Here is a 144179-nt window from a genome sequence, read left to right as displayed (position 1 = left end):
AGGAGCGTACATGGGTGACGGGTGTAGAGGAGTGGAGAGAGGGGTGTAGAGGAGTGTACATGGGTGACAGGGGTGTACAGGAGTGGACAGAGAGGTGTAGAGGAGCAGACAGAGGGGTGCAGAGGAGCGTACATGGGTGACAGGGGTGTAGAGGAGAGGAGAGGGGGGTGTAGAGGAGCGTACATGGGTGACAGGGGTGTAGAGGAGTGTACAGAGGGGTGTAGAGGAGTGGAGAGAGGGGTGTAGAGGAGCAGACAGAGAGGTGCAGAGGAGCGTACATGGGTGACAGGGGTGTAGAGAAGCAGACATGGGTGACAGGGGTGTAGAGGAGTGGACAGAGGGGTGTAGAGGAGAGTACATGGGTGACAGGGGTGTAGAGGAGTGGACAGAGGGGTGTAGAGGAGTGGACAGAGAGGTGTAGAGGAGCAGACAGAGAGGTGTAGAGGAGCAGACAGAGGGGTGCAGAGGAGCGTACATGGGTGACAGGGGGGTAGAGGAGTGTACAGAGGGGTGTAGAGGAGCGTACATGGGTGACAGGGGTGTAGAGGAGTGTACAGAGGGGTGTAGAGGAGTGTACATGGGTGACAGGGGTGTAGAGGAGTGTACAGAGGGGTGGAGAGAGGGGTGTAGAGGAGCGTACATGGGTGACAGGGGTGTAGAGGAGTGGACAGAGAGGTGTAGAGGAGCATACATGGGTGACAAAGGGGTGTAGAGGAGTGTACATGGGTGACAGAGGGGTGTAGAGGAGTGTACAGAGGGGTGTAGAGGAGCGTACATGGGTGACAGGGGTGTAGAGGAGTGGAGAGAGGGGTGTAGAGGAGTGTACATGGGTGACAGGGGTGTAGAGGAGTGGACAGGGGTGTAGAGGAGTGTACATGGGTGACAGGGGTGTAGAGGAGTGGACAGAGGGGTGTAGAGGAGTGGACAGAGAGGTGTAGAGGAGAGTACATGGGTGACAGGGGTGTAGAGAAGCAGACATGGGTGACAGGGGTGTAGAGGAGTGTACATGGGTGACAGGGGTGTAGAGGAGTGGACAGGGGTGTAGAGGAGTGGACAGAGAGGTGTAGAGGAGCGGACAGAGAGGTGTAGAGGAGCAGACAGAGAAATGCAGAGGAGCAGACAGAGGGGTGCAGAGGAGCAGACAGAGGGGTGCAGAGGAGCATACATGGGTGACAGGGGTGTAGAGGAGTGTACAGAGGGGTGTAGAGGAGCACACATGGGTGACAGGGGTGTAGAGGAGTGTACATGGGAGACAGGGGTGTAGAGGAGTGTACAGAGGGGTGTAGAGGAGCGCACATGGGTGACAGGGGTGTAGAGGAGTGTACATGGGTGACAGGGGTGTAGAGGAGTGTACAGAAGGGTGTAGAGGAGTGGAGAGAGGGGTGTAGAGGAGTGGAGAGAGGGGTGTAGAGGAGCGTACATGGGTGACAGGGGTGTAGAGGAGTGGACAGAGAGGAGTAGAGGAGCAGACAGAGGGGGTGCAGAGGAGCGTACATGGGTGACAGGGGTGTAGAGAAGCAGACATGGGTGACAGGGGTGTAGAGGAGTGGACAGAGGGGTGTAGAGGAGAGTACATGGGTGACAGAGGTGTAGAGGAGTGGACAGGGGGGTGTAGAGGAGTGTACAGAAGGGTGTAGAGGAGAGTACATGGGTGACAGGGGTGTAGAGGAGTGGACAGGGGTGTAGAGGAGTGTACATGGGTGACAGGGGTGTAGAGGAGTGGACAGAGGGGTGGAGAGAGGGGTGTAGAGGAGCGTACATGGGTGACAGGGGTGTAGAGGAGTGGACAGAGAGGTGTAGAGGAGCGGACAGAGGGGTGCAGAGGAGCGTACATGGGTGACAGGGGTGTAGAGGAGTGTACAGAGGGGTGTAGAGAAGGAGACATGGGTGACAGGGGTGTAGAGGAGTGTACACAGGGGGGCAGAGGAGCGTACATGGGTGACAGGGGTGTAGAGGAGTGTACAGAGGGGTGTAGAGGCGCATACATGGGTGACAGGGGTGTAGAGGAGTGGACAGAGAGGTGCAGAGGAGCAGACAGAGGGGTGTAGAGGAGCGTACATGGGTGACAGGGGTGTAGAGGAGTGTACATGGGTGACAGAGGGGTATAGAGGAGTGTACAGAGGGGTGTAGAGGAGCGTACATGGGTGATGGGTGTAGAGGAGTGGAGAGAGGGGTGTAGAGGAGTGTACATGGGTGACAGGGGTGTAGAGGAGTGGACAGAGAGGTGTAGAGTAGCAGACAGAGGGGTGCAGAGGAGCATACATGGGTGACAGGGGTGTAGAGGAGTGGAGAGGGGGGTGTAGAGGAGCGTACATGGGTGACAGGGGTGTAGAGGAGTGTACAGAGGGGTGTAGAGGAGTGGAGAGAGGGGTGTAGAGGAGCAGACAGAGGGGTGCAGAGGAGCGTACATGGGTGACAGGGGTGTAGAGAAGCAGACATGGGTGACAGGGGTGTAGAGGAGTGGACAGAGGGGTGTAGAGGAGAGTACATGGGTGACAGGGGTGTAGAGGAGTGGACAGAGGGGTGTAGAGGAGTGGACAGAGAGGTGTAGAGGAGCAGACAGAGAGGTGTAGAGGAGCAGACAGAGGGGTGCAGAGGAGCGTACATGGGTGACAGGGGTGTAGAGGAGTGTACAGAGGGGTGTAGAGGAGCGTACATGGGTGACAGGGGTGTAGAGGAGTGTACAGAGGGGTGTAGAGGAGTGTACATGGGTGACAGGGGTGTAGAGGAGTGTACAGAGGGGTGGAGAGAGGGGTGTAGAGGAGCGTACATGGGTGACAGGGGTGTAGAGGAGTGGACAGAGAGGTGTAGAGGAGCATACATGGGTGACAAAGGGGTGTAGAGGAGTGTACATGGGTGACAGAGGGGTGTAGAGGAGTGTACATGTCACGATGCCGGCTGGCAGGAGGTGGATCCTCTGTGCCAGAGAGGGATTGGCGTGGACCGTGCTAGTGGACCGGTTCTAAGTCACTACTGGTTTTCATCAGAGCCCGCCGCAAAGCGGGATGGTCTTGCTGCGGCGGTAGTGACCAGGTCGTATCCACTAGCAACGGCTCAACCTCTCTGACTGCTGAAGATAGGCGCGGTACAAGGGAGTAGACAGAAGCAAGGTCGGACGTAGCAGAAGGTCGGGGCAGGCAGCAAGGATCGTAGTCAGGGGCAACGGCAGGAGGTCTGGAACACAGGCTAGGAACACACAAGGAAACGCTTTCACTGGCACAATGGCAACAAGATCCGGCGAGGGAGTGCAGGGGAAGTGAGGTATACATAGGGAGTGCACAGGTGAACACACTAATTAGAACCACTTGCGCCAATCAGCGGCGCAGTAGCCCTTTAAATCGCAGAGACCCGGCGCGCGCGCGCCCTAGGGAGCGGGGCCGCGCGCGCCGGGACAGGACCGACGGAGAGCGAGTCAGGTACGGGAGCCGGGGTGCGCATCGCGAGCGGGCGCCACCCGCATCGCGAATCGCATCCCGGCTGGAGGCGGTATCGCAGCGCACCGGGTCAGTGGATCTGACCGGAGCGCTGCAGTAGCGAGAGTGTAGCGAGCGCTCCGGGGAGGAGCGGGGATCCGGAGCGCTCGGCGTAACAGTACCCCCCCCCTTGGGTCTCCCTCTCTTCTTAGAGCCTGAGAACCTGAGGAGCAGACTTTTGTCTAGGATATTGTCCTCAGGTTCCCAGGATCTCTCTTCAGGACCACAACCCTCCCAATCGACCAAAAAAAAAGTTTTCCCTCTGACCTTCTTGGAGGCCAGTATCTCCTTTACGGAGAAGATGTCCGAGGAGCCGGAAACAGGAGTGGGAGAAACAAGTTTGGGAGAGAAACGGTTGATGATGAGTGGTTTAAGAAGAGAAACGTGAAAGGCATTAGGAATACGAAGAGAAGGAGGAAGAAGAAGTTTGTATGAGACAGGATTAATCTGGCACAAAATTTTGAAAGGACCAAGATAGCGTGGTCCCAATTTGTAGCTAGGGACACGGAAGTGGACATATTTAGCGGAGAGCCATACCTTGTCTCCAGGAGAAAAAATGGGGGGAGCTCTTCTTTTCTTATCAGCAAACTTCTTCATGCGTGATGAAGCCTGTAAGAGAGAATTTTGGGTCTCTTTCCATATGGTGGAAAGATCACGAGATATTTCATCCACAGCGGGCAAACCAGAGGGCAAGGGAGTAGGGAGGGGGGGAAGAGGGTGACGGCCGTACACCACGAAAAATGGGGATTTGGAGGAAGATTCAGAGACTCTGAAGTTATACGAGAATTCGGCCCATGGTAGAAGATCTGCCCAGTCATCCTGGCGGGAGGAAACAAAATGCCGTAAATAATCACCCAGGACCTGGTTAATTCTTTCTACTTGCCCATTGGATTGAGGATGATAGGCAGAAGAAAAGTTTAATTTAATCTTGAGTTGTTTACAGAGAGCCCTCCAGAATTTTGACACGAATTGGACGCCTCTGTCCGAGACGATCTGCGTGGGCAACCCGTGAAGACGAAAAATGTGTACAAAAAATTGTTTTGCCAACTGAGGCGCAGAAGGGAGACCAGGAAGAGGGATGAAATGTGCCATCTTGGAGAATCGATCAACGACCACCCAAACAACAGTGTTGCCACGGGATGGAGGTAAGTCTGTAATAAAGTCCATACCAATCAGAGACCAAGGCTGTTCGGGGACAGGCAGAGGATGAAGAAGACCAGCGGGCTTCTGGCGAGGAGTCTTATCCCAGGCACAGACAGTGCAGGCTCGCACAAAATCCACAACATCCGTCTCCAGAGTCGGCCACCAATAGAAACGAGAGATGAGTTGCACGGATTTCTTGATGCCCGCATGACCTGCGAGATGGGAGGAGTGACCCCATTTGAGGATTCCGAGGCGTTGGCGTGGAGAGACGAAGGTCTTCCCTGAAGGAGTTTGCCTGATGGAGGCTGGAGAAGTGGAGATCAGGCAGTCAGGAGGAATGATGTGTTGCGGAGAGAGCTCTACTTCCGAGGCATCCGAGGAACGAGAGAGAGCATCGGCCCTAATGTTCTTATCGGCAGGCCGAAAGTGAATTTCAAAATTAAATCGGGCAAAGAACAGAGACCACCTGGCCTGGCGAGGATTCAGCCGTTGGGCAGACTGGAGATAGGAGAGGTTCTTGTGATCGGTGTAAATAATAACTGGAAATCTTGATCCCTCCAGCAGATGCCTCCATTCCTCAAGTGCTAATTTAATGGCTAGTAGCTCTCGATCCCCGATGGAGTAGTTCCTCTCCGCCGGAGAGAAGGTCCTAGAAAAAAAACCACAAGTAACAGCATGCCCGGAAGAATTTTTTTGTAGAAGGACCGCTCCAGCTCCTACTGAGGAGGCATCAACCTCCAATAGGAAGGGTTTAGATGGGTCAGGTCTGGAGAGCACGGGAGCCGAAGAAAAGGCAGACTTGAGCTGTTTAAAGGCGTCTTCCGCTTGAGGAGGCCATGACTTAGGATTGGCATTCTTTTTGGTTAAAGCCACGATAGGAGCCACAATGGTAGAAAAATGTGGAATAAATTGTCTGTAATAATTGGCGAACCCCAAAAAACTTTGGATAGCACGGAGTCCGGAGGGGCGTGGCCAATCTAAGACGGCAGAGAGTTTGTCTGGATCCATTTGTAGTCCCTGGCCAGAGACCAAGTATCCTAGGAAAGGAAGAGATTGACATTCAAACAGACATTTCTCCATTTTGGCATAAAGTTGATTGTCACGAAGTCTCTGAAGAACCATGCGGACATGCTGGCGGTGTTCTTCTAGGTTGGCAGAAAAAATCAGGATATCGTCCAGATACACAACAACACAGGAATATAAGAGATCACGAAAAATTTCATTAACAAAGTCTTGGAAGACGGCAGGGGCGTTGCACAGGCCAAAGGGCATGACCAGATACTCAAAGTGTCCATCTCTAGTGTTAAATGCCATTTTCCATTCATTCCCCTCTCTGATGCGGATGAGATTATAAGCACCTCTTAAGTCCAGTTTGGTAAAGATGTGGGCACCTTGGAGGCGATCAAAGAGTTCAGAGATGAGAGGTAGGGGGTAGCGGTTCTTTACCGTGATTTTATTAAGACCGCGGTAGTCAATGCAAGGACGTAGGGAGCCATCTTTTTTGGACACAAAGAAAAATCCGGCTCCGGCAGGAGAGGAGGATTTGCGGATAAAGCCCTTTTTTAAATTTTCCTGGATGTACTCAGACATAGCAAGAGTCTCTGGGGCAGAGAGAGGATAAATTCTGCCCCGGGGTGGAGTAGTGCCCGGGAGGAGGTCAATAGGACAGTCATAAGGCCTGTGAGGAGGTAGAGTCTCAGCTTGTTTTTTGCAAAAAACATCCGCAAAGTCCATATAGGCCTTAGGGAGACCGGTTACAGGGGGAACCACAGGGTCACGGCAAGGAGAACTGGGAACCGGTTTAAGGCAGTCCTTGAAACAAGAGGAACCCCAACTCTTGATCTCCCCAGCGGACCAATCCAGGGTTGGGGAATGGTGTTGAAGCCAGGGTAGTCCGAGGAGAATTTCGGAAGTGCAATTGGGGAGGACCAAAAACTCAATTTTCTCGTGATGAGGTCCGATGCACATTAGGAGGGGCTCCGTGCGGAAACGTATGGTACAGTCCAATCTTTCATTGTTAACACAATTGATGTAGAGGGGTCTGGCGAGACTGGTCACCGGGATGTTGAACCTGTTGATGAGAGAGGCCAAAATAAAATTTCCTGCAGATCCGGAATCCAAGAAGGCCATAGTAGAGAAGGAGAAGGTAGAGGCAGATATCCGCACAGGCACAGTAAGACGTGGAGAAGCAGAGTTGACATCAAGGACTGTCTCACCTTTGTGCGGAGTCAGCGTACGTCTTTCCAGGCGGGGAGGACGGATAGGACAATCCTTCAGGAAGTGTTCGGTACCGGCACAGTACAGGCAGAGATTCTCCATGCGACGTCGTGTCCTCTCTTGAGGTGTCAGGCGAGACCGGTCGACCTGCATAGCCTCCACGGCGGGAGGCACAGGAACGGATTGCAGGGGACCAGAGGAGAGAGGAGCCGGGGAGAAAAAACGCCTCGTGCGAACAAAGTCCATATCCTGGCGGAGCTCCTGACGCCTTTCGGAAAAACGCATGTCAATGCGAGTGGCTAGATGAATGAGTTCATGTAGGTTAGCAGGGATTTCTCGTGCGGCCAGAACATCTTTAATGTTGCTGGATAGGCCTTTTTTAAAGGTCGCGCAGAGGGCCTCATTATTCCAGGATAGTTAAGAAGCAAGAGTACGGAATTGTACGGCGTACTCGCCAACGGAAGAATTACCCTGGACCAGGTTCAACAGGGCAGTCTCAGCAGAAGAGGCTCGGGCAGGTTCCTCAAAGACACTTCGAATTTCCGAGAAGAAGGAGTGTACAGAGGCAGTGACGGGGTCATTGCGGTCCCAGAGCGGTAAGGCCCATGACAGAGCTTTTCCAGACAGAAGGCTGACTACGAAAGCCACCTTAGACCTTTCAGTAGGAAACTGGTCCGACATCATCTCCAAGTGCAGGGAACATTGAGAAAGAAAGCCACGGCAAAATTTAGGGTCCCCATCAAATTTATCCGGCAAGGATAGTCGTAGGCCTGAAGCGGCCACTCGCTGCGGAGGAGGTGCAGGAGCTGGCGGAGGAGATGATTGCTGAAGCTGTGGTAGTAGCTGCTGTAGCATCACGGTCAGTTGAGACAGCTGGTGGCCTTGTTGCGCTATCTGTTGTGACTGCTGGGCGACCACCGTGGTGAGGTCGGCGACAACTGGCAGAGGGACTTCAGCGGGATCCATGGCCGGATCTACTGTCACGATGCCGGCTGGCAGGAGGTGGATCCTCTGTGCCAGAGAGGGATTGGCGTGGACCGTGCTAGTGGACCGGTTCTAAGTCACTACTGGTTTTCACCAGAGCCCGCCGCAAAGCGGGATGGTCTTGCTGCGGCGGTAGTGACCAGGTCGTATCCACTAGCAACGGCTCAACCTCTCTGACTGCTGAAGATAGGCGCGGTACAAGGGAGTAGACAGAAGCAAGGTCGGACATAGCAGAAGGTCGGGGCAGGCAGCAAGGATCGTAGTCAGGGGCAACGGCAGGAGGTCTGGAACACAGGCTAGGAACACACAAGGAAACGCTTTCACTGGCACAATGGCAACAAGATCCAGCGAGGGAGTGCAGGGGAAGTGAGGTATACATAGGGAGTGCACAGGTGAACACACTAATTAGAACCACTTGCGCCAATCAGCGGCGCAGTGTCCCTTTAAATCGCAGAGACCCGGCGCGCGCGCCCTAGGGAGCGGGGCCGCGCGCGCCGGGACAGGACCGACGGAGAGCGAGTCAGGTACGGGAGCCGGGGTGCGCATCGCGAGCGGGCGCCACCCGCATCGCGAATCGCATCCCGGCTGGAGGCGGTATCGCAGCGCACCGGGTCAGTGGATCTGACCGGAGCGCTGCAGTAGCGAGAGTGTAGCGAGCGCTCCGGGGAGGAGCGGGGACCCGGAGCGCTCGGCGTAACAGTACAGAGGTGTGTAGAGGAGCGTACATGGGTGACAGGGGTGTAGAGGAGTGGAGAGAGGGGTGTAGAGGAGTGTACATGGGTGACAGGGGTGTAGAGGAGTGGACAGGGGTGTAGAGGAGTGTACATGGGTGACAGGGGTGTAGAGAAGTGGACAGAGGGGTGTAGAGGAGTGGACAGAGAGGTGTAGAGGAGAGTACATGGGTGACAGGGGTGTAGAGAAGCAGACATGGGTGACAGGGGTGTAGAGGAGTGTACATGGGTGACAGGGGTGTAGAGGAGTGGACAGGGGTGTAGAGGAGTGGACAGAGAGGTGTAGAGGAGCGGACAGAGAGGTGTAGAGGAGCAGACAGAGAGGTGCAGAGGAGCAGACAGAGGGGTGCAGAGGAGCAGACAGAGGGGTGCAGAGGAGCGTACATGGGTGACAGGGGTGTAGAGGAGCGTACAGAGGGGTGTAGAGGAGCACACATGGGTGACAGGGGTGTAGAGGAGTGTACATGGGAGACAGGGGTGTAGAGGAGTGTACAGAGGGGTGTAGAGGAGCGCACATGGGTGACAGGGGTGTAGAGGAGTGTACAGAGGGGTGTAGAGGAGTGTACATGAGTGACAGGGGTGTAGAGGAGTGTACAGAAGGGTGTAGAGGAGTGGAGAGAGGGGTGTAGAGGAGTGGAGAGAGGGGTGTAGAGGAGCGTACATGGGTGACAGGGGTGTAGAGGAGTGGACAGAGAGGAGTAGAGGAGCAGACAGAGGGGGTGCAGAGGAGCGTACATGGGTGACAGGGGTGTAGAGAAGCAGACATGGGTGACAGGGGTGTAGAGGAGTGGACAGAGGGGTGTAGAGGAGAGTACATGGGTGACAGAGGTGTACAGGAGTGGACAGGGGGGTGTAGAGGAGTGTACAGAGGGGTGTAGAGGAGAGTACATGGGTGACAGGGGTGTAGAGGAGTGGACAGGGGTGTAGAGGAGTGTACATGGGTGACAGGGGTGTAGAGGAGTGGACAGAGGGGTGGAGAGAGGGGTGTAGAGGAGCGTACATGGGTGACAGGGGTGTAGAGGAGTGGACAGAGAGGTGTAGAGGAGCGGACAGAGGGGTGCAGAGGAGCGTACATGGGTGACAGGGGTGTAGAGGAGTGTACAGAGGGGTGTAGAGAAGTGGACAGAGAGGTGTAGAGGAGAGTACATGGGTGACAGGGGTGTAGAGAAGCAGACATGGGTGACAGGGGTGTAGAGGAGTGTACATGGGTGACAGGGGTGTAGAGGAGTGGACAGGGGTGTAGAGGAGTGGACAGAGAGGTGTAGAGGAGCGGACAGAGAGGTGTAGAGGAGCAGACAGAGAGGTGCAGAGGAGCAGACAGAGGGGTGCAGAGGAGCAGACAGAGGGGTGCAGAGGAGCGTACATGGGTGACAGGGGTGTAGAGGAGTGTACAGAGGGGTGTAGAGGAGCACACATGGGTGACAGGGGTGTAGAGGAGTGTACATGGGAGACAGGGGTGTAGAGGAGTGTACAGAGGGGTGTAGAGGAGCGCACATGGGTGACAGGGGTGTAGAGGAGTGTACAGAGGGGTGTAGAGGAGTGTACATGGGTGACAGGGGTGTAGAGGAGTGTACAGAAGGGTGTAGAGGAGTGGAGAGAGGGGTGTAGAGGAGTGGAGAGAGGGGTGTAGAGGAGCGTACATGGGTGACAGGGGTGTAGAGGAGTGGACAGAGAGGAGTAGAGGAGCAGACAGAGGGGGTGCAGAGGAGCGTACATGGGTGACAGGGGTGTAGAGAAGCAGACATGGGTGACAGGGGTGTAGAGGAGTGGACAGAGGGGTGTAGAGGAGAGTACATGGGTGACAGAGGTGTAGAGGAGTGGACAGGGGGGTGTAGAGGAGTGTACAGAGGGGTGTAGAGGAGAGTACATGGGTGACAGGGGTGTAGAGGAGTGGACAGGGGTGTAGAGGAGTGTACATGGGTGACAGGGGTGTAGAGGAGTGGACAGAGGGGTGGAGAGAGGGGTGTAGAGGAGCGTACATGGGTGACAGGGGTGTAGAGGAGTGGACAGAGAGGTGTAGAGGAGCGGACAGAGGGGTGCAGAGGAGCGTACATGGGTGACAGGGGTGTAGAGGAGTGTACAGAGGGGTGTAGAGAAGGAGACATGGGTGACAGGGGTGTAGAGGAGTGTACACAGGGGTGCAGAGGAGCGTACATGGGTGACAGGGGTGTAGAGGAGTGTACAGAGGGGTGTAGAGGCGCATACATGGGTGACAGGGGTGTAGAGGAGTGGACAGAGAGGTGCAGAGGAGCAGACAGAGGGGTGTAGAGGAGCGTACATGGGTGACAGGGGTGTAGAGGAGTGGACAGAGGGGTGTAGAGAAGGAGACATGGGTGACAGGGGTGTAGAGGAGTGTACATGGGTGACAGGGGTGTACATGGGTGACAGAGGGGTGTAGAGGAGCGTACATGGGTGACAGGGGTGTAGAGGAGTGTACAGAGGGGTGTAGAGAAGCAGACATGGGTGACAGGGGTGTAGAGGAGTGTACATGGGTGACAGAGGGGTGTAGAGGAGTGTACATGGGTGACGGGTGTACATAGGTGACAGAGGGGTGTAGAGGAGTGTACATGGGTGACAGGAGTGTAGAGAAGCAGACATGGGTGACAGGGGTGTAGAGGAGTGGACAGAGGGGTGTAGAGGAGTGTACATGGGTGACGGGTGTACATGGGTGACAGAGGGGTGTAGAGGAGCATACATGGGTGACAGGGGTCTAGAGAAGCAGACATGGGTGACAGGGGTGTAGAGGAGTGGACAGAGGGGTGTAGAGGAGAGTACATGGGTGACAGAGGTGTAGAGGAGTGGACAGGGGGGTGTAGAGGAGTGTACAGAGGGGTGTAGAGGAGAGTACATGGGTGACAGGGGTGTAGAGGAGTGGACAGGGGTGTAGAGGAGTGGACAGGGGTGACAGGGGTGTAGAGGAGTGGACAGAGGGGTGGAGAGAGGGGTGTAGAGGAGCGTACATGGGTGACAGGGGTGTAGAGGAGTGGACAGAGAGGTGTAGAGGAGCGGACAGAGGGGTGCAGAGGAGCGTACATGGGTGACAGGGGTGTAGAGGAGTGTACAGAGGGGTGTAGAGAAGGAGACATGGGTGACAGGGGTGTAGAGGAGTGTACACAGGGGTGCAGAGGAGCGTACATGGGTGACAGGGGTGTAGAGGAGTGTACAGAGGGGTGTAGAGGCGCATACATGGGTGACAGGGGTGTAGAGGAGTGGACAGAGAGGTGCAGAGGAGCAGACAGAGGGGTGTAGAGGAGCGTACATGGGTGACAGGGGTGTAGAGGAGTGGACAGAGGGGTGTAGAGAAGGAGACATGGGTGACAGGGGTGTAGAGGAGTGTACATGGGTGACAGGGGTGTACATGGGTGACAGAGGGGTGTAGAGGAGCGTACATGGGTGACAGGGGTGTAGAGGAGTGTACAGAGGGGTGTAGAGAAGCAGACATGGGTGACAGGGGTGTAGAGGAGTGTACATGGGTGACAGAGGGGTGTAGAGAAGTGTACATGGGTGACGGGTGTACATGGGTGACAGAGGGGTGTAGAGGAGTGTACATGGGTGACAGGGGTGTAGAGAAGCAGACATGGGTGACAGGGGTGTAGAGGAGTGGACAGAGGGGTGTAGAGGAGTGTACATGGGTGACAGGGGTGTAGAGGATCCCCCCATATTAGGCAGCACATAGTTAGAGCTCCCCTTTAGGCAGCACATAGTTAGAGCCTCCCTTTAGGCAGCACATAGAGCCCCCTTTAGGCATCACATAGTTAGATCCCCCTTTAGGCAGCACATAGATTCCCCCATATTAGGCAGCACATAGGTAGAGCCTCCCTTTAGGCAGCACATAGAGCCCCCTTTAGGCAGCACATAGTTAGATCCCCCTTTAGGCAGCACATAGTTAGATCCCCCTTTTAGGCAGCACATAGATTCCCCCATGTTAGGCAACACATAGTTAGAGCCCCCCTTTAGGCAGCACATAGAGCCCCCCTTTAGGCAGCACATAGATTCCCCCATATTAGGCAGCACATAGTTAGAGTCCCCCTTTAGGCAGCACATATTTAGATCCCCCCTTTAGGCAGCACATATATTCCCCCATATTAGGCAGCACATAGTTAGAGCCCCCCTTTAGGCAGCACATAGAGCCCCCCTTTAGGCAGCACATATTTAGATCCCCCTTTAGGCAGCACATAGATTCCCCCATATTAGGCAGCACATAGTTAGAGCCTCCCTTTAGGCAGCACATAGAGCCCCCTTTAGGCAGCACATATTTAGATCCCCCCTTTAGGCAGCACATAGATTCCCCCATATTAGGCAGCACATAGTTAGAGCCTCCCTTTAAGCAGCACATAGAGCCCCCTTTAGGCAGCACATATTTAGATCCCCCCCTTTAGGCAGCACATAGATTCCCCCATATTAGGCAGCACATAGTTAGAGCCCCCCTTTAGGCAGCACATAGAGCCCCCACTTTAGGCAGCACATAGATTCCCCCATATTAGGCAGCACATAGTTAGAGCCTCCCTTTAGGCAGCACATAGAGCCCCCTTTAGGCAGCACATATTTAGATCCCCCCTTTAGGCAGCACATAGATTCCCCCATATTAGGCAGCACATAGTTAGAGCCCCCCTTTAGGCAGCAATGGTTTTATTTCACAGCCAAAAAAGTTTTTTTGTTTTTTTTATTTGAACAACTGTCACACCAAATGTGATTTGCACTAGTGTGACAATGAGCAAAAAAGGTTGCCAGCGGAGTTCCCCTTTTAAGCAGAGGTCCCCAACCAGGGTGCCTCCAGCAGTTGCAAGACACACGGACTGAACTTATAGCCCTTTTAATACTGTAGTTAGTTGCTTGAAGGAACTTAAGTTTTACACTGGAGTACCCCTTTTAACCAGCGGTTCCCTCCCAACCAGGGTGCCTCCAGCTGTTGCAAGACACACAGACTGATATTTGAGCCCTAAAAAGGGCTTTTTTGGGTGCTCTCCTTAAAGCAGATGTTAGACTAGTGCTTTAGGAGTAAAGTGTACCCTGAATACACCACCTAGCAGCAACCTAGCTATTGCTTTCCCTATACAGCAGGAACAGCTTCTCTGTCCCTCCACTTTCTAAGCCTGCAGCATGCCGAATGAAGGTAAAATGGTGTCCGTGCAGGAGGTAGGAGGGTCTGGAAGGGAGGGACTGCTGCTGATTGGCTGTAATGTGTCTGCTGACTCTGACTCACAGGGTCAAAGTTTACCGCAATGTTAAAGTATAGGGGCGAATCGAACTTCACATATGTTCGCCCGGCGATGCGAATGCAAACATGCTAAGTTCGCAACATCTCTAATGCTCAGCTTGTCTTTAACATTAATTAAAAACTTACCTCCTGTGCTCCCTCGGTGCCTCCGGTGTTGCTGTTCTGGTCCCCAATGCGATCCTCTTCCTGGTGCCAGGGCTCAATTGGTCACAATGCCACTCAGCCAATCACTGGCCAAGGTGAGACACTGCTGAAGCCAGCTGTTCACTGAGCTGTACTGTAACGTATCAACCACCAGCATCAGGAAGGGGATCACACTGGGGACCGGAGCGGTGATACTGGAGGCATGAGGGGAGTGAGGGAGGAAAAGTTTTTGCTTTTTTTTGATAAGGAACCGGCTTGACATCTTGAAGGTGTACTCCACCCTTATACATCTTATCCCTTATCCAAAGGAGGTCCCACTGCTGGGGACCCCATGATTTCCCTTCTGCACCCAGCGTTCGTTTAGAGTGCCGGGTGCAGTGCTGGAGGCTCTTGACGTCACGTCCTCTCCCATAGACTTGCATTGAGGGGGCATGGTCGTGGCATCACGAGCGGCCACCAGTCATCCAGCAGGAAGCGAAGTTCGCTTCGTGCATCGGAAGTCTGGGGTGCTGCAGCCGAGATCGCGGGGTTCTCCATCGGCGGGCCCCCGTGCTCAGTCATCTTATCCCCTATCCTTTGGCTAGGGGCAGAGTACCCATTTAAGGAAAAATACACCCTTCTGCCAGAGTATCCCTTTATGAAGAACATATAGATATACTATTCTTGGTAACTTCCCCCTGAAATATTTACACAATGGTCAAATCAAATGGTCAATCAAATTTAAACAAAATGTATATGCAAACAGACAACATTACACAGATTACATGAAAGATTTTGAAATTCAAATGTATTCCATATAATAAAAATAAAAAAATGCAGACAAATAACATTAGGATTAGTATTCTGTCTGTGGCAATCCATACCTAAGAAGAATATAGAATATACTGTACTTTATAAAATAGTTTTCTGTCTCAGCTGCTCCTTACTGACGTCAAGTAGTCCAGGCCGCCCTCTGCTTATTTTTTATGACTCCTGAGAAGTAGCAGAATCGTCTCGGTCTTCAAACACTTGGGTAATTGGTTGTCTAAACCTCAAAGATTTTTTTTTTTGATAGCTTTATCTGGAAAGGTGAGGATAACTACAGCAGTACCAGATGTGTGCATGTAGTGCTGCAAATGATAGAAGAACGGGGGAAAGGATCGCAGTATTTTGTCAACACGGCAGATCGGTACTTGTCCCTTGAATGTTTTAGTTTTTTTTTGTTTGATTTTTTAGCATAACTTACTAAAGAACATAAAAAAAAAAAAAAGTAATTGCAGAAAAAAAACAAAAAAAAAAAACAAAAGCAACTGACAAAAAACAAGTGCTATGGATGTGTGCCCTAAAGGGGGTATTCAGGGGAAAAAACTATTTTATATATATCAACTGGCTCCGGAAAGTTAAACAGATTTATAAATTACTTCTATTAAAAAATCTTCATCCTTTCAGTACTTATGAGCTTCTGAAGTTGAGTTCTTCTTTTCTGTCTAAGTTCTCTCTGTTGACACCTGTCTCGGAAACCGCCCAGTTTAGAAGCAAATCCCCATAGCAAATCTCTTCTACTCTGTGCAGTTCCCGAGACAAGCAGAGATGTCAGCAGAGAGCACTGTTGCCAGACAGAAAACAACAACTCAACTTCAGCAGCTGATAATTATTGAAAGGATTAAGATTTTTTAATAGAAGTAATTTACAAATTTGTTTAACTTTCTCAGTGGCTCAGTTCTAATTATATATGTAGTATACAGTTTGGCCGCATACATGAGGCAACTTTCGCCAGGATAAATTGGATTTTCTGTCGGCGAATACAGTGGGCGCATTGTGGCTGTGGTTTGCAAGGCGCACAGCTTGCACATGAGTTATGACATGTGACTTTGGCAAATGTCGCAAAATTTTACGCAATGGTCACTCCAGCCAGGACCAGAAGCAGGTACCTACGCCAAACTAGTCTAAGGTAATATAGGAAATATGTTGTATTAGTCATAGAAATATCAAGAAAAACATTTTCCAGTGAAAAATTATTTATTAATTCTCAAAATAATAATAATAATAAAGGTGGTTCAAGACTATTTGTAAATAGTGTTGAGCAGCATAGCCCATATTCGAATTCGCGAATATTCGCGAATATATGGACGAATATTCGTCATGTATTCGCAAATATTCGCATATCCGTAATAATCTCGTTTTATTTCCGCATATGCGAAAAATTCGCGTATGCGAGAATAACATATACGAGAATTAGCATATACAAAATTAGCATAAGCAAAAATTTGCATATGCGAAAATTAGCATATGCTAATTTTTGCTTATGCGAAAAGTCGCGCACCAGTCTCACACAGTAGTATTAGAGCCTTCTTTACACCACACAAGCTGGAAGCAGAGAGGGATGATCACTGTGATGTGTACTGTGAAAAAAAACAACAACAAAAAAAAACCCGAATATTCGTAATTACGAATATATAGCGCTATATTCGTGAATATTCGCGAATTCGCGAATATGCGATATTCACGAATAAAATTCGTATTGCGAATATTCGCGAGCAACACTATTTGTAAACACATAAGTAATATCACTCAATGAGCGGCCAAGGAACAAGTCAGGTGAGTGGACAGTTCAGGTGGGAATCATAAGGATCTTATAGATCCAAAGTTGGTTGCTAGGTAAATCCTTAGTATAGGTATTGTATCCAGAATGGAGGCAGCTGGTCTGGTGGTAGCGTCCCTGGGATGAGAGCACGGTATGGCCAAGGTAACACAGTTGGCGACCAGCGAGAAAATCGCACCCTTTTACGAAGGTGGTTAATGTTGGGGATATAAGTCTGTCCACAGTCCGTGCCTTGATATTTCTCTGCAGACATTAGGAGCAACCTTGTGGAAAAATGGCAAGCAGCTGTACTGGGCACACACCAGCGCGCCAAATGGGGAAAAAAACAAAAGTTGCATGTGTTCATAAATAACCCCTTTGTGTCAAGTTGAATATGATGACACTGGGCAAGATCAATGGGGGTATGTATCAATAATGGTGTTGCATTGTGTAATTGTATGTATTTTTATTTTTTTGTGTCAAATACAGCATAGTTGCGCCAACATTTTTTATTGTCACACGCGAGTTTGTAATTTTGGCCCAAATGCAGCCGTACAAAAGGCGCAGACTCCTGCCCCAGAATTCCAGGCAGAACTATCTGACTGTGAGGCAGTTAAATCTGACCTTGGGACTTTGGCTGGTTTACAGAGGTAAAGCTCGCACAGACAGGGCCTTTTTTTTTGCTGTTTTTAATTGATGCATTAGAGGGGATATTCATCCAGACCTAGGCCTGGGAAGTGTTGCATTTTCCCCTAGCAAACAATCAGGTTGCTTCTTTTATTGTTCAGGGTCCATTTTCCACTTTTTGTTTGGACACTGTTTAAATGTTCCACATTTTATTGTTGTAGCTATTTTCTCTCATTTATTTTTGGTGTGGATTTGCACCTTGATAAAGGTATTTGCGCCAAATCGAAAAGTCGCAATTAAGGAATTACAAACCAATGCATGGTTGTCACTGAAATCATGACTTACACTGTCAAATCAGTGATAAGGTTCTAAACCATTTGGCGCAACTGATTGTCGCAAAAAGTAACATATAAAGAAAATTGTGACAAATCACAGTACAAAAAACTGTGTAAAATCCGTCATACATACCCCCCCCCCCCCCCCCCAATGTCTTTGTTATAATGCCGCTTGATATAATATTGGGTGTGATTTTTTTTTTTAAGGTGAGAGGCTCTTTTCATTTTTGGAAGAATAGAAGCATAAAATAATATAGAGATGTTTCTCCAATAACCCCTATTCATGTCAAGATGATGATCTTCCATTCCTATGTAAATGTTGTGTTGTATTTAGGGCAATGTTGAAGAATGTGCTCCAGTCCTAGATATTTTCTATTACAAAACGTCACTTTCTTTTGGGCAGCTATACAAATTTAAGATTTCAGTGTCTTAGTTACCAACATGGACACCATTTCACTTTAACCCCTTAAGGGCTCAGGGTTTTTCCGTTTTTGCACTTTTGTTTTTCCCTCCTTACCTTTAAAAAATCATAATTCTTTAAATTTTGCACCTAAAAATCCATATGATGGCTTATTTTTTTGCACCAACAATTCTACTTTGTATTGACATCAGTTATTTTACCCAAAAATCGACGGCGAAACAGGAAAAAAAATTTGTGCGACAAAATTGAAGAAAAAAATGCCATTTTGTAAATTTTGGGGGCTTCAGTTTCTACGCAGTAAATTTTTTGGTAAAAATTACATCTTCTATATATTCTGTAGGTCCATACGATTAAAATGATACCCTACTTATTTAGGTTTGACTTTGTCGTACTTCTGGAAAAAATCATAACTACATGCATGAAAATGTATACATTTAAAATTGTCATATTCTGACCCCTATAACTTTTTTATTTTTCTGCATACGGGGCGATATGAGGGCTCATGTTTTGCGCTGTGATCTGAATTTTTTAGTGGTACCATTTTTGTATTGATCAGACTTTTTGAACGCTATTTATTCATTTTTTCATAATATTAAAATATATTATGCTTTATATAATATATATTTTTTGTAATTGGGACATTTCCGCACGCGATGATACCACATATGTTTATTTTTATTTTAATTTACACAGTTTTTTTTTTTTATGGGAAAAGGGAGGTAATTCAAACTTTATTAGGGAACGGGTTAATTGATCTTTATTAACTTTTTTTAACTTTTTTTTTGCAGTGTTATAGCTCCCATAGGGGGCTACAACACTGCACACACTGATCTTTTACATTGATCAATGGTTTCTCATAGGAAACCACTAATTGATGATTCTACCACTTGACTGCTCATGCCTGGATCTCAGGCACTGAGCAGTCATTCGGCGATAGGCGATTGGACAGCGAGGAGGAAGGTAGGGGACCCTTCTGTTGTCCTACAGCTGTTTGGGATGCCGCGTTTTTTCAAACGGCAATCCCAAAAAAAAAAAACCTGAGTTAACCGGCATTAGTTTACTTTCACTTTAGGCGCAGCGTTCAACTTTGAATGCTGTGTCTAAAGGATTAATAGCGCGCAGCACCGCGATCAGTGTCGCGCACTATTAGCCGGCTGATGTTAGAGGCGAAGGGTGTACAGGTACGCCCTCCGTCCCCAACAGGTTAAAGCTGGGTAACACAGGCAAAGAAGAATATAATAATATAAATGCTATGGGCAACTGTTAAACTAGTTATTTACCCAGTTTTTTTTTTATTTTTTATTTTGGCAACTTCTTTAGTTTTTTTGTCTTCCACAACATGTTTGATGGGAAATGTACTAACTTAACAACATGAAGCATGGCCTTCTCAGTAAATTTAGCATTTAAAATTTTGGGATACGTCTTTGTGTAATGTCATGCTTTTTTGGATTATTGCTTTTGACCCACCATTTTTGTTCGATTTTAAACACATAAATTTTGATTATTGGCCTATGTTTGTTTACTTCCTCAGCTGAACATCCTCCCACGGACAAGTCTCTTGTTAATGTGGCCAGGGTTCAGACTGAGGAAACACAAGGTCAGGAGGAAATAATTGAAACTCCCACAGTGCCAGAAGATTTATCCACACACTCCTTGGTATCGTTCTCACCGGGTCCATCCTCTGATCAGCCTACTCTGACTCATGAGCTGGAATCACATTCTGTTGATAGTTTATCCTTGTCCTCAAGCTCTGTGAGCAGCTGTGTAATTGATCCTGACAGTCAGTCTGACCACTCTGATCTTAGATTTCCCTCACCCAGTGTGGAAAATTGCTCTAGATCCTAATCTCCCTAAGGCTAAGTTTCCACTTGTTTTTTTAATTTTTTTTTTATGGCAGTTTTTGGAGAACTGCCACTACAGTTTTTGAGCCAAAGCCAGAAGTGTTTTCAAAAGGAATAGGACATATAAAGGAAGGACTTACACTTCTCCTCCCTTATGGATCCACTTCTGACTTTGGCTCAAAAACTGCAGTGGCAGATATCCAAGAACTGCCAGAAAAAAAAAAAAAATAAGTGGAAACTTAGTCTTAGACTTTGCCATGTATCTCTCAGTGTGTAGATGATTTGTCTTAACCTCTTAATCTATCTTTGTCTCAAGATGGTTGTAGTAGACGTTGATATATGTTTATTTAATGGACCTGTTTTCCTTTTGGATTCTCTGCTGTGATGTTTTGCTGTGTGCATACCTTTTAAAAAAAATAAAAACCTTTTTGTAAGGTTCTTACACCTCAACCTAATTGTATTGCGCTTGGCCTATCAATGTTTATTTTTAAGGCTTTTTTTGGATTGATTAAGCATTTATTTAAATCTAACGTGTATTTAAATCTTAAGTGTATACATTATTTGCATCTCACACATGTCGGAACATTTTTCAAATTTTTTTTTTTTTTTTTTATGTTTTGAATTTAAAAACAGCATTCTGCATTGTAATGTATATAAGAAGCCACACACACAACACAATTATTTCCAAAGAAGTGTTAGTAACCCAATCAGGCTAGCCTTAAAACATTTTTGTCATTTAGAAAAGTATCCATGTTTTAAACATGTCAAAGTATATGTAATTATGTGTAATTATATATATGACATGAAGTGGATAGTGTTTTTATGTTTTTTAGGCTAGGACAACAACAATGGGGCAGACAAGTTTTCAAGCATTAACATGCTAAATAAAATGTATTTATGTGGTAATGTGTAAAAAACAGAATAGCAGATAGAAAGAGAAAGAGATTAGGAGGAGGATGAGCTCTCACCTTCACCTTTGAATAAAAAAAAAAAAAAGTTGGGTTAATTCTCTATGACTAACAATTTCAGCATTGCTCTCAACTACATACAACCCCTGAAAAGGAATGTGTTCACGGAGGTCATCCGCTAATTCTATGGGTATAGAATGTGCAGTCGCCACTAGTGATGAGCAGCATTGCCCATATTTGAATTTGCGATATTTCGCGAATATATAGATGAATATTCGTCCTATAGTCGCGAATTTCGCGTATTCATTATATTCGCATATGCGACGAAGAAAACAGTGAGGGGGTGGGCAACTTTACTATTGGTTGCTAGGGATGTTGTTGATAACCTCTGACAAGTGTATTTGCATCATTCTAATTGGCCCACAAGTGAAAAGAAGGAATATGCAAATATTCACATGTGCGAATATTCGCGCCCAACACTATTTGTGAAGGACGTAACACACAACAATAATTCACAAAAAAGCTCTGGTTTGTATAGTTGAGATCCCCCTGTAACATCTAAGCACCTGAAGCGACTCTTAAAGGGGTACTCCGGTGCTAAAACATCTTATCCCCTATCTAAAGGATAGGGGATAAGATGCCTGATCGCGGGGGTCCCACCACTTGAGACCCCATGATCTTTCACGCAGCACCCCGTTACCATCAGCCCCCGGAGCATGTTCGCTCCGAGTCTGATGACTGCTGATCATGGGGCCGGAGGATTGTATCATCACGGCTCCAACCCCGTGTGACGTCACGGGGAGAGTAATCTGGCCCTGTGATTGGCAGTCATCAGACCCGAACATGCTCCAGGGGCTGATGGTAATGGGGTGCTGCATGAAAGATCACGGGGGTCACCAGCAGTTGGACCCCCACGATCAGACATCTTATCCCCTTACCCCTTTAAGCACTCCAAAAAGCCATTCTACTATTGAACATGTCTTCGTGTGTGCCCGATTATATCTTGTCTCAGGTTCTGTGGTTGGGTTCAAATAAGGAGTCAGTAGCCAGGTTGTCAGAGGATAGCTGTTATCACATGTCAAAAGAGATTGCATAAGGTTAATAAAGGGTAAGGGAAATTGCAACATAATTTCTACAACACATTTACAACTAGAGATGAGCAAATTGAAGTTGACGAATCCGAATTTGTTACGAATTTCATGAAAAATTTGATTCGCAATGAATACGAATATTGCCGCCATTCTATATCGCGAATCGCTTCATTAAACTCCATTCCTGAGGCAGACACTGTTGTGGAACACGAGGAGGACGTCAGTGACGTGCACACATCTTTTGATAATGATGAAGCCGATCGCAATTGGGAGCCGGGTGCCGAAGCCGGAGCTTCATCATCATCAGGAGAAGAGATTTGCTCTTTGTCTATGAGGCAGCAAGGCGGTAGCACGGTTGGCAATCAGCGTGTTGGTGGCAGTAGTGAAAATTCAGGAGCCAAACGTGCCAGGGGGAGACCACCTGCTTTGCGGCAAGCTACCATTCAGGGAGGTAGTGGAGCAGGGGTTCCTGGAGACGGCGCCAATAGCAGTGAAATAGTGCGGACTGCGGGTGGGAAAATCAGGTACTCTGCAGTGTGGTTGTTCTTCATAAAGAATCCGGAGGACCTTAGCGTAGTCACATGCAAAATCTGTCGGCAGAAAGTGAAGCGTGGCCAGGGTCCCAATCTCGGCACCACGGCCCTGTGTCAACACATGATTCGCCACCATAAAGTGGCCTGGGATAACCGTGGCTCCGATGTAGTGGTCCAGCCTGCCGCATCACCCAGTGGCTATCCGCTCCCTCCGTCATCCAGCCAAGGCTCCACCACCTCAGCCGAAGGGAGCATTGTGTCAAACCCTCCTTCTTGCGCTCCTGCTTCTTCCGCTCATAGTCAGCCATTCCGCCAACAATCCATCGGCGAAGCCATGTCCAAGAGGTAACAGTATGCGCCCACTCATCCAACGGCGCAGAAGTTTAATGTGCTCCTGTCCAAGTTGCTGGTGTTGCAGTCCCTCCCTTTCCAACTGGTGGACTCTGCAGCTTTCAGGGAATTGATGGCTTGTGCCGAGCCGAGGTGGAGAGTCCCAAGCCGTCATTTCTTTGCAAAGAAGGCAATACCAGCCCTGCATAAGTTTGTACAATGGAAGGTGGGCCAGTCCTTGAGCCTATCGGTGTGTTCAAAAGTGCACGGCAGCGCCGACGTGTGGAGTTGTAACTACGGGCAGGGACAATACATGTCTTTTACGTCACACTGGGTAAATGTTGTTCCTGCACAGCCACAACAGCAACTTGGACAGGTCACACCGCTTCCTCCTCCACGCTCTCGCTCCCAGGCAGTTGGTCCTTTTACAGTGTGCGCCTCCTCCTCCTCCTCCCCCGTGTCCTCGGCCTCCACTGCACGTCCAAATCTCGGTGGCCCTTCATCGTACCACGTGTGTAGGGCACAGCGGTGTCAAGCCGTCCTTCACATGGTTTGCCTTGGCGAACGGAGTCACACAGGGGAGGAACTGCTAAAGTTCATTAGGGAAGAAATCCGAGTATGGCTTACTCCATGAAATCTGGAAATGGGAACCATGGTGACCGACAATGGGAAGAACATTGTGGCCGCGCTGCGACAAGGAAGTGTGAATCATTCGCCCTGCATGGCACACGTGTTGAATCTGGTTGTCAAGAAGTTCATCAAGTCTTCACCCCATTTGCAAGACGTCCTGACAATGGCAAGGAAATTGTGCATGCACTTCAGCCACTCGTACACTGCCAAGCACACTTTGCTTGAGCTGCAGCGTCAGAACAGTATCCCACAACATAGTCTCATTTGTGACGTTGCCACACGTTGGAATTCCACCCTCCATATGTTGGACAGACTATACGAACAAAGAAAAGCCATCACCGATTTTTTGATGATACATGCAGATAGGTGTTCTCCCCTGTGTAACTTCAATGTGAACGAGTGGCAGCTCATATGTGACACCTGCCGTTTGCTGAGGCCCTTTGAGGAAGCCACATTTTTTGTTAGTCGCTCGAATTACGCCATGAACGACGTAATTCCACTCCTACATTTATTCCAAAAAATGATTGAAAACATGGCTGGTCACGGCAATGGAGACGTTGCGCCTACATCAAAAGGCTACATGAGTCCTGTGGGGAATGAACTGGAGGAGAATGATGAGGGGCAGAGCGGAGCACAGTTTACGGTGGATGAGATGGCCGGTGTTTCTGGTCATTGGACAGGAGAGGAGGAGCAGGAGCAGCCAGAGGAGCTGGAGGGTTATTACAAGGGAGGTGAGACAGAGGACCCAGACACACCGTGGCAGTATGCAGTGGAGATGGAGGCAGGTAGTCCCAGCGAGTCACTGTCACAAATGGCACGATGCATGCTGAGTTGCTTGCGTAGTGACCCCCAAATTGTCAAAATTCGTCAGCGCGATAACTTCTGGATCTCCACCTTATTAGACCCTCGCTACCGGCCTAGAATGGGGGCCTTTTTTACACCCACTGAGAGGGAGGACAAACTGACCTACTTCAGGGAGCTTCTACGTAGTCGGTTGGCCGATGCCTATAGGCCACATGGTCCATCCACTCGCAGGTCTGACTCGGGGGCCCCTCTGCGCTCACCTTCCACTGCCACGGCTGCTGGGGAGGGGAGGGGTGGCAGGAGCAGTACCGGCTCAATCAGCAGCAGCCTGAGTCTACAGTCGCTGATGAGTAGCTTCCTTCAGCCGCATAGTGAAGCTACTCATCAGCAGCAGGTGGACATGGAGCAGGACCTGAACCAGCAGGTGGTGGCTTACCTCGACATGACCCTGCCAACAACCGTTGAAGATCCGCTGGACTTCTGGGCAGCCAAACTCGATATATGGCCGCAACTAGCGGAGTTTGCCCTGGAAAAGCTGTCCTGCCCGGCCAGTAGTGTGCCATCAGAGAGGGTGTTTAGTGCGGCCGGGGCCACAGTCCCCCCAAGGCGAACTCGTCTGTCCACTAAAAATGTGGAGAGACTGACGTTTGTCAAGATGAATCAGGGATGTATCAGCCAGGATTTCCAGCCACCAATGACAGATGGGTCTGAGTAGATTGACCATGCTCCTACAACAAAATGTTCTCTATTGTGGTTGGTTATGAAACCCTCTGGGGCAGACCTGGGCATTGTACGGCCCGCTTGCCACATACGGCCCTTTGATTTGCTCTGACCAGCCCGCGCTGATTGGGGGACAACTATGCTGCCTAATCTGGGGGACAACTATGCTTCTTATCTGGGGGACAACTATGCTCCTTATCTGGGGGACAACTATGCTCCTAATCTGGGGGACAATTTAGCTCCTAATCTGGTGGACATCTATGCTGCCTAATCTGGGGGACATCTATGCTGCCTAATCTGGATGACATCTATGCTGCCTAATCTGGGGGACAACTATACTCCTTATCTGGGGGACAACTATGCTCCTAATCTGGGGGACAACTAAACTCCTAATCTGGTGGACATCTATGCTGCCTAATCTGGGGGACAAGTATGCTGCCTAATCTGGGGAACATCTATGCTGCCTAATCTGGATGACATCTATGCTGCCTAATCTGGGGACAACTATGCTCCTTATCTGGGGGACAACTATGCTCCTAATCTGGGGGACAACTAAACTCCTAATCTGGTGGACATCTATGCTGCCTAATCTGGGGGACAAGTATGCTCCTAATCTGGGGGACATCTATGCTGCCTACTCTGGGGGACAAGTATGCTCCTAATCTGGGGAACATCTATGCTGCCTAATCTGGATGACATATATGCTGCCTAATCTGGGGGACAACTATGCTCCTTATCTGGGGGACAACTATGCTGCCTAATCTGGGGGACAAGTATTCTCCTAATCTGGTGGACATCTATGCTGCCTAATCTGGGGGACAAGTATGCTCCTAATCTGCGGGACATCTATGCTGCCTACTCTGGGGGACAAGTATGCTCCTAATCTGGGGGACATCTATGCTGCCTAATCTGGGTGACATCTATGCTCCTAATCTGGGGGACAACTATGCTCCTAATCTGGGGAACATCTATGATGCCTAATCTGGGGGGCATCTATGCTGCCTAATCTGGGGGGACATCTATGCTGCCTAATCTGGGGGACAACTAAACTCCTAATCTGGTGGACATCTATGCTGCCTAATCTGGGGGACAAGTATGCTCCTAATCTGGGGGACATCTATGCTGCCTACTCTGGGGGACAAGTATGCTCCTAATCTGGGGGACATCTATGCTGCCTAATCTGGGTGACATCTATGCTGCCTAATCTGGGGGACATCTATGCTGCCTAATCTGCATGACATCTATGCTGTCTAATCTGGGGGACAACTATGCTCCTTATCTGGGGGGACAACTATGTTCCTAATCTGGGGGACAACTAAGATCCTAATCTGGTGGACATCTATGATGCCTAATCTGGGGGACAAGTATGCTCCTAATCTGGGGGACATCTATGCTGCCTACTCTGGGGGACAAGTATGCTCCTAATCTGGGGGGCATCTATGCTGCCTAATCTGGGTGACAACTATGCTCCTAATCTGGGGGACATCTATGCTTCCTAATCTGGGGACATCTATGCTGCCTAATCTGGGGGACATCTATGCTGCCTAATCTGGATGACATATATGCTGCCTAATCTGGGGGACAATTTTGCTCCTTATCTGGGGGATAACTATGCTCCTAATCTGGGGGACAACTAAAATCCTAATCTGGTGGACATCTATGCTGCCTAATGTGGGGGACAAGTATGCTCCTAATCTGGGGGACATCTATGCTGCCTACTCTGGGGGACAAGTATGCTCCTAATCTGGGGGACATCTATGCTGCCTAATCTGGGTGACATCTATGCTGCCTAATCTGGGGGACAACTATGCTCCTAATCTGGGGGACATCTATGCTGCCTAATCTGGGGAACATCTATGCTGCCTAATCTGGGTGACATCTATGCTGCCTAATCTGGGTGACATCTATGCTGCCTAATTTGGGGGACATCTATGCTGCCTTCTGTGGGGGACATGTATGCTGCCTAATCTGGGTGACATCTATGCTGCCTAATCTGGGGGACAACTATGCTTCTTATATGGAGAAAACTGATGCTTCTGGCCTTGGGCCTATAATTTTTTGAAGTTTAGCAGTAGCTAAATACATGCTTAATGCAAATGTAAACATTGATCTTTAAATGTAAGGGGTTATGAAAACCTCTTGGGTACTGCAAATGCATGATCCAGACTCATTCTGTGTCTTTCAGGAACTACGGTACTTGCCTCCCTGGTGCCTCTGGCCTTGGGCCTTAAATGTTTGGATGTTTAGCAGTAGCTAGATACATGCTTAATGCAAATTTCAACAATGATCGTTAAATTCTCGGCGCTCTGCCAGGGCCTTCTCCTACCCCGCCTGGGCCGATCCGAGGACCTCACTAACCAACTCACTAACTAATCCAATCGCTTATAGCAACGGACTGTGTGTACAAAGGGCAGGGACTAAATCAAAGCCAGTTTATGACCCTTACTTACTGGTAATTCCTCATTTTAAGGTTAAATAATTGCAATCCTATATCCCTATCACGAACTGGTTTCAGCGTGTAACACGCACCTGTCCTTGAAAGATAGAGACACTCTAATCCGTTCAGTGGAGTGCGGCTGCGGCCTCGGAAATCTGAGGGCATAACACACCTGTTATTGCTCAATCTCGCAATTGATCGTGCAAAGGTAGGGGTTTTTTAAAGCTTCTTGGGTACTGCTGAGGCCTACTCCTGACTGCTCCTGGTGTAATGTATGGGGTAATTAAACACTCTTCGGTAGTGTTTTTTTTTTTATTTACTGATAATTTTATCGGTAATAAAATTGTATTTTCCAGAATGCTAATTGTTACACAACGGAACGCTTGTTGCGTGTGATTTTGTCACGATGCCGGCTGGCAGGTAGTGGACCCTCTGTGCCAGAGAGGGATTGGCGTGGACCGTGCTAGTGGACCGGTTCTAAGCCACTACTGGTTTTCACCAGAGCCCGCCGCAAAGCGGGATGGTCTTGCTGCGGCGGTAGTGACCAGGTCGTATCCACTAGCAACGGCTCACCTCTCTGGCTGCTGAAGATAGGCGCGGTACAAGGGAGTAGGCAGAAGCAAGGTCGGACGTAGCAGAAGGTCGGGGCAGGCAGCAAGGATCGTAGTCAGGGGCAACGGCAGAAGGTCTGGAAACACAGGCAAGGAACACACAAGGAACGCTTTCACTGGCACTAAGGCAACAAGATCCGGCAAGGGAGTGCAAGGGAAGTGAGGTAATATAGGGAAGTGCACAGGTGAAAACCCTAATTGGAACCACTGCGCCAATCAGCGGCGCAGTGGCCCTTTAAATCGCAGAGACCCGGCGCGCGCGCGCCCTAGGGAGCGGGGCCGCGCGCGCCGGGACAGAACAGACGGGGAGCGAGTCAGGTAGGGGAGCCGGGGTGCGCATCGCGAGCGGGCGCTACCCGCATCGCGAATCGCATCCCGGCTGGCAGCGGGATCGCAGCGCCCCGGGTCAGAGGACGTGACCGGAGCGCTGCAGCGGAGGGAGTGAAGCGAGCGCTCCGGGGAGGAGCGGGGACCCGGAGCGCTCGGCGTAACAGTACCCCCCCCCTTGGGTCTCCCCCTCTTCTTGGAGCCTGAGAACCTGAGGAGCAGACTTTTGTCAAGGATGTTGTCCTCAGGTTCCCAGGATCTCTCTTCAGGACCACAACCCTCCCAGTCTACTAAAAAAAAATTTTTCCCTCTGGCCTTTTTGGCAGCCAAAATTTCCTTGACCGAGAAGACGTCCGAGGAGCCGGAAACAGGAGTGGGAGGAACAGATTTGGGAGAAAAACGGTTGAGGATGAGTGGTTTGAGAAGAGAGACGTGAAAGGCATTAGGGATACGAAGAGAAGGAGGAAGAAGAAGTTTATAAGAGACAGGATTAATTTGACACAAAATTTTGAAAGGACCAAGATAGCGTGGTCCCAACTTGTAGCTAGGGACACGGAAGCGGACATATTTAGCGGAGAGCCATACCTTGTCTCCAGGGGAAAAAACGGGGGGAGCTCTTCTTTTCTTATCCGCGAACCTCTTCATGCGTGATGAAGCCTGTAAGAGAGAATTTTGGGTCTCTCTCCATATAATGGAAAGGTCACGAGAAATTTCATCCACAGCGGGCAGACCAGAGGGCAAGGGGGTAGGGAGGGGGGGAAGAGGGTGACGGCCGTACACCACGAAAAATGGGGATTTGGAGGAAGATTCAGAGACCCTGAAGTTATACGAGAATTCGGCCCATGGAAGGAGATCTGCCCAGTCATCCTGGCGGGAGGAAACAAAATGTCGCAAATAATCACCCAGGATCTGGTTAATTCTTTCTACTTGTCCATTGGACTGGGGATGATATGCAGAGGAAAAATTTAATTTAATCTTGAGTTGTTTACAGAGAGCCCTCCAGAATTTAGACACGAATTGGACCCCTCTATCCGAGACAATCTGCGTAGGCAACCCGTGAAGACGAAAAATGTGTACAAAAAATTGTTTAGCCAACTGAGGCGCAGAAGGAAGACCAGGAAGAGGGATGAAATGTGCCATTTTGGAGAATCGATCAACGACCACCCAAATAACGGTGTTGCCACGGGAAGGGGGTAAATCAGTAATAAAATCCATACCAATCAGAGACCAAGGCTGTTCGGGGACAGGCAGAGGATGAAGAAAACCAGCGGGCTTCTGGCGAGGAGTCTTATCCCGGGCACAGATAGTGCAGGCTCGCACAAAGTCCCCAACATCCGTCTCCAGAGTCGGCCACCAATAGAAGCGGGAGATGAGTTGCACAGATTTCTTGATGCCCGCATGACCTGCGAGATGGGAGGAGTGACCCCATTTGAGGATTCCGAGGCGTTGGCGTGGAGAAACAAAGGTCTTTCCTGGAGGAGTCTGCCTGATGGAGGCAGGAGAAGTGGAGATCAGGCAGTCAGGTGGAATGATGTGTTGCGGAGGGAGATCAACTTCTGAGGCATCCGAGGAACGAGAGAGAGCATCGGCCCTAATGTTCTTATCGGCAGGACGAAAGTGAATCTCAAAATTAAATCGGGCAAAGAACAGAGACCACCGGGCCTGGCGAGGATTCAGCCGTTGGGCAGACTGGAGGTAGGAGAGGTTCTTGTGGTCGGTGTAGATAATAACAGGAAATCTTGATCCCTCCAGCAGATGCCTCCATTCCTCAAGTGCTAATTTAATGGCTAGAAGCTCTCGATCCCCGATGGAGTAGTTCCTCTCCGCTGGAGAGAAGGTCCTAGAGAAAAAACCACAAGTGACAGCATGCCCGGAAGAATTTTTTTGTAGAAGAACAGCTCCAGCTCCCACTGAGGAGGCATCAACCTCCAATAGGAAGGGTTTGGAAGGGTCAGGTCTGGAGAGCACGGGAGCCGAAGAAAAGGCAGACTTGAGTCGTTTAAAGGAGTCTTCTGCTTGAGGAGGCCAGGACTTGGGATCAGCATTTTTTTTGGTTAAAGCCACGATAGGAGCCACAATGGTAGAAAAATGTGGAATAAATTGCCTGTAATAATTGGCGAACCCCAAAAAGCGTTGGATAGCACGGAGTCCGGAGGGGCGTGGCCAATCTAAGACGGCAGAGAGTTTGTCTGGATCCATCTGTAGTCCCTGGCCAGAGACCAAATATCCTAGAAAAGGAAGAGATTGGCATTCAAACAGACATTTCTCAATTTTGGCATAGAGTTGGTTGTCACGAAGTCTCTGAAGAACCATACGGACATGCTGGCGGTGTTCTTCTAGATTGGCAGAAAAAATTAGGATATCGTCCAGATATACAACAACACAGGAGTATAACAGATCACGAAAAATTTCATTGACAAAGTCTTGGAAGACGGCAGGGGCATTGCACAGTCCAAAGGGCATGACCAGATACTCAAAGTGTCCATCTCTGGTGTTAAATGCCGTTTTCCACTCGTCCCCCTCTCTGATGCGGATGAGGTTATAGGCGCCTCTTAAGTCCAATTTAGTGAAGATGTGGGCACCTTGGAGGCGATCAAAGAGTTCAGAGATGAGGGGTAAGGGGTAGCGGTTCTTAACCGTGATTTTATTAAGACCGCGGTAGTCAATGCAAGGACGTAGGGAGCCATCTTTTTTGGACACAAAGAAAAATCCGGCTCCGGCAGGAGAGGAGGATTTACGGATAAAGCCCTTTTTTAGATTCTCCTGGACGTATTCGGACATGGCAAGAGTCTCTGGGGCAGAGAGAGGATAAATTCTGCCCCGGGGTGGAGTAGTACCCGGGAGGAGGTCGATAGGGCAATCATAAGGCCTGTGAGGAGGTAGAGTCTCAGCTTGTTTTTTGCAGAAAACATCCGCGAAGTCCATATAGGCCTTAGGGAGACCGGTTACTGGAGGAACCACAGAGTTACGGCAAGGGTTACTGGGAACCGGTTTTAGACAGTTCTTGGAACAAGAGGACCCCCAACTCTTGATCTCCCCAGTGGACCAATCCAGGGTTGGGGAATGAAGTTGAAGCCAGGGAAGTCCAAGGAGAATCTCCGAGGTGCAATTGGGGAGGACCAAAAGTTCAATCCTCTCATGATGAGATCCGATGCTCATAAGAAGGGGCTCCGTGCGGAAACGTATGGTACAGTCCAATCTTTCATTATTTACACAATTGATGTAGAGGGGTCTGGCGAGACTGGTCACCGGGATGTTGAACCTGTTGACGAGAGAGGCCAAAATAAAATTTCCTGCAGATCCAGAGTCCAAGAAGGCCACTGTAGAGAAGGAGAAGGCAGAGGCAGACATCCGCACAGGCACAGTAAGACGTGGAGAAGCAGAGTAGACATCAAGGACTGTCTCACCTTTGTGCGGAGTCAGCGTACGTCTTTCCAGGCGGGGAGGACGGATAGGACAATCCCTCAGGAAGTGTTCGGTACTAGCACAGTACAGGCAGAGGTTCTCCATACGGCGTCGTGTCCTCTCTTGAGGTGTCAGGCGAGACCGGTCGACCTGCATAGCCTCCACGGCGGGAGGCACAGGAACAGATTGCAGGGGACCAGAGGAGAGAGGAGCCGAGGAGACGAAACGCCTCGTGCGAACAGAGTCCATATCTTGGCGGAGTTCCTGACGCCTTTCAGAAAAACGCATGTCAATGCGAGTGGCTAGGTGAATAAGTTCATGTAGATTAGCAGGAATTTCTCGTGCGGCCAGAACATCTTTAATGTTGCTGGATAGGCCTTTTTTGAAGGTCGCGCAGAGGGCCTCATTATTCCAGGACAATTCTGAAGCAAGTGTACGGAATTGTACGGCATACTCGCCAACGGAAGAATTACCCTGGACCAGGTTCAACAGGGCAGTCTCAGCAGAAGAGGCTCGGGCAGGTTCCTCAAAGACACTTCGGATTTCCGAGAAGAAGGAGTGTACAGAGGCAGTGACGGGGTCATTGCGGTCCCAGAGCGGTGTGGCCCATGACAGGGCTTTTCCGGACAGAAGACTGACTACGAAAGCCACCTTAGACCTTTCAGTGGGAAACAGGTCCGACATCATCTCCAGATGCAGGGAACATTGGGAAAGAAAGCCACGGCAAAACTTAGAGTCCCCATCAAATTTATCCGGCAAGGATAAGCGTATCCCAGGAGCGGCCACTCGCTGCGGAGGAGGTGCAGGAGCTGGCGGAGGAGATGACTGCTGAAGCTGTGGTAGCAACTGTTGTAGCATAACGGTCAGTTGAGACAGCTGTTGGCCTTGTTGCGCTATCTGTTGTGACTGCTGGGCGACCACCGTGGTGAGGTCAGCGACAACTGGCAGAGGAACTTCAGCGGGATCCATGGCCGGATCTACTGTCACGATGCCGGCTGGCAGGTAGTGGACCCTCTGTGCCAGAGAGGGATTGGCGTGGACCGTGCTAGTGGACCGGTTCTAAGCCACTACTGGTTTTCACCAGAGCCCGCCGCAAAGCGGGATGGTCTTGCTGCGGCGGTAGTGACCAGGTCGTATCCACTAGCAACGGCTCACCTCTCTGGCTGCTGAAGATAGGCGCGGTACAAGGGAGTAGGCAGAAGCAAGGTCGGACGTAGCAGAAGGTCGGGGCAGGCAGCAAGGATCGTAGTCAGGGGCAACGGCAGAAGGTCTGGAAACACAGGCAAGGAACACACAAGGAACGCTTTCACTGGCACTAAGGCAACAAGATCCGGCAAGGGAGTGCAAGGGAAGTGAGGTAATATAGGGAAGTGCACAGGTGAAAACCCTAATTGGAACCACTGCGCCAATCAGCGGCGCAGTGGCCCTTTAAATCGCAGAGACCCGGCGCGCGCGCGCCCTAGGGAGCGGGGCCGCGCGCGCCGGGACAGAACAGACGGGGAGCGAGTCAGGTAGGGGAGCCGGGGTGCGCATCGCGAGCGGGCGCTACCCGCATCGCGAATCGCATCCCGGCTGGCAGCGGGATCGCAGCGCCCCGGGTCAGAGGACGTGACCGGAGCGCTGCAGCGGAGGGAGTGAAGCGAGCGCTCCGGGGAGGAGCGGGGACCCGGAGCGCTCGGCGTAACAGATTTTTTTATGAAAATAAAAAAAATAAAAAACAAATACGGACAGGGATTAACTCTGCTTAATCATTTTGGGCGAAAAAAGTCCTTTAGTGATCTAATCTTTTGGAGACAGATGCGCTTATACACATATTGAATTAGTTTTTGTAAAAAAAATTCAAACATTGTGTGGTTTATTATTTTTGAGAAGAATGTCTTTGGGTGGTCCACCGTCCTGCATTATAGAGTCTTGTGAACTGTTGGATATGCCCTTGTTCTTACACAAAGGTATTTCTTTCAAACATTTCTAAAATGTTGTTGTTTTTTGGAGGGGATTGTGAAGCCCGGGTGTGTACTGGTGCATCAGCCAACTCCAGGCTGTGTCCTTGAGGCAATATATGGGTTCCTGATGCCGCAGAGGTGGGGCCTGGGTCTGGAAATTTCTTATTTTTGGATAGCGGGTGCTACCTATGAGAAATCTTTGTCAAAAATTTCATATATTGTGTTGTTTTTTTGGGGGGGATTGTGAAGCCCTGGTGTGTAGTGTACTAGTACATCAGCCAACTGTGCCATTCAGCCACTAAATGGTCTCCTCTTGCTGCCAACATGTCCACGCTGTGTCATTCAGCCACTATATGGTGTCCTCATGCTGCCAACACCTCCACGCTGTGCCATTCAGCCACTATATGGTGTCCTCATGCTGCCAACACCTCCATGCTGTGCCATTCAGCCACTATATGGTGTCCTCATGCTGCCAACACCTCCACGCTGTGCCATTCAGCCACTATATGGTGTCCTCATGCTGCCAACACCTCCACGCTGTGCCATTCAGCCACTATATGGTGTCCTCATGCTGCCAACACCTCCACGCTGTGCCATTCAGCCACTATATGGTGTCCTCATGCTGCCAACACCTCCACGCTGTGCCATTCATCCACTATATGGTGTCCTCATGCTGCCAACACCTCCATGCTATGTCCTTCAGTCACTATATGGTCTCCTGACACTGATGCCATCACCAGGCTCTGTCATTGTGCTGCTGTGCAGCAGTCATTCTAAGAGTGATGCCGGTAATCTGCATGTTATTCTGAATAACAGTATTATTTCACTACCCCAGCACACTCCATATGCGTTTTAGGACACAAAGTGTTCTATACCCCTATAGAGGCTGTATGTAGGCTAGAAATAACCTTTTTTAATATCGTTTTGCCACGAACAAATTCGGATCGAAACAAACTTTTCGGGAAAATTCGTCGAATCGGCCAAATCGAAATTTTGAAAAGTTCGCACATCTCTATTTACAACACATCCAGTATTCTAAAAGTATTTCATTCCTTTGTGCAATTATTAATGAAAAAAACCTGTCTCCACCAGTCACCCTCACCTGGTTCCACGTTGCTCTCTGATGTACACTTTTTTTGTCTTGATATACAATGTTAGCTTATGTGAACTTTGGTTAAAATGCTAGTAAGGTATTTTTAATGTCTTCAATCTATATTTAAAAAAAAATAATTAAAACATAATTAGCTTCTTAACGTCCTTGTGACATTGCTTACAGATTATTGTGCCCTGATGTGCTCTGTGCTTCACTAATCCAAACTAATCAATAACACTTAAAAAAAGAAAAGTAGCATACTTACCAAGTAGCATACCATCCCCATAGGCTCTGCTCTGAAACATCTCTCCTATGGTGCTTTGTCCTAAAATATAGGCATCATGGGTTCCTCCCGGATACTGTGCCACTACATCAGTTATTTGGAAGTCAGGTCCACAAACAATTTGGACATTAATTGAATGAAAAAGTTTTCTGTTTCTATACATGTGTTCATCAGCAGATGGTGGTGTGGTGTCCCACTCCAGGACCTTGTTCTGTCCCTGTATTAAAGGGGTTCTCCAGTGCTTACACATCTTTTCCCCTATCCAAAGCATAGGGGATAAGATGCCTAATTGCGGGAGTCCCGCCGCTGGGGACCCCCGGGATCATGCACGCGGCACCCCGTTTGTAATCAGTCCCCGGAGCATGTTCGCTCCGGGACTGATTACAGGCGACCACAGGGCCGGCGGCGTGTGACGTCACGCCTCCGCCCCCGTGTGATGTCACGCTCCGCCCTTCAATGCAAGACTACGGGAGGGGGCGTGATAGCTGTCACGCCCCCTCCCGTAGGCTTGCATTGAGGGGCGGAGCGTGATGTCACACGGGGGCAGAGGCATGACGTCACACGCCGCCAGCCCTGTGGCCCCTGTAATCAGTCCCGAAGCGAACGCGCTCCGTGGACTGATTACAAACGGGGTGCAGCGTGCATGATCACGGGTGTCCCCAGCGGCAGGACTCCCGCGATCAGGCATCTTATCCCCTATCCTTTGGATAGGGGAAAAGATGTGTAAGCACCGGAGAACCCCTTTAAGTCCCCTCAGTTAGAGTCCCTCCATTCCACAGGGCTCTCCTGCAGGGCTTGTCCCTTGTTCAACAAAACCTACAAAAATTAGCCCAAAATATATTCAAAATTTCATCTTTATTAATGTATACAAACAGGTAGAAAAACACCCATAAAATAACCCACCCTTAAAAAAACCCCAACAAAAAGCTGAGCAGGATATCACTGGGATATATACAAAGATCACAATATTACCAATAATACAGTCCTTCAGTATCAGTTTAGTCAGCACACAGTAGAACAATATCTCAAATCAAAACTTTACCTAATTGTGACATGCTGACGGCTTCCCAGTGGTTATCCTGCAACCTCGACACGTGTATCGAATGATTCCTTTCTCAAGAGGCGCTTGTCCCTTGTTCGCCTTGTATAAATGTGTTTCTGAATGTTGTACAATATGGATTTAAGGTTGTACAAATGTTTACGACCTTCCTGGGTCATGTGATGATGTCATGTGTTCTCTGGGTTCAGGACCTACAGGCTTTACAACCAATGGGATTAGTCCAGCCTCCTTAGTATCTAAGGGGCTGTAGTCACTAAATTCACTCTCTTGCTCTTCGCTCTTAGTTCCTGGCACTGAAGCAAGCACAATCAGCATATCTCAATTCATCTCAACTAGGCCAAAGCCTAAAGAACCAGCAGCCACTAAAACTGTGAGTTATAAAGCCTATCTACAAATTCTTTGTGACTACTATTCAACTCAAACCCTATTATTAGTAGCACAGTGGCCTGCTTAAGTCTCAAGACTATTAGTCCCAGCAAAGCCTGTGAGGAACCTGCATCCCGGTTACCTCAAGAGAAACTGTTTAATTGTAAAGACTGTTTGCATAAGAAGCTCAGTAAAAGTTCCAGTTATGTCATAAAACCTGCTGTGGACATTCCGTTTATTATCCTGCTGTTTGTGGACCAGTTGTCGGCAGGGCCTTCTATACAAAACAACCGCACCCTGGCATCATGACAAACCAAGGGTTAATACCACCAGACCCTGTAGCATCATTGCAACACCCCTATATCACTACCCTTCTGGCATACCACAGTGGAATGAAGGCAACATAGGTGCAGTCAATCAGCAGCTCACTCGGCCGTCTTGGGAATGTAATACAGTTGCCACATATTGCCACAATTGCAGAGATAACTTGCCTTAAAATTCATCTGAATGTTGGCTGACTTATGCCCAAACTTTTTTATGGCTACACAGTGTTGAAAGTTTCCTGTTGCCAGGTAGTGAAGAACCGACAAAAATGTTGTCATTCCAGGTATGGCTTGGGTGCGTTTAGTTTTACTCTCCAGTCTGTGACGCATTTGATGGTATATTTCCAATATGGCTGTTTTACTGAGTCAAAAAATAATGGACAGTTTCCTCATCGGTAAATGACTAACTCAAGTCTTGGTTTGAAGTTTCGTGGCCGTCGCTTTGGAGCTTGCTGTTGTGTTGTTGCCAACCTGTTTTGACTCCTTCTGTTTGTCCACATGAAAGCCAATGGAATAAGCAAATCCATAGTAGCCATTATGCTAGAATAAGAGTGAACATTTTATTAATATTAAATATTGGTTTGTAGTGTGTGTGTTTTAGCAAAATGTGTGTTTGATCTTAATTTTGCATTTGCCTCTAGCCACCATTTTTTTTTTTTATATTTTTTAAAATTTTAATATGAACTTAAAGGGGTACTCCGGTGAAAACCTTTTTTCTTTTAAATCAACTGGTGCCAGAAAGTTAAACATATTTGTAAATTACTTCTATTAAAAAATCTTAATCCTTCCAGTACTTATTAGCTGCTGAATGCTACAGAGGAAATTCCTTTCTTTTTGGAACACTGATGACATCACGAGCACAGTGCTCTCTGCTGACATCTCTGTCCATTTTAGCAACCATGCATAGCAGATGCATAGCAGATGTATGCTAAGGGTAGCATGTTGGCTCAGTGGTTAGCACTGCTGCCTTGCAGTGCTGGGGACTTAGGCTCAAATCCCACTAAGGACAACGATAAATAAAGTGTTATTATTATTATAATAACGTCAGCAGAGAGAACTGTGCTCGTGATGTCATCAGAGAGCATTCCAAAAAGAAAATAATTTCCTCTGTAATATTCAGCAGCTAATAAGTACAGGAAGGATTAAGATTTTTTAATAGAAGTAATTTACAAATATGATTTCGAGTAGAATACAGACATAGCGCACATCTACAATCTTGTATAATGATCTGATTGCTTCTCAGCACAATATCAAAAACTAACAGGTTGTTAGTATACATTTTTGATCAAAAAGTACAAGCCCACTCGCCACGTCAAGGCCACCTATTCAGAGTGGGTCCCTAACGTCCCTAGCATAAAATGGCGTAGCACCGGGCAGCGACCACCACCGCCGCGACACAGATGCCCACGGGGGGGGAGCGACCCACTGGCAGAGCGGCCCCAATGCCTCTCAAACCAGTCTATGGGCCGCACCCGCCCGCAGACACAGCGCCACGGCAGCAACGGACGCCGCCCCGCACCACACCAGTGTGAACAAGGTGTAAAGGCTCACTTACCTTGCTCTCCCAGTCAGACTGGGAGGCTGCTAGGAGTGAAATGGCCCTAGTGTGGCTAATTACCACCTATATAGGTTTGGGCTGAGGTTCACACTGGTGTGGTGCAGGGCGGCGTCCGTTGCTGCCGTGGCGCTGTGTCTGCGGGCGGGTGCGGCCTATAGACTGGTTTGAGAGGCATTGGGGCCGCTCTGCCAGTGGGTCGCTCCCCCCCCCCCGTGGGCACCTGTGTCGCGGCGGTGGTGGTCGCCGCCCGGTGCTACGCCATTTTATGCTAGGGATGATAGGGACCCACTCTGAATAGGTGGCCTTGACGTGGCGAGTGGGCTTGTACTTTTTGATCAAAAATGTATACTAACAACCTGTTAGTTTTTGATATTGTGCTGAGAAGCAATCAGATCATTATACAAGATTGTAGATGTGCGCTATGTCTGTATTCTACTCGAATTCATGTTGTAATTTACAAATATGTTTAACTTTCTGCCACCAGTTGATTTACAAGAAAAAAAGTTTTCACTGGAGTACCCCTTTAATACCAGTCAATGCCAGCAAATGAGGTGCAAAGCCGAGAATCAGATGTTACCTCATCTCATGGCCCTTCCAGCAGTGTGGACAATATGAAGGAAGTGGTAAGTATCTTTCTATGTAGACTAGAAGGCCATATTAATGATAAAAGGAGAAATGGGATATATAACAAAAAAAAATAAAAATTTTTAAAAAAGGATAACTGTCATTTGTGACGGACTGACTCCGCCAAAAGTGACTTCTCCTTCTGGATGACAAGCCCCAGCATATCACAGGCAATATCCCTATGCAGAACTAGAGATTATTGCATCCTTGTACCCAAAGAACCAGGCAACACCAGTCTTCAGGTATAACATTAGAACTCTTTTATAGGAAGGACATCACAGGGGGAAGGGTCAGTAAAGACAATACATTTGACAGGGAGTCTGGGAGATAATCCAATAAAGGTGGTTAGCTCCCCATATACAGTGCCTTGAGTGCAAAAGGTGGAGGTGTGCAGAAGTTGGACTGTGTGCAAAAAGGAGAAGCATGTGTAGAATTAGTATATTGTACAAAAGGTGAACCGTGTGCAATAAGTGGACCGTGTGCAAAAGGTGCATTGTGTAAAGGAGGTGGACAGTGTGCAAAAGGTCGACAGTGTGCAAAAGGTAGACCATGTGCAAAAAGGTGTATTGTGTAGAGAAAGTGGACCGTGTGCAGAAAGTGTATGAAAACAGTAAACAAAAGTATTTTAACTCTGAGCTTTAAGTCACTGGACAACATCAACTGAGGGGTACAAATAGTGATGTCCTAAAGTCCATCCAAGTAGGTAGGGTGACTCTGGGTTCGACACAGTGCTCCCCCTAATAAAACGGCAGACCCGGTGCGATCCCAACGGATCCACTTGGGGCTGTCCGGGCTTCAAACACCAGACGCAGTTGTCCTGGTCCTCCTCTTGGTTGGGGTGTGCGGCAACAATGTAATCCAACACCAGCAAACCCTGTATGAAGCTTACTGGGGCTCCCCTCAACAAATGCTTCTGCTTTTCCCCCCCTCCCCGGCCAGGGGAGGGGGAAGGCGTGGCCTGGCCCGTAGTCTGTGGGAAGGAGGCTAGCTTCCGAGCCCCTCCCAAGCAACATTTCCCAAAGGAAAACTCCATCTGTCAACAGTTGAAGGGGCAGGGGGCTGACTGCTTCCTCACTCGGTTGCAATATCTGCCACTGAGGAGCCGCGCTGACTGTGCCAACCCCTCTATGCTGGGGATCCGGGTCAACCGTCTGGGATCCTGACTGGACCGATGCAGGGACCACAGTCCCATCTGTAACTGCAGACCTGCCAGCAGTCTTCAGTGCTAGGCAGATTGTAGCAAAACTTTGCCCTGATGCCGGCACTTCAGCTGGAGAAGTGATCACTAGGTTGAGAGGAAGGTCGACTACCTTCTCACCTGTTTGCAATGTCTGGCGCTGGGGATGTAAACCGACCACTCCATCTCCCAATATGGAATTCTGCAGCGGGAGAGCTGTACCAACTGTGCTTTCACCAGTACCGACTGCCTGCGATCCCGGCTGTACCAGTGTAGGGATCACGGTTCCCTCTGTAGCTGCAGTATTCGTTGTTGAGCAGAGTATAGTAGGACTCTGCCCTGAAGCCGGTGCTTCAGCCGGGGCTGTGCTCAGTAGGTGGAGAGGGAGGTCAACTGCCTCCTTATCTGGTTGCAATCTCTTGCGCTGGGGAGATGAGCCGATCGCTCCATCTCCCGGCATAAAATTCTCCATCTGGGGAGCCGCACCGTCTGAGCTTGCTCCTGTGCTGTTAAACAGTTTCTGTGGATCCAGGCCAACTACCTGCAATCCAGGGTGGACTGGTACAGCGATCACTGACCCCTCTGTAGCTGTAGAGCTGGCGCTGGTGTCTGATGCTGGACAGAGTGTAGCAGAACTCAGCCCTAATGCCGGCGCTTCCACCCTGGTGTCCTGACCGGATACTGCTAGAGCGTCGCAGTCCGGTGTGCAATCCAGGGGAAGGGGAAGACAAAGACCAGCCATCTCATCTGTGCTGGTTTCCTCTGCTGTACATGGCTCGTGACCGTAGAAATACCCCTCAAACAAGGACAGGTAGTCTTTCTCGAGGTACCATTCCTGATACGTCAGCCAAGATAGATCCGGTTCCAGGTCTGGCACCTCCGACTGCGGCAGCATCTCTCTCCGCTTGTCCTGGATGTCCCAGAGTCTATATGCCTCAGTACGGCCGAAGTCTTACCGCTCCTCGAATGCATCCCACAATAGACCAGGCCAGCCGAAGTCTGTCCCTTCCGGAGAACAGGCTGTGTTTGGCTCCAACTGCCTGCAGCTTGCCCACCAGTACAGGGCACGGTAATGAGCCTCAAGCTCCATTTCTTGCTGCACCAATCTGTGCAACTCAACCATTTCGCTGCCCGTGGGTTGCTCTCTGAGGTAGCGAAGCCGCAAGTGGACCTGTTCCCTGAAGCGCTGTTCTGGGGTGGGCAGGACTTGTGCTCGGCTTCTCACCGACTCCTCAAGAACAACTTCCCAAATCTGCAGGCGAATTAAGGTTCTCTCTTGCATGGACATCTCTTCCATGGCATACTGCAGCTTCGCTATACAGAGTTGTGTCAGCTGTGTAAGGACCCTGTTCACACTCTCTCGTGGAGGATCTTTGAAGAGACCCAGGAACCATTGCTCCTCTCTTCGGAAATCATCCATCCTTACAGGCTCTTCCTCGCCAGGGTAAGTTGCTGAGACCGGGGTCAAGCCAGCGGCTGTATCTCCCCCAGCTGGGCTGGTCTCAGTCTCGATCCTGGAGAAGTCAGATCCCACCGCTTCCACCAATTGTGACGGACTGACTCCGCCAAAAGTGACTTCTCCTTCCGGATGACAAGCCCCAGCATATCACAGGCAATATCCCCAGGTAGAACTAGAGATTATTGCATCCTTGTACCCAAAGAACCAGGCAACACCAGTCTTCAGGTATAAAATCGGAACTCTTTATTGTGGAACAAGTGTCTTCTTTTATAGGAAGGACATCACAGGGGGAAGGGTCAGTAAAGACAATACAGGTGACAGGGAGTCTGGGAGATAATCCAATAAAGGTGGTTAGCTCCCCATATACAGTGCCTTGAGTTATTGTCTGTTCAGTCATTACAAGTCATACAATAAATTACAATCACACAAAGCATGACAGTACAATACACAGCAAAGGTTCCCTAAGCTATACATCGCACATCATGCTACTCTAACACTCCGCTCAATCCTGTAATAGAAAAGCACAAGATATCGAATAACAAAACAATACAATCTGTGATCGGGGCGTGGGCTGTGGGGCGGAGGCGTGGGGGGTATGGGCGACTATGTGGGGGTGGAGAGGGGGCGGATCACAGGGCCAAACTGCTGGGCTGTATCTTCAAGGAGACATGGTAGAAGGAGAGGGGTCTTCACTCCTCTTCTTCCACTTTTACGGCCGGGCTGTCCAAGATGGAATAGTCTCTAAGCAGGCTCTTGATGAACCTGCAGCAGTCCCGGACGGACATGTTCTCCCTGTTGATCACGAGGCGGTTCCTGGCAAGCCCCACTGCATCCTTAAAACAGTTCATAAGGCACCAGGCCTCCTGGATGGCCTCCACGTCGTGGGTTCCAGGGAACAGACCATAAAGCACCAAATGGTACGATAGGCAGTTCCTGGGTACAGAGTCTCTGAGTTTATGTTCCAGGGCATCCAACAGACCCTGTGCAAAGGGGCACTGCCAAAACACGTGCAAAGATGTTTCCTCCACATAGGGGCACCGAGGGCAGTACCGGGTTGTGCACAGGTTGCGGGCATGCATGAACGACCTGAGAGAGAGTTCTCCCTTGACGGCCATCCACGACAAGTCCTTGTGTCCATTGGTAAGCCGCTTTGAGGCCACATTAGTCCACACTGTCTCTGCAGTGGCTGCGGGGAGTCCTGGAACCAGCTCAGTCAAGTCCTTAGCTCGGATGAGCTTGTAGATTGTCTTCAACTTCCATAGGTCAGGTTTCAGTCCTTCCAGCTGGTGCTCCCTCACAAACCGGACAACATCCCCATAGAATCAGGGAGCATTCCAGTTGTAAGGGATGGAGCTGTCCCACCTGTCCCAGCCCAGCTGTCTCCAGAGGGGCATGAGAAACAAGCGAGACATGGACCTGCCCGCTGAGCCAGTCTTTTCAACAAGAGTCCGCTGCACGCTGACACATGCAAAGGAGGCCCTCAGCAGAGTGGGGATATCGGGTATTCCCTTCCCACCTTTGCGTGGATCCTTGTACATCACAGTCCTCTTGACTCTGTCCATTTTGCCCCAGATGAAGTGGAACACTGTCCGGGTGATGGCCTTGCAAACGGTGGTATGGGGAGGCCAGGCCTGTGCGGTATACTGGAGCACAGGCAAAACTTCACTCCGCAGGACAAGAGCTTTGCCTTCAATAGAGAGCTTTCTGGAGCTCCACAGTCCGATCTTAGAGTTCATCTTTCCTAGTCGGTCTTGCCAAGACTTAAGGGCCGCTCCTTCCTTCCCGAACCAGACTCCAAGAATTTGAATGAAGTCCGGCTTAACAGTAAAGGGGAAGGGGGCGGAAGAAGCCAGGTGCCATTCCCCGAAGAACATGGCTTCCGACTTCCCGCAGTTGACTTTTGCCCCCGAAGCTCTGCCGAAGTCCTCGCAGGTCTGGATGAGTGCAGTCACCGAACGCTGGTCAGCGCAGAATACGGTCACGTCGTCCATGTAGAGTGAGCAATTGACCTCGTAGCGATCTGGTCCTGGTGCAGTGATCCCTCTGATCTCTCCATTCTGCCGGATAGTCTCAGCGAAGAGCTTTATAACACAAACAAAAAGAAGAGGTGAAAGAGGGCAGCCTTGTCTAAACTCTGAAAGGATGGAAAAGGGGTTAGTCTTCCAGCCGTTCACCAACACGTGCTGTAAATATCAAAATACATGACGCTAACAAAAGAGCAAAACATCTTCCCCAGACCTAGCCTGCGCAAAGCCCTGCCCATGAATGCGTGGGAGACACGGTCAAATGCCTTCTCCTGATCCAAACTGACCAGGGCGGCGCGGCCACGACGGTCCTGGATGTAATAGACCGTGTCTCTCACAAGGGCAAGGCTGTCAGCAATCCTGCGACCAGGAATGCCGCAGGTCTGGTCCGGATGGACGATCTGCCCGATGACAGATTTCAGCCTGTTGGCCAGCACCTTGGCGAGGATCTTGTAGTCCACGTTAAGGAGAGAGATGGGACGACAGTTTTTCAGGTCACATCTCTCCCCCTTCCGCTTATACAAGATCGTGATCATCCCTTCTCTTAACGAGGAAGGCATTCTGCCCCCCACCACCATCTCCTCGTACACCTCCAACAGGTCTGGACAGATCAGGTCACCCAGCGCTACATAGAGCTCGGCCGGGAGACCGTCACTGCCCGGCGTCCTGCCGGGCTTAAAGGATTTAGCGGCAGAGAGCAGCTCCCCCACCGTCAAGGGATTGTCCATAGCCGCCGCACCTGCGGGATCAACAACGTTAGTGATACCTGACAGGAACCTCTCGGTGGCTTCGGGGTCAGATGACTTGGGGGCGTAGAGGTTGCTGTAGAAGTCGGAGACGACCCCCACCACCTCCTCCTTGCCCCTCCTCATGTGTCCAGTCTCATCTCGTAGCTCAGTCAGGGACGTGTGACCAGCATGGAGCTTTCTGAAAAAAGAAAGAGTTACACTTCTCACCCTTCTCCAGGTTCTCCATCTTGGCGCGAAAGACGATTCGCTTGAATTCCTCCTCAAAGTGCCTTTTCAAGCTCTTTTTGGTCTCCTCCAGCTCCTCCCTGACATCCCAGCCACACTTGATGTCAGGGAGGAGCTCGCGCTGCAGTTTCCTGAAGTCCCACTTCTTCGCACACGCCTGTTGTCTGCCTTTTGCCTGAAAGAAACAACGGAACTCGACTTTAACATATTCCCACCAATCGCTGATGCAGTTAAAAAGACATTTGTCATTACGCCATACAAGGTACGCACCCATAAGTTCCTCTATGACCTCCCTCTGCTCCAACAGGGCACAATTCAACTTCCAGGAGGGAATCCTGGGCCAGGTGGGAATCCATGGCCCAGAGTCCCCCGAAATCGAATGGCCCTGTGGTCAGAGAAGAAGCAGGGGACCATAGAGTACAACACCTTTCTGACTGCTCTCAAAGTGAAGATGAAATCTATCCGAGAACGGAGCGAGACATCGAGGCAGCTCCACGTATAGTTTACCGAGCCGTTCCCGATGGACCCAACAACGTCCTGCAAGGATGCCTCTGTCACCATCTCAATCAGCAGCTTAGACGTCACGTCCAGGTTGGCAGATGTGCCAGAACTGCGCCCGTCCACCTCAATGGGGCAGTTGAAATCACCTCCCAACACTACTGCCTTAGTGGTGGCGAGCTGAGCCCGCCGGGCCTGGAGAACCTCCAGTGGGGCATTCTTCTCAGGGGAGGCATACACGTTGATGAGCCGCACAGGCTCACCCGCCCAGGAACCGTCTGTGACGAGAAGTCTGCCACAGACGAGCTCCCGGACTGAATCAAGTGCAAAGTTACCTCCCCTGGTCAGGATGGCCACCCCCGCAGACCTACTGTCACCCCCACCAGACCAGTAGGAAGGGCCGTGAGACCACCGCCTGGCCAGATGGTTGTAAGACCTAGAAGCAGACAAAGCACATTCCTGCAGCATGTAAACATCAAACCTCTGAGAATCTAAGAACGTAAAGACAGTCTGAAATCTAAACCTAGCTCTAATACTCCTCACATTAATGCAGAAGATGTTGAGATCAGCCATGGGAATTAAAAAGTGAGGTTAGTTCAGATACTAGTTACCACTCCGGTCGGGCGGGTCCCCTTCTCTGGCGCCTGTCAGCTCCTGTGGCTTCTCATAGCGTCCTTCCAAGAACTCATCGTAGACCGGGTTGGCCGGAGTGTCTAGGATTTTTTTGACCTCTGGGTCCTGCAGCAGCTCCTCCATAGACTGAGCTTGGACTTGCTCCACTTGCACCTGCTCCACTTGGGCCTGCTCCATCTCCTCCTCTCCATCTGAAGCTTGAAGGCTCTCGCAGAACTGCTCAATCTCCTCCTCTTCATCTGAAGCTTGAGGGGTCTCGCAGGTCTCGATGATCTTTCTCTTGTGGGACTCAGCTGATGCATTGTCCCTTCCTTTCCTCTTCCTTTGTATGGTACCTGGGGGAGGAAGCACAGGAAAATCCTCCGAAGAGCAGGCACCAGCAGCTGGAGGGGTGTTAGGTGCTGCTGGGCCAGGAGAGAAAGGAGGCTGGGTGGGGCGGGGGGCAGGAGAGAGTGTCCGGGCAGGGGAGGGTGGGGCAGCAGAGGACGTGGCAGGGGTGGGCCGGGGTGGAGTATGGGGGGCAGGGGTGGTACGGGATGGGGAGGGAGGGAGGGGCGGGAGGGGCAGGGGAGGGACGGAACAGGGCAGGGGTGGTGGCTTTTGCCTTCTTACCCTCCTTGGTCGGCTTGGTCATCCGTGCCGCTGGCTCCGGAGCTGGGGCTGGCTTCGGTGCTCTCGCTGCCACAGATGCCCATGTTCTCTCCCTCTGGGGGTAGTCCTTGTAGCTGTGGGCCGCCAACCCGCAGAGGTTGCAGGTCTTGCTCTTGGGGCAATCCTTGGTCGTGTGACCTGTCACAAGGCAAAACCTGCAGGCATCCTCCTTACAGTCCTTGCCCTCGTGGCCCATCTAGCCACATCTCCTGCAGGTCTGCGGCATTTCCGGGTAGAAGATAAGTCCTGTGGAGTTGCCCAAGGAGAATGTCGGTGGCAGGTACTGTAGTCCATCTGGAGAAGCAAGGTTCCTGTTCAGTCTGACGACCACAGACCACTTGCAGGTCCAGTATCCGAGGGAGTTCAGGATGCGGGTGGGCTCCCTCACCACGGTGCAGAAGCGCTTCAGGAAGGTCGAGATGTCCATGCCTGGGGTGTGTGGGTTCCTCATTGAGACCGTCACCCGCCTCTACTCTCTTTGAATAGGGCAGTTGGCCACAAAGTGAGAGAAAGGGGATTCGGGACTCGCCGCTTTCACCAATTCCCAGTATCTTCTACAGGTCCCATTGGCGGCAAAGGGGATATATAAGATTCCGGACATGAACATTGCCAGCATCTTCTTGCAGAACACGTCGTGGGACATGTCCGGCACCCTTCCGTCCACAGGCTTCAGCTTCAAGGCAACAGTCTGCCTCATCCAGGGCTCCAGGGTTGGAGCTTCAAGGTTGAGGATTCTGTCGCCCTTCTGCCTTGCCGTGGTGGAGGTTGAAGCTTGCTGTGGTTGGGGCTGGACCTCCAGGCCTTGCCCTGCAGCCTCCTGGGTGGACTTGCTGGTTGAGGCCATAGCTTCTTCCAGCAGGCTCTTTTCCGCTTCCTTGCTTGTGGAGAGGCTTCACAAAGTCTTCTTTCCCGGGTGGGAGGAGCTGTGCAGATCCAGCCCCGGTGGGAGGAGCTATGCAAATCCTTCTCCAGAGGCAGCGAGTTTCTTCGAAAAGATTCTGTGCCGCCTTCCTCTTCGCCGAAGTTCCGGAATTCACCTCCGATTCCCTTCTTCCAAGTTCTTCGTCGGCTTCTTCAGGAGCTGCAGTCTTCAAGATCTTCTCCTTCTTCCGATGTTCCGAGGCAGGCAGGAGATGATCTTCAGGTGGTATGCTCTTGAGAATTGCGGTTCTAATAAGAACGAAAAGTACTGCAATCGTACTACGCAAAATCTCTACCACATTGCTGGAAGACAGCTGTTTCGTGGTTTTTGCCACTCGTCAGTACAGAGCAGGGTGACGTCACGATCTCCCGTCCCGGTTGTCGAGATGGATAGGGGATAAGATGTCTAGGGGCAGAGTACCCCTTTAAGGACATTACATCAAAGTTGGATCAGCCTGTAGTGTGGTTTCCCACTTTGATTTTGAGTGTGACTCCATATCCAGACCTCCATGGGTTGATAAATTTGATTTACATTGATAATTTTTGTGTGATTTTGTTGTCAGCACATTCAACTATGTAAAGACGAAAGTATTTCATACGATTAGTTCATTCATTCAGATCTAGGATGTGTTATCTTTACTTTTTTGAGCAGTGTATATGCTGGCATATGGTGGACTATGTTCACGTGATGATAGAAAAAAGTTATTTGTTGTGGCAGAAAGCAAGCAGCATAATTTTAGATTATATTAACAACATCTGTTAGAAAAAAAGGTGTTTGAAAATCAGTGTGAGTTGTAGGCAGTTTCTTAGAAATACATGCCCCAAATGTAAGGAATACTACATACAGAACTGTTTATGTTAATAGGTTAATAAAATTGACCCCCCCCCCCCCACATGAAGCTGACAAACAGACGGGAATAGTAATCTTTTTTAGACCAGGTCAGGAGGTGGTCTAGATTTGTGGGGGTTTTTCCGCAATGTGCGGAAAAGTTTGCGCAAAATTTAAAAGCATGCAGATAATAAATTCGTTACCACTGCATCCATCACTTCAAAAACTGGTCTAGCAACACTAAAAGGTCAAAATGACGGATGACGGATGACGGAAATGCGAAAAGACAAACAAACCAGCAATTTATTGCGAAAGTAAACAAAATTTGCAGATGTAGACCAAAAAAAGGAATAGAGCACAATGATAAATAATCCCCATTGTATTTGTTTCTAGAAAAAGGAATCATAAGCAAGAAATCATAGTAGCACGATGACGATAGCATTTTGGCAAATTTTTATAGTTATTGTGTTTTTTATAGGGAATGGACTTTTGATCATTGGAGATGTTTAAAGGGGTACGCCGCCCCTAGACATCTTATCCCCTATCCAAAGGATAGGGGATAAGATGTCTGAATGCGGGGGTCCCACAGGTGGGGTCCCCAGCGATCTCAGCTGCGGCACCCCTAGACATCCGGTGCACAGAGCAAACTGTGCTCCGTGGCGGATGACTGATGATGCGGGACAGAGGCTTGTGATGTCACGGTTCGTGATGTCAAGGCCATGCCCCCTCAATGCAAGTCTATGGAAGGGGGCATGGCTGTGACGTCACGAGCCTCCCACTGCACCTGACGCAGTAGGGCGATTGCGGGGGTCTCCAGCGGCGAGACTCCCACGATCAGACATCTCATCCCCTGATGTTTACCAAATTACATTAGACATTTGGTAATATGAATTGTACCACTATGATTTCTTGCAAGCAAATTCCTTTTCTAAAAACAAATACAAGCTCTATTGCTCAACAGTAAATGTATTTACAGATGGAGAAGTATTTTAATGTGTCTCAGTGTCTATGCTCAGATTTGCATCATAAAATGGACATGTTCCAAAAAAAACACGAGTGTCCTTACAAAACTCATTTGCTTTTCATTAAATAATTGTATCATTACTTAGGAACCCTGTAGACCATATTCAGTGGAGTTTATGAAGTTAGGAAAACAAATGGGTACTTTTTTTTCTATAAACAGTGCCACCTTTGTTCATAGGCCGTGTCTGGTACTGCAATTTATCAGCATATAAATAAAGCTGGCCATACATTTTCCATTGGCCAAACACTTGTTTGGCTGGCTGTTATTGCTCATGAATCCCCATACACATGCATGTTCTGTTCAGCTAAGTGTACATGTGTTGTCATTGGGTAGAGCGGAGTAAGTCTGAAAGATACCCAGTTAAAACTTCTGTGATGTGTAACTGGCACACCACTAACTCCAATTGTAGCTCCACAAAGAGATTAGTGTAAGCAGAGGGGCCCTTGTTTTGTGTTTCTCCTCCTCTGACTAGTAGATACTACTTCTTGGGGCAAAGCACAATGCCTTTACAGCATAGACTGAAAACAAACTTTTGGTGAAAACCTCAAAACTTAGGGGCCATGGTCACTGTGCACATCACCCAGATCTGTCCCAGGTTTAATGGTTCTTGCGACTGAAATAGTGTTGATACTTGCCCGAAGCAGCCTTTGGCTTAAACAGGGCATAAGATAGGCCTGAACTTAACTGACTAAATTTAGGAGGTATACTCTGCCTAGGTGTATACAGTGATAGACAGTGATTTACACATCCTGAGTAGTTTTATCCTCCATAAATCACAAAGCATTCACATTGGTTAATTTATTGATCCATACTGTATATTTTCTACCAGTGACACCCGCACAGTCACCTCAATGAAGAAGGTCCCCAGAACTGTATGGTATTACATTTTACACTTCTATCAGGCCTTGGTAGTATTAACCCTCTGAAATATTAAAATCAGCACTTTAAGGGGTACTCCGGAGGAATAAAATATTTTCAATGTTTTACAAATTTGTAAATGACTTTTATTTGAAAATCTTAGCCCTTCCAGTACTTAGCTGCTGTATGCTCCAGAGGAAGTTGTGTAGTTTTTTCCAGTCTGACCACAGTGCTCTCTACTGCCACCTCTGTCCGTGTTAGGGTGCGTTCACACTGAGTAATTCAAGAGGAATTTACTCGAGTAATTCCTCTTGAATTCTCCGCTCCAAATGAATACACATCTCCTCTGCCCATTGACTTTAATGTTTTTTCCGCTGTCCTGTTCACACTGTGTAAATTCTGCTAGCGGAATTCCGACACTGAATTCCGTTCCGCTTGAAGAAAGAGCATGTTCATTCTTCAAGCGAAATCCGCTAGCAGAAATCAATAGAAGTCAATGGTAAAAAAAAAATTCTGTTTGACATCGTTTTTGCGCGGAGTTTGCTGAAAAACCCTTCACTTCTTTCTCCCCCATTTCCACACGCAATTCCGTGCAAATTCTGTGCAAATTCCATTGTGCGCCAATTTCGCGTAAAAAGAAAATTCTTTTTTCGGCACCTAAATTTTTCAGTGTGAATTCCTCTTGATTTGCTCAGTGTGAACGCACCCTTATGAACTGTCCAGAGCAGCATAGGTTTGCTATGCGGATTTGCTCATGCTATAGACAGTTCCTGACACAGATAGAGGTGGCAGCAGAGAGCACTGTGGGCAGACAGAAAAGAATAACTCAACTTCCTCTGAAGCATACAGCAGCTGATAAGTATTGGAAGGATTAAGTAATGAAGTCATTTACAAATCTGTTTAACTTTTTGGCACCAGTTGATGAAAACATTTCTTTAAGTTGTTGTCGACCCAAACCCCCTCCCCCATATACAATGTGCCCTTTGTTATACTGGTGAAGCAGCGTGGCCTTTGGGCACCAGAGTTCCCCCTTACAGCTATCCTTCTGGTCTCAAATGAAAGGGTAAAATAATGTGATCCGACAAGAAGGTTTCTATATATTCTATAATAAATGAGATGTTTAGAACACTTTACAGAATCACCCCCTGTAATCCGCCGTGCACATAGCAAAAATTTGCGTACATTTTTGTGGTAGCGTGGTTACTAGTCATACACTCGGAGTATTCTGCTCTTGTGCAACCATACCATGGGTACACTTAGAGACATATGGATTCCCTCAAAGTCAGTGTTCTTGTAAGGAAAACAAATCTGCCTCTTTTACTCTCCGTAATTCTTTGTGATCCCTGAACAGCTTCTAAATCCCCACAAACAGCCTGGAATGAATGATTCCCCATGTAAAGAAGAAACTATTACCTAGCAGACTGACTGGGGATCTGCCGCCTTCTCCTAGTCAATCCGAATATCCCTAGAACATCCAATGTAATATGACCCCAGGGATGTATTCATTGTAACACGTGAGCAATTTGGCTGCCTGGAAAGAAAGAGAGAGAAAAAAAAGTGTCTTGATACAGCCCAGACTCTGAGAAGACCTCTCCACTGCTGCCTGTGCCACATCAGTCTACTGCCTGCCTGCTGACAATGGCCGGATACAGGTATCCCCTGCTTGGAGGACTGCTCCTCATCACTTTGGGGGTTGTGCACTGCTCCCCCAGATGCCTCCCTGGAGACCGAGCCCTGGGTAAGAACACTATGAGATATTACTCATATTGGTTGTTTTGTGCTGCTTCAATAGTTTGTGTACATAGCTACTTTATGTATTGTCTATGTATATCTATTTATCTATCTATTATCTGTCTATCTATCTATCAATCTCATATCTATCTATCTATCTATCTGTTGCTTATCTATCTATTTATCATATATGGCATATCTATCTCCTAACTATCCATCTATCTATCTCATATCTATCTATCTCACATCTATCTATCTATCTATCTATCTATCTATCTATCTAATATCTGTCTATCTATCTGTCTATCTATCTATCTTGAGATTGATCATTGTATATGGACATATTTATGTTAAGAAACTTTTTTGAGTGTCCGGGCATGCTGGAAGTTGTAGTTTTGCAACAGTTGGAGGCACCCTGTTTGGAAAACACTGGTATAGGCATTTTTCTCCTTTGGCGTTATATTCTGCACAGAGATTCCGTAGCGGCCAGGGCCGGTTTTAGGCTTAGCGTGGCCCTAGGCAAAATCAAAAGTGGGGCCCCAAAAGTCGTAATAGGGCACTAACCAGATTTGCACATTTTTGGTCATTTCAAATACCATAAAAAATATCTAAAAGCAATTGAAAAGTCCCATTAAAACAAAAATGGTACCGATAACTACAAATCATAGCGCAAAAAATTACCATCATACATCCCCATATACAGAAAAATAAGAGTTATAGGGATCAGAATAGTACAATTTTATATTTTTGTATAGTTCCCCAACATTAGGTTGTTGTTCCCCCACATTAGGTTGGCAGTACAGTTCCCTCCACATTAGGTTGGCAGGATAGTTTCCCCACATTAGGTGTGCAGTGCAGTTCCCCCCACATTAGGTGTGCAGTACGGTTCCCCCACATTAGGTGTGCAGTACAGTTCCCCCACATTAGGTGTGCAGTACAGTTCCCCCACATTAGGTGTGCAGTATAGTTCCCCCACATTAGGTGCAGTACAGTTCCCCCACATTAGGTGTGCAGTACAGTTCCCCCACATTAGGTGTGCAGTACAGTTCCCCCACATTAGGTGCAGTACAGTTCCCCCACATTAGGTGCTTTATAGTTCCCCACATTAGGTGCTGTACAGTTCCCCCACATTAGGTGCAATATAGTTCCCCCACATAAGGTGCAGTACAGTTCCCCCACATTAGGTGCAGTATAGTTCCCCCACATAAGGTGCAGTATAGTTCCTCCACATTAGGTGCAGTATAGTTTCCCCACATTAGGTGCAGTACAGTTCCCCCACATTAGGTGCAGTATAGTCCCCCCACATTAGGTGCAGTATAGTTCCCCACATTAGGTGCAGTATAATTCAACCACAGACATACAGCCTTCAGCCATATACAGTGTATGGCTGGAGGCTGTATGTCTGTGTACTGCCCCACTTCAGTGTTCTGACCAACGGTCCTCCGGTCCGGGGTCTCGATCTACTGTTATGGCCTATAGACCATAGCAGTAGATCCCGGGACCGGAGGACCGGTGGTCGGAGCACCGAAGAGGACGTGCTGCCAGCTGGTGCTGGGGACTTACCATTCCGGTCGGCACGTGTCCTCCTCGTCAATGCTCTGCTCCTCCGTTGCTATGGGCGCACGCATGCGAAGTCAGTGAAGTCCCTTCATGCGCTAACTCACGTCAGCCCCTGCATTTTTAAAGTTAACACGGGGCCGCCGCAGAGAGATAACAGGGACACAGGGGAATGTGACGGGGGCCCCCTGCGGACTGCTCAGTGGCAGCCGCGGATCCCCCCAGGCTTGATTAGGCTTATGCTGAGCAGCAGGCAGGGGGCCCACTGGGGGATGGGGGCCCTAGGCAATTGCCTGGTTTGCCCCACCCCCGCACTGGTAGCAGCAGAGTGCTATTGATTTCAATGGGATTCTGCTGCACTGTTCACACAGCCGAATTTCCACGCCAGATGTTTCTGGTGCGGAAATTCAGATTCCAATTCCCGCAGAAAGAATAGACTCGACTATTCTTTCTGCGGATACCGCAACAAAATGCATTGCCGTCTATGAGATGAAGCATTTCAGAACGGTCCTAGCTCCAGCAGGTTAGTCAAAATATGCGGACCTGTGTCCGTTTTTTTTTTCCTGCGGACATTCTGCACATTTTCCAACCGTGTGAACATAGTCTTAGAGGGAAAAAAACGCCATATACCACCTCTGCACTGAATATAAGTCAATAGGTATTCATGGAAAGTAGAGTGTATGATGCTTCCTCTGCAACTTTTTGTGCAACTTTTTAACCCATGCAACATATGTGCGACTTTTTAATAATGCTAAATAATAATAATAATAAAATAAAGCCAAGTTAGGACTGGTGTAGATTTGCACCTCAGTTTGAGCAGTTGTAACAAAAGATGCGACGAACTGAAAAGTCGCACATGATAAATTCCTAACCAGTGCATAATATCAACGGAAATCACCACTTAGTATATATTTTTTGAAAAATATTTGAGAGTTGCAAAACCTTGGCGCAAAAAGTCACTGCGCCAAAGAAAAGCGCCAAAGAACAGCAAAAAAAAAACATAAATATCCCCCAATGTCTATTGATATCAGTAGAAGCCCACTTAGTGGGTCAGTTGATGACCAGCAGAAAAGGGTGCACTTTTCTTCATATAACACACATTGTGGGGAAGATTTATCAAAACCTGTGTAGAGGAAGAGTGGTGCAGTTGCCCATAGCAACCAATTAGATTGTTTCCTTCATTTTCCTTCAAAGGCATCTGCAAAATGAAAGAAGCAATCTGATTGGTTGCTATGGGCGAATATGTGAACTTTTCCTCTGCACAGGTTTTGGACTTGTATGGATCCATTAGTCATGAAGCTGGTGCAGGTTCTATACACAAATAAGGCCTGAGGAACACTGGGGGAGATTAATCAAAACCTGTGCTTAGAAAAGGTAGCCAGTTGCCCATAGCAACCAATCAGATTGCTTCTTTCATTTTCAAAAATAAGTGACCTGATTGGTTGCTACGGGCAACTCCTGCACTTTTCCACTGCATATCTTTTGATAAATCTTCCCAAATAACTTCACCTAAGGCTTTATTCACTTGGCTGCATTTATGCTCCATATTCCCATCCTAAGAATATGAATTGTTAAAGGGATTTTTAACCATAAAGATAGGGTCACACACAACGCATATGCAGCGTATTTGATGCAGAAGGAAATACATTGCATATGCATTTTAAAGGGGTACTCCAGATAGGGGATAAGATGTCAGATCGCCGGGGTCCTGATGCTGGGGACCCCCGGGATCTACCATTCAGCCTCCACCTTTAGCGGCTTCCGGAACCGCTGGAGGTCCTCCGGCTGAGTCCATCTCGACCACGAGGACGGAGCATAGTGACGTCACGGCTCCGCCCCCTCAATGCAAGTCTATTGGAGGGGCGTGGCAGCTGTCACGCCCTCTCCCATAGGCTTGCATTGAGGGGACGGAGCGTGACGTTACACGGGGGAGGAGCCGTGATGTGACTATGCTCCGTCCCCGTGATCGCCAGTAATCGCGAACACGCTCCGTGGACTGATTCTAACGGTGTGCGGCGTGGAAGATCACGAGGGTCCCCAGCGGCGGGACCCTCGCGATCAGGAATCTTATCCCCTATCCTTAGGATAGGGGATGAGATGTCTTAGAGCCAGAGTACCCCTTTAAGCAGACACACAGAGCTTTCCCCACCACAGCCCTGTGTGAGCAGTGAGGTTCGAAGCACATCACAGTTACATTGGTGTGCGCAGCCCGCCTCTGAACCTCACTGTGCACACAGGGCTGTGACGGGGAAAGCCCTGTGTGTCTGGTCATAGCACATATGCAGCGTATTTCACGCTGTCCAGCAGATATTGCGCAGCATCAAATAAGTTGCATATGCAATGCGTATGACCCTACCCATAAGGCTAATTCTAGCATTGTTCTCCTGCCCGTTCTGCAAAGTTCAATGTGGTAAGACGATGCATACGCTGGGTGTGGCTGAGGCAACCGTATTATGCCACATGAGGTCTGTGAACAAGCCCTTTTCTAATTAATAGGGCCCATTCAAGGAATTTGCTTGGAGTGATACAGTTGCCTTGGCAACTGTACTGTCCAGCGTGGCTTATGTTTCTCTATGTCGAACTTTGCACAATGGGTGGAAGGACAGTGCTGAAGTTCCGCTTTAAGATGTTTTTATGGCATATTCACAATAGATTGCTTGACAGTTACTAAACCTCCAGACTACAATAGAAAGAGCTGCGGAGGGAGGCATTTGGTTTCCTTCTGGATAGATGTAATTTCCCAACGGGTGTAAATCTGCTGTGCTACCCATCCAGAGCCAAACCTGGCATGGGGGTCTAAGTACCCTCTATTTGTTATCCTTGTTTCCTAGTTTTTTTTTTTTGCTTGTTTCTAGTAGTTGCATCCAGGTCCAGCCATTGGCTGTATGCTACCTTGTGCAAAACCTTTCACTGGCACCCCTTGTATAATGTACTGTCATACAGCCTACAAAGCAATATAACATATATTGCCATACAGCCACCATAATACGGTTTGGTGCCCAAATAACAGTGCCATAAATTGGCCAAATAACATCCATACAGTTACATAAATAAGACTCCTATACAGTGCTGCCACCACTGTACTTTGCAAAAACATGCCAGCAGAGCCACATCATATTGTACCACCATACGCTGCTCAAATAATACCAAAACAGTGCATTACTACCAGTACCATATGCTTTGTAAAGTAAACTAATAACAGTGGTATATAACGAGGCAGACACAGTATATAAGTGGTTCAAGCAGGGCCGGTTTTAGGATAAGTGTGGCCCTGGGCAAAATTAAAAATGGGGCACTCGAATTGCGTGACCAAAGCTTTCCTGGTTTCCTCTGTTTTGTGAAACAGAATACACAGCACTAGGTTACAGATCACGCACTATGGGGGAGATTTATCAAAACCTGTCCAGAGGAAAAGTTTCTGAGTTGCCCAAAGCAACCAATCAGATCGCTTCTTTCATTTTTAACAAGGTCTCTGCAAAATGAAAGAAGCGATCTGATTGGTTGCTATGGACAACTCAGCATCTTTTCCTCTGGACAGGTCTTGATAAATCTCCCCCTATGTGAATATGGCCTGAGATCCCAATGAGGGGAAAAGCATCTAAGGCCATAACTAGGGATGTCCCGATACCGATACTGGTATCGGTATCGGGGCCGATACTAGCTATTTGCATGGTATCGGGGACTCGTTTAATGTCCCGGAATACCATGCCCGATACCTGCAGCCGTTCCACTGTCCCGTTCTTCCGTCCTCCGGGCCACATCATGTCGTCCTATGGAGGAGCATAAAGCCCGGCATAACGCTATGGAGGAAGCAGAGTGACGTATATGTCACTTGCTCCTCCATAGGACGACATGATGCGGACCGGAGGAAGGAAGAACGGGACAGTGGAGTGGCAGCACGCGACAGAGGAGGTGAGCTGCCTGCAAGGATGGGGGCTTCTACTAATGTCTACCGGGGGGCGGGGGGCCCTGCTGCTGTTTAAACTGGGGGGCCTGCTGCTGTTTAAACGGGGGGCCCTGCTGCTGTCTAAATGGGGGGGCCCTGCTGCTGTTTAAATGGGGGGGGGGGGGGCATGCTGCTATCTAAAGGGCAGGTCCTGCTGCTGTCTAAAGGGGGGGGGCTGCTGCTGTCTAAAGGGGGCCCCTGCTGCTGCCTAAAGGGGGCCCCTGCTGCTGCCTAAAGGGGGGCCCCTGCTGCTGCCTAAAGGGGGGCCCCTGCTGCTGTCTAAAGGGGGGCCCCTGCTGCTGTCTAAAGGGGGGGGCCTGCTGCTGTCTAAAGGGGGGCCCTGCTGCTGTCTAAAGGGGGGCCCTGCTGCTGTCTAAAGGGGGGGGCTGCGGCTTTCTAAAGGGGGGCTGCTGCTGTCTAAAGGGGGGGCTGCTGCTGTCTAAAGGGGAGGCCCTGCTACTGTCTAAACGGGGGCCCTGCTGCTGTCTAAAGGGGGGGGCTGCTGCTGTCTAAAGGGGGGCTGCTGCTGTCTAAAGGGGGGACCCTGCTGCTGTCTAAAGGGGGGGGGGCGGCTGCTGTCTAAAGGGGGGGCCTGCTGCTGTCTAAAGGGGGGGGCCCTGCTGCTGTCTAAAGGGGGCCCTGCTGCTGTCTAAAGGGGGGGCTGCTGCTTTCTAAAGGGGGGGCTGCTGCTGTCTAAAGGGGGGACCCTGCTGCTGTTTAAATGGGGGCCCACTGTCTAAAGGGGGGCTGTGGTCTACAGGGGGGCTGCTACTTATGTCTACAGGGGGGCTGCTGTCTACAAGGGGGGCAGCTGCTAAGGTCTGCAAGGGGATACTACCTACTATTACAGGCAATCTTACTGTAGAGTCACCTGCACTAACTTGAATCTATAGGTAGCTCACCATGTGGTCATCGGTCTCACCACCAATGCAAATTCTCTGTTCTGTCCAATGGAGAAGAGAGAAATCTTGGCTCATACTACAGAAGCCGCCTCCATTGTACACAACAAGGAACCACATATCATATGGTAAACAGCGCCAGAAACCGGGTCACCCTGGTGTCAGATTCCCTTTGAAATATAAGTACTCGTACTTGGTATCGGCGAGTACTAGAATTAAAGTATCGGTACTCGTACTCGGTCTTAAAAAAAAATAGTATCAGGACATCCCTAGCCATAACAAAAACGTGTCAGGGTAGAAATCTAAGATCTATTGTAAATATTTTCCGTGTTTAAGAGAACGTTCACAGGTTCGTAACTAACAATAGGTTTCCACTGCGAGTTACGCTACCATGCACTTGTTTGGGCACATGGACAGTCCGCAAAGCAGATTTGCAGACCCATTAAAATGAATGGTAGTGTAACCCTGCGTAACTAGTTAAGAGCGTGTGAATGTACCCTGAAGGAGAACTTCAGTAAGAAAAATTTAATCCACTATGTCCGGCCTGCCAGAATAAAAATAATAAACTTCAACTAACCTTTGACCGCTCCCCTGGTGCCGCCAATATCACAGTCCTGTCCTCCAGTCCTGGTTTTCTTCTGGCTTTTGGTGCCTGATTGAAATAATTTATAATTTTAATGATCCCGTAAAGTGAACAGCGTATACGTAAAGAAACAAACAACCTCAAATTGCTGCTTTTTGGTCACATCATTTATTTCATTACACAAAAGTGAAACCAATAAAAACTACAGATAAAAGTGCTAAAAAAAAAACCTCATACAGTCATGGCCGTAAATGTTGGCACCCCTAAAATTTTTCTAGAAAATGAAGTATTTCTCACAGAATAGGATTGCAGTAACACATGTTTTGCTATACACCTGTTTATTCCCTTTGTGTGTATTGGAACTAAACCAAAAAAGGGAGGAAAAAAAGCAAATTGAACATAACGTCACCAAACTCCAAAAATGGGCTGGAAAAAATTATTGCCACCCTTAAGTTAATACTTGGTTTCACACCCTTTGGAAAAAAATAACTGAAATCAGTCGCTTCCGATAACCATCAATAAGCTTCTTACACCTCTCAGCCGGAATGTTGGACCACTCTTCCTTTGCAAACTGCTCCAGGTCTCTCTTATTAGAAGGGCGCCTTTTCCCAACAGCAATTTTAAGATCTCTCCACAGGTGTTCAATGGGATTTAGATCTGGACTCATTGCTGCCACTTCAGAACTCTCCAGCGCTTTGTTGCCATCCATTTCTTGGTGCTTTTCGATGTATGTTTGGGGTCATTGTCCTGCTGGAAGACACAAGATCTCGGACGCAAACCCAGCTTTCTGACACTGGGCAGTACAGTGCGACCCAAAATCCATTGGTAATCCTCAGATTTCATGATGCCTTGCACACAGTCAAGGCCTCCAGTGCCAGAGGCAGCAAAACAACCCCAAAACTTCATTGAACCTCCACAATATTTCACTGAGTGTTCTTTTCTTTGTAGGCCTCATTCCGTTTTCGATAAACAGTAGAATGATGTGCTTTACCAAAAAGCTCTATCTTGGTCTCATATGTCCACAAGACAATTTCCCAGAAGGATTTTGGCTTATTCAAGTTCATTTTGGCAAAATGTAGTCTTGCTTTTTATGTCTCTGTGTCAGCAGTGGGGTCCTCCTGGGTCTCCTGACATAGTGTTTAATTTCATTTAAATGTCGATGGATAGTTTGTGCTGACACTGATGCTCCCTGAGCCTGCAGGATAGCTTGAATATCTCTGGAACTTGTTTGGAGCTGCTTATCCACCATCCGGACTATACTGCGTTGACACCTTTCATCAATTTTTCTCTTCCGTCCACGCCCAGGGAAGTTAGCTACAGTGCCATGGGTTGCAAACTTCTTGATAATGTTGCGCACTGTGGACAAAGGCAAATCTAGATCTCTGGAGATGGACTTGTAACCTTGAGATTGTTGATATTTTTCCACAATTTTGGTTCTTAAATCCTCTTCTCCTCTTCCTGTTGTCCATGCTTAGTGTGGCACACACAGACAAACAATGCAAAGACTAAGTTAACTTCTCTCCTTTTATCTGCTTTCACATGTGAGGTTTATATTTCCCACACCTGTTACTTGCCCAAGGTGAGTATAAAGGAGCATCACATGCTTGAAACAATCTTATTTTTCCACAATTTTGAAAGGGTGCCATTCATTTTGTCCTGCCCATTTTTTTAGTTTGATCTAACATTATGTCCAATTTTCTTTTTTTTCTCTCCCTTTTTTGGTTTAGTTCCAGTACACACAAATGGAATAAACATGTGTATAGCAAAACATGTGTTACTGCAATCCTTTTCTGTGAAAAATGCTTAATTTTCTAGAAAAATTTCAGGGGTGCCAACATTTACGGCCATGACTGTACATCTCAATTATAAAGTTGTAGGGGTCAGAATAGAGCAATTTTACATACTGGTTTTGTTAAAAAGTCTTTTTTTTTTTTTTTTTTTTTGTTTTAAACCAGTACAATAATAAGAAAGCATTATGGGCAGGCATTTATAATTGTAGGTGTAAGTGAACCATTTTTCTTCACCTTTTTTGTGTGCTGGTGATGTGTAGGAGCACCAAATTTATTAAATGGTCACAGAGCATTTGATACATTTTGTGCAGGTCACATTTTCTGAAATTTCTCTCTTGACATACACCAAAAAGCTAAGCTAAGTCTGGGCTGGTGTAGTTTCAGAGACTTTTCAGTGGTTTTGTGCCTTTTCACAAAAAGGCGCAGTTCAAAAAACCCATCCATATATTGTGTATTGCCAAAATCAGTGGATCACAACTCAAAATCAACAGAAATGTGTAAACCAAAAGGCGCAAAAAAGGTGCAAAGAAACCCTGCTTGTGCCTTTTCTAGAGACAAAAAAACAGTCTAAAGACAATGATAAATGTCAGCCTATGACTCTCAGAAGATGAGGAGGAAAAAATGAAAATCCAAAAATAAAACCTGGCTATTTCCTGAGGGGTTAAAATATAAAATCACACCCCCACTCCCCATTTCTAAGGTGTCATATACACTACTCCCTATGGCAGCCCCCCCCCCCCCCCCATCCTTTCCCCTGTTACATTTTACTCTCCTCTCCTATGTTTGTTGAGCCCATACACAGCATACACAGGCTTACTATGTATCTTCCAAGACCTGGGAAGACTCCCATTGGCTTAGAGTCCTGATGATGTCATCAATGGTCCTATAAGATCCATAGTAAGTGTGTGCGCTGTTTATGGGCTCTGTGCAGCCTGGACAGCTTTCGGGCTATATTCTCACTACTGTATTGTTCAGTGATGTTGGCGGGATTTTTGAGGCTGGATGTGTATTGTGAGGCTGGACGTAAATATGTTCAGGGGGCCCTCTTTTGGATGGGGGCCCTGGGCAACTGCCCAAGTTGCCCCCCTCCCCTAACACCAGCCCTGAGTTCAAGCTGTGTATTACAGTTATCACATCTTTAGACACTTATGCCACCTCTTGGTTGGCTTACATTAACCCATCTTTGGCACCCCCATTAGCAGCAACAGCTAATGTGCTCTTGCCCACACCTAAAGCTGGGCACACACTTTCAATAGCAGTTGGCCTACTAAATGTTATCTCTCTCCTAACTTCCCCACATGAGAATTGGCCAAGCGTTCATGTATTGTCTATGGGGAAGGGTAAGCCGCAGTCAAGCAGCGACAATCAACATGGTTAAGCAGTTGGAATCCAACATGCCCGGCCCTTCTCTTCACCAACAAAGTTGAGAGAAGGGCCAGGCGGTGTAGAGTCAGGAGGCCACTATATAGACTGTTGGCATAATCCGCTGAAGTTGATGGGTTTGGCCAACTTTTGTCTAACATGTATGGGCACCTTAAAGGGGCACTCCGGTGGAAAACAATTTATTTTAAATCAACTGGTGCCAGAAAGTTATACAGATTTGTAAAAAAAAAAAAAAAAAATCTTAATGCTTCCAGTACTTACCAGCTGCTGTATACTACAGAGGAAGTTCTTTTATTTTTGAATTTTTTTCCTGACTGACCACAGTGCTCTCTGCTAACACCTCTGTGCATTTTAGGAACTGTCCAGAGTAGGAACAAGTCCCCATAGCAAACCAATCCTGCTCTGGACAGTTTCTGACATGGACAGAGGTGTCAGCAGAGAACAGAGAGCACTGTGGTCAGAGAGAGAGGAAATTCAAAAAGGAAAGAACTTCCTGTGGAGCATACCGCAGCTGATAAGTGCTGGAAGGAATAAGATTTTTTTTTTTTCCAAATCTTTATTTAGTTTTTTTCAACCAATATAAGACAAAGTTGTGAATCATAAGGAAGGAATAAGATTTTTAAATAGAAGTCATTTACAAATCTTTTCAACTCTGTGGCGACAGTTGATTAAAAAATTTTTTTTCCAGCGGAGTACCCCATTAACCCCTTAACGACGCAGGACGTATATTTACGTCCTGCGCCGGCTCCCGCGATATGAAGCGGGATCGCGCCGCGATCCCGCATCATATCGCGTCGGTCCCGGCGCTAATCAACGGCCGGGACCCGCGGCTAATACCACACATCGCCGATCGCGGCGATGTGCGGTATTAACCCTTTAGAAGCGGCGGTCAAAGCTGACCGCCGCTTCTAAAGTGAAAGTGAAAGTGACCCGGCTGCTCAGTCGGGCTGTTCGGGACCGCCGCGGTGAAATCGCGGCGTCCTGAACAGCTGATCGGACACCGGGAGGGCTCTTACCTGCCTCCCCGGTGTCCGATCGACGAATGACTGCTCCGTGCCTGAGATCCAGGCAGGAGCAGTCAAGCGCCGATAATGCTGATCACAGGCGTGTTAATGCACGCCAGTGATCAGCATTAGAGATCAGTGTGTGCAGTGTTATAGGTCCCTATGGGACCTATAACACTGCAAAAAAAATGTAAAAAAAAAGTGTTAATAAAGGTCATTTAACCCCTTCCCTAATAAAAGTTTGAATCACCCCCCTTTTCCCATAAAAAAAATAAAACAGTGTAAAAAAAATAAAAAATAAACATATGTGGTATCGCCGCGTGCGTAAATGTCCGAATTATAAAAATATATCATTAATTAAGCCGTACGGTCAATGGCGTACGCGCAAAAAAATTCCAAAGTCCAAAAAAGCGTATTTTGGTCACTTTTTATATCATTAAAAAATGAATAAAAAGTGATCAAAAAGTCCGATCAAAACAAAAATCATACCGATAAAAACTTCAGATCACGGCGCAAAAAATGAGTCCTCATACCACCCCATACGTGGAAAAATAAAAAAGTTATAGGGGTCGGAAGATGACATTTTTAAACGTATAAATTTTCCTGCATGTAGTTATGATTTTTTCCAGAAGTGCGACAAAATCAAACCTATATAAGTAGGGTATCATTTTAACCGTATGGACCTACAGAATAAAGATAAGGTGTAATTTTTACCGAAATATGCACTGCGTAGAAACGAAAGCCCCCAAAAGTTACAAAATGGCGGTTTTTTTTCGATTTTGTTGCACAATGATTTTTTTTTCCGTTTCGCCGTGCATTTTTGGGTAAAATGACTAATGTCACTGCAAAGTAGAATTGGGGACGCAAAAAAATAAGCCATAATATGGATTTTTAGGTGGAAAATTGAAAGGGTTATGATTTTTAAAAGGTAAGGAGGAAAAAACGAAAGTGCAAAAACGGAAAAACCCTGAGTCCTTAAGGGGTTAAAGGAGAACTCCAGAATATAAAAATTGTCGCCCATACTGCCGGCATTAAAAAAATAAAGATGTACATACCTTCCTCCGCTCCCCCGGGGCCTTCGGTAACCGTCTCCGGTCTCCGCCGCGATCCACTTCCTGGTTCCCGGTGGTCGGATGAATCATACTGCGCTCAGCCAATCACCAGCTGCAGCGAAGTCAGACTCAGCCAGCGATAGGCTGAGCGGCAGTGTGAAAGCGCTTCAGGACACAAAATTCTTCACTACACCTGCACCTGCGGCCGGGGCCGAAAAGTCACACTGCCGCTCAGCCTATCGCCGGCCGAGTTGGGACTTCACTTCGGTTGGTGATTGGCTGAGCGCAGTAAGACTCTCCGACCACCGGCAACCAGGAAGAGGATCATGGCGAAGGCCGAAGCCAGTTACCGAAGGCCCCGGGGGGAGCGGAGGAAGATATGTACATCTTAATTTTTTTACTGCCGGCAGTATGGGCGACAATTTTTATGTTCCGGAGTTCTCCTTTAAAGGGGTATTCCAGGAAAAAACTTTTTTATATATATCAATTGGCTCCAGAAAGTTAAACAGATTTGTAAATTACTTCTATTAAATTTTTTTAATCCTTTCAGTACTTAAGAGCTTCTGAAGTTAAGGTTGTTCTTTTCTGTCTAAATCCTCTCTGATGACACCTGTCTCGGGAAACGCCCAGTTTAGAAGAGGTTTGCTATGGGGATTTGCTTCTAAACTGGGCGTTTCCCGAGACAGGTGTCATCAGAGAGGATTTAGACAGAAAAGAACAACCTTAACTTCAGAAGCTCATAAGTACTGAAAGTACTTATGAAAAGTACTGAACGTACTGAAATCAAGATTTTTTAATAGAAGTAATTTACAAATCTGTTTAACTTTCTGGAGCCAGTTGATATATTAAAAAAAAAAGTTTTTTCCCTGGAATACCCCTTTAAGGCCACACCTAAAGTGCTAAATAAAAGTAAATAAAACAAAGTAAAAATACAGCAGTATGGATGTCACAAACACACTTTCCTCGGTGTCAGGTCGGCGGGAAAACACTTGCTGACTTTTGAAATGTGACGTCTTGACCCATATTGAAGATTTCTCTAGAGATACTGTTTTCTCTCCTTTTCTCTGTGATGGATTATCCTCCTCCCCATTCCTTTTAGATAAGCATAGCCTAAGGGTATAGCAGAGTTTAATGACCCTGTCATGTTAGGAGTTGGTGTTTTCACCCTGCCATAAACTGGAGATACAGTATGCTGGAATGCAGAGATTCATTCAGAAATGAAGAAGCAATGAGAGACCAAGCCTTGCAGCATTTTCTTATTAGGGGATGTGACTGTAATAAAGCAGCCACAAAGAAGGATATCTGCAATCCATGATGGGTCTGGTCTCCACTCCAGGTTAATAAAGCAACGTCCAGACTTGTCTTATGGTCCATCATCTGGAATGTGAATGACCATCTGCTCTAATAAGCCTTGACCTCTCAACCTTGTTTGCACCTTTTTAAGTAGTTTATAATGTTGGGGGGGGGGGGATAATTGGAAAAGGACTTAATTGAGGAAATTTCAGTAGATTTCCTAATGCTAAAGGTTTCTGGCAATGCCAGTTTATACAGTAGTTTGCTAAGGAAGTAAGGCTTAAAAATGTTGCACAAGGACTACAGAGAACGCTGGAACCAGGGATAGGCAAAGTAGGCGCCCACTTAGGGTGTCTCATTGTGAGAGGGGGCATGTGCAATTAAAGGACAAGACTCATGCCCGACATTACAGAAAAACGTATCCCCTATCCGCAGGATAGGGGATACGTTTTTCTGTAATGTCGGGCATAAGACTTCTTCTTTAATTAAATAAAAGGGGTAATCCGGCATTTTAATAAAATAAATATATTGCCAGAGCTATAAATAAATAGAAAAAATAAGAGCGTTATCACAGTAGTGTTTGGTTCGCCTGGTTGTTTGGTAAGAAGATCTAGCTACCTCTCTCTTCTAAAATGTTGTCTGTTAATCAGTCGCATTGTCGGTCTAGGTGACCCAGTTATCTTTATTATTTTATCTTTTAACCTATTAGGTCCAATATTCATATAGGTAATGGTAATTATGCTCTTTGATAGTCCTTCGGAGCTTTCACTACTGACAATGTAGACACTTAAGGTGGAAAGGTTAGGAGGGGATTCGGGAATACGCAAGCTACTTGTATATTTATATTGTTGTTAAAATTATTTTGTTTCTTTGTATGACAAAATTTAAATATATAATAAAAAAAATCATATAATGATATATTTTTTTTATGCATTGTAGGCAGATGTATGGATCCCGCTTCAGAGAAAGGTAAGCTTTGTTACATGGCAATGAAATATTCAGTCTTCTTTTTTTTTTCTTTCCTATTTGTCGACTGGTGTAATATAAATGTGTCAATAATATACCTTCCACATGTCTATGTTCCTTGAAAGAAAGAGAAATTGTTGGGTTGGTGTATGCCAATTTTAGTTGACCTCATTTGGGATGGAAAATATTACAGGAAATGGAGGAGCAAAATCAGTAATGTACAGGTGGTAATGCTGTCAGGGGCCTGGGTTAAAACATGGGTCTACTCATACAAAAAAAAAAATGAAATCTATGGCTGCTAAAATACAGAGAGGCAAAAAAAAACTAAATCACAACATTGCTAAGGTCAAAACAGGCCAGGTTTTAAAGGGTACTCTGCCCCTAGACATCTTATCCCCTATTTAAAGGATAGGGGATAAGATGTCTGATCGTGGGGGTCTCACTGCTGAGGACCCTTGCGATCTCCCTGCTGCACCGGGTGTTCGTTTAGAGTGTCGGGTGCAGCGCTGGAGGCTCGTGACTGCTCAATTTTACCATGATTGTGAAAATGTTACTAAAAACATAAAAAGTTGCTGTCAGTTACTTACCCCGCCTTGCTTCCCTGCCTCATCAAATCCCAGCAGGACACTTGTGGTAGCATCCCTGTGTCGCCCCTCCTCCCAGCCCTGTGCGGCACATGGATGTGCAAAAAAAACTAAAGGCCGTAGGGCAGAATATTTAAACAGGCAGTTGAATTGCTGCAGTGCTCGTGATTAGTCTTCCTGTAAGGGCCAGTTCACACTGAGAAATTCACACCCAGAATTCCAACCTCACATTGCTTCCAATGGGATTCAGCAGCTAAATTTCTGATGAAGAAATTGTGCTGTTGAATATTTCCTGCAGACTTTCTTCTGCAGAATATCTGCTGAAAGAATGAGCAAGTTCAGTCTTTCTGCAGAATTCGGTACAGACTACATTGCAGTCAATAGGGACAGCGCATACCTGTGTGGTCATAGTGCAGGCCCTGCTGCACTCAAAATCCCTGCCCAGAATTTTCCTGGGTGGAAATTCTCAGTGTGAACGTAACCTTAGCCTTCACCAGTGTTGTTATTCAGCTTTCCCAAGGATCTGATTGTTTGCCTGATCCCTGACTCTGACTTTGCCTTCTGATTTGGACTTGACATTACTTTCTTGGTTTGACTCCTGCCTGTTCTGTCTCTGGTTCTAAATATATACTGCAATGCCCTTCTGATTTTTGACCCTTGGCTTGTTTTCTGATTATTCGGTTAGTACTCAGGTTTTATCTATTATGTGGCCATTTGATTTTGACCTGGCTTGTCTGACTTCCCTTATTCCTGGGCACTTAGCTAAGTGTAGGGACCGTCTCCCAGTTTGGGGCGGCCATTGTCTAAGTGAGTATGGATTGTCCAAGAGGCGGGATGCAGCTCTGAGCTACACTGTTCCCTACCTGACATGACAGTTGCCCCTGATGCACATGCAAGCAAGGGGGATTTGGTAAAGTGAGTTCAATCTTGCACAGCACAGCCATAGCTCAGATTGATAGGGAGCAAAGAACCATACAACAATGTAATACATTTTACAAAAAAAAACAGGCAAATTTGTATTATTCTGTTTTGTAGTTTACGTTATGTACCTGGCACACATCTTATTTTACCAGCTTTGCTTAGTAAGAAAATCCCTTTCAGTGGTTGCCATCAGAATGTAGAGAAAGAATAAACATGAGAAGATCCTACATACCATACATAGTGATGAGTGATTACAGTGTTTACAGCGACGGCTCCAGTTAACATCTGCTACGCTTTGAGACATATGTGATGTCGAATACATGGAGGAGAATTATGACGATAACACATAATCTTTCTAGTCTCTGTGTTCAATCTTGTAGTTTCTTTTCTCCTATAGATCTTTCTATCATCACTGATATGTTTCCACTTATAGCTTTAGCTCTTTTTTACAAACATGTACAAGGATTAAGTGGAGGGCACAAGTCAAACTTTCTTGGAGTCACAGAACGTCCCTGTAAAGAAAGGCAGAAAACTTCTGTCAGTCAGTCAGTCATCGGTAATCTAATATAAAGTATTCTGCACTTTCCCAGTGCTACCACAGTACCCTCAAGACCGTCACCATCCTGGGTGCTTCCCAAAGCTGTGCCGTAAACTGTGGTCCTTATATCAACATCGGCCATAATGCCTCCTCCATAACATTACCATCCAGTGTGTTCCCCACAGCAGTATCCAAAAGTGTTTTCCTGAATAATGTATTTCTTTGAGACAGTACCAACCACTCTATCACAGTGCCTTCTCAATAATTCTGCAGGTTTCTCAGATCTCCATCTTATATCAGTGACCCCACAGGACACACAGACATAGCAGTGTTGTCTAATGATAGAAGATAAGTGCTTCCTTATTTCCGAGTTCTGTTTTTCAACTAAAGGGGAGGAATTAAGACACATACATCTAAGCATCCCCTGTCATTTTTTGATTAAAAGGGTTCTATAGTCTATCCTCAGGATAATCTCCTTCCACTTTCGACACAGTGGCCCTGATTTACTAAGAGTGGAGTGTAGGTTTTGTTGTGTTTTTTGCTTTTCTAACCTTTTTTTTACCATAGTATTTACTTATTTACTCCGCTTTCAGAAACTTTATACATGCTTTAAAGTGTAGGGTTCTCTTCCCAGAAAATTCACATGATTTTCAGAGTGGTTTTCAGAAAAGACGAGTGATTTTTTGATGAAATGTAGGGATCACGCCTCTTTTCCCGAAAACCATGCCCATTTTGTATTTTTTTTTTCCACTCTGAGTGTTTCTCATTCTTTCGGGTATTTTTCTGTCGCACATTCAGAATTTACACAGAATTTAGGCACACCACCCGACAAATAGAATCAGAGTGCTGTTAGTAATTGAGGGCCAGTATCTCCTTCCACTTTCAACACAGGTTCCTTCTGACTCTGCTTGGCCACAATGCAAATACTATTTATGTGGTAAAGTAAAAACTTTCTAGTACAGCAAAATTTTAGGTCTGACCACCCCCTTCCCCCCTTTAACCTCTGCAGCAATGCTGGCAGCACTCATACTTCTATTTCCCAAAGACGACCTCTGCATATGACGCTGAGCCCGTGCACTCAGCCCCTTTGGTCAATCATAATGAGGCCTGTTCTAAGTGGAACCCACCATGCTGCAGCTCAGTTTCAGGGTCTTGGCAGTCTCCCTAGAGACTAGGCCATCTTCATGTAGAGAGAATTTTTTTTTCCGATCCTCAGAGAGATCTTTACCATGAGGTGTCATGTTGAACTTCCAGTAGAAAGGAGGTGCTTTGAGCTTGAGGTCCACAAAGGCACAGATTGCTGAGGGGCTCTGGATTATCACTATCCCCTCACGTTTGTAAAGTTTAGTAGAGATAAGTAAGAAATAAATCCTTCAGGTCAGGGTAAAGTCTATACACATTATATTGTAGCCCTTTGCATAGTAGTTTGTGGTGGTAGATGCAATCTTGTTAAGCTTTAGCAACTTTGCTCCAACTTTAGGCAGTAAAGCAAACAGCAGCTCTTCATTGAAGACCATGTGGCCTAGAGATAATGTGGCCTAGGAAGACTAGACTAATATAGGGAGATAATTGTAATAACACTTCTATTTACTAGAAAATTCTGGTGAATACCAGAGAATACATTAAGGTTAGCTACATAATGCTGTCTCATCAGAGAGTAGAGAGTGAATGTAAATGTAATGTAATGTAATGTAAATGTAAATGAATGTAAATGACCTGATAACATAGAAAAATGCAATTTAAACAACAGTATGGTACACTTGACTAATGTGTTTTTTTGTTGTTTTCTGTCTTCTTCCAAGGAACCTGCAGTGATAATTTCCTGGGATATTGTGATGACTTACCCTACAGCAAAACAATGTTTCCAAATTTATTAGACCACCGATCAAGAGGAGACGTGGAGTTTAGTGCTGAGTACATTCTGTTAAGTGTCATTGACAACTTGCTTCAAGGAGAATGCAACCCTGACCTCAGACTTGTGGGATGTGCCGTTCTTGCTCCAAAATGTGTGAAGAATAAGATTGTGAAACCTTGTCGATCAGTCTGCGAAACCTTGAAAAAAAATTGCCTGCCTGCCTTTGATGGTATTGACATGGCTTGGCCCTATTTTTTGGACTGTGATCGATTTTTTGTTGGGGAAGAAGAAGGCTGCCATGATCCACTTGAAAAGCTAAGAGGTAAAGCAAAAATTCTTCTAACTATTAGCTAGATCTTTCTATATCCCATAGTAATATCCCATTACATGAACAATGATACCAAATTTCTGGCTCACAATAAAGTTATTATATAAATCACTGTAAATTCATATATTACTTTAAAGGAATACTGTAGTGGAAAATAATTTATCCCCTATTCGAAGGATAGGGGATAAGTTATAGATTGTGGAAGGTACGGGGCTTCCGTACGGGGCTCTGGCAGTCCGCAGAAAGGGTGCATGTCCATCCCCAGATGACGCGGTGGACGACACGCCCATCCCATAGAGATACATGGAGGGGGCGTGTCACATTCCGCGTCATGATTGATTGCTCCCTTCCTGCGGACTTCCAGGGCCCCATACAGGAGATTGCGAGGAGTCCCAGCAGTTGGACCCCCCACAATCTATAACTTATCCCCTATCCTTTGGATAGGGAAAAAGTCATTTTCCACTACAGTATTCTTAAAGGGAACCTGTCACATTGAAAGTGAAGTCCAATCTGCTGACTGTGTTGAGGGAAAAGTTCAAGGATAATTTATTTATATCAATTCTGTGCTGGGCTAAGTAGTCAAGTGGGCAGTCTTACTAAGTGATTGACAGCTCTATGTGCACTCATACAAATATCTGTTATTCACAGAGTATGACCACCCTCTTGAGTAGGATCACCCTCTACTCAGTCAAGAAAGAGCAGAAACATAAATAAATGTTCCAAGTAGACTTTGGGGAGTCTGGAGCAAGTTTTCCAAAACCCCAATACTTTTTTCTCTCTCCTATATCTCACTAGTCTAGATTCTTCAATGCAGGCAGACATGTTTTCTTGCAATCCCTCTACAGTCAGTCTTGTCTTCTACAATTTCCAGCTGGAGGGTCCACGAACTTAGGCTCTGCAATTGCCATCTTCAGGGTGCATAAACTAAGGCACTGCAACTACCAGCTGTGGGGTGCAGATTCTCAAAAATATCCAGCACTTTACCCGCTGGGAATGTAAAGCCATGTCTGAGACTTGTGATTTAGGCTACTCTCACACTACCATTGTCACACAGTAGTGTGGCGGCCGTCGGGGCCGCCGGGGAGAATAGTGGGAGAAAAAATACTGCTTATGCCATCTCTTTCTCCTGCTACTCCCACTGAAAAACAGCAGTGCCTGATGGACCCCATTGACTAAGTAGCCTTAGTCAGGGCTGTGAGGGCCTTAGCTACATCTCCTTATAGGCTACTATAATTCCCAGCTGAGGGCTGCACAAACTTAGGCACCAAAATTAACAGCTACAGGATGAAGATTCTCAAAAATATCCAGGACTTTACCTGGCGAGGTGCTAAACCACGTGTGAGGCCTGTCTGTCTATTTAGACAGATACAATTCAGATCCTCACTCTCTGCTGCTCTTCGCTCTGCTTCTTCTGAAGAGAAAGCCCAGCTTTCTCAGCCCCTGCATTGCCTGTACACAAACATATAAAGGCACAGTGTAACAGTATTGCCTATTAGAACTCTTGCAATTTCTAACCATGCCTACTTGTAGCGGTCTAGTGTCATTATAGTATTGCCTCCTGCTGGTATAAAGTGTTACAGGAGGTCTCTAGAGCTGGGGCCTGGCAATATAGGCAACTCCTCTACTGACTATGTAAGAGGGAGGAGCAGGAAGAGAGAGGAGGCGGAAGAGAAGGAGAAGTCTTTGATGTTCTCCCATCTCTCCGTGCCACCAGGACAGCCAGCTAAACAATCCCTATAATAATAGAGAATAAGAATATAAGTACATAAGAAACGTGAATGTAGATTCTGTGTAATACGTGGAGAGTGATATTTAATACGTTCCATTCCAGAGATCTTGTGTACTATACTTAGTGGTGATGTGTACACATATTTGCTTTGCGTGTCCATGAACTGTATATGTGAGATACAAGTCCTATGTGTGAATGTTTTGTACTATATGTATTAATAGTGTGTGCGGACCATGTAATCTACGTGTGAGACATGGGTTCTGTATATAAATGGTTTGTGTAGCATATGTCCTACAGATGTAAACTTAGGTTCGAATTTAACCCATTATATTCCATGATTCAGCAAACTTCAACTTGACATTTTCAGTGACATGTGATCTGTTAAAGCATGATCCTTATTTCGCTCCGGCGGCAGGATACATTTACATTTCCAGGGGCAATCTCGTAGGCCGAAACTCAAGTGATCAGATGGATTTCTGGAATGCTAATGTTGGAAGTCCCATGTAAATCTAATGACCTCATTTACAAAACTGAACATGTTTTAATGGCGTACTTACTTTGACGCATGCTTAGTGTGACAGATTTGTGGCCTTTATGTGACATCAAGCACCATGGTACCAAAAATTCACGTCCTGGCAAAACCACAAGTGGCATGGTCTCAAATTAGCACAAAAAAACAAAAACAAATATCAGCTTTCTGTAGGGAAATAATCAGCTTTCTGTAGGGAAACAGACCAAGGAATAGATAGTCAAGAAACATTAACGAACAGCCACTTAACCACTCATTGTTAATATGTTTCCTATTTACAATGTGTGTAGAATCATTAATTATTGTTTGTATAAAATTTTATGTGTGAAAAAGTTTTTTTTTTTTTTTTTTGGCTCAACATTTTAATTTCCATTTCCATAATGAGAAAAATAGTTTTGGGTTGACAGAATGTTCCAACAGAAGCATCACATTAGCAGGCCCGGCGCACCCCATGGACAAATAAGGCTGCTGCCTACAGCGCACCTTTGATAAGGGCGCAAACTACAGCAACAGTTTTTGTTTTTTTGGAAAGCCCTAAGACAACACTGGAGGCAGTGCACTCCTCTATCTGGCTACCCTCTGTCAGGAGCGCAACACTGTCACATTACCCCCCTCCCTCTGCCTTCTTCCCAGCCAGCCTAAATGCTGATGGTATAAGACCTGTAATGATGTCACCATCATGTGACCAGTGATAAGTTGGGGCACAGCTGAGCCGTGCAGGATAGAAGAAATGATGGCTGAAGGACCTGTGTGATGCTGTGGAGGGGGCGGGGCTGAGCTGAAGTGAAGATCGCATGTCACCCCAGTAGTAAGGTAATGACATAAGGAGGGTATTTGTTACTGTGTGTTGCCACAGTAGTAAGGAGATTACATGAGGAGGGGGTTTGTAACAGTGTGTCACCACAGTAGTAAAGTGATTACATGAGGAGGGGGTTTGTTGCTGTGTGTCACACCAGTACTAAGGTCATGGCATGAGGAGGGGATTTGTTACAGTGTGTCACCCCAGTACTAATATAATGACATGAGGAGGGGGTTTGTAACAGTGTGTCACCACAGTAGTAAAGTGATTACATGAGGAGGGGGTTTGTTGCCGTGTGTAACCCCAGTACTAAGGTCATGACATGAGGAGGGGGTTTGTTACAGTGTGTCACCCCAGTAGTAAGGTGATTACATGGGGAGGAGGTTTGTTACAATGTGTCACACCAGTAGTAAGGTGATTACATGAGGAGGAGGTTTGTTACAGTGTGTCACCCCAGTAGTAAGGTGATTACATGGGAGGAGGTTTGTTACAGTGTGTCACCCCAGTAGTAAGGTAATTACATGATAAGGAGGTTTGTTACAGTGTATCACCCCAGTAGTAAGGTGATTACATGAGGAGGAGGTTTGTAACAGTGTGTCACCCCAGTAGTGAGGTGATTGCATGAGAAGGAGGTTTGTTACAGTGTATCACCACAGTAGTAGGGTGATTACATGCAGAGGAGGTTTGTTACAGTGTGCCACCCTAGTAGTAAGGTGGGGCGTGTCAAAGGGTGGAGCCAATGGGCTGAGTCAAAGGGGCAGCAAAATTAGCTTTTGTGTTATATACCCTTTGTTGGCAATGACAGAGGTCAAACCTTTTCTGTAAGTCTTCACAAGGTTTTCACACACTGTTGCTGGTATTTTTTCCTATTCCTCGATACAAATCTCCTCTAGAGCAGTGATGTTTTGAGGCTGCTGCTGGGCAACACGGACTTTCAATTCCCTCCAAAGGTTTTCTATAGGGTTGAGATCTGGAGACTGGATAGGCCACTCCAGGACCTTGAAATGCTTCTTACAAAGCCACTCCTTTGTTGCCTGGGCGGTGTGTTTGGGATCATTGTCATGCTGACAGACCCAGCCACATTTCATCTTCAATGCCCTTGCTGATGTAAGGAGGTTTTCACTCAAAATCTCATGATACATGGCCCCATTCATTCTTTCCTCTACACGGATCAGTCGTCCTGGTCCCTTAGCAGAAAAAACAGCCCCAAAGCATGATGTTTCCACATGCTTCACAGTAGGTATAGTGTTCTTTGGATGTAACTCAGCATTCTTTCTCAACACGACGAGTTGAGTTTTTACCAAAAAGGTCTACTTTGGTTTCATCTGACCATATGACATTTCCCCAATACTCTTCTAGATTATTCAAATGCTCTCTAGCAAACTTCAGATGGGTCCGGACATGTACTGGCTTAAGCAGGATGACAAGTCTGGCACTGCATGATTTGAGTCCCTGGCGACATAGTGTGTTACTGATGGTAACCTATGTTACTTTGGTCCTAGCTCTCTGCAGGTCATTTACTAGGTTCCCCTCATGTGGTTCTGAGACTTTTGCTCACCGCTCTTGTGATCATTTTGACACCATGGGGTGAGATCTTGCGTGGAGCCCCAGATCGAGGGAGATTATCAGTGGTCTTATATGTCTTCCATTTTCTAACAATTGCTCCCACAGTTGATTTCTTCACACCAAACTGCTTGCCTATTGCAGATTCAGTCTTCCCAGTCTGGTGAAGGTCTACATTTTTGTTTCTGGTGTCCTTCAACAGCTCTTTGGTTTTGGCCATATTGAAGTTTGGAGTGTGACTGTTTGAGGTTGTGGACAGGTGTCTTTTATACTGATAACAAGTTCAAACAGGTTCCGTTAATACAGGTAATGAGTGGAGGACAGCGGAGACTCTTAATGGGGTAATCCGGTGAAAACCTTTTTTCTTTTAAATCAACTGGTGGCAGAAAGTTAAACATATTTGTAAATTACTTCTATAAAAAAAAATCTTAATCCTTCCAGTACTTATTAGCTGCTGAATGCTACAGAGGAAATTCCTTTATTTTTGGAACACTGATGATATCACGAACACAGTGCTCTCTGCTGACATCTCTGTCCATTTTAGCAACCATGCATAGCAGATGTATGCTAAGGGCAGCAAGGTGGTTCAGTGGTTAGCACTGCTGCCTTGCAGTGCTGGGGACTTGGGTTCAACTCCCACTAAGGACAACAATAAATAAAGCGATATTATTATTATAATAATGTCAGCAGAGAGAACTGTGGTCGTGATGTCATCAGAGAGCATTCCAAAAAGAAAATCATTTCCTCTGTAGTATTCAACAGCTAATAAGTACAGGAAGGATTAAGATTTTTTTAATAGGAGTAATTTACAAATATGTTTAACTTTCTGCCACCAGTTGATTTAAAAGAAAAATGGTTTTCACCGGAGTACCCCTTTAAAGAAGAATTTACAAGTCTGTGAGAGCCAGAAATCTTGTTTGTTTGAAGGTGACCAAACACAAATTTTCTACCATAATTGCAAATAAATTCTTAAATTCTTTAAGTCTCACATAGTTGAGGTATACCTGATGAAAATTACAGGCCTCTCATCTTTTTAAGTGGGAGAACTTGCACAATTGGTGTTACGCCGAGCGCTCCGGGTCCCCGTTCCTCCCCGGAGCGCTCGCCTCATCCTCGTTGCTGCAGCGCCCCGGTCGGATCCACTGACCGGGTGCGCTGCGGTCCCGCCTCCAGCCGGGATGCGATTCGCGATGCGGGTGGCGCCCGCTCGCGATGCGCACCCCGGTCCCCGTACCTGACTCGCTCTCCGTCGGTCCTGTCCCGGCGCGCGCGGCCCCGCTCCCTAGGGCGCGCGCGCGCCGGGTCTCTGCAATTTAAAGGGCCAGTGCACCAATGTTGGTGCCTGGCCCAATCTTCCCAATTAGCTTAATTAGTTTCCACCTGTGCACTCCCTACTTATACCTCACTTCCCCTGCACTCCCTGGCCGGATCTTGTTGCACTTGTGCCTAGTGAAAGCGTTCCCTTGTTTGTTCCTAGCCCGTGTTCCTGACCTCCTGCCGTTGCCCCTGACTACGATCCTTGCCGCCTGCCCCCGACCTTCTGCTACGTCCGACCTTGCTTCTGCCTACTCCCTTGTACCTCGCCTATCTTCAGCAGTCAGAGAGGTGAGCCGTTGCTAGTGGATACGACCTGGTCACTACCGCCGCAGCAAGACCATCCCGCTTTGCGGCGGGCTCTGGTGAAAACCTGTAGTGGCTTAGAACCGGTCCACTAGCGCGGTCCTCGCCATCCCTCTCTGGCACAGAGGATCCACTACCTGCCAGCCGGCATCGTGACAGTAGATCCGGCCATGGATCCCGCTGAAGTTCCTCTGCCAGTTGTCACCGACCTCCCTACACTGGTCGCCCAGCAAGCCCTAAAAATCGCCCAACGAAATCAACAGCTGGCATACTTGACCTCCGTGACACTGCATCTTCAGTCACAGATACAGCAAATTCAGTCACAGCTACAGCTGCAACAACCATCTCCTCCGCCGGCTCCTGCAACTCCTCCGCAGCAACCGGCCGCTCCTAACCCCTGCTTGTCCCTGCCGGACAAATTTGATGGGGTCCGCAATGATCCTGCCACAGCCACAGTCCAGTCCTACTTCGCTGAGGTCCGTGGTGTCTTCGAGGAGCCTGCCCGAGCCTCTTCTGCCAAGACTGCCCTGCTGAACCTGGTCCAGGGTGTTTCTTCCGTTGGCGAGTACGCCATTCAGTTCCGTACTCTTGCTTCCGAGTTGTCCTGGAATAGTGAGATTCTCTGCGCGACCTTTAAAAAAGGCCTATCCAGCAACATTAAAGATGTTCTGGCCGCACGAGAAACTCCTGCTAACCTGCATGAACTCATTCATCTTGCCACTCGCATTGACATGCGTTCTTCCGGATGGCGTCTGGAGCTCCGCCTGGATATGGACTTTGTTCGCACGAGGCGTTTTTTCTCCCCGGCTCCTCTCTCCTCTGGTCCTCTGCAATCCGTTCCTGTGCTTCCCGCCGCGGAGGCTATGCAAGTTGACCGGTCTCGCCTGACACCTCAAGAGAGGACACGACGCCGCATGGAGAATCTTTGCCTGTCCTATGCCGGTACCGAACACTTCCTGAAGGATTGTCCTATCCGTCCTCCCCGCCTGGAAAGACGTACGCTGACTCCGCACAAAGGTGACACAGTTCTTGATGTCAACTCTGCTTCTCCACGTCTTACTGTGCCTGTGCGGATATCTTCCTCTACCTTCTCCTTCTCTACTATGGTCTTCTTGGATTCCGGATCTGCAGGAAAAAATTTTTTGGCCTCTCTTATCAACAGGTTCTACGTCCCTGTGACCAGTCTCGCCAGACCCCTCTACATCTATTGTATTAACAATGAAAGATTGGACTGTCTCATGCGTTTCCGCACAGAACCCCTCCTAATGTGCATCGGACCTCATCACGGAAAAATTGACTTTTTTTTCCTCAGGTTCTTTGGCCCCAAGAAGAGGGGGAGACCCAAGGGGGGGGGTACTGTTACGCCGAGCGCTCCGGGTCCCCGTTCCTCCCCGGAGCGCTCGCCTCATCCTCGTTGCTGCAGCGCCCCGGTCGGATCCACTGACCGGGTGCGCTGCGGTCCCGCCTCCAGCCGGGATGCGATTCGCGATGCGGGTGGCGCCCGCTCGCGATGCGCACCCCGGTCCCCGTACCTGACTCGCTCTCCGTCGGTCCTGTCCCGGCGCGCGCGGCCCCGCTCCCTAGGGCGCGCGCGCGCCGGGTCTCTGCAATTTAAAGGGCCAGTGCACCAATGTTGGTGCCTGGCCCAATCTTCCCAATTAGCTTAATTAGTGTCCACCTGTGCACTCCCTACTTATACCTCACTTCCCCTGCACTCCCTGGCCGGATCTTGTTGCACTTGTGCCTAGTGAAAGCGTTCCCTTGTTTGTTCCTAGCCCGTGTTCCTGACCTCCTGCCGTTGCCCCTGACTACGATCCTTGCCGCCTGCCCCCGACCTTCTGCTACGTCCGACCTTGCTTCTGCCTACTCCCTTGTACCTCGCCTATCTTCAGCAGTCAGAGAGGTGAGCCGTTGCTAGTGGATACGACCTGGTCACTACCGCCGCAGCAAGACCATCCCGCTTTGCGGCGGGCTCTGGTGAAAACCTGTAGTGGCTTAGAACCGGTCCACTAGCGCGGTCCTCGCCATCCCTCTCTGGCACAGAGGATCCACTACCTGCCAGCCGGCATCGTGACAATTGGTGGCTGACTAAAAACTTCCTTGCCCTACTGTATATATGCCTTAAACATGGCCCATATATAGAAAGAAAAAAAAAGCCAAACAAAAAACAAGGCGCTACCTAGTGCAGTTATCCTTGGTTAGGCAGGTATACAATGTAGCAGGAAAGAAAACTGCTTACCTAAGGGTGTTGTACTAAGAGCTCAACACCTCGTTGCACTCTGTGACAATTTGCGAAGCTGCCACTGACCCGTCTCGTTCAATCCAGGCCGGACACTGACTGCAAAGATACAAAAAACCTTTGGAGAAAAAAAAAAAAAAAAGGGTCTTTGGGGCACATGGTGTGCGCCCCAAAGACCCTCTTTTTATTCTTTTTCGGAGGATTTGTGGATCTTCAAACATGGCCCAAACATACTTCTTGCCCAGGAGCCCTTTGCTGTCAGTGTCCTAAGTGTGATAGGGAAATGGACTGATGTGAGTGTTAACAATTTATATACAGCACGAGGCAAATACTGGGGTCATTTCTATTTTTAAAAGCACAAAAAAACAATTGTGTTAAAGTCTTTAGCTGAGGAGCATTAAAAAAAAGGATTTCAGATCTTCCCTGGAATTTCCACTTTCTAACATTTTTCCTGGATAGTTTCTGGATTTGTAAGAAGTTTCTGTGAACTATTGGATCACACCCTTTCTGTTGGCGTTTTTCTGCACCAGTGTCTAGACCTGAGATTTTACAGTGGAACCTTTATAAAGTTTTAGGTATTTACCTTAAAGGGGTATTCCAGGCCAAAAGTTTTTTATATATATCAACTGGCTCTGGAAAGTTAAACAGATTTGTAAATTACTTCTATTAAAAAATCTTAATCCTTCCAATAGTTATTAGCTTCTGAAGTTAAGTTGTTGTTTTCTGTCTAACTGCTCTCTGATGACTCACGTCCTGGGAGCTGTGCAGTTCCTATGGGGATATTCTCCCATCATGCACAGCTCCCGGGACGTGACATCATCATTGAGCAGTTAGACAGAAAACTTCAGAAGCTAATAACTATTGGAAGGATTAAGATTTTTTAATAGAAGTAATTTACAAATCTGTTTAACTTTCCGGAGCCAGTTGATATATATAAAAAAAGGTTTTGCCTGGAATACCCCTTTAAGTTCATATGTTATACACATGGTTCTCTTTGCAGTTTTTTTTGTACTTTTGTACTATTGCATCCTTAATAAAATCTGAGACTGTAGTATCAGAAAACACAGGCTTTTATTCATTAAAACTCTTTAGCAGAAAACTGTCTCATAGTAACCAATCACAGAGCAGCATTTATTTCTTAACCCTTTCCTGACATTAGAGGTGCATGTATGGTATAGTACCTAAGGGGGTACTACATCGCTAGACATGTTAACCCCCATCCAAAAGATAGGGGATAAGACGTCACAGGGGTCCGGCTGCTGAGGAAGCCCATGATCTCTGCTGTAGCACCCCAGTCATCCGGTGCACGAACTCTGCTCTGTGCCAGCTAACTGGCCATCCCAGCCGCCACGCCCCCTCCATTAATGTCTGTATACTAGCTGTCACGCTCCCTCCCATAGACATGAATGGAGGGGACGTGGCATGACATCACCATCACGGAAGTCCCAGGCTTCAATAATGCTGCAGTGCCGTAAGGGGGGGGGGGGGGCCCAGCGGTCAGACTCCCCACAATCAGACATGTTATCCTCTATTCTTTGGTAAGGGGATAACATATCTAGGGGCTGAGTACCACTGGGCTTGCTTCATAAATGATGACTTGCAGTAAATAACTGATATCAGTGATCACTCTGATGTTGGTTAATTACCCCTTAAGTGCCACACTTAAGTGGCATTTAAGAGATTCAGCAGTAGGTGCCACATCTCTAAGGTGCCTGATTGAAACCTCCACAATATGTTTGCGGGTTGCCTATCGGTTTCCATGGCAGCTGGAGGCCTTCACAACACTATCAACACTATGTAATAGCATAGCATTGATCAGTAAAAGTTTACTACAGAGACTTAAAAAAAAAAGCTTTTAAAAATATAAAAAACACCCACCTTAATCAAAATTTGAATCACCCCCTTAACCATTTTTCAAATGGCTGAAAAAAAAAAATATATAACATACCGTATAAACATATTTGGTATCTTCAGAATGTTTTTACCTATTAAAATATAACATTGTTGATCCTATACGTTGAATGATGTAAACAGGAAAAAAAAAATTTAAGAAAGCTTATTTGCTTTGTATAAATTTATAAATAGAGATCAAAAAGTCCTAATGGTACCAATAAAAATCACGGTTCAAGAAATAGCTCTGTAAATGGAAAATGAATCATAGGTGTCAGTGTAGGGTAATTTTATGCATAATTTATTTTAAAAAGAAAAAAGTTTCTTAAAAGTAGTAAAGTAATTAAAAAACTATGTAAATTGGGTAATTGCCAATTGTATTGACCATCAAAATATAATTAACATGTCACTTTTGCAGGAGTGGGCAGTAATGGTCAGAAATTCAGTGGGAGCGGGATTAAAGGAAATCGGTCATACCATTCATCCACACTAAACCCAATATTCTGAATTATAGTGCGAATGAACAGGAGACCGATGCGGGATCTCTAACTTATATACATACTTGCTGTTCAGCGCCCGGTCCCTCAGAAGATCCACTTCTGTCTTCGGTGAATTGCGCACTGGAGGCGGGCCCGCCGGCTGGATTTGAATATTCATGGTCACGTGAGCGCTCAGTAGGCACAAGTGCTCACGTGACCATGAATATTCAAATTCAGCCAGTGGGGCCGCCTCCAGCAGGACCGGGCACTTCACTGCAGGTATGCAGTATAGTCAGAGATCCTGCATCAGTCTCCTTTTCACCCGCACTATAACCTGGTGTTTTGGGTTTAGTGTGGGTGAACAGATGACCGTTTTCCATTGAGAGAATAGTCCCGCGCCGAGCTCTACTGTGGTTGACAGAACTCCTAGAGGACTCTTGAAATCACGTGAGATTGTAGATTAATATTTCTTTGTCACTGTGTTTTACAGTTAACGTAGAGGTCACTCCCGAAGATCTCGCTCCTCCTCAGTTGCCGTCTACCTTCATACACTTCAATCACCACAGCTACACACAGATGGTCACTATTCTGAAAAAGACTGCTGCCAAGTGTTCCAGCATAGCCAAGACATACAGCATCGGCAGGAGCTTTGAAGGAAAAGACCTTCTTGTTATCGAGTTTTCCAACAATCCGGGAAAACATGAGTTACGTGAGTATTGACTCGATCTTCATGCAGTTAGACCTCCATAGTGTTATTGCTCTCTACACATCCAGATAGCAATTCACAGTGGCATTTTTGTCCATATTTACAAAGCAGACTAAGATACGTGACCTGTGCACACGGCATGCACTAGCCATCGCTGCTGCTAGTCATGCTAGCAACTGAACCTGGAGGCTACCGCAAGTCTTAATATTGATAGTATAGCAGTATTACTTACACTTTGATATTAGATCACTTTATATAGGGAGCTTTTATCACTTTATGGAGTTTATTTACTAACGTGATCCCGACTCTTTTTTGTCGGGTTTTGCGCCCAAATTGTGTTGCATGTTCCATGCGACACAATTTGCGACCAAAAAAACCCCCAAACCCTCGATTTTACAAAAAGGGGGCATGGTCACGGGAGAAACTGTGCATGGCCCCAACAAAGGGGGCGTGTCCCTGACAATTTTGAAAAATCCCAACATATTTACTAAGGTTTCCACAGAAAATGTGGTAGATTTGAGCTGAGGAAAACCCTACAGATCAGAGCAGTTGTAAAAAAAAGCATAATGTAGGGAAACCTTAGTAAATACCTTGGGAAAATTCCTGTCGGAAATCAAAACCCACAAAGAACACTCCACCCTATGTTGGTATTATTTGGACACAGAATGATGGTATTTACTTGTGTATAATTTTTTATGTATACCATATTGGTATGATACAACAATACAAGGTACTGTACAGGGCACCATCCAACAAAATATTGCATCTACCATAAAAGGTGCCACTACTAAATAGTCATTCGGTGGGCGTTATTAGCTATGCATTCAGTTACCTATTTTAACTTGTTTTAATCCACGCTGTACACTGTATTCTTTTTGGCAGTCCCGTAGACTTTAAACGGAGCAGTAGTGCACATGCTCAACCCCTGGGCCATTTATAGAAGGGCACTTAGGACCTTTGTTCTGGTGGGGTTCAAGTAGTCAGACAACGACCAATCAGACACATAGGTGATAATTTATCATCTTGGGGGGAAACAAACTGTTTGTTATGAATCTTGCAAGGGACACAGAGGTTAACTCCTGATCCTTTCCAATTTTGGCTTACAATTAGCTGAGGGGTATGGCTTATCGAGCGGTAAGGTTTTGTTTTCCTGCACTTCTATTGCAGACATGTAGTGGGGGAGAGCTCCTGTTGTAGCCAGCTACCTTGCACTAAAAACAATATTTGGAGGTGGAAGGGCAAATGGTTAAAAATTCCATGTTAGTCCATCACGTTTGGAAGACCACTCCCTTTAAAACATTTACTGAAATTTTGGGTGGTTGACCATGTGTGTAAAGAATAAAACAAACACTTTATTAATTTTTTTACAGTTGAGCCAGAATTTAGATACATTGGAAACATGCACGGCAATGAAGTGGTTGGACGAGAGTTACTGATTTATTTGGCGCAGTATTTGTGCTCAGAATATCTTCTTGGAAATCCCAGAATCCAGACATTGATCAACACCACCAGGATCCACCTTCTGCCTTCTATGAACCCAGATGGCTATGAGCTGGCATCAGAGGAGGTAAAACCTATATAATTTATTTAGGATGTATACTCTTAGGGTATTTTCCCACTGATGAAATTCAGCCGGGAGTTTTCTAGTTGTGCGGTGTCCCAGAACCAAAAGCTATCCTGTGGGCTTAGGATTGCATCAGGCACCCTGCTGTCTATATGTTTGGCCCACTGCTCCATTGCCTGACCTGTTAAAATGGGGTGTATTTCTGTGTAATATTATGTATTAATTTATGCATTGTACCTTTAATGGATTGTGGCGGAGAGACCAGGTGAGCCTGACACCCCAATGGGGGGTCCCTAAACCTTGCCCTTATGTAGTGTAGGGGGGAGGAGCTGTTCAGTCTAGTTCCAGTGTGAGCTGAAGTTTTTTGTGTTCAGAGTGAGGGTAACTGTGTTCCAGCTGGCATGCTGAGGAGAAGCCAAGGGAGAAGAAGTCTACTAAATTCCAAATCTCAGAAAAAGACCTCGGTGCTCAGGTGAATTGTCAAAGCCTGGTGATAAGCAAAGCTCTTGGGGAAAAGCTCTTCTTTAGTCAGTCAGTCAAGTTAAGTCTTTCAAGTCTGCATGTGCTGCTAATAATCTTAAAGCTGCATTCAACAGCAACTACAACTCCCAGCAAGGTGACAGGTTCCCGGGTTCCACTCTGCCCATCCCTCCAGAGACTGTATTGTTTGAGATCTGGTACCTCCAGCGAAGTAAAGATAGTTATCCGTAACCTTGCATCTAAACCTTGGACCATGTAGGTTAACGGTGCCCTGGCATCACAAATTGACAAATACACCTCACACTCCATGACTACCACAGCTGAATTTCCTCAGTGGATCTGCACCGCTCCACAAAGCCTCATGGCAGAAAGAAGAAAGAGGAAGGATCACATAGGGAATCCCACTATGCCTTTCATGCCACAGGACAGGGGATAAATATCTGATTGCAGGGAGTCTGAGCTCTGTGACCCCCCCCCTCCCCCCTTCCCTTACCCCCTTGCTAGCTCTAGACCTTACTCTCCTTGCTGAGTGGAGCTGTGTGCTGGAACGCGCTCCACTCATTGTCTATGGGAGTTCTAGAGATATCTAAATGCATTGCTTGGGTATCATAAAAAATCCCATAGACAATTAATGGAGCACAAGTCGACACACTGCTCCAGTCAGCAATTAGAGTTAGGTTCTTTTTTAGTAATCATGGGGGGTTAAAGTGGTTGGACCCCATGATCAAACACTTATCCCCTATCCTGTAGGGATCTTTTTTTAAGCGCTGAAATATCCCTTTAACTCCTACAAGAGGACATGCAGCATATATGTACATTGCAGTGCCCTGGTACTTAGAGCACAGCAGGAATGTGCATAGACATTTAAGAGAGCAGGGGCTAAAGTAAAAAAGGGCACTTCTTATTTTAAATAATGTTTGTACTTCAAAGCTTACTTTTCTTACTTTCCGTGAAACGCCGACCGCGACATCAGCGCTCCAATCCTGCAGTCAGCGTTAATCAATGCTGTGCTACAGCTCAGTATTGTTCAGTGTTTGCAAACAAAATATTCCAGGTAATAGTCTCATATGGGAACTATAAAATAGTGAATAAAATGTAAAAAAAAAAAAAACAATAAATGTGAATAAGCCCCTACCCTAATAAAAGTTTGAATAACCCCCCTTTTCCCATTTACAAAATAAAAAAATAACAATAATGTAAACAAAAATAAACATAAATATATGTGGTATCGCCGCGTGCATAAATGTCTGAATTATTAAAATGTAATGTTAATGAAACCGCACGGTCAATGGCGTAAACATAAAAAAATATCAAAGTCCATAATTACAGATTTTTGGTCATTTCATGTAGCAGAAAAACCCCGCGCCGCACCCCGTTAGAATCAGTCCCCGAAGCGTGTTCGCTCGGGGTCTGATTACTGTCGATCACTGGGACGGAGCATTGTGACATCACGGCTCCTCCCCCATGTGACATCACGCTCCGCCCCCTCAATGCAAGCCTCAAGGATTGCATTGAGGGGCGGGGCATGATGTCACACGGGGGTGGAGTCGTGACGTCATGATCTCGCGTCACCGTGGTCGGGAGGCAATAGGATGAGAGCCTCCAGCGCTGCCGGATGCCGCAACAGGTGGGTGCTGCAGCCGAGATCCCGGGGGTCCCCAGCAGCGAAACCCCCGCGATCTGACATCTTATCCCCTATCCTTTGGATAGGGGATAAGACGTCTAGGGGCAAAGTACCCCTTTAACCCCTTAAGGACCCAGCCATTTTACACCTTAGGACCCGGCCATTTTTTTAACATCTGACCACTGTCACTTTAAACATTAATAACTCTGGGATGCTTTTAGTTATCATTCTGATTCTGAGATAGTTTTTTCGTGACATATGCTACTTTATTTTGGTGGTAAATTTTCAGCGTTACTTGCATCCTTTTTTGGTGAAAAATCCCCAAATTTCATGAAAATTTTGAAAATTTAGCATTTTTCTAACTTTGAAGCTCTCTACTTGTAAGGAAAATGGATATTCCCAATAAATTTATTTTTTCAATAGTAAAGTTTATTAAAGATTTTAAACATACAAAGTAGTAAATGTGCAAGTGACCAAGGGGCCAAAATATGTGGTGCACATGCGCCTACAAGAAATAGACAGGCAGTATGGCAAACAAGTCATATTAGGAGCAGTAACACTAGTCTTTTAGGACTCCAACATGACAACAATAAACATTTAGGCATACATGGCAGACAATAAAATATCAGCACCTAGTCTGGCACAAGTGTTGCTACAAATTCCCAATAAATTTAATTATTATTCACAAATACAATATGTCCACTTTATGTTGGCATCATAAAATGGACATATTTTTGCTTTTTGAAAAAATTAGAGGGCTTCAAAGTAAAGCAGCAATTTTCAAAAATGTCATGGAAATTGCTGAATCTGAAGGGACAGATGTTACAGAACTACAACTCCCAGCATGCCTGGCCAGTCTAGGCATGCTGAGAGTTGCAGTTTGGCAACATTTGAAGGCTACCGTGACAGTGGTCTCCAAACTGTGACCCACAAGATGTTGCAAAACTACAACTCCCAGCATGCTGGGAGTTGCAGTTTGGCCTTCCTAGTGGTTGCCACAGTAAAGATCACTTTACTTTCACTTTAAATTGCCCCCCCCCACGGTCGATTCCCTACCTGAGCAATCCAGCAGTCTCCAGTGACGATCAGCTGTTCCCGGCCTCCATCTTCTTCCCACGATCCCCTCGACATCCAGGGGTGGCCAGAACGGGGGGTTGCCATGGCAACCCACTGTCCTGCTCTGCCATTGGTCAGAATCAATTCTGACTAAGGGCAGGGGATAGGAGCAGATCGCAGCATTGCGACTTCACTCCTACCCTGCAAGATAATCAGGGCTGTCACTGACAGCTCCGATCATCACAATTTTCCGGGTGATCGGGTCACCAGAGACCCAATCAGCCCGGAATAGGAGAAAATCGCATGTCTGAATTGACATGCGATTTTCTGCAATCGTCGACATGGGGGGGGGACCCCCCTCGGCATTTGCACGGCATGCCTGCTGAAGGATTTCAGCAGGCATGCTGTTCCGATCTCTGCCCGGTGAGCGGCAGAGACCGGAAAACGCCATGATGTACTCATACGTCATGGGTCCTTAAAGCCCAGGGTCCTTAAGGGGTTAAAGGGGTGCTACACTGCCCCAGCATTGGGAACATTTGTTGTTCTAAATGCTCGGTGCGGGCTGTGGGGGTCATGATGTCACAGCCATGCTCCTCTGCCACGCACCACTGAACTCTCCAGAACTGCTGACCCCTGAACTCTCCAGAACTGCTGACCCCTGAACTGAAGTACACAGGAAATGCCACCCCTTATGAGGGAAGGCTAAACTAAAGCCCCTTGGCCAGGCAGCTGTGGATCATAGAGTTGTCTGTCTCTCCTTTGGGATTAACAATAAAGTTACATACAAGTAATAACATAACACCTTACACAAAAGTTTAGTCTAGCCCTCAGTCCTCCACTCTCACATACCCTGACTAGGCATGAGGTTGCTAGGTTACATACTTAAAGCTACAGATACCTAATAACTGATTATTAAGTTATAACAGTGCAAATACACATTAGAAATGGTTGAGTCCCTGCAGGGGGAGCCCCCAGGACACTGGAGGTCTCAATCTGACAGGGCATAAAATACCTTGACACAATGTACCAGTACTGGGACACCACACATGTTGTGAGTCCACCTGACAGGACCGCTATGTGTTAGCTATAGTGTTAAGACTACAACTCAGTCTCTATCATGTCCTGAAAGCAAAATACACCATGGAGGGTGCAGAAGTTACAGTCACATTTGGGCAGTAATAATGGCCTTAAGGTTGCAAGTTTGAAATTTAGATATCTGGGAAAGCTGGGTATCTGCAATATTATGCATAATGTTAATCACCCAACTTTGCCAGAAACATGCAAATATAAATGTATTTGTTTCCTAGCAGTTAGCATTTCCCTAGTTACATCTATTACTGGAGAAGCTAGTGGACAATAAATATGTTTGCCATGACACATGTAGACATTTACACACACACACATAGATAATGTTTAGTGAGTTAGGGACAGAAATGTGATAATGTAAGTCAGCCGTCTGCAAACTGTAGACCTCCAGAAGTAGCAAAACTACAGACTACAACTCCTGGGCATGCTGGGAGTTGTAGTTTTGTAATATATTAAGATCCACAGTTTGGAGACCACCGATGTAAGGGTGGGTTCACATCACGGTTTCTGTGTACGGTTTCATATTTAAAACCGTATGAAACCGTATCGGAAACCGTTACCATAGACAATGCATTGGAGACCTTATGCAACCTGATGCATCCGGTTGCGTGCGGTTTATTTGTAAGACGTTATTTTTCCCCCCGTACTCAAAACCATGTTCTACCGGTGCAAAACCGTATTTTAACTGTATACAGTTGTTGTAACATGTTGAAAGTCAGTAAGAACCGTAGTGAACCGTATGTGTCTACGGTTCAATTCGGTTTTCCCTATACGGTTTTTAACTTTGCGCATGCGCATTGCAATTAAAGTTGACTCTATAGTTCGTGACGCCAGGCTGAGGGCTAGTATGCTGAGGTAATTCTCCGGCTTATCGCCGCCCTTCCCAGTAACGATAGGTGCATGCATAAAATGATTGAAGGTCCATAAGGTACTTGAACTTGAACTTGGATAAATTTTACTTAAAGGCTTGCGGTACATCCAATGCCCAATAACAGTCTCATGCAAACAGTCTCTATATAGTTCAGTGACTGACAGTTGTTGCGGACCTTGAATTGTATTATAAGTCTCTGAATTTTATGGTTAATTTTGAAGATCCGTCCGGATTTAGGGGATAGATAAGGTCCGGTGATCTTGCAGAGTGCTTAGGGACTGATACACTCACGGTTAAGAAGAAATCAGCCATCGCCGCCAGGCTAGGGTCTAAATTCACTGATGACAGCAGCGCAGATCCTTCCCTGTCAACAGCCCACGAGGAAACAGAACTAAAAATGGCCGCCGCTCTCTTATATGGGCGGGGTTGTTCTGATTGCTCCGAATATCTGTCACTCACCGTCATAAAGAATGATGGGTGCAATATGTCACAGGGACCTCCAAAGGTCCTTAAGCAAAAAACCATAGAGTTTACCTGATCACTTGACCCGCAGGTTCCGCTACGCTCCGCACAGGTAATTAACTAATTATATACATTAGTACTATTATATTTACATAAACCCTGAATAAACAATTAGTTTAATGACTATCTAGATGAAAGATGACAAGGGGCAGACTAGACAAAAAGGACCCCGATGTCCTAGGGACTCTGGCTATGGGGACCTATATACACAGGTACCGGATAAGATGCGGTACTGGGACACCACAAACCCCCTTACTTAAGATAAGTCGATCTCGATGCATGTCCCCTAAGACAGAGGGACTAGGACTGAAATTTGACTGCTTGTGAAAGGTTTAGCTCCGCTCACCACTTAATGGGAAACACGTATCACCTGAGCACGGACGTGCTGGTCCTGCCTTCGGCCAAACGTGGATATGTGAACAAAAGATTGTCGTCCAGCTCTCGAGGTGCGGTTAAAAGAAGTTTTCTTTATTCAAGGACCATCAGACAGGTTACACACAGAGATAGAAGCATCTGACGCGTTTCGCACACTCAGTGCGAAACGCGTCAGCCACTTCTATCTCTGTGTGTGTAACCTGTCTGATGGTCCTTGAATAAAGAAAACTTCTTTTAACAGCACTTCGAGAGCTCGATGACAATCTTTTGTTCACAGATCTATAAATTTGCTATACATTCTAAGTAAACATGGAAAACATTTACATTTTCTGATACTCTTACCAGTATCTGGACTAGACAATAGAAATCTATCTAGACATTGGTGCTAACTAGACATTTAACCTTTTAGTCTCTAGCTTCTTAGACATTTTATTAAACGTATTATACATTTTAAAGCTTACTAGACAATTAGGCAGCTATCTGACATGTAGTTGCTAGCTCCTAAGACATTTTATTAGCTCTCTACACATTTTTATGAGGCTAAACTGAACATTAGTACAGCTCTCTATACTTTTAGTTTCAAGCTGACTTAATATTTTTATTATCTCACACATTTTATTCGCCAACAATAAGTTACCTGTTATTACACAAAAGGTTATACTGGCTAGCCGGAAGCTAGGTCACAGTAAGGTTGGCTGCTAGGGTCTATCGGCTACATGCTACTTACCCCTAGAGCACTTCACATAACCTACCTAGGTTACTTTATGAATTACGTGTTTACTTCTATATTCGTAAGAGAACCTACTGGCCAGGCAGAGCATCTCACACACGCAAAGAAGAAGACGAAGTGTACCTAACAGTGGCAGGAATTGGGTATCAATATGCTACAATTCCTAAGAGTTACTTGAATGTGGGAAATATTTTGTTTTGGTGTATGTACTAGAGACTGAGGTAGTACATTTAAGTGAGTAGTTTAGAGTACTAAGTGTGCAAGTACTATTTTAAGGGGAATCTTCCCTATTATTTTTGTTGAGACAGGGGCTAGCGATTGGTAGCAATAATACTACCCACCGAGAAGCCGGGGTGTCCCCTGTTGAGTTACCTACTAAAACACCTTTAGCATTTTATACAGTTGAATGTACAGGAATCATTTACGTTTTTAGTGTTGAGTGTACACGTGCAGCACGTCGATATTTTCTGTGTACAGCTCTGACTCACTTTTTATGTACATAGTCATTAGACTATCTTTCTATGTACAACCCTTACCTATTTTTTTTATGTACACAGACACGAGGATACCTTCCTGTGTACAAGAACCATATACATATTTACTATACAGACTTACACAATTATCAACACTCCAACATGGTTCAGGTGCATTCACCTGAAAAGTGCAACATTTTGCATAAGAGTTCTTATGAAGCTGCTGGTATATACATAAAATAGACGTGTAAGGATCAGCAGTCCACCTACACTAGGAGTCCATTTAAAGGAAAATATACAAAGTGGCGTGTAAGGATCAGCTATTATCAACTTGGAATAACTAGGTGTAGACAGCAGAGTTCCCCAATAGTCGGTGTAGGCAGCAGAGTTCCCCCACAGTAGGTGTAGGCAGCAGAGTTCCCACACAGTAGGTGTAGGCAGCAGGGTCCCTCGACAGTAGGTGTAGGCAGCAGGGTCCCCCCCACAGTAGGTGTAGGCTGCAGGATCCCCCCCACAGTAGATGTAGGCAGCAGGGTCCCCCCACAGTAGGTGTAGGCAACAGGGTCCCCCCACGGTAGGTGTAGGCATTAGGATTCCCCCCACAGTAGGTGTAGGCATGAGGATTCCCCACCACAATAGGTGTAGGCAGCAGAGTTTCCCCTCCCCCAGTAGGTGTAGACAGCAGAGTTAGAGTCCCCCATCCCAGTAGGTGTAGGTAGCAGAGTTAGAGTCCCCTCCGTAGGTGTAGGCAGCAGAGTTAGAGTATCCCCCTAGTAGGTGTAGGCAGCAGAGTTAGAATACCACCCCCAGTAGGTGTAGACAGCAGAGTTAGAGTCCCCCCCGTAGGTGTAGACAGCAGAGTTAGAGCATCCCAGTAGGTGTAGGTAGCAGAGTTAGAGTCCCCCCCCCCCAGTGGTTGTAGACAGCAGAGTTAGGGTCCCCCCCCCCCAGGAGGTGCAGGCAGCAGAGTTAGAGTCCCCCTCCCCAGTAGGTGTAGGCAGTAGGCAGCAAAGCTAAAGCCCCCCCCCCCCCCCATTAGGTGTGGGCAGCAGGGTAAGAGTTCCCCCCGAGTACATGTAAACAGCAGAGTTAGAGTCCCCCCCGCCCCAGAAGATGTAGGCAGCAGAGTTAGAGTCCCCCCCCCCCCCAGTAGGTGCAGGCAGCAAAATTAGAGCCCCCCCAGTAGGTGTAGGCAGCAGAGTTTCCCCCCCCTCCCCCTTCCCAGGTTAAAAAAGAATTTATGCTCACCTGATGTCCCACCTGATCTTCTCCTCCGGAGCGCAGCAGGGGCTCGTGTCTTCCTTCCTCTACAGTGCAGGCGCCGTTGAGTGACTGCGTGGGTCCGGAGGTCACGTCTCCTCTGTGTAGAAGCAGACGCGGCTCACCCAGAGGGGTTGCCTTCTCCTGTATATGCATGTACCACACATACAGGAGAAGGCAGCGCTGTCTGCTGGGGATCCGTGACAAGTGTCCTGGACCTTCAGAAGTAGCGGCGGGCGCTGTACCCGGCCGAGCCCTCGGACAACGTCCGATCGGACCGGCCGGTCAATTCGCCCGGGCCTACTTATTTTGTTTAAAAAAAAAAAAAAATGTATATATATATATATATATATATATATATATATATATATATATATATGTAGTACAATAATAGAAAAGCAAAAACTATATGTGAACGCTTTCCTCTCACAGGGTGCCGGCTACAATGGATGGACAAATGGACGAATGACAGCTCAGAACATTGATCTCAATAGGAATTTCCCTGATTTGACATCAGAAGTGCATAAGATTATGAAAGTGCGCTCAGCAAGGGTCGATCACATGCCAATTCCTGAGTCGTTTTGGTGGGGTAAGGTATGAAGGATTTTTATTTTTAAACTACTTTATAATTTTTTAGCTTATTATAGATTTACCATATAAATTTTTCCATATTGTACCATGTACCATAATACATATACATAATGTTATGCATGTTCTTATACTATAATATTTTTGTATTTCACGCTCAAGAAGGGGCGTGTCTGCACTGAGCCCACCCTCAAACACCATGCATTCACTTTCTCGCTGAGTCTCCTGTGCTGTGCTGGATCTTTTTATCCAAGTCTGTCGGAAGTATCTATCTATTAGTTTGCCATTTAGTGTGTTGAAGGACTATTCTCATCTAATCTAATGTAGTTAGACTAATGTAGTTAGCATATCAAGTTAAATATTTTTGGAATACATTTATTTAGCAAATGTGCCTCTTTCTCCACTGATACTCCTGCTCCTTTTCTCTCCTTGTTGAAAAGCTCATTGAATGGGTTACAGGCCACAGCTTCATTGTAGAAGAGTTCTGACATACACTGCTCAAGAAGGGGCATGTCTGCACTGAGCCCACCCTCCAACACCATGCATTCACTTCCTCCCTGAGTCTGCTGTGCTGTGCTGGATGTTTTTATCCAATCACTGCAGGCTGCTCTGTAACCCTTCCTCTCTGTTTTCATGCTGTAGTCTAATAGACAGTTCAGGAGTGAGCACAGAGAAGTTCTAGTCCTGCCCTCACTTACTGTACTTTGTCCCAGCCTGTGCTTCAGCTGGGACAAAGATAATACTGCAGCTAGATATGATTTTGTTCTGGATTGTATGGGGATCCCTAGTGGTCATAGTTTCTATGAAAAGGAGATTTTTTTTATGAAGTATATTAGAGAGGTTAATGTTTTGCAAAGATGTACAACTTGTAAAATGTTCCTGATTCTGACAGTGCCCATTTAAATGTAGGTATAGATAATAAAGGATGAAAACAGGATCACATAAAATTCCCATCAGCAGCCCTAGCATAAATCTGTAGCCATCCAGAGGGTCTTTTTTTTTTTATAAGCCATGATTTCTATAAAAAGGAGATTACATTTTTTATGAAGTATATCAGAAAGGTTAATGTTTTGCCAAGATGTACAACATACAAAAAGTTTTGGATTCTGACAGTGCCCATTTAAAAGGGTACTCCGGAGGAAAATGAACACAAAAAGTTATATTTAAATGGGCACTGTCATTAAAACTCATTTTTGCTATTCCACTCTTTATGGTAAATAAAAAATCTTTCTAATGTCATTTGTTTAAAAAAATGAAGTTTTCTATGGTTTATTTGTGTTTAAAAAAGCTGCCACTAGGGGTCTCCATACTTGTCCAGAGCACATTTCTTCCCACCTCTTGTACAGACTTTGGACTCCTGCTAGCCTGGCAGAAGTCCAAAATCAGGAAATGCAGTCTGGAGTGCTGAGGGATGTATGTGCAGCCTTATCCAATCATAGCCATCTCACACTGAACTGCTCTGGGCTGTGTGTGGCAGAGTGAGGGAGGAAGTTCTCCCCTGTATGTCTTCAGATGATGTCATGCCTGCTGGGGAACGCCCTTTCCGAGTCTGTGAATCTGACTGAGACTGAGAAGAAAATACAGAGCAATATCAAGGTAGAAAACTAAAAAAATAATAAAAATAAAGGCAGGGGGTGGTTTATCATGATGGGGCAGTGAACTGGGAGGATTATAAAATGTAAAAAGATCATGAGAGGTACTTTTTAAATAAACTGTTGCCCGAAAATTATACATATTTATAAATTACCTTTAACCCCTTAACTGTACGTCCTGGGGCAGAGGTACTTCACCCACCAGGACATACATTTACGTCCTTTACATGACCGCGAGCATCGTAGCGGTGCTAGAGTCATGCACTGCAGGTCCCAGCTGCTGAAAGCCGGTAATGGTGAACATCAGCCATCACGCTGATCAATACAAATCACGGCATCTGCGGCAATGGTCATGTTTAAATAGATAATCGGAACGCGGGGATCCGATCATCTAGAATGGCGGCCGGAGGTCCCCTCCCTTGCCTCTGGCTATGTCCTGGGGTCTTCTGCTCTGGTCTGAGATCCAACAAACCAGAGCAGAGGATTGCAGATAATATTAATCAGTGCTATGCCCTTTGCATAGCACTGAACAGTATTAGCAATTGAGTGATTGCTATAGATAGTCCCCTATCGGGACATAAAATGTGTAAACAAAAAGTTAAAAAATAAAGTAAAGGAAAACAAAATTGAAAAATCTCCTCTTTTAATAAAAATGTAAATTGTCCCTTTTTCCCATTTTACCCCCAAAAAGCATAAAAAAATAAATAAAAAACATAATAAACACATTTGGTATCGCCGTGTGCGTAAATGTCCATACTAGCAAAATATAATGTTAATGATCCTGTACGGTGAACTGCGTAAACATAAAATAAAATAAAAAGTCCCAAATTGCTGCTTTTTTTTTTTACATATTTTAGTGCCAATTTTTTTAATTAAAAGTGATTTAAAAGTATCATTTATGCAAATATGGTATCGATAAAAAGTACAGATCATGGTGCAAAAAATGAGCCCTCATACCGCCCCATATATACGGAAAATTGAAAAAGTTATATAGGTGGTCAAAATAGGGCGATTTTAAACATACCAATTTTGTACAAAACTTTTGAGATTTTTTTTTTAAGCTGTACTAGAATAGAAAAGTATGTAATCATGGGTATCATTTTAATTGTATTGACCCACAGAATAACCCTCCAAAATTTGCAAAATTGAGATTTTAATTAAAATTTTCTCCCTAAAAATATATATTTTTTGGGTGCGCCGTACATTTTATGGTAAAATGAGAGGTTTCATTACAAAGTACAATTGGTCATGCAAAAAACAAGCCCTTATATGGGTCTGTAGATGGAAATATAAAAGGGTTATGGATTTTAAAAGGTGAGGAGGAAAAAATGAAAATGCAAAAATAAAATTGGCCTGGTCCTTAAAGGGGTACTCCACTGGAAAACATTTTTTTTTTTTTTTTATCAAGTGGTGCCAGAAAGTTAAACAGATTTGTAAGTTACTTATATAAAAAAAAAAAAAAAAATCATAATCCTTCCAGTACTTATCAGCTGTTGTTATGATCCACAGGAAGTTCTTTTCTTTTTGAATTTCCTTTTTTGCCTGACCACAGTGCTCTCTGCTGCCACCTCTGTCCATTTTAGGAAGTGTCCAGTGCAGGATAGGTTTTCTATGTGGATTTTCTCCTACTCAGGAACGAAAGGAAGGAAAAGATAATTCAAAAAGAAAAGAACTTCCTGTGGTTCATAACAGCAGCTGATAAGTACTGGAATGATTAAGATTTTTTAATAGAAGTAATTAACAAATCTGTTTAACTTTCTGGCACCAGTTGATTAAAAAAAAAATGTTTTCCAGTGGAGTACCCTTTTAAGGTCAAAATGGTCTTGGTCCTTAACCCCTTAAGGACCTGGGCTTTTTCCGTTTTTTTATTTTTCCTCCTTAACTTTAAAGGGGTACTCCGGTGCTTAGACATCTTATCCCCTATCCAAAGGATAGGGGATAAGATGCCTGATCGCAAGAGTCCCGCCGCTGGGGACCCCCGGGATCATGCACGCGGCACCCCGTTTTTATTCAGTCCCCGTAGCGTGTTCTCTCCGGGACTGATTACTGGCGACTACAGGGCGGGCGGCGTGTGACGTCACGCCCACGCCCCCGTGTGATGTCATGCTCCGCCCCTCAATGCAAGCCTAGGGGAGGGGGTGTGACAGCTATCACGCCGCCTCCCGTAGGCTTGCATTGAGCGGTGGAGCGTGACATCACACGGGGGGGGGGGGCGTGACGCCGCCCGCCCTGTAGTCGCCGGTAATCAGTCCCGGAGCGAACACGCTCCGGGGACTGATTACAAACGGGGTGCCGCGTGCATGATCCAGGGGGTCCCCAGCGGCGGGACTCCTGCGATCAGGCATCTTATCCCCTATCCTTTGGATAGGGGATAAGATGTCTAAGCACCGGAGTACCCCTTTAAAAAATCATAACTCTTAAAAATGTTCACCTAAAATTCTATATGATGGCTTATTTTTTGCGTCACTAATTCTACTTTGTAATGACATTAGTCATTTTACCCAAAAAGCTACGGTTAAACGGGAAAAAAAATCAATGTGCGACAAAATTGATGAAAAAACACTATTTTGTAAGTTTTGGGGGCTTCCGTTTTTACGCAGTACATTTTTTGGCAAAAATTACATCTTATCTTTATTCTGTAGGTCCATATGGTTAAAATGATCCCCTACTTATATAGGTTTGATTTTGTATCACTTCAGAAAAAAAATCATGAATACGTGCAGGAAAATTTATACGTTTAAAATGGTCATCTTCTGACCCCTAAAACTTTTTTATTTTTCTGTGATCAGGGCACTATGAAGGCTCATTTTTTGCGCCATGATCTGAAGTTTTTAGCGGTACCATTTTTGTTCTGATCAGACTTTTTGATCACTTTTTATTCACTTTTTTTGTGGTATAAAAAGTGATCAAAAATGCGCTATTTTGGACTTTGGAATTTTTTTGCACATACGCCATTGAACATGCGGTTTAAAAAGTGCTATATTTTTATAATTCGGACATTTCCGCACGCGGCGATACCACATATGTTTATTTTTATTTTTATTTACACTGTTTTTTTTTATTCTTGGAAATGCCGGGTGAACTTTTATTAGGGGAAGGGATAATTGAAAGGGTTAATGATTTTTTTACACTTTTCTTATGCAATATTATAGCTCCTATAGGGGGCTATAACATTGCATTAACTGATCTTTTACACTGATTGATCCACCTCCATACGAATGGATCGATCAGTGTTTTTGGCGATTGAATGCTCAAGCCTGGATCTCAGGCTTGAAGCATTCATTCGGCGATTGGACAGCACAGGAGAAGGTAAGAAGACCTCCTCCTGTGCTACAGCTGTTCGGGATGCCGCGATTATAACATATCATTACTTTTAGATAACAAAGATAACAAATAAGCAACTCACCAATGGGTGAAAGGAACCAGAAATAATAAAACAGATAATGGCACAAATGGTGAATGAAGATGCCAGGAATCAAAGAAGAACCGACCTCAACTTGCTATCCCTGGATATTTCCCTGAACACTAAACCTAACACCAGAAACTGCTAAACCAAATATTCCCATCATAATCCTCCCTGACGCATAACTAATTCTAACATGACAAGCAGACACAGGGACCCAGAGACAAAGACAAGACTGAACAGAATATCCTAGCTTTTGCAGTATGATGCAGATTATAGTGAAGTATTTCTCAACCAGGATTCCTCCAGCTGTTGCAAAAATACAAATCCCAGCATGACCAGACAGCCAAAGGCTGTCCGGGCATGCTGGGAGTTGTAGTTTTGCAACAGCTGGGAGATCCTAATTGGGAAACACTGCACTATAAGCTGAATCATACTGCAAAACAGGATATTTAAATAGAGACTAACCAATAGTGTTGCTCACGAATATTCGCAATGCAAATTTTATTCGAGATTATCGCATATTCGCAAATTCGCGAATATTCGCGAATATAGCACTATATATTCGTAATTACGAATATTCGTTTTTTTGTTTTTGTTTTTTTTTTGTAATTTTTTTTTTTCACAGCAAACATCACAGTGATCATCCCTCTCTGCTTCCAGCTTGTGTGGTGTAAAGAAGGCTCTAATACTACTGTGTGAGACTGGTGTGCGAATTTTCGCATTTGCGAATTTTCGCTTAGGCTACTTTTGATTTATTCTAATTTTCGCATACGCGAATATTATGAATATGCGAATTTAGCGAATGTATGACGATTATTCGTCCATATATTCGTGAAATATCGCGAATTCGAATATGGCCTATGCCGCTCAACACTACTAACCAATAAGTACCTCCTACTGATCCAGAACAACAAATCTTTGGCAGACAAAGTTATTCTTTCAGCAGCATGCCAGATGCGCTGCTGTAGAATGCTTTTCATTCATAGCGCTGCCGGAGACTTATGATAGCACTGCGGGGGGAACATATATATGCGCTGCGGAGGAGGGGGTGACAATATAAAAATGCGCTGCAGGCGGAACATATATAAATGTGCTGCGGGGGGGCAAGATATACAGAAGCGCTGCGGGGGCCAGATATACTACCCCCCAGCGATTCTATATACCTTTCCCCACCGCAGCGCTTCAATTTGAAAACCCTGCTAGCTCCTCAGCACCGGCCATTCAGGGCTCCCGGCAGGGAATTTAAAAATTAAAGTAAATACATCGTACATCACAAGGGAATGGAGCATGCCACCAGCTCCCCTCTTTAATAACTTCTAATCGCATCAGGTCTCAGAAGTGACACCCAGTGCGATCAATCCCTCAGTCCCTGTACTACAACCCCCACTAATGTAGCCTCCCCAGCCACCGGCAGACTCCCACAGCCAAGGAATTACTACTACCATCATGGAAACAAGTCTGTTCAATGATAGGGGTAGTAGTAGTCGAGGCTGTGGGAGTCTGTAGGCTGAGGTGATAAAATGGCCGTACATGAACGATGTTGTAACAGGTCTTAATGAATAAATATGCCCGTTATTTTGGCGTACATTATTCAGCCGTTAGCACCTGTTATTTCATCCATTATTATACATCTGTTTTTACACAGAAAATGGATGTTTAATGATGGATGAATACTCATAGTGTGAAAGGAGCCATACTTGCATTTGATGGTGGCTACAGGACTTGACTTTGAGGCCTCCAACACTCTGGGCACACACTAGGCACAACTGACCTCAGCAAAGACTTATCTCCAAAGAAGAAAAGAGCAAAAGAGAGCGAGCTAGCTCCACCCAGGGCTTATATGGGGGAGACTAGTAGGGAGCCCATAGGTCACTCTTGAGGTCAACTGGTCACTGATACCTCCTGGGTAACAATCACATGACATATCACATGGTACAACTCTTAAAACCACAAGACATTTTATAACACATTACAATGCAGAACATATGTATGTCCCTCCCCATACTAAATCCTTTTGCGCAAGAAAATAAAAGCGAAAATTTGGTAGTCCTCATCCTCCATCCCCTTCAGGCAAGGTCAAATACTTAGATATTTCATTCTTACCCTACCTCTCCACCATATAAGTCGATTCATTACAGCCTCCAACCCCCGGAACCATTTCTTTAGGACCCAAACGGGGAAGCCCCAAAAAGAAACAAACATTGAGGGAGGACCATCATTTTTATAAGAGCTAGGAATAGAGGCATTATCGCGGGGTTCCCGCCGTTGGGGACCCCCAGGATCTCAGTTGCAGCACCCTGCTGCCATTCCTGCACAGAGCAAACTAGCTATGTGCGTAATGACCGGCAATACAGGGGCAGGAGCATCGTGACGTCACGGCTCCGCCCCCTCATGATGTCATGGCCCGCCCCCTCAATACAAGTCTATGGGAGGGGGCATGGCGGCCTTTAGATGGGGATAAGATGTCCTGGGGTTCCACTTGTTTTTTTTTCCGGCAGTTTTTGGATATCTGCCACTGCAGTTTTTGAGCCAAAGCCAGAAATGTATTCAAAAGGAATAGGACATATAAAGGAAGGACTTACACTTCTCCTTCCTTATGGATCCACTTCTGACTTTGGCTCAAAAACTGCCAGAAAAAAAAACCAAGTGGAAACTTAGCCTTAAGGATGTCCGGCGTATACTGGACTAAAACAAGCCCTTATACATTTTCACAGATTTCTTCCTAAATCTTTCCATAAAGTCTATGGTCCATCTTCAAATGAAGTCAAGAGAAACTGAAGAAGATAACTAAAGGTGTAAGATGAAGACTATGTAGTCAATACTGGGGGGGAAGGGTTTGGAAAGGTGAGGGGAATTTTTGTTTATCCAGCAGATCAATTCAACGTATGGAGACCGACTATGAGGATATTTACTGGTAATACCTCCAAAATCTCAGGAGGGAAAACACTTAGATGCCAGTAAGTCAGTGATCAATAAGGAAACCTGTGATATCGAATCAATGAATATTATTTACCACCATTAGCTATGCAGATGAGCGTCAAAGGTGACTCAATTGAGATAAAATCCAGCATCAGGGAAGAAGAGAGAATGGGGGGGGGTGACAATGGAAACAATGTCTCCCTGCCTGAGTTCTACTTTAAAACAAATGCTATTGGCATTAAGTTAATGCAGATATTTTCTGCAATTCTTTCAACCAGTGCATTATGTGATTTGTCAACTAGATGGCACCATTGACTTACAAAACCGCGCAGCTTTTCCACCCACCAGATGTCGTTCTCTTCTCTCATGCAATGTGTTTTTAGTTTACTAGTCTACATGTTATATTTGGATATGATATTGTCATTGTCATTATTCAGAGCTGTTGCATTTAGCGATCTCAGCTCTATCCATATGAGTTTTCGTTCTGAAAAAATTATGGCATTTTTTTTATTAAAGGGATTTAAAAAAATTAAATTAAAAAAAAAAAGAAAGAAAAGAAAAAAAAAAAAAAAAAGGGACAGAAGAAAAATAACAATAACTTTCTGGACAAAGTTTAATTTATTCTTCCCCCCAGTGATTGTTATTCAGCTTTCTCGCTCTTCTGAGTGCCAAATCTGTCTTTATAAGATGACTGCATTATGGAGCTATAGTACTCTATAACTTAATAGATTTGTTATTCAGGAATCTAGGAAAGCTGAGTGACACCTTTTGTAAGAGAATATGGCTATTACTGGTCTATTTTATAATGCTGTTTTATAGCTGTGCCTGTGTGCTATGTGAGATATTCTTTACATTATATTAATAATCCTCAAAGTGTTCTGGTCTTGGTATGAACAGTATATGCAATGACTGTAACAGTATATGTACTAGGGACTATATGAGGCTGTGCTAAACTGGATATCAGGGCTCCCTGGGCAAAATAAAAATAAAAAATAATAATAAAAAAAAACCTTTCTAATACTTCATAAAAATTTTTATCTTATATCCTTTTATAAAAATCATGACTTATAAAAAAAAAAATAAAAAAAAAAAAAGACCACTAGGGGTCCCCATACCATCCAGAACATAATCCTGTCCGGCTGCAGCATCACATTTGTCTAAGCTGAATTCCTGGTTCACTCAGTACAGACTTGGTCCCCTTGATATATTTATTTTTTTTCTATTTTTTTCTTCTTTTTAGGTCTGGATTCTGAAAAGAAGAAAGGTTTATAGTGGCTTTCTCTTTTTATTGACCCTTTTTTGGCTAAAAAGAAAAGTGCTGAAAAACAGCTGAATCTGTCATTTTTTTAATTGACCTTAAAGGGGTACTCAGGTGGAAAACTTTTAAATCAACTGGTGCCAGAAAGTTAAACAGATCTGTAAATTACTTATACTTAAAAATCTTTATGCTTCCAGTACTTATCAGCTGCTGTATGCTCCAGAGGAGTTGTGTAGTTATTTTATGTCTGACCACAGTGCTCTCAGCTGACACCTCTGTCCATATCTGGAACTGTCCAGAACAGGAGCAAATCCCCATAGCAAACCTATCCTGCTCTGGAAAGTTCCTGACATATACAGAGGTGTCAGCAGAGAGCACTGTTGTAAAGAAAGAAAAAAAAATAAGTGGAAAAAAAAATGTTAATGAATCCCTATTGACTTGCAGCTTTTTTTTCACCAAAAAAAACTCAGTGAGGTGTTTTTGATAAAAAAAATAATAATAATAATAATAAAGGGAAGTTGATTATGCATCATTGACATGGTTGGAGTATTTTCAAAAAGAGATTCTCATCATACATATTGGTGGAATACCGCTAAAATATATGTACTAGTGACTGCTTCACTCAGTACAGACTTGGTCCCCTTGATATATTTATTATTTTCTAGCAAAAATTAGGTCTGGATCCTGTAAGAAGATAGGTTTATAGTGGATTTCTCTTTTTATTGACCCTTTTTTGGCAAAAATAAAAAATAAAAAATCTGAATCTGCACTGTTTGAACTTGACCTTAATATGTAGGGAGATCATTCTACAAGAATTTCTTTTATTTTTTATTTTTATTTTTTTCTTGCAACATGATTTGCAACAGCTGGAGGCACCCTGGTTAGAAAACACTGGTCTGTTGTTTCCAGCATTTGTGCTTCAATGGGTGGGGGGGCTGATGTGTGGAAGGGAGAAAAGTGACCTCACACATACAAAGAAGGAACTCCAACAGGAAATAGCCAGTTCACAAAAAGCTAGCCACAGTAATCTCACAACATAGCCATTTAGCCCAAAGACAAGCGCAGATCCTTCCTAAGCATGTCTATTACTGTCTGCGAGGTAATTACTAAAATCACCTTATGGGGGAGAACCCCTTTATAGTGTGCACCTGTCCTGTGATCCCAGAAAAATTATAGATTTTAATCCTCTAGATTTAAGCAATTAAATGTAATACTCAGTGTCTTCAAGTAGAATTATTAAAACTGTGAGGAACTCAATGTCACCGTTAGGACTAGGTTTCCACTTGGCTTTTCCTGGCGTTTTTTTTTTTTTTTTTTCTTTTTTTTTTGTGACCTGATAAAAACACCTAAAGAAAACTGGCTTGTCATTTTGTACAAATTTTTTTGTCTTTTTTTCTTTTCTCTGAAACGTCACCTGGATCTAGGTCTACCTTAGTTTTGATTTTTGTTTTATTTTGTTTTATCTTGTAGTTGTTGTTTTATTTTTTTTGCATTTTTGCATTTTATGATGCCCCTGCGTTGGGTTTATTTTTGTTTTCTCTTTCGTGAAAAACAATAAAAACCTTGAATAAGAAAAAAAAAATTATATTCTCCTTCCCATGTAGGTGGCTCCAGAGACAAAGGCGGTCATGAAGTGGATGAGGAATATCCCATTCGTGATGTCGGGGAGTCTTCATGGAGGTGACTTAGTGGTCAGTTATCCTTATGACTTCTCTAAGCACCCCTTAGAAGAAAAAATGTATTCTCCCACTCCAGATGACAAGGTAAGAAGAATCTTCCAGTAGAGAATATAAATACTAAACTCCTATCACCTAGCGTTCAGTAGGCCAGCAGGTGTCAGATTTTTAATGAGCATTTTTAGAATGGGCATTAAAGGGGTAGTCCGGCGTTAACACATCTTATCCCCTATCCAAAGGATAGGGGATAACATTCCTGATCGCGGGGGTCCTGCTGCTGTGGACCCCATGATCTTGCACGCAGCACTCCGTTACAATTAGTCCCCGTAGCATGTTCGCTCCGGGTCTGATGACTGGTGATCACGGGGCCGGAGCATTGTGACCTCATGGCCCCGTGTGACGCCCCCGTGATCCAGCCCCGTGATCACCAGTCATCAGACCCGGAGCGAACATGCTCCGGGGGCTGATTATAACTGGGTGCTGCGTGCAAGATCACAGGGGTTCCCAGCGGTGGGACCCCCACGATCAGGCATCTTATCCCCTATCCTTTGGAAAGGGGATAAGATGTCTTAGCGCCGGAGTACCCCTTTAAGATAGTACAAAATAGGGTACAAAACAGCACACAGAGGTAATAGAAGAATATTACACTGTATTATAACTTGGCTTAATGGGCTCAAAGGCTGAAGAAAAAAAAAGCTTGGAATGCCCCTTTAATACCAGGCCTTTGATTTCCAGTACTAGAAAAATAAAATGTAAAAGAAGTAATCCCAGGATTGGGAATAACAAGCTGATTGAACTGCTGGGACCTCCACGGATCACGAGAACATAAGTCATTGTCACCCAAGTGACTGGAGCAGCAGCTGGATTCTCGGCTGTCACTTATTTCATTCTCTGTGGAACTTTTGTTTTTACATTTCTTTTCCTTATGTTTAAACAGTGGAAATAGAAAGCAATTGTAATCCGTGTTGCCGAGAGACGAATTCGCAGCCAGATAGACACTGATAGAGCTGTGGTCAAGCATGTGCGCTGATGCTCCTTTACATGTGCTCATGAACAGAGGGGGTTCCAGCAGTCAGACACCTTTTGATTAGCTAGTTATGCCAAATCCTATAGATCAGTGTTTCCCAACCAGTGTGCCTCCGGCTGTTGCAACCAGAGACACACTGGTTGGGAAACACCGCTTTTGATTGATAGATAGATCAGATCAATGTTCATTATCAGAGTGCGTCCAGCTGTTGCCTGACTGGAAGTTGTAGTTTAGCAATAGCTGGAGACATGCTGGTTGGGAAACATTGAAGATAGAAGATAGATAGATAGATAGATAGATAGATAGATAGATAGATATGAGATAGATTTGTGGCAGCCATAGAGAGTTAGGCAGACTGTGGTACGTGACTCGGGGTGGTTAGATGTATCACTTTGTGATGCTAGAGCACTGTTAACCCCTTCCCGCAGAATGTCATATATAAACGCCGGGTTGTGCAGTGCGTTCGCGCATCCCGGCGTTTATAAATGACATGCAGTTAACCCGGCGATGCGCAGCATCGCACGGGTTAACTGGCAGAAGTCCCGCTGTTTCCAGCAGGGGACAACTTCTGCTTCACCCCCAGGACCATCAATTGATGGTCCTGGTCAGCGATCACTGTGATTGGTCCCTGTGGACCAATCACAGTGATCTGGGGTGAAAGTTCAGATCCCCCGCACTGCCCGCCCCTGGAAGTCGGGCAGAACGGGGGACGAAGGCTGCAGGGGCTCGCGGGGACCTGCGGCATTCGGGGGGAACACGTGGGGACCGGCGGACTTACCTGATCCAGCGGCGGGACCGAGGAGCAGCGCGGGACCGGCCACGTGGACGAGCAGCGACGGGTAAGTATGTGGTCCTCAGAGGCAGCAGTGAAGATCTTCACTGCTGCTTCTAGGAGTCTGAAAACTACAACTCCCAGCATGCCTAGACAGCCTTTGGCTGTCTGGGCATGCTGGGAGTTGTAGTTTTGCAACATCTGGAGGGCCTCAGTTTGGAGACCATTGTATAATGATCTCCAATCTGTGCTCTTCCAGCTGTTGCAAAACTACAACTCCCAGCATGCACTGACTGTCCAGGCATCCTGGGAGTTTTAGTTAAGCAACATCTGGCCCTTCAGATGTTGCCGAACTACAACTCCCAGCATGCCCTTCAGCTGTCTGGGCATGCTGGGAGTTGTAGTTTTGCAACAGCTGGAGACACACTGGTTGGGAAACATTGTTTCTAACTCAGTGTTTCCTAACCTGTGTGCCTCCAGCTGTTGCAAAACTATAACTCCCAGCATGCACTAAAAGACCATGCATGCTGGGAGTTGTAGTTTTGCAACATCTGGAGGGCCCCAGTTTGGAGACCATTGTATAATGGTCTCCAATCTGTGCTCTTCCAGCTGTTGCAAAACTACAACTCCCAGTATGCACTGACTGTCCAGGCATGCTGGGAGTTTTAGTTCAGCAACATCTGGCCCTTCAGATGTTGCCGTACTACAACTCCCAGCATGCCCTTCAGCTGTCTGGGCATGCTGGGAGTTGTAGTTTTGCAACAACTGGAGACACACTGGTTGGGAAACATTGTCTGTTTCTAACTCAGTGTTTCCTAACCTGTGTGCCTCCAGCTGTTGCAAAACTATGACTCCCAGCATGCACTAACAGACCATGCATGCTGGGAGTTGTGGTTTTGCAACAGCTGATGCAAGCCCCCCCCCCCCCCGCCCCGCCACCCCCGTGAATGTACAGGGTACATTCACATGGGCGAGGCTTTTACAGTGGGTTTCTCACATCTTGAGATGCAGCAAATTTTGCGCTGGGAAACTCGCTGTAATCCCCCGCCCATGTGACTGTACCCTAAAAACACTACACTACACTAACACAAAATAAAATAAAAAGTTAAAAACACTACATATACACATACCCCCTCCCCCAATAAGAACGTCCGGTACACCACTGTTTCCAAAGCAGAGCCTCCAGCTGTTGAAAAACAACAACTCCCAGTATTGTCGGACAGCCGTTGCTGGGAGTTTTGCAACAGCTGGAGGCACCCTGTTTGGGAATCACTGGCGTAGAATACCCCTATGTCCACCCCTATGCAAATCCCTAATTTAGGCCTCAAATGCACATGGCGCTCTCACTTTGGAGCCCTGTCGTATTTCAGGGCAACAGTTTAGGGCGACATATGGGGTATCGCTGTACTCGGGAGAAATTGCGTTACAAGGTTTGGGGGGCTTTTTCTTCTTTAACCCTTCATGAAAAGGAAATGTTGGGGTCTACACCAGAATGTTAGTGTAAAATTTTTTTATTTTTTACACTAACATGCTGATGTTGCCCTATACTTTACATTTTCACAAAAGGTAAAAGGGAAAAAAGCCCCCCAAAATTTGTAACGCAATTTCTCCCGACTACAGAGATACCCCATATGTGAGTGCAAAGTGCTCTGGGGGCGCACAACAAGGCCCAGAAGGGAGAGCGCACCATGTACATTTGAGGTGATTTGCACAGGGGTGGCTGATTGTTACAGCGGTTTTGACAAACGCAAAAAAAACAAAACCCCACATGTGACCCCATTTCGGAAACTACACCCCTCACGGAATGTAATGAGGGGTGCAGTGAGAATTTACCCCCCACAGGTGTCTGACGGATCTTTGGAACAGTGGTCCATGAAAATGAAAACTTGTACAGCCCACTGTTCCAAAGATCTGTCAGACACCAGTGGGGGGCAAATGCTCACTGTACCCCTTGTTACGTTCCTCAAGGGGTCTAGTTTCCAAAATGGTATGCCATGTGTGTTTTTTTTGCTGTTCTGGCACCTTAGGGGCTTCCTAAATGCGACATGCTCCCCGAGCAAAATTTGCTCTCAAAAAGCCAAATATGACTCCTTCTCTTCTGAGCATTGTAGTTCGCCCATAGTGCACTTCAGGTCAACTTATGGGGTACCTCCATACTCAGAAGAGATGGGGTTACAAATTTTGGGGAGTATTTTCTGTTATTAACCCTTGCAAAAAGGTGAAATTAGGGGGGAAACACACATTTTAGTGGAAATTTTTTATTTTTTTTTTACATATGCAAAAGTCATGAAACACCTGTGGGGTAATAAGGCTCACTTTATTCCTTATTACATTCCTCAAGGGGTCTAGTTTCCAAAATGGTATGCCATGTGGGTATTTTTTGCTGTTCTGGCACCATAGGGGCTTCCTAAATGCAACATGCCCCCCGAGCAAAATTTGCTCTCAAAAAGCCAAATATGACTCCTTCTCTTCTGAGCATTGTAGTTCACCCATAGTGCACTTCAGGTCAACTTATGGGGTACCTCCATACTCAGAAGAGAAGGGGTTACAAATATTGGGGGGTATTTCCTGCTATTAACCCTTGGAAAAATGTGAAATTTGGGGGGAAACACACATTTTAGTGGAAAAAAAATTTTTTTTTACATATGCAAAAGTCGTGAAACACCTGTGGGGTATTAAGGCTCACTTTATTCCTTTTTACGTACCTCAAGGGGTCTAGTTTCCAAAATGGTATGCCATGTGAGGGTTTTTTGCTGTTCTGGCACCATAAGGGCTTCCTAAATGCAACATGCCCCCAAAAACCATTTCAGAAAAACGTACTCTCCAAAATCCCCTTATCACTCTTTCCCTTCTGAGCCCTCTACTGCGCCCGCCGAACACTTTACATAGACATATGAGGTATGTGCTTACTCAAGAGAAATTGGGCTACAAATATAAGTATACATTTTCTCCTTTTACCCCTTGTAAAAATTTAAAAATTGGGTCTACAAGAACATGCGAGTGTAAAAAATGAAGATTGTGAATTTTCTCCTTCACTTTGCTTCTATTCCTGTGAAACACCTAAAGGGTTAAAATGATGACTGAATGTAATTTTGAATACTTTGGGGGGTGCAGTTTTTATAATGGGGTCTTTTGTGGGGTATTTCTAATAAGAAGACCCTTCAAATCCACTTCAAACCTGAGCTGGTCCCTGAAAAATAGTGAGTTTGAAAATTTTGTGAAAAATTGGAAAATTGCTGCTGAACTTTGAAGCCCTCTGGTGTCTTCCAAAAGAAAAACTCGTCACTTTTATGATGCAGACATAAAGTAGACATATTGTATATGTGAATAAAAAATTTTTTTATTTGTAATATACATTTTCCTTACAAGCAGAGAGCTTCAAAGTTAGAAAAATGCAAAATTTTCAAATTTTAGGATTTTTCACAAGGAAAGGATGCAAGTTACCACTAAAATTTACCACCATGTTAAAGTAGAATATGTCACGAAAAAACAATCTCGGAATCAGAATGAAAGCTAAAAGCATTCCAGAGTTATTAATGTTTAAAGTGACAGTGGTCAGATGTGCAAAAAACGCTCTGGTCCTTAAGGCCAAAATGGGCTTGGTCCTGAAGGGGTTAACCTACACATCCGAGGATGTGACAGCTTTTGCTTGGTCTGGCGCGGGATAATAAATCCACCGATGCTAGGTTACAGATAACTGTCTTTACTGAGGCAGGAGTAGATGTTAAAGTTCTTACATTGCAAATTAGAGCAGAGGAGATGCAGAGTAACCCTTGGGAACCCTGAAGACTTGCTGAGACTTGTAGTGTTTTATACCCACTTGACTTTACTTGTTGAAGACTAGGAAGTTTAGACTTAGTTTTCAGGCCTCCCATGCTGACTAGGATTCTACTAGTGTCCAATTAAAGCTACACCGCCAGGGATCCAGCTGTCGGAGGCTTATTACTGTATCTCTCCCGAACTAGCACTGTGTGGCTCTTTGACTCACAGGCTCCTGTTCCCCCAGCTAGGAATTTCCGACTCCTCCTGGGTGGGGAACACTTTCAGAACGGTGCGGTCGCTCGCATGAAGATTTTCTTTAAACTTCCCTTGAATCACCTCACACTCCTGCTGACTCTTCTCCACACTGCAGCTCACACTGAGCTCTGCACTCAGAACACACACTGAAACTAGACTTGATTATACTGGATAACTCCTCCCCCCCCACACACTATATATGACCTAGCTAGGAGGCCTCCCATTGGGCAATCAGGGTCACATGGGTGCTCTGCATCATGCCTCCTAACATATATCCTTAACCTTTATTAAAGATACAGTGCAAAGCATTACAAATCAACAAACAAAAACTATAAAGACTATTAAGGCATCGCCTGAGCAGCAGGGCCTTGCGCGGGCACCTGAAGCAGTGTTTACCTGACAGGACACACTGCAGTACTGGGACACCGCAGATATGAGATAGATAGATAGGATATAGATAGATAGATAAATAAATAGGAGATAAATAGATAGAAAGATGTGAGATAAATAAATAGATAAAAAGATAGAAAGTTAGAGAGATTTGAGATAGCTAGATAAATAAATAGATAAACATAAAAAATAAGCCCAGTGCAGCACTCCATAAATAGATAGATATGAGATAGATATGATATATATATATATATATATATATATATATATATATATATATTAGATAGATAGATATGAGATAGATATGTGGCAGCCATAGGGAGTTAGGCAGATTGTGGTATGTGACTCGGGGTGGTTAGAGATATCACTTTGTGACGCCAGAGCACTGTTAACCTACCCATCCGAGGATGTGACAGCTTCTCTTTGGTCAGGCGCAGGATAATAAATACACTGATGCCAGGTTACAGATAACTGTCTTTACTGAGGCAGGAGTAGATGTTAAAGGGGTTGTACACTGCCCTGCATTTCGGAGCTCTGCTCGCAGCATCCGGAAGTTCATTACTCCGAACGCTATGTGCGGGCTTCCGTGTTCGCGGCCGCAGGGCGTGACGTCACGCCCGGCCCACCGTGACAGCGGTCGCGCCCCCTTCCCATACACTTTCGTTGAGGGGGCAGGGATGATGTCACGAGGGGCCGGGCGTGACGTCACGCCCGGTGCCCGCGAACACAGAAGCCCGCACACAGCGTTCGGAGTAATGAACTTCCAGACGCTGCGAGCGGAGCTCTGAAAGGCAGGGCAGCGCACAACCCCTTTCAAGTCCTTACAGTGCAAATTAGAGCAGAGGAGATGCGGAGTAACCCTTGGGAGCCCTGAAGACCTGCTGAGACTTGTAGTGTTGTACACCCACTTGACTTAACTTGTTGAAGACTTGGAAGTTTAGACTTAGTTATGAGTTATTAGTTATGAGATAAATAGATAGATAGATAGATAGATAGGAGATAGATAGGAGATAAACAAGCCCAGTGCAGCACTCCATAAATAGATATATATCAGATAGAAAGATATGAGATAGATAGATAGATAGATAGATATGAGATAGATAGATAGATATAGATATAGATAGATAGATATGAGATAGATAGATAGATAGATAGATACAACCAAAGGATAAATTGGCCAGCACTAATTGCTCGTTATTTGGCGCCAAATTTGCAAGCTAAGTACCTCATATTTTCATAGTTTCATATCTTCATTTATTGCATTACAGCTGTGTAGCTTTTCATGTTCTATCTATATACTCATATTTTATCTATATACTCATGTTTCATCTATATCTTTGTGCTAGCAGTGTGCTGCTGTATTCTCCTGTTGCTGTAGATAGATAGATAGATAGATAGATAGATAGTAGATTACATTTAATCATGGGATAATAGTGTTGCTCACGAATATTCGCAATGCAAATTTTTATCGCGAATATCGCATATTTGTGAATTCGCGAATATTCGCGAATATAGCACTATATATTCGTAATTACGAATATTCGTTTTTTTTTTTTTTTTCACAGTACACAACACAGTGCTCATCCCTCTCTGCTTCCAGCTTATGTGGTGTAAAGAAGGCTCTAATACTACTGTGTGAGACTGGGGCGCGAATTTTCGCATATGCGAAGATTTGCATATGGTAATTTTCACATATGCGAATTTTCTCTTACGCTACTTTTCGCATACGCGAATATGCGCACATGCGAAAATAAAACGATAATGTTAAGAATATGCGAATAATCGCGAATATATGGCGAATATTCGTCCATATATTCGCGAATTCGAATATGGCCTATGCCGCTCAACACTATGGGATAACTGCTTTGAACTATCTAGTAACATGACTATCCCTGTAATTCACGTCCACTTTGGATGCAAATGGAGAAAGAAATAACATATGCTATAGGCTAAGATCAGTAAAGGGGAAGATTTTAAAAATGAACCAAGTTTTCATGCAACTTTTCATGAGGAGACAGAATGATTCACAAAGTAATATATTTCCCTTTTGCCAGGTATTTAAGATGCTTGCAAAAACCTACGTTGCTTCACATCCCAAAATGTCAGATCAGTCAACAGAAAGATGTGGTGGAAATTTTGTCAACAAAGGATCCATAATAAATGGTGCAGAGTGGTACAGCTTCAGTGGAGGTAGGTACATTTTTATCACCCCACATTTGCATTGGCTCGATCAGAATACAGCAAGTTTGTAAGGCTAGGTTCAGATCATGTTTCAAGGGTCCATCAGAATTTATAGATAGTCCGGTATTCCAACGTCCGGGTTAATATCATATGCACACTGCCTTTGTCAAAAGCTTTGACCACAGTGGGTCTCACTCCTGAGACCCGCTGCAATTGCTAGTTATAAGCCAAAGAAATTGGCAGCAGCCACACCTCCCTCCCTGGCTGTCAATCAAATCCAACCTTTGTATTATATAAGTCTATTCAGTGAAAAAGTTGGATCTACCGGCTGTGGAGGGAAGCGTCATACCGCACACTTCCCCAGCTTTTAACTTGAGATTAGAATGGGTCTTAGTGCGAGAAAGTCCTTGTGTGATCAAAACTTTTAACATGTCTGGACAACATGTCAGAAGTTTTTTTTAATTAAATGACTAAAGCTTTAAAGTGTACTTGTCAGTGCAAAAAACGTTTGATCTGTCATAGAGTAATGTCAAAAGTTGATTGACCCCCACTGATCAGGAGAACAAGCAGGGAGAAGTGTGCAGTAGTGTGCTTCACTCCCCAGCGCTTATCAATTTCTGTCTTGTGGCCCTAATATAAGTCTACAAGGCCACAGGACTGAAATCGCTAAGAGTCGGGGAGTGAAGTGCGCTACTGTGTGCTTCTCCCTACTCATTCTTATGATTGGTGGGGATCTCAACACAAAGACGTCGACTGATCAAAACTTTTGACATTACTCTGTGACAAGTCGAAAGTTTTAATATTGGCAGGGATACTTAAAGGGGTTCTCCACCATAAGGTGATTTTAGTACGTACCTGGCAGACCGTAATGGACAGCCTTAGGAAGGATCTGCGCTTGTCTTGGGCTAAATGGCTATGTTGTGAGATTACCAGAACACTGTGGCTAGCTTTCTGTGAACTGGTATTTCCTGTTTTCAGTTTTCTTGTTTGCCTACAAATCCCATGATACCATTTTCCTCCTTCCCACACATCAGCTACTCCACCCATTGAAACATAAATGAGCTGCAGACCTGTGGTTTTCAATCAGGGTGCCTACAGCTGTTGCATTAGTTGCAGATTGATCCCTCCACCCATTGAAGCAGACAGGCTCCCTGTCATCAGCTGACTAGTGAGTCAGGTCTCGACCGCATTGCAAGCTGGGAAAAATCCGAGACAACAGTCATTTTGTATGATGTTAAAAATAAATATTGAGGTGAAAATCACAGAAGAATTTGGAGAAAATCGTCACACACAGGTGCAGACATTATATTATGAACTACTCTAACTTTACAGCTCCTGTAGCATAGTAAAATAAAAAAAAATCCCGGAATACCCCTTTAAGAAAAGAAAGAATACCATTGGAAAGTAAAAGCCTTGTTGGACTATAAAAACATAAACAAGATTTAATAAAATGATTTGTTAAAGAGGACTTGTGAACATGTGACCTGTTTTCATTAAATCCTTGTAAGTCAAGACTGTGGAGAATCTTTTTAGAGCTCTAACTAAATAGACAACTGGGTGTTACCAGTTGGGGGCGTGTCCATCCACTGTCTGATCCCACTTGCTATTTATTTTATACACTACATTAGATTAAATTACATCTAATACGAATAACAGTGGAATGGAAAAACACAGAGCTATGAGAAATTTTTATTTCATGGAGAATACAAGTATTTATTAAAACAGAAAGGTCAGGCATAGAGATGAGCGAGCTGAACGTGGCGAACCTGGATTCAACCCGAATTTAGCATTTTACTCGGCTCACAGAACTACCGAACTTTTACCAGTTTGGTCAGTGCAATCCGGTAAAAGCATGAAAAATACCAAAAAAAGCATGGTATTTAGCACCAAGAGAACGTGGGAGGATCAGGGGGAGGCGGCATCACGTTAGGTGACCAGAATATCGCATGATAACGCCACAATATCATATGATTTGCTGGTTTTATGTGTCAATCAGCCCAAAGGGCCAATAGGAGTCCACAAGGTGGGTGGGCAGGTTTACACACAAAAGGAGAACCAGCAAGGACAATTTCAATGGCCAGTGCTACCCCTGTGGATTGAAGGGACTCACAAGATTCTATTGCCCAAGGGCCCACACAGATCTACAGCTCTGATCTCATCAGTTCATATTGTGACCTTACCCGTCCCATCCTGTCCTAACTTTGTCCTTATGAGAGGACAGACACCACCTGTAACCCTTTGTTCTGCTGACCTTCTCATAGAGATCCTGTGACCTCATACCACACACATCATGAAGCCGCCCCTGCCTTGTCCTTAATAGCAGAGCTCAGTACATCCATGGCTGCTTTGTTGATCATATGAGCTGCAGATTTTCGACTTCAAAATAACCAAATCCCATAAATTTGTCTCGAAACGTGTTTACATTTCACTGTGTTCTTGTTTAACTCTGAGGCAAAATTAAAACAGGCAATCCTGACAAGTGGCTTCACTTATTTCCTGCGTTACATTTACAAATATGATAATTTCCCAACAAAGTTTTCTTTTAGATAGAGATGTTTGAAAGTTTTATCAGAAAATAACTCAGAATGCCATCTGTGATACATTGAGGCGGATTAACTAATCCTAATACTTAACAGTGTAAACTAGGACCAGACAGCCTGAAGACTTATTAGTGGAGCACGCTGTAAGATACATGTGGTGCATCGTTAAAGACGTGTTAAAGGGGTACTCCGGTGGAAAACTTTTTTCTTTTTTTTTTAAATCTACTGGTGCCAGAAAGTTAAACAGATTTGTGAATTACTTCTACTAAAAAATCTTAATCCTTCCAGTACTTATTAGCTGCTGAATACTACAAAGGACATTCTTTTCTTTTTGGAACACAGAGCTCTCTGCTGACATCACGAACACAGTGCTCTCTGCTGACATCTCTGTCCATTTTAAGAACTGTCCAGAGTAGGAGAAAATCCCCATAGCAAACATATGCTGCTCTGGACAGTTCCTAAAATGGACAGAGATGTCAGCAGAGAGCACTGTGCTCATGATGTCAGCAGAGAGCTCTGTGTTCCAAAAAGAAAAGAATTTCCTCTGTAGTATTCAGCAGCTAATAAGTACTGGAAGGATTAAGATTTTTTAATAGAAGTGATTTGCAAATCTGTTTAACTTTCTGGCACCAGTTGATTTAAAAAAAAGTTTTCCACCAGAGTACCCCTTTAAGCCAGGTTCACACCACGATTTGTGCCTCTGAGGAACAGATAAGTCATGAATATGTCAAAGGGACATGCCTACATATCTTTGCTTGGACAGGCAAGGGTCCCATTCATTTCAATTGCCTGAGAGTAGTCAGCTACAGACTTTGTTCGGATAATTTTTCCACGTATCTGAGTTTTGTCTCGGACTAAAAATTGTCTGCAAGCCGCGTTTATCAGTCCAAGGCAAAACTTTTATACGTTCAAGAAATGACCCGAATGTAGTCACTAGCTGACTACCCTCCAGCCATTTAAGGCCTTGTGCCTGTCCAAGCACAGACACGTAGGGTATGTTATTTTCACATTTTCCCAACGTATCTGTGCCTTGGAGGCACAAACCTTGGTGTGAACAAAGCCTTACACCATTGTCAATTTTAACACCTACTGTATCTGTTAACATTGGGACAATATTTGAGTCAAATTAGTTGCCTATATTGTTGCATTCCAATCCCATTTCCCACTAAGATAAACCCCCTACCACTAGTCCATGTCTATTTGTCAAGTGTCTATGTGTGTATTTTACATGGGTTGTATTGGATTACAAGACAAGGCCCAAAGCCTTATTAGAACTTCAATTTAGATTAAATGGCACTGAGCTGCAATATCAAACACAGCCTGTGGACAGAAGTGGCGCTATTTATAGAAAAAAAGCAGAGGTGTTGGACTTTGCCCCTACAGCCCATTTAACCTATTCATATAGTATGACAATTGTTCCCAAGATTTACATCTCCACACCCCTGCCTATTGTGCCCTCAGCAGGTAGTAGGGGTCCCCTCTGCCATCTGCCTCTTACATCTGTGTGTTTCCCCTAAACATATTGAAGCAGATTTACTTAAATGTTTAAAGGGGTACTCCACTGCTCAGCGTTTGGAACAAAATGTCCCGAATGCTTAGAACCAGCGCCGGGAGCTCGTGATGTCATAGCCCCTCCCCTCATGATGTCACGCCCTGCCCCCTCAATGAAAGTTTATGGGAGGGGGCAGGACAGCCGTCATGCCCCCTCCCATAGACTTGCATTGAGGGGGCGGGTCGTGACGCCATGAGGGGAGGGGCTATGACATCACGATCTCCCGAGGCTGGCTCTAAGTATTCTGAACATTTTGTTCCAAACGCTGAGCAGCGGAGTACCCCTTTAAAGGCCAGGTTCACAAAGTGCACATTTCTTCATGTTTTTATTACATTTTAAAGGTCGGGAAAAAGATGATAAAACCCACAAATGTTTTTTTCAGGAATCATCACTGTTTTGTGGTGCAGTATGAGCTTCACATGTTAAAACTGCACTCCCAATATTTATAATGCAAAATTCTATGATTCACAGCATAAATACTTTAGTTTTTTTTTAAATCTGTTTCTAATATATTATATATATAAATACTTTTGTTTTATTTCTATTTTATATATATACATATATATATATATATATATATATATATATATATATATGTATATATATATACATACATACATACACATATATATATATATATACATATATATATATATATATATATATATATATATAATAAAAACTGCTCTAGATTTCATGATTATTTTGAAAATTTGATAGTAAAATGGAAAATGGAAAAAAAAACAAAAAAAAACAACACCAAAAGTATAAAAAAAATATGTTTAACATAAAAATTAGATTTTAACAGTAGGTTATTTTCTGATGACCTATGCCCTTTTAGGGCACATTTTCCATATATTGTTGCAGATTTTCTGCAGCGGCATATACATGCGTATAAACATACCCTAAGGGGGTAGTTATAATTTGTGATTGTTTTTTCTTACTGGCGAATGAAGCAAATAATCGCACAATTTTTGTGTTAGCTGCAGATGTGCAATTATTTGCTATTTTTCGGCGGCGCTTGCTAAAGGGGCTTGGCCTATCAGAAAGTTGGCGTGGTTACAGGCAAAACTCCCGCTCACCAGATTTATGCTGTTAAAATCTCCGCTAGCTCAAAGCTGCACGGGCTTGCTGGATTTGTGTAGGGTCTTGTGCCTCTACATGAATCCAGCGATCCTGTGCACTGGTGGAGGCTTGATAACTACCCCCCTAAGTGTCTAAAACACATAATAAATGTGCTGCAATTTTTTGCACTAGAATTCTGGTACAGTCTGCACTATTGTGTGGGGCAACAAAAAAGATAAACCCTACTGGTTGGTTTACAGAGAACAAGCTTAAAGTAGTACTCAGCCCCTAGACATCTTATCCCCTATCTAAATGCTGCGGCACCCCAGACATCCAGTGCATGGAGCAAACTTCGCTCCGTGCTGGATGACTGGGGATGCGGGGTGGAGGCTCGTGACATCACGATCACGCCCCACTCATGACGTCATGGCCATGCCCCCTTAATGCAAGTCTATGGGAGGGAGCGTGACGTTAGTCACGCTCCCTCCCATAGACTTGCATTGAGGGGGCATGGCCGTGGCGTCACGAGTGGGGCGTGACCGTGACGTCACAAGCTTCTGGCACTGCACCCGATGCTCTAAATGAGTGCCAGGTGCAGCTGGGAGATTGCGGGAGTCCCCAGATACGGGACCCCGCGATCAGGTATTTTATCTCCTATCCTTTGGATAGGAGATAAGATGTCTAGGGGGCAGAGTACCCCTTTCAGGGACCCTGTAGGAACATTGCTCAGTCATCTTCTATTGCATCCTCCATAAGCAGAATGGGTCTGCTCTGTATGATGATACCTTCTCATGTCATGAAATTCTTTTCTAGGAATGTCAGACTTCAGTTATCTCCACACAAATTGTTTTGAACTGACCCTGGAGCTGGGATGTGAGAAGTTCCCAACCGAGGAGGAACTGTATCCTGCCTGGCAAGACAATAAAGAATCTCTGCTGAGCCTAATTGAAATGGTACAGTGCAACGCTTCACATGCAGAATTATGACAAAATATTTCACTTCTATGTCAAGTCTCACTATTAGTGAATAAGAATAGGCAGTGAACAGGAGGAGGGAGGGAGGGGGGTCCGTCTATTAAAGACGTTTATCAGCTCGAGAGGAAGTCCCAGCCTGCTCCACTCATGGACAACACTCCTCATTGATATTTGAGGTAAGGGCCCATGTTCTGGGGCAGGCCAAATAGCTAAGAGTATTTAATGGAAACAAATTCCAGATCTAACCTGTGTCATTATTCTTTTCCACAGCTCGGATACTGCCAATTGTACATTCCTTTTCACCAATGGGGATTCTTTTTCATCTTTTTCCAAATAGCTTCACATTTTAGACAGGGCCTTCCATACACTGAAAAGTATATTACACCCTTTCGCATTCAATTCCTTCAATGTAGTCATTCATTAAGTTGCCGCTACATGGAAAGGCAGAATAATCTGGTCAGAATACATCTTGCGGTATTTCAATGTGAAAGTTCTCAGGAGACCATAGATTTCTACATGGAGCACACACGCCTATGGTTCTGCATTCTTCTTTATTTTCATCAGATGTAAAAACATGAATGTAAGGAAAGTCAACTAATCATTTGTAATATACCAGCTGACTAGAAGATCCAAAGATGTAAACTTAGTGTATATGCACAAAACCACTTTAAAATGGAATTAAAGGGGTACTATGCCAGTAGAAATCTTATCCCCTATCCAAAGGATAGGGGATAAGATGTCTGATCACAGGGGTCCCGCCGCTGGGTACCCCGTGATCTCCGTGCTTCACACAGCGTTCGTTTACAGCAGTGATGGCGAACCTTTTTGAGCCCGAGTGCCCGAACCATAATGCACGCCAACTTTTTTCCCCTCAAAGTGCCAGCACAGCAATTAAATCAGAATACACATTAGGGTTGGGCAGTATAGTTCCCCCACATTAGGGTTGGCAGTATAGTTCCCCCACATTAGGGTTGGCAGTATAGTTCCCCCACATTGGGTGCAGTATAGTTCCCCCACATTAGGTGCAGTATAATTCCCCCACATTAGGTGCAGTATAGTTCCTCGCACATTAGGGTTGGCAGTATAGTTCCCCCACAATGGGTGTAGTATAGTTCCCCACATTAGATTGGCAGTATATTTCCCCCACATTAGCTGCAGTATAGTTCCCCCACAGTGGGTGCAGTATAGTTCCCCGCACATTAGGGTTGGCAGTATAGTTCCCCCACATTGGGTGCAGTATAGTTCCCCTCACATTAGGTTGGCAGTATAGTTCCCCCCACATTAGGTTGGAAGTATAGTTCCCCCCACATTAGGTTGGCAGTATAGTTCCCCCCACAAGGTTGGCAGTATAGTTCCCCCCACATTAGGTTGGCAGTATAGTTCCCCCCACAAGGTTGGCAGTATAGTTCCCCCCACAAGGTTGGCAGTTTAATTCTCCCCACATTAGGTAGGCAGTGTTCCCCCACATTAGGCGCAGGCAGTGTTCCCCCACATTAGGCGCAGGCAGTGTTCCCCCACATTAGGCGCAGGCAGTGTCCCCCCACATTAGGGCAGGCAGTGTTCCCCCACATTAGGGCAGGCAGTGTTCCCCCACATTAGGCACAGGCAGTGTTCCCCCACATTAGGCGCAGGCAGTGTTCCCCCACATTAGGCACAGGCAGTGTTCCCCAAAATTAGGCGCAGGCTGTGTTCCCCCACATTAGGCACGGTGTTCCCCCACATTAGGCGCAGGCAGTGTTCCCCCACATTAGGCGCAGGCAGTGTTCCCCCACATTAGGCACAGGCAGTGTTACCCCACATTAGGCGCAGTCAGTGTTCCCCACATTAGGCGCAGGCAGTGTTCCCCCACATTAGGCGCAGGCAGTGTTCCCCCACATTAGGCGCAGGCAGTGTTCCCCCACATTAGGCGCATGCAGTGTTCCCCCACATTAGGCGCAAGCAGTGTTCCCCCACATTAGGCACAGAGTTACCCCACATTAGGCAGGCAGTGTTACCCCACATTAGACAGGCAGTGTTACCCCACATTAGACAGGCAGTGTTCCTCCACAGACATACAGCCTCCAGCCATATACAGTGTAAAGCTGGAGGCTGTATGTCTGTGTCAGAACACCGAAGATGTCGTCCCGCCGGTCATCCTCGGTCCTCCCCGACTCGACGCTCCGCTATGCTTTACGGGCACACGCACGGGACGTCAGTGACTTGACGTCCCTGCGTGCTCTACCTCCCGGCGGTCCCTGCATTTTTAAAGCTAACGCGGGACAGCAGAGAGGTAACTGGGACATCCTTGTGTCCCGAAATGACCTTTCAGGACACAGGGATGTCCGGAATGTGACGGGGGCCTGTGGCCACGTGCCCACAGAGGGGGCTCGGCGTACCACCTGCGGCACGCATGCCATAGGTTCGCCATCACTGGTTTAGAGTGTCAGGTTCAGCGCCGGAGGCTTGTGATGACACGGCCGCACCCCGCTTGTGTCATCATAGCCACGCCCCCTCACGCCCCCTCAGATAGATTTGCATTGAGAGGGCAAGGCCGTGACGTCACGAGCCTTCGCCCTGCATCACCAGTCATCCGGCACGGAGTGAAGCTCACTCTGTGCGCTGGATGTCTTAGGTGCTGCAGATGAGATCGCGGGGGTGTCCAGTGGCGGGACCCTGTGATCAGATGTCTAGGGGCAGAGTACCCCTTTGAAGGATAGATGAAAAGGACTATGACTGCAGGATCAGACTACATAGTTAGATTGTTGTCTGTTACCATGGAAACATAGATCTGCATAAGAGCTGCAATCCATGCTTTAATGTGGCAACACTGGGTCAGGGGACAACTGCAGGATGCTGGGTATTGCAGTGCTTGCGGTCACCAGATATAATGGCACACTTTCCCAAGTCAGCCCAGTGACTAGGGGGGTGCATTTATGGTGAAAGTAGTGTCTGTCTTCCAGGCCACACCGCATTTTTGGTCGGTGGACAGTGGGATGCCTGTGGTGTTAATGGTACAAAAATATGACAAGACACCAGTATGCAGAACAACAAAACAATTCTTTACTGGAGAAGCTTGATTAAAAAAAATATTTCACAGTAACTGAAAATTTTATTCCTACAGAGAGTAGTGTAGTACTAGATATGAGGAGGTATGCCTGTAAATGCAAAGGTATATTGTTGTGGGTTGAGAGGATTCTAGATAGGCTATTTACTCCTACCTTTGCTAATGTAGTAAATTGTCCTGAAATACTAAAGGGATCTTCTCTGGTTAGCTCCCAAGGGGTAAAAAATTTTGCAATAAGGTACTTACAAAATCTGAGCTGCAGTGTCCACTGTGGGATGCAGGTCTTTATAAAATATGTGACATGGTAGCCATGATGCCCTGAGCCAGAAGTGATGCCCATTTTGTCCTTGTACACCTTCCCCTCTAAGGAAAATTATCTTTAACTTGAATCATATCTCTATAGATTGGACTCATTTATGTTTTGAGTATGTATTATTCGTATTTATCCTCTAAAGGCACTTAGATACATTAAAGAAAATTTGCCAAACTTCTTTTTTATGTGACCAGTCGCCAGCTACCAGAGGTGACTGGTGGCTGCCTCTTCCCTTCTCTTTATGGCAAAACACCTGAATACTTAACCATACCATCTGCAAATGTGTGTGAGTGTGGAATCAGAAGGAATAGCTGCTGGTTGAACAAACATTTGACTTTTTTGTCTTTGTAGCTAAAGAGCCATTAAGAGCTGAAATGTTGGACATATAAATTACTCCATCGCCAGACCTGATCTGGCACTACCGTTTTAGTCACTGCTTGTACTTTTAAAGTTCAGAATATCAGTCGACTTAACCCTGTCCTACACAATAGTCTTCTCACCAGGGGGATTAGATACTTAGCAGTTACATTGTATATCCATCGAAGAAATGAAACTAGCATTCAGTGCTCAACATGCTTCCTCAAACCAATAGACCAAATGGTCAAGCCAATAGACCAAATGATGATCTCTCAGCTTGAGGAAATGTGTAAGCACAAAACAGCTGTCACGAGAACACCCCTGCAATCAAGTTTTTACCCCTCCCCATCACAAGTTTTTAATGCACAAGTTTTGTAAAACAAGAATAATAGTCTTCGAGAGCAGTGACTGCTAGTTTCATTTCTTCGATAGATATATATTGGACAAATAAATTGCTGCTTTAATTAAAGCCTCTGGGATTGCTGTGGTTTTTCCTTTTGCGGTGGTATTTTAAGGGGAGTAAAGGGGTTAATGTCTATGTCTGGTGGCCTATTGTAATGCTGGCAGTTGTCAGCTGCCAGCATGTACCACATTCCTCTTCCTACCTTGGCCGAACAGCATGCATGGGCTTCTCCTTCTCGCTGCAGGCTCCAGACTATTCTCTCTGCACTGTCTAACCCAGCAACAGTGTCTGGTGCATCTTGCAGGGGCCGCACAAGGCCTGTCTCTTTAAGGGTTCATGCACGCCTTTGACTCTATCCCCCCTCAAATCCTTGATTGCCATCTCCTATTTAAGGGTGCTCCGCCATCACCTTCACGTCTTAGCTACAAAGGGGTTATCTATTGCAAAGGATTTGTCAATTGTACTGTTCTGCTGTATCCCGTGTTTCCAGACCTCTGCCTGTTTTGTGACGCTGCGTCTTGCATTTCCTTACTTTCCTGACTCTCCTGGTACAGACTTTGGACTGCTGGACTACGCCTCTAACTGCTGTTGAGCTAAACACCATCTACACCTGTGCAATTCAGCTCTGATGTTCCAAGTTCCAACTCAAATATAACTTCTAGCCTGTCTAGCCTCAACTAGCCCCACCTGCCTGAGTCTTCTGTCCTGCTTGGCCAGCTGCCACTTTACCGGGACCACTCTTGTTGAAGCCACCTAGTATCCCCCTGCAGCTAAGACAAGCTTTTGCATCTGAAGCAGGATAAAGGGTGAAAACCAGGGAGATACTTAGACACTGCTCTCAAATTTGGCACAAAGCCAAACCCGGTAAGTGGCACGGTGGGTCCACACTCGTTGGAGGGTTACACCTATGCCATTGAACGTATTGGAGCCAGCAGCTCTTGCCATCTATGGCATTGAAAGAGGTAATGTCAATTTTCCTGTTACATAAAGTTATGAGGGGGTCAATGTAAATATACCTTGAGTGAGTTAATGTAAAGAGTGATGGTGGGCTAGGGAGGTACAGGAGGTAAAATCAGTACACCTGGAGGTCTAGTACAACGAGAGGTTAATTTAAGGCTCTCTAGTAGTCTAAAACAGTAAATGGATTAACGTCAGTACCCCTGGTGGTCTGGGGCAGTAAATAGATTTATGTCAGTATCCCTGGTAGCCTAAGCCCAGAAGGGAATGGACTAATGTCAGTATCCCTGGTGGTCTAGGACAGGCTGTGAATGTTAAGGGGGGTTAATATAAATATACCTAGAGGGGGTTCATTTAAAAATGGATGATGGTCTAAGGAGGTGCAAGAGGTATTCTTAGTACATTTGGAGGTCTAGTACATTGGGAGGCTAATTTAGGGATCATCAGTTGTCTAAAGCAGTGAATTGATTAATGTCAGTATCCCACGTGGTCTAGGGCAGACAGTGGATCGATTAATGTGAGTATTCATGGTGGTCTATGACAGTTAATAAGTGGTGGCCCAGTACGGTTGGTGTTACCCCGTGCTCCTGCTGTCCTGTCAGGCAGCCTCCTTCAGTGTCCCCAAGGCCCCAATGCACTTGTTTCCCCATTGTAAATATGTTTTACCATGTAAATTGTTATAAAATGTAATGTTGCTTTAAGAGTTATACCATGTGATATGTCATGTGATTGTTACCCAGGAGGTACCAGTGACCAGGTGATCCCAAGAGTGACCTATGGGCTCCCTACTAGTCTCCCCATATAAGCCCTGGGTGGAGCTTCTTTCTCTTTGAGCTATGCTCTTCTGCTAAGCTGAGGTCCAGTGCAGTCGTGCCTAGTGCGTGTGTCCATAGTGTTGGAGACCTCAAAGTCCAGTCCTGCAGCCACCATCAAGTCAAGTAAGCTAAAGTCACAGCTTTATGAGTCAAGTCAAGTCAGTCCCTGTCATCTGTCAAGTCAGTCTGCTCTTCATTCAATTGTCCAGTCCTACTACAAGTCCCAGCAAGCCCTTAAAGTCTCATCATCACTGGTCACCTCCTTGGGTCCTGGCTGAACTATATAGACTTTACCAACTGTCTATCCTTAGTAAAGCTACCGTTGTCCATAACTTAGCGTCGAAGTCTTTATTGCCCCCGTGCCTAGCCTAGGATCCAGCGGTATACATTCGGGCGACTAAACCACGCCCTGGCATCACGAAAATGCCATCTGCCCCTAGGATAACAACATCTGCCCTGCACCACACACCCAGCCACCAAAACTTTTGGTGTCACAAACAGGATACGAGTGTGCGCCTTATGCCACAAGTCCTCCCCCTAGTCTGAACTGTGTCCAATATTGTCTGCAAAAAACACATGACGATGCGATTTAAGTCTGTGCCAAAAAGTGTATGGGACTTGGTCTATGAAATGTATTTCACCCAAGGCGCTTGTGAAATAGTGGGGGAGGTGAAGAAAAGTTTGTTGCCTTCTATTTGGAACAGTATAGAAGTCGTGAAAACCATGGGCAAGATCAGATCAAAAAAAATGTTACGGTGCCAAGAATTGCCTGTACCTGCAAGGGTTAAAGATGTTCCAGAGATAGGCGCAAAAATGTCCTGTGCTGGTCAGCGTCCCGCCCCTAGGTGTGGAAACCATGTTGTTGTATCAATGCCGAAGTGAAACTGGGTAAATCTGCCCCTTGTTCCCTGGGAAGCCGAAGTCAGCACTGCCAATTTGCCGGAAGTCAGTAAGAGGAACAACATGGCGGAACAGGCAAGCACGAATGCAGAGAGTCCCAAGATGGCACCGGAAGCCCGGAAAGTTGTTGCGGCCATGATGCAAATGTTTCAGGAGCTGGCAGATCATTTACAGTGCATTTCCCTCAGAGCTAAAGAGGCCTGCTATCAAGTCCCGTTGCCCGAGGACGATGGAGACTGGCCAGCATCCCCGGCAGAGGGAACTCCAGCATCTTCTTGTGCGTCATCACCGATAAGACTGTCCCTCCCCTGGGGGTCCTGGGCCAAAATTCACACCGAGGAGTCAAAAGTGAGTACCCCGGCTGAGGCCGCTTTCTCTATCACTCCTTCTAACCCCAACCCAGAGCAAACCCCCCAGGCCCAGAAGTCTGTCACACGTCCCCGGTGACCACCATTACTTAAGTGGTTGTTTGGCAATGAGCCGCAAGTTATGCAATATCTGCTACAGTGTCTGCTGTCCCCTAAAGTCAACGGCATCTGTCCAGAAGAAGATAAATATTTGCCTGAAGTGCATGTCATGGCACCAAAGCATCTACCAAAGTCATCTGTGAATGTGCCCAGGCTTACTCCTGTGGTCGAGGAGGTTTGGCCTAACCAGCAGCCAACAACTGAAGTGCTTTGGCCTACTCCCACAGAGGAGGTTTGGGCAGTCCAACAGGCACCAACTGCTGTTCCCCCAGTGGCGCAAGCCGCTTTAGTGCAAATGGTGGTCACCATCAGCCCCACCATTACAGAAACCACGTTCTCCTGGGTGAACTGGAACACACAAATTAGTCCATTAGAGGGGGCCCAGTCCCGTGGACCTTGTTACATGTCCCAGCCTCAGAAGCAGTCCGACCGGCGAGGCTGGGAGGGCAACTTCCAAGTTAGGGAAGTCTACCCGTGATAATTCTGAAATATATCATTAACTTTCTTTGTGAAGTATTTTTGTTCTCCACAGGTTATGCAAAGTTTAAGAAAAGTGCCTGATGAACTTGTCAAGAAGTTTATTTGTAACCAATTGTGTAAGTGTATGTGCCTGGCTCCTTGCTGTGATTATTTACTAAGAACTGTAAAATGTACCAGGACTGTAGAGCAGTACAATGAAAAATTTTAAATACCGTTAGAGTAATATATTTTTGCTCATTACCTTTGCACAAGTAAATACTTATATTGGTGTACTATAATGGTTATGGTGTGCTGTATGTGTATAACATGTTTGTACAGGGATGTCTAAGGGTATAGTGTTGTTTATTCATGGCGATCTATATGGGAGATATCCTGACCCAGTCGGGAGAAGCGTAGCCACTACCTCACCGCCATGACAAATTCCCGCCAGGTACAAAGATTAATGTAAAATTATGTACCACATTAGTCCACATATGTAAAAGTAGTCCACACATATGCAAATTGTTAAGGTAGGACTGTGACATTATTTGTCATCCCAGTCCACAAGTTCTAAATATATACAGTTATGTGTCTAATGTTTTCTCTACTTTCCACATGTACAGGGTACTACTGGCCAGAGGGTTCACCTGATATCTAGATAATGCACGTAGAGGGACAGAATTGCTAAATGTAAAGGTTACACTGTTGTATAGTGTGACAACGTATATTGAGTTCTGGGTAGAAGCTTTAAGAACCGAGGGGCCCCAGCAGCCAAGGCATTGGGTAGATAGCCTCTGGCTGCCTAATCCGTGAATCTATGTATATTGATATGTATATTGTTGTCTTGAGTGTCTTTAGAAAGCAATTACAAAGTCAAATTAACCCCATATGTTTAAAGAGCATGTAAAAACATTTACCATGCCACATGGACTCATCCTTATCTTGTTTCGTAATCCAGACCTGAGAAGGACATTGTGCATAAATGCCCCAGGAACTGTCACTAGGCCTCAGTGGCCACTTCAGTCCTCCGCCTTCCAGGACTGGGCATCGAGGACGACTTTAATTAAGAGGGGGAGTTTGTGGTAGCCCAGTATGGGAGGTGTTACCCTGTGCTCCTGCTGTCCTGTCAGGCAGCCTCCTTCAGTGTCCCCACTTGTTTCCCCATTGTAAATATGTTTTACCATGTAAAGTGTTATAAAATATAATGTTGCTTTAAGAGTTATACCATGTGATATGTCACGTGATTGTTACCCAGGAGGCACCAGTGACCAGGTGATCCCAAGAGTGACCCAAGGGTTCCCTGCTAGTCTGCCCCCATATAAGCCCTGGGTGGAGCTGGCTTCTCTTTTTAAGCTATGCTCTTCTGCTAAGCTGAGGTCCAGTGCAGTCATGCCTGGTGTGTGTGTCCAGAGTGTGGGAGACCTCAAAGTCAAGTCCTGCAGCCAACATCAATTCAAGTAAGCTGAAGTCACAGCTTTATGAGTCAAGTCAAGTCAGTCCCTGTCATCTGTCAAGTCAACGTGGTCTTCATTCAATTGTCCAGTCCTACTACAAGTCCCAGCAAGCCCTTAAGGTCTCTGCATCACTGGTCACCTCCTTGGGCCCTGGTTGAACTGTATAGACCTTACCAACTGTCTACCCTCAATAAAGCTACCATTGTCTGTAACTTGGCGTCAAAGTCTTTCTTGCCCCCATGTCTAGCCCAGAATCCGGCAGTATACTTTCAGGTGGTTATAGGCTGAACCACGCCCTGGCATCATTAATACAAGGGGTTAATGCCATCTGCCCCTAGAGTAACAACATCTGCCCTGCACCACACACCCCGCCACCACAAATAGATTAATGTCAGTATGCCTGGTGAGTTAGGGCTGACAGTAAATGGATTGATGTCTATATCCCTGGTGGCCTAGAGCAATGAATGAATAAATGTCAGTATCCCTGGTGGTCTATAGCAATGAATGGATTATTGTCAGTATCCCTGATGGTCTAGAGCAGGGAATGGTTAATGTCAGTATCCCTTGTGGTCTAGAGCAGTGAATGTATTGTCAGTTTCCCTGGTTGTCTACAGAAGTGAATGGAGTAATGTTATTGTGTCCACAGCAGTGAATTAATTATTGTCAGTATCATTGGTGGTCTAGAGATGTAAATGTATTCATGTCAGTATCTCTGGTGGTCTAGAGAAGTGAATGGATTAATATCAGTATCACCTGGTCATATAGGGCAGGCAGTGGTAGTGGTGGTGGTGGTGGTAGGGGACGTCTTGTGACTAGTATAGTGACTAGTATAGTGAGCAAGTTAGTTACCTCACAGTCTAGAACAATGCAGGAGTAAATTTTAGAAAACCCTATAGTCTAGTAAAAGGTTAATGTCACATGTCTTGGGTTTAGCGGTTATTTACCTCTCCATGCTCCAGATTTTTTCCTGGCTGAGAGTACAGTGCACCAGGAACCCACACAAGTGTTACTACGGGGCCCTCCTGGTCACAAATTGTGAGCACTAAAGTTACTCCACTGAACACTGTTCCTACTATAGAGACCAAAAAGAAAGAAAATGTCCCTGTTCTGCAAATACTACATTACATTCATCTTTGGAAAAGAAGTGTAAAACTGAACAAGTTTATTTTGTTAAATTTTTTATTGTATTACATTTTTACATTTCCAGTAACTTTTAGATTTGTTTATATATATCAGAAAATCGAAGCGCTTTAAAGGGTTTCTGCTAAACACATTAATCCAGAGAAAAACTCACAAAGTAATTATTTAACTGCTGCCTCCAATGGATGCCATACAGTGACCTCCATCCGCCACAGGGGCCCACTACAACAACCTACACAACATTGTTTGCATTTTGTTTTTTGTATTATGTTTTTCTCTTTAAATGTTGGCATTAATAATGAAGATTTGTTTTTTTAATGGCAATTGTATTTAACTATTTTCTGTTTATATTTTTTGAGCAACTGTTATGGTTATCTAAACACTTTTGATATTATTTATGTTTTGTTGGTTTTAGCTTTCTACTCACATCCCACAAACCAAACCTAGGCCTTCTCCTTCTTTATTATTCTAGTCATGTAACGCGTCGGGATCCATGTGGTTAGTAAAATGCCTAATAAAAGAGTAACAGACAGGCTAACAATTTCCTGAAAAATTTGCATCCACAAATTTTTTTTTGGGTAGTGGTTACGTTTACTTTCCTTCTATAATCCGAGACAGTGGTTCAAGTCCAGAGTCCGGTATGCTTTGTTCCTTAAAGTGATCTGGTGTTGTAATTTAGTTCAAATTATATTTATTTATTGTTATTTAGGAAGTTATTAGAATAAGGTAAAAGTAAGGCAAACACCTCAGTGAAGTCTAATTGTAAGCAGAGATGTCCTTGGATCGGGTTACTTGTTTGGTTTTTCATCCTACTTACTGCTTCCAAGAAGTCTAGACATGGTTTGAGGTTTTATGATTATGGCCGACCATTGTCCCAGATCCACCGGCCATATTTAATTCCGTAATTATGAACTGCTACTGGGGGATGTTATATCTATTATAAATCTCTTGTTAGGGTGTTAAAGGTTAAGTGATGTTTTATATCATTGTAACTAGAGTTGTTACTCCAGGGGAAGCGTTTTTGAAAAATCTGCACAACACATGGCGAATAGATCACGGCTGGTCACGAGTCAGATGTTAGTTCGAGTCGGTCGATTTGCATTTCCTCTCACGTGAGTAGTTTGGTTACATAAATGGTCCAGAGTCAGGTTAAGCACAGAGAATATAAGCTTACTGCGCTGAAAGGAAGGCTTAATGATTTCCTTTATAGAGGAAAAGAGAATGGATGTACTGAGGAAGCAAGATGGACAGCTCAGAATTTAAAGCTTTTACCTGCAGGCATATGTAAATTGATAGCTCTGACATGTAGAAGTAAAGTTCCTGCTATAGCCAAGGAAAAAAACGGCGAATAACTGAATAACTTATACAGCGTCCCAGTATATGGATTTTATTCAACAAAAATCTATATGTGCATATGATGTGTGGGAAATCACTTAAAGGAAACTTTTATAGAACATGTATTGTTTAGCTGGTAAAAAATTGTATTATACTATAGTTATCGGGCATCATGTAAAGAGATCAATATAACTACTTGACTCATTTTTATTAGAAGAATCTCCTTATAAAATGATAATGGTTTCCTCTTGATCACTTGTAAAAGCTGTCAGCAAGTGTTAAAGGGGTACACCGGTGGAAAACAAATGTTTTCAAATCAACTGGTGCCTGAAAGTTATACAGAATTGTAAAGGACTTCTACTTAAAAATATCTTAATTCTTTCAGTACTTATCAGCTGCTGTATGCTCCAGAGGAAGTTGTGTAGTTTTCTTCAGTCTGACCACAGTGCTTCTTTGCTGCCAGTGCTTCTTCGCTTATGAGGGTTTCTGGACATGCTTACTCATGAACACCTTCATGCAACTTTGTATAACAGAATAAAAATCTATTTTTATAGTTTATCAACATCCACCTGATAAGAGTGGGTCCCTGAACTAAAACTGGAAAAGCTGTGTGGTGACCACCATTGCCTACAGGGGGCAATGGGGCTAAGCTTACAGGGGGCCTGATCTAGTGGCCATGCAGACCCACTGCCAAGTCCAAGCCCAAGCCCCAGACTCTGTGCCACGCCACCCCAATGACAAAGCACCACAGCAACAATGGCCTCCGCACTGCACCACAATGAACACCTACCATAACCTTCTAAAAAAAAGGTGTGCATAGTTCATACAGTTCATACATCTTTGCCTATGCCTATATGCACTTACCTACATATAATCATCAAAACCGAAGAGACCAAAAGCCTCTGTAATCCAAATGTGGTCTTATGAGACCCAGGTGGGAGATGTTGAACTACTCTTCTTCTAACCTCTTAAAAGTGTAAGTCATATGAGAGTTGGTACTGTGTTAGCCTTAGAAATATAGGACATAATTGCAGAAGCAATGATACCTTGATTGGTTTAAGGAGTACTCCGCTGCCCCATCTTTCAGAACATTTTGTTCCGAACGCTTAGAGCCGGTGGAAGGGGTGATGACGTCATGACCACACCCCTCGTGACATCACACAACACCCCCTCAATGCAAGTCTATGGGAGGGGGCGGGACATTCTAAACGAACGCTAGGTGCTGCACAGAGATTGCGGGGGTCCCATCTGCAGGACCCCACAATCAGACATCTTATTCCCTATCCTTTGGATAGGGGATAAGATGACTAGGGATGGAGTACCCCTTTAACTGAGAAGATGTAGATTGCAAGCCTTCAGTACCTCTTAGGTCCCTTTATCAGGCTTGTTACCTAAGTCATAAAGCACATACTCTTTATGTCTGGGGGTAATAACATAAAAAATCTATCACTGGGGTCAATGGAGGCTGTACACAGAACAAGATGACAGCAACTGTCTGTAATTTGTAAGAGGGGGGGTCACATGATAAAAAGTTTCAATAGCCCTCCTTGAGGGCCATTGGAGATTGTGAAGGGTACAGATGATAGTAGCAGGCTGAGATCTTCCTTCCTATTCCACTTAATGTTTCCCACCCATTAAAGACACAAAAAGTAAAACTTTTCTTCCTGCTCCACAAACTAGCACCGCACCCCAAATATTGCACCTATGTCCTTGGCAATGACAACATTTATCTTTGCATTATTTGTGTCTATCACAAGCAGCAATGGTTGCTTTCTATTGACTAAGTGGAGTTTTTATGTCTTCACATTACTTTAACTAACAGTGAAGATATTGATACGGATGGCGGCCTCGCTGGAGCACTGGAGGCTCTCTGTGCAGAACATTAATGCTCCTTGTGGTGAGCTTTATTACAACATAAGTACTACAGTTCAGACCACCAAGCCCATTCCATTTTACAGCTCTCTAGTGAAACTTTGTCTTGGTGAACCCAATAAGGCAGGATAAAATCCATACACATTACACATTAGAGCTTTCAAGATTAAAGATTTGAGCAGTGGAGACACAGTGTAAGTCTAGTCCCATACACAGCCGTGAGCAAACACAGGGCTCTGATAAGAATCTGCTGATAACGTTCAGTCAATTACTTTTTCTATTGCTAAAATTTGCCAAGGCCAATCTAGAATATTGCACATGGATGTGCAACAGATCCACTTCTCAGGACGTGAGATACCTGCCGGATCGATTATCTCGGGGCCGGGATGAAACGGTTTCATGTAATTATTTTACATCTTTATAGACGCTTGTTTAGGAAAGTGCAGTACTTAAATAAAGTGTCTGAGATCACAGCTCGAAAGTCAATAATCCCGGGTACACTGAGCAGATGACGGGATTTAGTGCTTTATTTGGCAGACTAAATGGCTCAATGAAATTAATTCAGGTCCTCGTTTTAAAGAGGTTATTCTCAAGCAGAGTGTGAGGGTTATGATCATGGTGCTGGTGTGCAGCCACAGGGAGTGCAGAACTTGCAGTCAAAATTAGCCCCTGGTGAAATACGGAGCCACACAGCTTGGGCAAAGTTCTTTCTGCTGTCAAGCGGTTCGGAGCTCAACTGACACCATCGCATCCTGATGGATCCCATTGACTTGAATAGCATCTGTTGGGTGTATTTTACTGGAGTGGAACAGAGAAAAAAAATTCTTCACTAAAACTTACATCCACTGGTGGTGTGAACGAGCCCACTAAGCTGAAATTCCATTTGTTTTTGTTTTTTTTGTCTTTGTTAGATTAATAAAAACATATTCACATCATAGGGTACATTATGTGAATAGGACATATTCACTGTATTAGGGAAGATTGAAACACCCACATTTTATGGTGTTTTTTTTTTTCTTCAATAGAAATCCTTAAATGGGATATCCAGGAATAGAAAAACACAGCTAATAGCTTTCAAAAACAGCTCCCCGTCTGTCTCCAGGTTAGGTGTGATTCTGAAGCTCAGTACCATTGATGTGAATGGAACCAAGTTGTAAAACCACACCCAACCTGGAGACAGAAGTGGAGCTGTTTTTGAAAGAAACTAGCTGTGTTTTTCTATTCCTGGATAACCCCTTTAAGGTTCAGTATGAGTCACATGAATGAATCCCAAAAGAAACTTCCTTTACTAAAAGTGTAAAATAAAAATGCCACAAAAACGGCAACTTGAAGGGCCTTTTTCTTGTGGTGTTTTTTCTGGCCATTAAAAAAATAAAATAAAACAAATGACACTCACAAGTTGTGTGGAGTCCCTGTCTTAAAGGGAATTTCTGTCATGGGGTTTATGCTGTCCGTACTACAAGCAGAGACAAGATCCCTTTTACAATTATGCTCTGTGGATAGGCCATCAATCAGAAAGTCTGGAATACCCCTTTAACCATTTCTAAACCAGTCCTGTTATCAAACAGTTATTAAAGGAGTATTCCACCCATAGACATGAATCCTCCCATAGACATGAATGGAGGGGGTGTGACGTGACGCCACGTCTCCAGTCTCGGAAACCCGGGGGTTTCCGAGACTGGAGCAGCAGTCTTGCACAGAATGCGGGTGCTGCACGGAGATTGTGGGGGTCCCAGCTGCAGGCCCCCCACGATCAGACATCCTATTAGCTATCCTTTGGATAGGGGATAAGATGTCTATCGGGGGAATACCCCTTTAACCCCATTCAGTTTTTGTTTTTATTAAACCCATTCATTTTCTTTAACACATGTGGATTTGAAAGCTATACATTTCTTTAGATTTGGGTATTTAAATAATTTTTTAGGCATTTATTTTCTGTAATACATCAGGCTTTATTTTGTTGTCATTTTATATTATTATATTTTTAGCTTTTTGTGATATCAAGGAAAATGTAAAAAAAATTGGAATTATAGAAATGATTAGGGATGAGCGGATTGAATCTGACAAATCTGAATTCGTTACGAATTTCAGGAAAAATTTGATTTGCAATGAATCCGAATTTTGCCGCGATTCGATGAAACAAATTGCTTCATTAAACTCCATTTAGTGCAGTCCAGGCTCCAGGGCATCTAAAATGGTGGATCCACATGTGAGGAATTGGGGCAAGGAACTCTGGGAAGGCTGGAAGGTAGGTAGATGGGCTGATCCTGAATCACATACAGCATGCAGCCTATCAGCAGCCAGCCAGCCCTGTGATGTTACAGCCCTATATAATCGGCAGCCATCTTGTGGCCAGCCATTCCAGCGTTTTTGTCAGAGAGAACGTTTTATTGCAGAGACACATAGAGCAGTGTGTGTGTTGCACAGAAAAAAAAGGTTCACAGCAGCGATTCACTACAAGCCCAAATCACTGCAGAAAAGCACTGAGAGGGAAGGGAGAGAGAGAGAAAGTAAACTCTTGGGTGTACTACACAGCGACTCTGTACTGCTGCAGTGTAGTGTACAGCAACTCTAAAGCTTATAGGGGCCAGTTAGGCTGAGCACTAAAAGCCATTGTCACCTGCTATTAGTGCATAATAATACTGTACTGGGCTGCACTACACAGGGACTCTGTACTGCTGCAGTGGGGTGTACAATAAAGTGTATTGTCCACCTCTCATAACTGTAAACTGTACGTACACCTACGTAGTGTACGTTTTTTTTCCTGTTAAACTAATTTGGGCCTAGTTACTTTACAGACACACTTGTTTCTGTAGTATAACACAGTTTTAAGGGTAGTGGAGCGCATAGTCCTCCTCTCATAAGTGTAAACTGTACGTCCAGATAGTAACATAAGAGGAAATGAATGAAGTCGCACTCACCCAAATCTTTCTTCAGCATCTCAGAGACTTTCATTTTTTAAACATAGCAGTGAAGTAGATGAAAACAAAGTTCCATAGCGGGGAGCGAGAGACGGCAAGCTCTCAGGCGCGGGGCAGACCAATGAGAAGCAACTAGTTTCACGTCACCTGCGGACACTTCTTCCGGGCAAGGTGCACGCCTATCTCAGGTGGTAAGTGTCTTTTTATATTAGATATAAGGTAGCCATGGAGACATAACATCAAAAGACAAAAAAAGTTATTGTGAAAAACTGCCACCATATAAAAAGACAAATACAAAAATACAAAAGTATGTAAAACCACAATAAGATAAAAGAGACTCACAGGAATGAAGACAAGTCGTTCCTTTCCTTTAAAGGAGATATCCAGTGGTGAACAACTTATCCCCTATCCTAAGGATAGGGGATAAGTTGCAGATCGCGGGGGTCTGACCGCTGGGGCCCCCCACGATCTCCTGTACGGGGCCCCGACAGCCCGCGGGAAGGGGGCGTGTCAACCCCCGCACGAAGCGGCGGCCGACACGCCCCCTCAATACAACTCTATGGCAGAGCCGGATGCGCTGCCTTCGGCAATCTCCGGCTCTGCCATAGTGATGTATTGAGGGGGCGTGTCGGCCACCGTACAGAGAGATCGCAGGGGGCCCCAGCGGTCGGACCCCCCTGCGATCTCAAACTTATCCCCTATTGCAATTTGAAATGTGAATATTCGCACCCAACATGCCCATATGGCTTAATGCCATGTCAGTATAAGTGTGAGCTTGAAATATGCCGGACTAGAGAGAGTAACAAATGTTCCCATTGGTGAAAGCAAAGAAGCCTATTTATTATGCATAGAAGCACTCTGGATTATTAGGCTAAATGCTACAAGCCCTCTGGGGTTGAATGAAAGGAACGACTTGTCTTCATTCCTGTGAGTCTCTTTTATCTTATTGTGGTTTTATATACTTTTTGTATTTTTTTAGTTGACTTTTTATATGTTGGCAGTTTTTCACAATAACTTTTTTCGTCTTTTGATGTTACGTCTCCATGGCTCTCATTGGTGTGCTCCGCGTCTGAGAGCTTGCCGGCTCTCGCTCCCCGCTATGGAACTTTGTCTTCATTTACTTCACTGCTATGTTTAAGAAATTAAAGTCTCTGAGATACTGAAGAAATATTTGGGTGAGTGCGACTTCATTCATTTACTCTTACGTTACTATTTGCACTTCTACTTTGTACTTCAAGTCTGCACCCACGAATACAGCCACATGCAGTATGCACTAGTATAACTGGAGCCTATATTGGGATAGCGTTGTAACTAGCAGTGCCTGATCGACTTCTATATCTATCTACTTTGAGTAAACTGTGCGTACACCTAAGGGACAACACTTGTTTATGTAGTCTAATACAGTTTTAAGCGTAGTGGAGCATATAGTCCTCTTCTCATAAGTGTAAACTGTAAGTAAACCTACGTGGCGTCCTTTATATTACTGTCCTTTATACTGCTGTTAAACTAATTTGGGCCTAGTTACTGTGAAAAGCCAGCCAAAGCTATACACTTGTTTTTGTAGCCTTATACAGTTTGTAGTGGAGCGTATAGTCTTCCTTTCATAAGTGTAAACTGTACGTACACCTACTAAGTGGTGTAGGTGGCACACGGTGTTTATTGCACACCTTTCCCTTTGTTAGATAAAAATTTTTTGGGGGGTTAATACATTTTATCCTAAGAATAATATTAACCCCTTAACGACCCATGACGTACCAGTATGTCATGAGTCCGCTCCCGTTCTATAACGTGGGGCCACGTCATAGTGGGTCAGGCCCGGTGCCGCGCGCTATTAACCCCCCATCTAAAGTGAAAGTAAATCATTGCTGGTTAGCTCAGGGGGCTGTTCGGGATGTCCGCGGCAAAATCGCGGCATCCAGCAGGAGGGTCCCTTACCTTGCCTCCTGGTGTCCGATCGCCGAATGACTGCTCAGTGCCTGAGATCCAGGCATGAGCAGTCAAGTGGCAGAATCATTGATCAATAGTTTCCTATGAAAAACCATTGATCAATGTAAAAGATAAGTGTGTGCAGTGTTATAAACCCCTATGGGAGCTATAATATTGCAAAAAAAAAAAAAAGTGAATAAAGATCATTTAACCCCTTCCCTAATAAAAGTTTGAATCACCCCCCCTTTTCCCATAAAAAAAAAAACAGTGTAAAAAAAAACAAACATATGTGGTATCGCTGCATGTGGAAATGTTTGAATTATAAAAATATATAGTTAATTAAACCGCACGATCAATGGCGTACGCGCAAAAAAATTTCCAAAGTCCAAAATTGTGTATTTTTGGTCACTTTTTATATCATGAAAAAAATTTATATTAATAAGTCCTATCAAATCAAAAATGGTACCCCTAAAAATTTCAGATCACGGCGCAAAAAAATGAGCCCTCATACGGCCCCATAGCAGTCAGAAGATGACAATTTTAAACGTATACATTTTCCTGCATGTAGTTAAGATTTTTTTCCAGAAGTACGACAAAATCAAACCTATATAAGTAGGGTATCATTTTAGGGTATCACCTACAGAATAAAGAGAAGGTGTAATTTTTACCAAAAAATGTACTGTGTAGAAACGGAAGCCCCCAAAAATTACAAAATGGCGTTTTTTTTTCTCTATTTTGTCTCATAATGATTTATTTCGTTTCGCCGTAGATTTTTGGGTAAAATGACTGACGTCATTTCAAAGTAGAATTGGCAGCACAAAAAATAAGCCGTCATATTGATTTTTAGGTGCAAAACTGAAAGAGTTATGATTTTTTAAAGGCAAGGAGTAAAAAACGAAAATGCAAAAACGGAAAAACCCCGGGTCCTTAAGGGGTTAAAAGTTAAGTTTCACGTAATGCATATCCTCAATACTTGTGCACACCAACACTTTAACAAAAGAGACCATTTTCTTCTGCCTACCTGCCTCAGCTGCTATTCTGATCCTACCACCCGCCTGATGCCACACATCTGATGCCAAGTTCTCCTTCTTTCACCCACCTTCATCACTGGGTACTGGTATTGCCACCCACCACCCCACTCTGTCACCGGGTCACTTTCAGGACTCCTGATGCTGCTGATGCCACCTCTAGGCTGTCTCAATCTGCCACCATATGTTCTCCTCATGCTGATGCCACCTCCAGGCTGCCTCATTCTGCCACCATATGTTCTCCTCATGCTTATGCTGATGCCACCTCCAGGCTGTCTCATTCCGCCACCATATGTTCTCCTTATGCTGATGCCACCTCCTCATGCTGATGTTCTCCTCATGCTGATGCCACCATATGTTCTCCTCGTGCTGATGCCACCTCCAGGCTGTCTCATTCTGCCACCATATATTCTCCTCATGCTGATGCCACCTCCAGGCTGTCTCATTCTGCCATCATATGTTCACCTCATGCTTATGCTGATGCCACCTCCAGGCTGTCTCACCATATATTCTCCTCATGCTCATACCACCTCCAAGCTGTGTGATTCAGCCACTATATGGTCTCCTCATGCTTCCGCCACCTTCAGGCTGTGTCATTCAGTCACTATATGGTCTCCTCATGCTGCCGCCACCTCCACACTTTGTCATTCAGCCACTATAGGGTCTCCTCATGCTTCCGCTAACTCCAGGCTGTGTTATTCAGCCCCTATATGTTCTCCTTATGCTTCCGCCACCTCCACGCTGTGCGATTCAGCCACTATATGGTCTCCTCATGCTTCCGCCACCTCCAGGCTGTGTCATTCAGCCACTATATGGTCTCCTCATGCTGTCGACACCTCCACGCTGTGTCATTCAGCCACTATATGGTCTCCTAAAAAATTAGCAAAATTGCGGTTTTCTTTTCAATTTCCCCACACAAATAGTATTTTTTTGGTTGTGCCATACATTTTATGGTAAAATGAGTGATATGATTACAATGGACAACTGGTCGAGCAAAAAACAAGCCCTCATTCTCGTTATGATTTTTAGAAGGCGAGGAGGAAAAAGTCCTTAGGCCAAAATGGGCCCTAAAGGACAACTGCAGCGGCATTACACTTATCCCCTATCCACAGGATAGGGGATAAGTGTTTGATCGCGGGGGACTGACCGCTGGGACCCCCCCCATCTCCCTCACAGGGCGCCGCCATAAGCGCTCATGGTGAGCGCTAAGGCGCGTAGCGTCGACCTAGAGGTCGACGGTGACGCCCCGTCTCCTCACCTCTCCCATAGAGATGTACGAAGGAGGCGTGCTGGCCGCAATGTCATGCTGCGGCTGGCATGCCCCCTGCACGGGGGAGCCGCGGCCCCGTACAGGAGATCGCACCCCCCGCGATCAAACACTTATTCCCTATCTTGAGGATAGGGGATAAGTGTTTGTAACGCTGCAGATGTCCTTTAAGGAGTTAAAGACACATTTGTTTTATAATTGATGCAAAGTGACTTGTAACATTTTAAATAAAATGATTTCCAAAACAATCTGCATGTCATACTGAATAACGGTATTATTTCACTAACACAGCACACACCCTCTGATCGTTACGACAAGGCAAAGTGTTCTACACCCCTATTGAGGCTCTCTGTAGCCCAGAAATAGCCATTTTTAATAGTGACTGAACCCAAATTTTTCAAGAAATTTGGCCATCCACCGGATTGAATTTTCCCAAAAAAATATAATTTTTTTTTATCTGCGCAGAATACTACAAAATACTTTATAGTGATATCATGATTGCATTTTAATTCAGCAGCAGTCCTCAATATATTTTATTTTATATGCTTTATTGTATAACTTGCTTTACATCACCATATGGCTTGAAGTAAGCCACAAGGGCCCTGTGGCTTTTCCAAACAGCTATATATACTTATATAGCATCGCTATTTATTTTTAACAGCTATGCTTATTGCGATTTTTTAATAAATTAAATTTTTAAACAATACATTCATTTCTATATTATTAAGACCCAGTATCCATTTTAACTTTGAGCACCGTCATTTTCTATTTATCCATTTTTAATAGTGACCGAACCAAAAAATTTTCGAGAAATTCGGCCATCCACCAGATTTAATTTTTCAAAAATTCGCTCATCTCTACAAATGATATATTTATTTATATTTTAATTTACTATTTGTATAGTTATAATTTATTGTATATATATATATATATATATATATATATATATATATATATATATATACAGTAGAATCATAATAACATAATACAATATCTGTAAATATTTACTCCAGGAATAGATTCATCCCTTATAATCTTTGTTACATAATGAATTAAATAATGACATTTAAGCTGTGGTAAATGTTTTTAATTCTTCACTTAATCTGTTAAAGGGGTACTCCGGTACTAACACATCTTATCTCCTATCCAAAGGATAGGGGATAAGATGCCTGATAGCGGGGGTTCCCGCGGCTGTCTCGCCCCATCCCATAGGCTTGCATTGAGGGGGCGTTGCATGACATCACACGGGGCGGAGCTGGACATCACAATACTCCGGCCCCATGATCGGCAGTCATCAGACCCGGAGCGAACATGCTCCGGGGGCCTGATGGTAACGGGGGTCCCCAGAGGCATGCGATCAGGCATCTTATCCCCTATCCTTTGGATAGGGTATAAGATGTCTTAGCGCCAAAGTACCCCTTTAACATTATGTTTTGTGCTTTATCCTGACATTGTTTACTTTATTATTATTAGGTGCATCGTGGTATTAAAGGAGTAGTCAAGGACGAACATGGGAATCCAATTAAGAATGCTCGCATTTCAGTAAAAGGCGTTCGCCACGATATAACCACAGGTATAATAACATGTCCGCTAATGTGATTAAATCACTTATATTATTCTTTTCACCATTTGTATCCTAATATCAGAAATATCACAGGACAGGACTAGACAAGATTTTTACTAGTACTATTGGTCCCAGAGATGGTCTCTTGAATTCTAGAGTCACATGCTTTTTTCGTCACATGAGTCATATTGTGGATTCTTATTAGTTAAACTATGTTGGATACAGAGAACTGAGTTTGTAACATTGCATAATTGTTATTATGAGTAATGTTGGTTTTATAAACCCAAGGCTATTCATTCCATTGCCTTTTACTTGCGAAATTCATTGTAAAATGCTTGAGAATATTTTCCAATTATCCGAGTCACAAAAAAAAAAGTTTAATTGCATACAGAAAAAAACAATAAGTTTGTTTCCTAATGGGACCATTTTGGACATGATAATATTTTATTCATTATTATTATTATGATTTACGCATTAGAAAAAGTGAGTGTAAATGTCAGTAGTCTGTTAATATGTAAATGAGGCTCAAGTTTCCAGGGGGATTTTCCCAGCTTGGCAACAGCCAAGAGTTATGCCCACATTCCCTGATTAATAAGAGGAGATAGGCTTGTTAGCTCTGGTATTTTGCTGTGGGTAACTTCCCCTGAGCACTTTGGTCTCATTTACATATTAACAAGCCAGCCCATGAGGTACATTTACATAATAGATGATAATATGGAAATGTGAAATTACGTATTTTTATGTTTTGTAGCATTAACAGTCTATACACAGTCATGAGTGTTAACTGACACTGCTTGTGCCGAGTGGACAGCATCAAGTTGCTCAGGGTTGCATGGGGGGAGGGGGGGGGATAACTGGCCCCTTCACAATCAAAGGCCTTTTTTAGCATACCAAATCTAATGGCACAAACTTCTAAGGATTGGGGGACAAGAAGTAAAAAATAAAACATTTGACAAATGCAAGAATCAGTGGAGTAGTCACTACTAATGGATGCTGAGAGCTGGAGTCTTTGGAGCTCCTTTTCTGGGATTGCACTCACAAGGAATTCTGCTTGGAGATTCCACCACATTCATCTAACTTTGGTGTGAATGGGTTTTCCATTGACCCAGTCACACTGCGGAATTCAGGATTCCAGATCCACCGATAGAAAGGTCATGTCCAATTTTTGGCAGGACTCCGTGTGCAAGGCACTGCCGTCAGTAGTGAAAGTGTAGTTCCTCGTAGGTCTAGCGCTGATGGATTTTGGCGATGGTCAATTCTGTAGTGTACATTTCACAATGAAAATTAGACCACTATTCCATTTATCTGGCATTAGCTAAAATCTCTTTGTTTGCTGAGCCCTGTTGTTTTTGTAAATAATCCTAATTTATCTTCATACAAGCATTTTGTATGAGCTGTAAATTTTCTGTCCTACAACTGTTATCTGACCTCCTCTGGGAGAGCTTTCCTAGATGCTGTTTCATCATTTATTTATAATAATAAGTATTGATTATATCCTCTCAGCCAACAGATTTTTTTTCTCTTTGTTTGTTTTAAAGCTGAAAATGGAGATTACTGGCGACTCTTGATTCCAGGTATCTATGTGGTCTCCGCAGAAGCCTTCGGCTACTCTAAGGTCTCCAAGAAGATCACTCTTCCAGCTAGACTGACTAGACCTGGACGCGTTGACTTTGTTTTGACCCGCGTTGAGGTAAAACCTCGCAAATACAATAAACTTATTCCAGAAGATATCTATGATCGATTGGACCCACTCGACTCTTATGATCCTCATGCTCGACAGGGACAAAGGGAACCAGGCGAGGGAGGTCAAGAGTCCCAAGATGGAGAAAAGCCTTGGTGGTGGTCATATTTTAGCATGTTAGGCCATAACAGACCAGCATGGCTACTAAAAAACAATTAATCATTACTTGGGGCAACAATTTTCATATTTTTTAATTTTTTAATGTTTTTATTTTACAATGGTAGATACATTTGTGGCCAACCTTAACTACTTTGAAGATTTCATTATTAATATTACCGTTCGTATGGCTGTTATGTTAGTTTGTTCTTTATCGCCATTTGCATTTTTCTTTGTATTTTTCTTGATGTTTTAGAACATTCCTGTATAAAATGTGTATATTTTTTATAACATTGATGCAGTGTAAGAATAGTGTCCAAACTGTAGAAATAAACTAAATGTAATATTAATAAACTGGTCTTCAGTTGAGTGAGATGAGGGTTCAAAAGCTAAAGTTTGTGAAAAGAAACACTTTTTTATTGAACACATATACAAATCTTATACTAGCATTTTGATTCAGAATAGAATGTTTCTTCCAATCTCTTTAATCACATCCTGGTGAGGAGACTGGGAAGCAGGACTTACAGCTTTTCTCTATTGGTGGGTGGGGGAAGCAGGACTTACAGGCTTTCCTTATGAGTGGGTGGGGGAAGCAGGACTCACAGGCTTTCTTTATGAGGGGGTGGGGAAACAGGACTCATAGGCATCCTTTATGAGGGGGTGGGGAAGCAGGAACCACAGGCTTTCTCTATGAGTGGGTGGGAAGCAGGAACCACAGGCTTTCTCTATGAGTGGGTGGGGAAGCAGGATTCACAGGCTTTCTCTATGAGGGGGGTGGGGAAGGAGGACTAACAGGCTTTTTCTATGAGTGGGTGGGAAAAGCAGGACTCACAGGCTTTCTGTATGAGTGGGAAGGGAAGCAGGACTAACAAGCTTTCTCTATGAGTGGGTGGGGAAGGAGGACTAAAGCTCCTTTCACTCTGCCGTCGTGCCCAGTTACTAACGGGTCCATCAGGTTTTTTTTTTCCGTCCGTAAACTGGTCCCAACGGGTGCCAATGCGTCCCGATGGACCCCATTTGCTATGATGTGGTCCCGATGGACCCGTTATTTTTTAGCCAAAATTTTTCTCCCTTTATTCACAATGCTAAAATAACGTGCTTCACACTGCCAGAGACAAACATAGTTACATAGTTAGTACGGTTGAAAAAAGACACACGTCCATCCAGTTCAACCAGGGAATTGAAGGGTAGGGGTGTGGCGCGATATTGGGGAAGGGATGGGATTTTATATTTCTTCATAAGCATTAATGTTATTTTGTTCCAGGAATGTATCTAACCCTGTTTTAAAGCTGTTAATTTTTCCTGCTGTTACCAGTTCCTGAGGTAGACTGTTCCATAAGTTCACAGCTCTGATGGTAAAGAAGGCGTGTCACCCCTTGAGACTAAACCTTTTCTTCTCCAGACGGAGGGAGTGCCCCCTCATCCTTTGGGGTTGTTTAACCTGGAACAGTTTTTCTCCATATTTTTTGTATGGGCCATTAATATACTTATATACATTTATTATATCCCCCCTTAAATGTCTCTTCTCAAGACTAAACAATTGTAACTCCTTTAATCGCTCCTCATAGCTAAGATGTTCCATGCCCCATATTAGTTTAGTAACGCATCTCTGCACCCTTTCCAGCTCCGCAGTGTCCCTTTTATGGACTGGTGCCCAAAACTGAACAGCATATTCCAGGTGAGGCTGTACCAATGCTTTATAAAGGGGGAGAATTATGTCCCTGTCCCTCGAGTCCATGCCTCTTTTTATACATGACAATATCCTGCCGGCCTTGGAGGCAGCAGCCTGACATTGCATGCTATTCTGTAGTCTGTGATCTACAAGTACACCCAGATCCTTCTCTACCAGTGACTCTGCCAGTTTAATCCCCCCTAAGACATACGATGCATGCATGTTCTTAGTACCCAGATGCATAACTTTACATTTATCCACATTGAATCTCATTTGCCAAGTGGATGCCCAGACACTTAGTCTATCCAAGTCATCTTGTAACCTATACACATCCTCTATAGACTGTACCGTGCTACAAAGCTTGGTGTCATCTGCAAAGATAGAAACAGAGCTGTTAATGCCATCCTCTATATCATTGATAAATAAATTAAACAACAGCGGGCCCAGTACTGAACCTTGGGGTACACCACTAATAACCGGGGACCAATCAGAGTACGAATCATTGACCACCACTCTCTGGGTACGATCCATGAGCCAGTGTTTAATCCAGTTACAAACTAAAGTTTCCAAACCCAAAGACCTTAACTTACCTGTCAGATGTCTATGAGGGACAGTATCAAACGCTTAAGCAAAATCCAGAAACACTATATCACAGCCATTCCTCTGTCAAGGCTTCTAC

At 45.4% G+C, this 144179-nt stretch overlaps 1 protein-coding gene across 1 annotated transcript; it reads left to right on the top strand.

Annotated features, from left to right (window-relative positions):
* The first annotated feature begins 51335 nt into the window (after positions 1-51335).
* Positions 51336-142196, top strand: CPZ (carboxypeptidase Z). The gene is made up of 11 exons (XM_056551582.1): positions 51336-51526; positions 65966-65995; positions 69838-70212; positions 81557-81775; positions 83143-83339; positions 92246-92407; positions 103181-103339; positions 111513-111648; positions 117610-117749; positions 139901-140000; positions 141530-142196. The coding sequence occupies exons 1-11, from the start codon at positions 51427-51429 to the stop codon at positions 141889-141891; spliced, it is 1980 nt and encodes a 659-aa protein (XP_056407557.1). The 5' UTR covers positions 51336-51426; the 3' UTR covers positions 141892-142196.
* Positions 142197-144179: the final 1983 nt, after the last annotated feature.

The sequence above is a fragment of the Hyla sarda genome, chromosome 1, assembly GCF_029499605.1.
Source record: "Hyla sarda isolate aHylSar1 chromosome 1, aHylSar1.hap1, whole genome shotgun sequence".
In the NCBI taxonomy this organism is placed as follows: domain Eukaryota; kingdom Metazoa; phylum Chordata; class Amphibia; order Anura; family Hylidae; genus Hyla; species Hyla sarda.
The sequence above is the reverse complement of the archived record's forward strand: the minus strand, read 5'-3'. Positions and strand labels throughout refer to the sequence as shown.

What these genes read in the sequence shown, in the direction of transcription:
- CPZ (XM_056551582.1), top strand. Translation starts at nt 51,427, where the DNA reads ATGGCCGGATACAGGTATCCCCTGCTTGGAGGACTGCTCCTCATCACT. An exon ending in TCCACTTGAAAAGCTAAGAG is followed by an intron (nt 70,213 to 81,556) that starts GTAAAGCAAAAA and finishes TGTGTTTTACAG; the next exon opens with TTAACGTAGAGGTCACTCCC. An exon ending in TCCGGGAAAACATGAGTTAC is followed by an intron (nt 81,776 to 83,142) that starts GTGAGTATTGAC and finishes ATTTTTTTACAG; the next exon opens with TTGAGCCAGAATTTAGATAC.